At 45.1% G+C, this 144,179-nt stretch overlaps 1 protein-coding gene across 2 annotated transcripts; it reads left to right on the top strand.

Annotated features, from left to right (window-relative positions):
* Positions 1 to 62,465: 62,465 nt before the first annotated feature.
* On the top strand, positions 62,466 to 133,582 carry CNKSR3 (CNKSR family member 3). 2 transcript variants are annotated; one of them, XM_081139575.1, is made up of 13 exons: positions 62,466 to 62,742; positions 101,820 to 101,983; positions 108,292 to 108,494; positions 109,020 to 109,107; positions 114,414 to 114,455; positions 117,252 to 117,371; positions 119,367 to 119,426; positions 123,502 to 123,570; positions 123,831 to 123,977; positions 126,566 to 126,687; positions 129,249 to 129,457; positions 129,959 to 130,048; positions 132,291 to 133,582. In XM_081139575.1, the coding sequence occupies exons 1-13, from the start codon at positions 62,691 to 62,693 to the stop codon at positions 132,584 to 132,586; spliced, it is 1,662 nt and encodes a 553-aa protein (XP_080995701.1). In that variant the 5' UTR covers positions 62,466 to 62,690; the 3' UTR covers positions 132,587 to 133,582. The 2 variants fall into 2 exon arrangements, with proteins under 2 accessions (XP_080995701.1, XP_080995702.1); XM_081139576.1 differs by having other exon boundaries at positions 62,601 to 62,742; positions 132,379 to 133,575.
* The last annotated feature ends 10,597 nt before the right edge of the window (positions 133,583 to 144,179 follow it).

Genomic DNA, 144,179 nt, shown 5'->3' with positions numbered 1-144,179 from the left:
TTATCAAAGAGGACGCCCCGCATTTCCTTCAGACTTCTGTTCTTGTCGTTTGACGTCCCTAGTAAATGGAATAGGGCTCCTTTTCTAAGGAGTTTAAAATGCAGTTCTCTCCCTTATATTCATTCTCTCGCCCCGTTATCAACGTACATCAGTACTATATCGTACATGTTGTATTGGGTATTGGATGCTGGATACATAAATCTAAGTAATTTGGAACAATACAATTCCTTTTTCTCTATATTTGGGAACAAAATAAACTGAAATCAGCCCTCAGATTCAGGGCAAAGTGCCGAGGGGAGAGGCAAAAACAGGGATGGGATGACAACTATTTTTATCTGTGTATCTATAATTCTTAGAAGGAAAGATGACCTAAACTGAGCAGGCTTAATAACTATTAATAACTATTATTCTTAATAACAATTAAGAATAATCAGGATGTTTCCCCTCACATTTGGATCTTTAACTTATTTTACTTCTTACCTGTCTTTCTTCGTAGTCTTTGGAGTGATATTTGTAAATTTTTTGGCCGGCATTTGACCTCCCTTTCCATGTTGTAGAGTTGGTCACGGGTAAATTTTCGATGGCATAACGGTCACATTTGTGCTTTTCCTGGTTCCTGGCAGCTGGGATAGAGGCCCTCGGCCCAGGGATCCAGAGGCTCCCCCTAGACTTCGGGGGCAGGTGCGGTGCTGGAGCCGGGCTGCCTGGGCTGGGGGCCAGCTCCTCGCCCACCAGCTCTCTGCCCGGGGGCCACGCGTGCAGTCCCAGCGACCCGCAGCACCCTCACCTGTCACAGGGCACAGTTTCTTTCTTCAGGGTGTTACCGTGAGGATTGAGTGAGATAGAGCTAACTTGCCTAAAACAGGGCTTGACATGCAGTAAATTCACAGTGGGTGTGACCTCTTACTGTGAGGGGCCAGAAACTCAACGAAACCGACCACTGAGCCTCCATCTCTGGCAGCGGCCATGTGACCCTGGTTGTGGAGTCCTCGTTTTCCAAACTTAGTTCCCCAGCCTTCCTGTCAATTGTATGAGCCACTCAATAACCTCCCAGAAAATTCCTTTTCAGCTTTAAGTTTGCCGGACGAAGCCCATGCCCAGATGCATAGGGTCTGTGACCATCAAATGAATGCTTGACTCTCGTGTTATCAGACTTTTAACGGGGCCTTGCATGGTGCTGAACCCGGGACCAGCGTGTGCGCCTTCTCCTGGCGCTTGGCTGGCATGAAGGAGGCCACGGGCGTGCTTGAAGGCGCGCTGAGCGAGAGAATGAATGAATGAGCCGCGTATTTGATAGATGTCATTGCCTCAGAGCCCCAACACTGTTGAGCTGTGCTATCAACCCTTTATCGGGCTTCTGCTTACATGAAATAGAAATTCTCATATTTTTTGTCTCTTGGATTGGGCATTCTGTAATTGTAGCCAAACACATCCTGATGGTAAGATTAAGCATTCCCCCCCAGACTCTGCACTTTTTCCCTTGTTTTCCACCTACTGTCAAAGAAGTACTTCTTGCCTTTTTTTGGAGAACTGATATACTAAGTGTGCTCTACAAACTTCATGTTGGAAACCAATATGACTTTAGAAAGTTGTGTAGTTCATTCACACCAGCAGTTTTCTTCATTAATTCAGGAGGCTCTTTCTGTGTGATGGGTGGAGCGTCAGAACAGATGGGGCAGGAGCAGATGAAATGCAAGAAGAATGCAAATGCTTTGATTTCAGAATTAAACTTTTTACAGTGTTTTTGCATTAAGTTTGGGATTTTTTGCATTCATTTGTCATTAAGGGGTAATGAAGTTATTTGGATTATACATGTTCAGAAAATGAAAAACAAATGAAATTATTATTTCTTCTGTTTAATTCCGAACTGCCTCAATGGCCTGTTCTTGCAGAGGTATTTTATGAAACAGCTTGAGTCGCCACAGAGCAGGAATCTGAGAGAGCACAACAAATACTTGGAAAGAGTTCTATCAGTGTTTTCATCTGACCACGAATCTGAAATGCTGATCGCGAGCCAGGAAATCACTCTATGTTGTCTCTCTTCAAGGGGTGTTAAATTGCACTGCAGGCCAAACGAAAAAAGCAAGTCAGATTTTAATAATATCCAGTCTTAGATGCCATCAGCAAGATGACATTTCCTGGAAAGAACTATGTTATTATAGTATTATTATTTGTAACGATTTGTTTGAGATGATCAACAAAGGAAAAGTAAACAATCCAAATGGGACTTCTGGCAGGGAACTGAATTCTCATTAAAAGAAGTATTAGTCGGCCAAACACATTCGAATAAACACTGAAGGTGAATTTGATGTTAGGGAGGAGGAGCTGTTTCTGGAGACCACAGGAATTTGTAAGGCCAAGGAATTCCAGTTTTATCCATGTAGAATAGGACTGGGCTGACCTTTGCTAAACTTCTTGGTAGCCTGAGCCAGGATTTAGATCTCAGGACAACATCGAAGTCAAAATAACATAGTTTACATGATGTCATGTGCTTTATCATTGCCATCGCCTAGGCACTCAGACAGAATGGCGTGGACTCTGGTGAAAAGATACCAGGAAAAGTGGGGGTGGCGGAGAAGACTCCAAGTTCATCGCCATGAGGTCATCAAGCTTGAAAGACAATCAGTAGGTTAGAGCTGCCAGGCTTTGAATATGTTACCAAGTCAGTGCGCCAGTGACAAAAACGAGATGCAAAGCCTTTAACGCTGACATTGATGGGTTAGTTACGAAAGACTGGGGAGCCAAACATATTCATTTCTATGTTTTGGAAGTTGCTTTTCAAAAATATATGAGATGAAAAAACAAGGTAAGGCTGGGCTAGCTAAGTGACGTTCCGAGATAGTCCCCCCGAGATCACTGCCAGTTCTGCCACAATCAACGCCACTCTTACTTTTTAAGGTCCTTGTTTACATCCAAGATTTTTAAGACCCAGAGGTTCAAGTAACATTTGATCCAAGTCATACATGGAAGACATTAAACAATTTAGAATTACCTGCAATATTACCATTGAAAGTACTGAAACATAACTGCTAATTGTTCTAAATAGAAGTTATTTTTAAGTGGATAAAAGTAAGGTACCTTTTTTTCCCATCCCAATTTAAAAACAGTAGGTTACACTGCGGTTCATTTTCTAGGTTTTATACTAAGAAATGAATCACTTGTGAAAGACACTGCATTCATAAGCAAAAAAAGAAAAAAAAAGAAAAAAAAGGAAAAAGATTTATTTAAAACATTCAACTTTATGCAAAAAGGCTTCCAAACCAGCTGAGATGGATCCAAAAGTCACATTCTTGTATGGGAAGTGTACACATTTACAATTAGACCGTCGCGGCTGGAGGGTGGGGAGTGTGAGATGCAGGGAAACCTGGGACCACTTTTTCAGTTTCAAATTTACAACTGACGGATTACAAGGGATACCAGCAGGCACTTTACACTTCTGTGTAAGTTCCTTATCGGGCCGTCCGAAACACAAAGAAAACTGGACTATTTACAGATTTCACGTCCTTCCTCCCCCCACCTCCCTCCCTCTCCTTCCCTCCCTTCCAGTTCATCCCCCTCCATCCCCTGCGCAGAATGGAGTCCCAGACAGACGCCAAATGTGAGGCTTTTTCTCACCCCTTAGGGCAAAACACTCTGCACCTGGGCCCATTTTAAAAAGCAATACCTGCTACCTAGTCCAGATTCTTGGACTAATATTTGCTGAATTGGAATATAAAAATAAATGGTTACAAGTGGGACCTGGGCCTTTGGGACCCACTGTTCCATTTGCATCCTTAAAGCTAATTGCAGGGTGTCTTGGCTCCGGTACCTAGAGGCCCAGCCAGCCCAGGTGACAGAAAACATGGTTGCCGTCCAAACCCGCAGCTGCCAGAACCCAACAGGCGACATGGAAAGAGAAGTTTGGGAATCCCTCCCTCTCGAGCGGTTGCTTCGCTCTGGACTGGAACATGCACTCTTTCCATAGATGGAAAAACAGTCCCGAATTTCAGAATCCACTCGGGTCTTTTTAAACACCTGCCTTAGGAACGATTTACGCTCGCTCAAAATTTTCCACATTCTTCTGCATTTTCTTCACCTCCTGTAAAACGTGGTCTTTCCTGGGGACCTTTCTCCTTCTCACTGTGCCAAACTCAAAGCTCAGGTGTCACCTTCGTCTCTGCACCTTGGGAAGCTTTCCCTTTTCAGGGCCTGGGGGGCCCCACCTGGAACTGAGAAGAATCCACTGAGGCCAGGCACTAGAGGCCCTCTCCTAAACTCCTTACCGCATTGCACGGGTTATGAGGAGTACATTTATTCACACTAGTATCTCTGAAACAGAGGCACTTGCTTCAGTCAATTCAATACAGGGTAACAGCCAACACTTTGTGATAACAGCAATAAAGCCACATCTTTGGAGGTTCTTAAAATTGCATTGGGACCTACAGTTATGGTGCTGTTAGTGCCTCTCAGCAGCTCTGTGTCCTACAGACTCAGAGCCCCGTGAATCACCACGTGGCTTTTGGCCCTGGTAAGGCCCTCTGACTTGCATGAGGATACAGTGTTGGAATCCATAAAAGGTTGGGTTTTTTGTTTCGTTTTTGCTTTTGAAGGCTAGCTTCTCATTGTTTGACTGTTACGGCTCCCATACAAAATAATTATTGTAGCGGATGCCTATTTAGTGTTGACTGCGCTGCAGGCACTGTTCTAAGCACTGGGAACATATTAAGTCATTGGTCCAATTCAAAGTATGGGAGGTATTTAAAGACAGAGACACTCATTTCATCTCTTTCCGTTTCCGAATCCAGCCTGAGCACGTAACACATGCAGCATACTCAGGGCTCCCTTTCCTATTTTTTAATAAAAGGGAGTACCTTTAAAAAAAAAAAAAAAGTTGATATATGACATACTCTGGCCTAGGGTTCAGTGAGCAGGCTTTGTGCTCACTCTGCTCTGAAATGATAAAAAGTTGAATTCCATGCTTAGGGACCCAGAGGTAAGGGTTACAGGATAGCATATCTGGTCAAGAAGGAAACACGACCCTTGGTCAGGGTAAGAAGACCAAAATAGCTGCATTGGGAGGTTGATGTCCTTGACCATAAAGTCAAGTTTAGAGTTTTGAATGTGTTGAAGTCATTTTGGCAGAGAGCTAAAGTGTTTTAAAGCTATCTTTTTTTTTTTTAAATGACTCTATGCAGAGGAACCATAAACATTTCCCCTCTTGAAACAAGCGGACGTTTTACTTTAATAGACACTATGCTGGATCCCAGAGTCAAGAAACTGTTTAGAACAGAAAGGGGGCCAAACAGAAAGGGCCCCCCCTCTAGGCCACCCTGCGTAGGGACTGGTCCTCACTTAAACAGCAGGCTGTGGTAGGTGTCCATGTTCTGATGGCTGGTCCAGGCATCTACGGGGCCCCACTCACGCTTAGTCCTGTTTTACTGATGAGGAGATTGAGGTTCCGAGAGTTATATTATTTGCCTACGGCCACACAGTTAGAATGTGGTGGAGCCTGCATTTGAGTCTAAGTTTGTTTAACATGAGATTTTGCATTTTATCACATTGACTCCCACAATTCTGTTCCATGATTTTACCAGCAACTGGGAGTCACAAGTTTCTGTCCCTCATGAAAAACTTCTTACTGGATATAGCGGCTGAGAGAGAAGCAAGGTGAGTCAAGACTGAAGCGGGGATGGTGGAAGGGGGCAGGGTTACACATCCGAGAGACTCGGATTTCAGGGAAGCTCTGTGGCCTTAGGCAGGTCACCTCACCTCGCTGGCCTCAGTCCCCCATTTGTTAATTAATAGCATGAACAACAGAAACTCCAGGGCTAACATTTCCTGATTCTGGCCAAGGAAAGTTGGAGTCAGATGAACTTGGTTTTGAAGGAAGAAGTGAAGGAATGATGGGTGGGAGGACAGTTCATATTTGGGGGGTAACGCAAGGCCAGAGACGAGGGCAGACAAGCTGTATTCTGGGGTCAGGAACAGACCTCATAAGTTCATTCATAAACCAAGGTGCACAGAGCTTGGGCAGTGGCTGAGAGGAAGGCCAATGTAGAAAGTATCTGGAGATCCATGCTCGGCACAGTCATTGTTCTGGATCTCACCTCATCTAGTCTCCTCCAGCTGAAAGCTTCTTGACTATGCTGAGATGGTGACCTGGAACTTCAGTGATCCTGAAGATCTAGTGACATATTTGGGAATCCCTGCCAAATGCTGCAGAGAAGATGAAGAAAGAGACAAAGTGTGGACCAGGGATTTGGGGACACTGCTGCGCACGTGCTGAGTTAGGAGGTTATCTCCTATTATTCTTGCTGGGTGTTCAGTCTCACTCGGGCAACAGCTATGAAGAACTGATTATGCCCATGCCCTCGGGACGAAAGCAGCCCGCAGCCCAGTGAGTCATGGGGTCAAGGACTTCTCTCCTGGAGACGAGCCAGAGGAACTGGGGAAGGCGCACCGTAGGAAGAAACAGCTGACCTGCACCTTCAAGTAAAGGAAACGAAGCGGGAAAAGCAAACCAGACGCAGGGAACAGAATGAGAAAAGACACAGAAGCATTGACATGCACAAGATGACCAGGAAATGACAAGACCCATTGCTCATGGCAGGAGGTTAGAGAGGGGCAGAGCTGACGGTGAGCTAAGGTTTCATAATGGCTCTGCATGTCTGAGCAAAAAAGTTTCTGAATTTTAAAAACGTGTTAATTCTATACCATATCCCAATATATAGTGTAGCACTCTGGGAGTGTGTCTGGGTTGGTTACAGGGCAGAAATAATGGAATGAAGTGTCTGCGTAAAATCAGATGGGAAACCGAGGATGTTTATTGACGTTAATGGGCTAAAGAACAGGAGGGTGTGGAACAGGGCAGGGGAAGAGGAACTGAATGTGGGCTTCATAAAGACTTGGGATAATATTATACTTTAAACAATGCGTTCAGGTTCCGTCAGAATCATCAGAGATTGATTCAGTGGTTCAGGAAGTAAAAAGTTGACTTTTACCTTGTTGTTCTATGTTGAAACCTGTTGATTGGATTTTAAATGAAAACCAATTAAGTGAGCATGCCCTGCTTAGAGAAAGACCAGTTAAGTGATGGGTGTTTTTAGAGTAAGGCCGGGTTAGTACTATTGTTCTTGGACCAGCAGGGTTGAAGGCTGGCCCCTTAGGAAAATAATTTTAATAAATATTTAAAAGGTGAATCATTGTTAAAGACTTGACGTTTGCTCTTTTCTGTTTTTCATATGAGGGCTCAGAAAATTATGTACTTGAATCAATTAGTTTAGTCAATGTCCATTTGTTCGTCAAGCATTTATATAAAATCTTTACCATACTTGGTACTATGCTGGTAGGAGAGAGTCATAGACTCTCTATGGTAGAATGTCATGGGTTTGCTTAAGATTCTCAATAGGAAGGGAAAAAAAATTAAGGGATACATTTAAAGTATGTGAGTATTGTGTGAGCATATTCAAATTCTATTTTATTAATCACATACATAAGTGCAGGAAGGTTGGGAGAAAGAATCGCCATTCAGGCAGTATTCCAAGATAAAAATGAGAGTCATTCTTAGCTTTTTCTCTCCTTCATTTGCTCACAAACCACGCGTCAGACCCATCACTAATTCAATGTCACCACATCCTACCAAGTCTACCTCTGAAGTGTAATCTATCTGCTCTTTTCTTCCCCACTCTCTCTCTCTGCCCTGTGCCTGTTACCTAGGTCAGTGGTTCTCAAAGTATGTTCTTAAGACCCTGGGATCTTCGAAACCATTTCAGGGCATCTGTGAGATCAAAGTGTTTTTATGGTAATAACAAAACATTATTTCCTTCTTTCACTCTCATTCTCTAAGGAGAAGTGGAGTGTTTCAGAAGCTACAGAAACGTAGCTTCTGACCGCGAATGGAATGTGTGTTTATGCATTCTTCTGTTTTAGAAATTTCTCAATTTTCATGTATTATATCGTAAAAATATAGATTGATATAACCCACATAAATAGAAGCTCTTTGGCATCCCCAATAATTTTTAAGAGGGTAAGAGGGCCTGGAGACCAATAGCATGAGGGGCGCTGGCCCGCGCGGATGCCTTGGCTAAGTGGTGGTCCTTGCTCTCCTGCTCTCCAGTCCCTCCTTTACCCTGATCGTCCTCAGCTTGTCCTCCTTACAGGCAACAGAGCCACCTTTCTGAAACATAGGTCTGGTAGTTGCCTTGAGCTTAGAAACTTCCAATGGCTGCACATTTTTCACAGAATGATCCAATAGGCTGGCACTGGAAGGTTGTCACAGCCTGGCCTGACCCTTCCTTTGCGGTACACCCTGGGCATCCAGACCCGGAGATGGCTAAAGACGACAACTCAGTGAGTGTGCTTTCGTAACACCTTCCTGGTCAAAATGAACCGCTCCCACCTTCACTGCAGCGCTGGTCACAGTAGCCGAGATGTGGAAACAACCCGAATGTCCATTGACAGATGAATGGGTAAAGAAAATGTATAAAGTAATAGTATTCAGCCTTAAAAAAGAAAGAAATTCTGCGATGTGTGACAACACGGATGAAGCTTGAGGACACTGAAATGAGCCAGTCACAGAAAGACAAATACGGCATGATTCCACGCATATGACTTATCTAAAATAGTCAAATTTATAGACTTAAAGAGTGGAATGGTGTTTGACCTGGGTTGGTGGGAGAGAAAAATGGGGGAATTACTAATTAACAGGCATAAAATTTCAGTTAAGCAGGATGAGTAAGTTCTAGAGATCTGCTGTATAATGTTGTATAGTCAACAATACTGTATTCTACACTTAAAATTTTGTTAAGAGGGTAGATCTCATGTTAAATGTTCTTATCACAACCAAATAAAATAAAATAAAATCTTAAATTATCGCTAAATAAAAAAAGACCTACTTCAGAATCTGTGTTCCTAAAGTATAGCATTTATACCTTCATTTGTTTATCACAGTCTGACCTGTGTGATAACCAGGTAGATCTGTCTTCACCTTTCTAAGATGTGTTTGGTAGGGACAGAGGCCTGGTCTTCTTCAGTCTTACAGTACCACAGATCTAAACGGTGTTACATTTATTACATTTTTTAAAAAGTACTTTGTTGAATACATGAATGAATAAATCTTGCATAACTAGACTCTATTATCTACTTATGTAAGCATTTTGTAGGAGGTACAGATTTAGTTATAGTAAGATGATTTTTGAACGTATTTACCTTATGAGACACATGAGGACATTAATCTCATTATTTGTAGACATTTCAGGGTTGTATAAAATAGCATTTGCTCAATAGTTACTAAATGGCTTTGATCTTTTTCAGTCATATATTCATCTTCAAAGCATTAAGATGTGCCACCACCGAGGTTATTAAAAGGAATATGCCACATGACTTTGGACTTAATTACAGTTCTGTTCCATTCCACCCTGTTCAATAGGCACTTACTGAGTTAGCAGCTCTGTAGGTAGCTGTGGACGTGGAGATGAATGATACAGGCTCCCGACTTTGAGAAGCTCATAGGTTAACAAGGAAAACAAAGATAAACACATAAACACCGGTCATCCTGGTAAGGGCAATGACAGGGGACAGAGGTAGGGCCACAAAATGATTCATTACCTCTTGGGATGCTGGTGGAGTGATGGTGAGGAGGAGCTTTTCAGAGAACGTGTCCCTTAAGCTAGGGTTTTAAGGAGGAATTGGAATGTTATCAATGGATAGGTGGAGGGGAGAAGGTCTCAGGCCGGGGGACACTTGTCTCTTGGGAAGTGGTTTAGAGGAAACCGGGAGGGAGATGCAGAGTAGTGAGTCTTGAGAGTTTGGCAGGGCCTAGAGCGTGAAGTTCTCATTTTTCATGTTTGGACTTGATCCTGTAAGTGCTGAAGATGCCAAGTGAAGAATCCTAAATCTTTTTGGAGCAACAACAGCAGGATTGAATTAAATGAGTGCCTGCCAAAGGTACTACTTTGGAGGGACCGCATTCGTTTGAATATTTAAGTTCTGGTATATTTATTTTGAAAAATGAGCTACAGCGTTTTAGATCTTATTTCATATAATAGATGTTTTTAAAAAGGATAATTTCTTACCCCAAGGCTTTCATTTTTCAAATGTTTGTTGAGCTTCCTGTGTGTCAGGCGTTCTTCTGCGAGCTTGGGAAACACCCCTGTCCTCAGGCACCGTGTACCCTAGTCTTCTTAACCTATATTCCCATCTGGAGGGTTTGTGTGAACAAAACCCACAAATGTTTGGGTGGGAAGGGGATGCTGGTGAAGTTGAAACAGTAATTCCTTGTGCCTTTTTCTCTAAGGAAACTCCTTCCTGAGATGTCGCTTTCAGGTGTGATGGGTGAAGTAGACCCAGTGTAACAAGCCAGTGGGGCAATGGGCTGCAACTGAAAACACTTGCTTTCTCTCCTGACCCCTTCATCAACTGTTTTTAAAAATCATCTTATTTTTTACAACAGTTTGAGATTTACACAAAAATTGGGAATATAGTAGAGAGTTCTCATATATTCATATGAGGGCTTCCCCTATTATTAACATCTTACATCACTAATATGGTGCATTTGTTACAATTAATGAGCCAATATCAATACTATTATTATTGACTAAAATTTTTACTTTATTCAGATAGCATTAATTTTTACCTAATGCCTTTTCTTCTGCTCCAGGATTCCACCACACCCCATTACGTGTAGCTGTCAAATCTCTTCGGCTTGTCTTGGCTGGGACAGTTTCTCAGGCTTTCCTAGTTTGGGGGGTTTTGAGGAGTACTAGAGAGAAATTTTGTAGCGTGTCCTTCAGTTGGGATTGACTTTATGGTTTTCTCATGATTAGACTGAGATTATGGGTTTTTTTGGAAGGAAGGCCACAGATAGGAAGTACCATTCTCATGACATCTTAGTGAGGGTACATGCGGCCACCATGACTTGTTGCCGTTGATGTTGACCTTGATCACTGGCCGGGGTGGTGGCCGTCAGTTTCTCCACAGTAGAGTTATCCTTCCCCCTCCTTTCCTTTCTTGTCCTCTTTGGAAGACAGTCACCATGTGCACCCTGTACTTAAGGAGTGGGAGTTAGGCTCCACTTCCTTGAGGGTGGAATTCTTTTTATAAAGTTGTCTCTTTTCCCCCATTTACTTATTAATACCAGAGATTCTTAAATAATTACTATGAATCATGTACTCAGTAAACATATTTATTGAAGGCCTACTGTATACAAGGCAGTAGTAACTCATTTTTACGGAACAGTGTTTTGGTTTTCTCAGCAATAGCTTGCTTAGAAACAGAGAAACCTGATTTCCTGCCCTGCCTCTGACGTTACTTTGCTCCGAGGATTCAGGCACATAATTTCATCCAAGCCTCAGGGTCGTCTTTGGGAGAGCTGGATGGTGGAAGGGGGTGAGCTCTGACATTTTTTCCAGGTTTAAAGTTTGAGGATTATCTAATATATTCACAGAAATGAGCTTCAAATTGTCTACAAAAGAGAATTATTATATCTGAATTGGGCTGGCCCCACTCAATGATATCTGTGTATCTTTCACCTGCTATATTATTTTCCTATGACTCAGAGCTAAAATAAATATACCCAATGAAAATATCAGGTGAATGAAGTTAGTAGTTGTTAGAAGTATAAGGTATTTTATGACCAAAAAAAAGCCCGACCATCTGCAAATGACTGATTCATGGATTTAGTAGAAACTGCCAGCTATGGAAAACATAAGATGGGAATAAAAGCCAAGGAATTTGGAATCTATTCTAACACCAGACTGAGGTGGATCCTTCCTCACTGTTATCTCTGTTGGGAAAGAGAAATACAAGAAAAAAGTGAGAAAAGCTGATGAAACCTAAGGATAAAAAGCATTGTTTACATTTAAGAGAAAGAATATATAAATATCCATTACTTGCTTCGTACAGTGCTCCTCTTTGGCTTAAAGGAAGGCGGAGGCCTCTACGTGGAGGGCCAGCTGGCTCTTGGCTTCATTTTAGGGAAAAAGGCAAAGCTACTTTTTTCTATTCCTGCCCTTTGCAAACTTCATCCCACTGGTCTGGGAGCTGGGGCCTCTCTTTTCAATGATGAATGTCTTTTAATGTATTTCTCGCAAATACGATTACAGATGTTCTTTCCAGTGTTTTCCAGGAAGATTTATTCCTGCAGACTCAATAGTTACCGAGGCAAATTGTAATTAATATAATTCAAAAAGCAGTGGCCCCCACGCCAGGCCCTGCCCCAGGCTCCTTGCCCTGTGTTCAGCAATCCCTGGGGCCTGTGGCATGGAGGAGGCGCGAATATCCATATCCATACAAAATCTCAACTGTTGGCTTTAGCTGGGCCTTTGCCATAGAAGGTGTCCCGTTTGCTGACTATAAATGATCCAGAAAGCAGACAGACATGGCACAGCTCAAGAGCTACGAGGTGTTGTCAGAGTTGACTGGACTAGAGCAGCTCCATACACATTCAGATGAGGAAGCCACAATACCTCAATTAAGCGAGGGTGGGGGCTCACGCAGTTATTTTCATGTCCTCTCCCCACAGTCCAAATCCCGTTAGCTGAAACCTGGCACCGTTTCCCCTGCAGGAATGTGGACGAGAGTCGACAGGGGTGTGAGTTGGGGGCTAGAACAGCAGCAGCCAGGGGATTGCTGCTTCGACCTTGGGGAGACAAGGCTGGAGGGCAGGCCCGCCTGGGGCGTGGTGGGGTGGCCTTTTGTTTCTCCCACGACTCTTTGCTCCAGGGTCGGGGCCTGCGTGCTGGTGCTGATTCCTCCCCCAAGGACCCCCTGGCATCCGGTGGGTGCCAGGCCCCGTTTTTCCTGTGCATGTTGCCACTGCCCTTCGTGCCTTTGCCACCAAGGTACCCAGCCCCATCCTTGCTGCTGCCACGTGGGGCCCTGGAGGGGCCGGAGCATGAGCCTGGCTTGCTCAACCCTGTGTGGCAAGGCTGTGCGGCCACTTCTGTTTTCGAGCAGCTGCTTGCTTTTGGCTCCAAAAAACCAAAGTTCTAATGTTTTTGATTCACTCGAAGCTCTATAATGAATAGCAAGGCCCTCATTGCTGACCTTGTTTTGTTTTGAGCTTCGATGACTGCTTGACCCAGCAGCCACAACCACACTGCTGTCCGGCCACAGGCTTGCTGTCCCATTGTCACGATAACATCTCCTCTCCCTGCCTGGAGGACAGTGAGTGGATGACCAAGGAGCCCTTTGGGTGGCTTGTTTCAATCCTGCTTCTCAGCACCGGCCTCGTTAGCATGTGGATAACGGGAACCCTACTCCCTCACTGTCTGCTGCTTGGATGGGAACATTCCCTACCCACCCTGTGGGTCTCCTAATGTCCCCGAATCCAGCCCTCAAGGGCCCTCAAGCCATGTCTCTGTGCAAATGCCTTCTCCTTGCCACCTAGCAGTGAGGGAGGCAGGGGATCAATGCAGAGCCCTGATGGGGAAACTGAAAAGGCTACTCAGCAAGGTCGGGCACTTGGGCGGCGGTGGAACTGGCCGCCCTGCTTTGGGCTGCAAAGACACTGACGTAGGGAGACAACTGACGCACTGACCGGGAAGGCGAGAGTCAGGAGTAGTCCTGTATTATAGTTTTGTCCAAGTGAAATTCTCTTTCACCCTCCCTTGATCAAACCTGCCCGTTTTGCTGGAGGCTGCCCTAAATTACCCTACTGGGTTCCTTCAATGCGTTAGTAACATAACTTTCTGGCAAACACAGCAGGTGGTGGAAGAGCCATTTGGGGATAATATACTGAGTCATTAATTTTACAAAAAATAACAGGATCCTACTATATACCAGCAACGAGGGCAGATGCTGAGGACATAGTGCGGTGGCCCTGCCCTCGGGGCTGAGTCCCATAGCTGGGGAAAGATGCTGGGGTGACTCGGCCTACGACAGGCTCCCCTACAGCCAACCTGTACTTTCGGAAAATAACTGGAGCTGTCCCAGCCTCTGGGTCGGGGGCCGGGATGGAGCTGGAGTGGCAGGGAAACAGTCATTCTCTTCGTTGCTTGGGCTGCCTTACGGGCTCAGCGGGCTAAGCATGTGGCTCACTGCGATGGCGTCGGGACAGTCGCCTTGACTTACCTTCCTGCCCGGAACGCCCAGGGAGTCCCAGGCAGTGCTCACGTCTGTCGGGAAGCGGGGAGGGAGGCAGCTCCGAGCTCGGACAGAATGACAGGCCACCGCAGGAATCCTGTGCTCACGAGATGAAAACATTCCACAGCTGCACCCTCCCCGTCCGCCCGAGAAATTAAGTGGAAAACTGACGTCAGTATTGGTGACGCTGCTTTGATGAGCCTGAGTTCCTCTGAGCGAGGTTAATGAGTTAGAGGCCTGATGCGAACAAACCGTCCCCCTGACAGCAGAGGGAGGGGACGGTTCCTGGGGCTGGCGGAGAGGAGGGGGCGTATTTGGGCAGAGTGATGACCCCCAACAGAAATCCGTAAGCGCGGGGAGGCCTGGCGGTGTGGCGCAGCGGTTAGAGCGTCTGCCTGTGTCCCCGACGGTCTCGAGTTTGGTTCCCGGTCCAGGGCACGTGCCTGGGTTGCAGGCTCCACCCCGACCCCCCGGCCCCCGGTCCGGGCACGTGCGGGAGGCAACCAATCAATGTGTCCCTCTCACATCGAAGTTTCTCTCTCTCTCTCTCCCCTTCCCACTCTCTCTCAAAACCAACGGAAAAATGCCCTCGGGTGAGGGCCAACAGCAGCGAAAGCAGCATGGGGCAGCGATGCAGGTGAAATGCAGCCTTGTACCTTACCTGGGCTCGCTACGCCCCCCGGGAGCCTCGGATGTGCTGTTCCTGCTGCCCTGGGAGCCCTCTCTCCCAGTCACTAGCTCTGCCTGGTAAATGACTTTTCAGCTTTTAATATTTAATTAAAGTTCCATCTCCTCGGTGACACGAGGCCCGAGGACTCCAGGTAACCGGCTTGCAAGACAATGCAGCCGGATTACAATCCTGGTCCTGCTACTTGGAACAAATACTTAAACTCCTCGCGTTTCCTTTCGAAGCTTGAAAACATAGAATAATACCTGTTTCATAAGACTGCTGTGTGAATTAGTGAGATACCTTCTGAAAAGCTCCTTGCACAGAGCAGGCACTCAGTAAAAGTGCGTTTCTGTCCTCAGTGTGATCACAGGAGTTTCTGATCTCTATCGTAGTGGAGATCCCACTCTTTCCCCCAAGTGACTGCCGTCTCCTGGAAAATAAGAGATGCGTCTTATTTTTATCTTTGAATCTTCTGCACTAGGAAAATACTTGGCAGGACCAGGGACTCAATAAATGTTTAATGAATGAATAAAGAATAAGTGAATAAATTAATACATGAGTAATTAACTGATATCCCTAATTTTGTAGTGTTTAAGCTGTTGTTTTTCAGAGAGGTATTAAACTATTGCCTTCAGAAACCACACTGATGTGTGTGTGTTTGCATGCACGTGCACCTGTGTGTGTGTATAAATGCACACACCTGTACATACTTGTGCTGAAAGCTTTAGAAGATGAGGCCAAAGGCCATTGCCTATGCCAAGGTGGAAGCTGGGCTGGGCAGTTAACTTTCACCAGTGGCGCAGGTGTCAGGAGAGGCACACGTGTTTTTATGGTTGGGCTGGATGTGCTTGGGCGTGGTGGTTATCAGTCTGATTCCTAGGGCATGTGTTTGTTGTTGAGGGAGGTGTTTGGTTCTCACAGCTATTGGTGCGATGGGTGGAGCTATGACAAGGAGCCCGGCCTTTCTGTGACTAAAATTTGGTTGCCCAAGTGTATTAAGTGCGAATGCCTTAGACTGCCAATGCCTGCCATGGATAGTCTTTCATGTAATTGTTCACAGCACTAAATCTAGATCATCTGGGGGCATTTGGTCTCCCATGACTCAGTGGTTATTTCACATCCACCTCTACTTAGTGATGTACCCCATCCCTTCCATGCTCACTGCCATTTTATGAGGCCACCCCAAATCCAAGAGTAGGTTCTGAACAAACCCAATATATTTCAAATCTTGTTTCTCAAAAATTTTCTCAAAGGTATGTACCAATTTAAACCTTATATGCAGGGTGTCCCCCGAAAAATATACACACTTTAACAGCTGATAGCTCAATTTTGAAAATGAAATGTATTTTAATAAACACTGCCTTTATCCTTATTCAAAGTGTGTGTGTACATTTTTAGGGGACCCCCTATATATACACAATATATTAAATAGAATCTTTAATACTTAAGGCTCTTGTATTAATTTGCAGTTCATTAGCTTAAGCATTTGTCCTTATATATGATAATAAATCCATATAAAAATTTGTTATTTTAAGAAACTACGCTGCATTTTATTAAAACACTAGCTTATTAGTATTCTAACCCAATCAATCCAAATGAATTTACTAAGCACTAATTATGTGTATGTTACTGAACTAAGATATTTGGAATAGGAGTCCCAAGGAGGTTCAATAGAGTGAGAAAGTGACTTTGTAGAAAATCCAAAACATAACACAATACATGATAGAAACCAAGTTAGTGGCCGGGGTAGGAAGCACTATCAGAATTCAGAGCTGTGAGAAAGGTTACTGCCGAATGGGGTGGAATCTGAGCCGGGCCTTGAAGAAGACCTGGGATTTCAATGGGAGGGGAGCAGGGGGAGGCCACAAGGCAGGGTTGGTGGTGCGAACAAAGCCCTAGGGGTGAGAAGGTGCCCGCGTCTGGATAACATCAGAGAGCTTCAGTTTTATGGCTCGGTGGCTTTCAGGTGGCCATTGTTACAGTCAACTCTGAGCTCCCAGATAAGAATGGTCAGCAGCAATCTGAAGACCTGAGTTGAAAAGCAGAAAGAAAAAAAAAGGGGGGAGTTTGTTTAACTCTATAAAACTTTAATCACTTTTTATACTGCTCGGGAGAGGTATGCTCTTCATTAGCGATTGGACTTTTTATGTTTAGCTTCTCTACCTGGGAAAAAAAATCTCTTTGGTTGCTTTGCTCAGGTCATTAGAGGCCTTCCCTGGAGAATCGCTCTTTGCGGGTAATTTCACTCGCCGCCCACTCCGATTAAGACCTTCAGCTGCAGATAATGACATTTTCCCTGGACTGTTGCCTCTGTGAACTCCGTTGTGACAGCTAATATTTAAAAGGTGAATTTGTGTAAACTATGTGTCTGATGGGATTTTAAGTTTGGTGTGAAATGGGCTCAGTGCAGCTGTGACGCGCAGGGTTTTGATTCTCTGCAGTTTTGCAGGGAGGAATTCACTATGTTGGCTGAATGATTTCCAGTTTTGTGCCTATGGAATTGTGATATCTGGTGGTCGGCACCTACCTGTTGGTCTGGGTCAAACTGCAGGAACACCCTTCCATCACGGTGGGATCACTATTGAGATGGGTGTCTGCAAAGGGTGTGCAGAAGAGAGTAGCCGGTGTGAGCCCCAGCTGTGGAAATTGAGAAGCCAGGGATGTATCGGAAGGGCAGTGCTTGGCATTAAGCCTAAGTGCAGAAATAGGGCGTATTTGTGAAGGGTAGAAGTTCTAAGTTTGAGAGCAGGGCAGGGTGCATGTGAGAAATGCTTGTGAGAGGCAGTCCTTAAAGACGGGCTGATGCCACGATGCCTGGGGCCTGGTGTGTGATGTAGCTGGGCCCAGAGGAGCCACCCCACTAAGGTTGGACTCCATTCTCTTTCGGGTGGTCTCATGTGGGTGAGAGGGGGCCCTCTGTGTCAGGATCGCGGTGGAGAGGTATAGATGGTGTTTCGGAGAGGTCGACATTGCAAGGTAGGTGATTCAACCGTCTATGAACAAGGGCGTAGGGCCGAAGGTCCTCAGCGGGATGTGGTTTGTGCATTCCACATGGTTGTGGAACCTGGGTGACAGACATTGAGTGTGTTGACTTGTGTGAATGGGATCTTGAAAAGCAACTTTTTAAAAAATTAAGTTTTTCTTGGCTTCTAGATTGACACACTCAAGTATGTTCAAGTGAAATCAGGTGTTTCTATTTGTGTGCGTGTGTGTGTGTGTGTGAGGCTATAGAAATTCTATTGACTCCAAGGACAGGAAATTCTCAGTGAAACTGCAGTTATTTCAACCAGACTGAAGCCTGAAAAGCCATCTGGAACCTGAAACTGCTCCCTGCCTTTCTCCCAGGACACATGCCTCCGATTCTCTCTGTGCATCACATGTGTTCTTTCCATCAGGAGACTCTGCGTTTTCATCTCGGGCAGAGGCCAGCTTGGCTGCCAGCCCTGGGATAAATCAGACCGTCGCTGGCCGGGGCTATCCGCTCGCTCAGGTTTTCCAGGGGAGAAATCAGCCAGGGCTGCAGCGACAGAGCTGCAGCACTGCCCTTCAGAGTTTGCAACAAACGCTGAAGCTACGCACCCGAAGCCCTGTCTGCTTTGCTGTCGAGGGTCGCCGCACAGTCTGACCGCCCACTAGGAAGCAGATACCAGAGGCTGGCACCCGCGTGGCTGGTCCACCCAGGAGGAGCAGTGTCACAGCCGCGGCACGAGGGAGGGGCTCCTGTGGGAGTCTGTGGTCGTGGGGTCCCAGGGGGGAGCAACGCTGTGGGTCCTCCGTCGTCCCAGTTTGCCTTTGGCCCTGTGCGCACCCCCCATTTCGCTGTCCTTTGGGGGGTGCTCCTGTGTTGTAGGCTGTCCCCCGGAGCAGCGGGCCCCTGCCTGCCAGGAGGCGCGACTGGCCCCCGGAGGCTTGAACCCCGCCGCAGCTGGCGGAGGCACGGGTGGCTCAGTCTCCGCGTGGTTTTTCAGTTCTCAGTGGGGCTGACGAATTCCAGGTTCGGTGCAGAAGAAGCTCTGAGAGGCCGCATGAGGTAGATAGTCAGGCCGTGGGGGCAGAAAATGGCCTGGAAGTCTTGACTTTCGAGTCGGTGTAGAAGATGCAAGGCCTGGGATGAGAACAGGGACAGAGGCCCTCCACCAGCAGCCCAGTCCCCCCCGCCCCCCGGGCTCTGTCCTTCACTTCGAGGGCTCCTCACATGAGTGCAGACGCTCCAGCCCACATGTCTCTCCTCGACAGTAGTCACCGTTGGCCGTCCTTCAGCCCTGAGGGGGTGTACCCTAATATCGCAATGCTTGCTCCCCCAGGAAAAGGCCTGCATCGGCCCTGGAGGTGGGCTCAATGCAATTTGGGCAGAGGATTCAGGGTCCCGGTCTGGAAAGAGTGAGTGGTGTGTGCTCAGAGTGGGGACGTTAGGTGAGGCTCAGAGTGGCCCCTGCTCGCCTCTTCTAAACAGAGAGGTGTGGCCAGAGAAGGGCCAGAATAGGCCCCTCGAAGGCAGGGGCTCCGGTACCTGGGTCTGCGGGCCAGCCTGTTTAGGGGGCGCTGGGGGGGGAAGGTGGCTGTTAGAGCCAACACTCCTCTCCACTCCAGGGTAAACCTGAGCCAGCTGAGCTCGTTGCTGGACAGATAGCCCTGAAAAGGTCAAGCACTACAGGGAGAAGCTGAGCTGAAATGCCTCGTAGGCTCCCATAGTTAGTTAATGGAGGATTCTTTAGACATTCAGAACTGTGCTTTTCCCGGTTTCCCACCATGAAATGAAAAGGGACTTTCCCCCCCCAAAAGCAAGTGCCATCTGAACCAAGAATAAACACACCGAGCCTTCTTTTCCAAGTTAAACTTCCCAGTTAGCTTCTTAGATAAAGTATCGATGGAGAAGTTGCTCAGTAATTAAGGCCTCCGTGGAAACAGAGGGCGTCCCCCTCAGGTGAAACACGGCGTGCTTCCACGGTCCGAGTGGGCACTTCCTTTAGCAAAGCCTTCGCTCCCCTCTGAGTAAGAACTTGGACCATGCCAGTGTCTAGCTGTTCCTGGCAGTCCCTTTTCCGTAGGAAAGAATGCTTCTAATGGCTCTAAGCTAAAGCAAATTCTTCTTTCCCCTCATGCTTGTTAAACAAGCCAAATATGTTCTTTGCTCTCTTGGAATTTTCTGGTATTTTATTTATTTTTTAATGGGCAGAGTGTGCCAGACAGCTAAGCAGATTGCTGTGTATGTTTCACATGGATTAGCCAGAAATTTTAGAGCGTCAGAAGGTTTAAATTAAGCAATTAAAAAGAATTTGAAAGGAATCCCCTGTAAAATATTTTTTTTTCTTTGTTTGATTCACTTATTTTGTTTTAAGCTAAATGAAAGATGCCTGCAGATGGGAGCTGGGCAGCGGGAGGGGCTGAAAGGATTTACCAGTGTGGGGGGGGGAAGCTTCTGGGGGTGATGGACTTGTTCATTATTTTGACCGTGGCAAAGGTTTCATAGGAGCAAACATACCTTAAAATTAATTGCATTGTACACTTTACACATGTTCCATTTGTTTCATGTCAATTATGTCTCAAAAAGTTGTTTTTTAAAAAATAAAACAAATGAAATAACAGTTCAGACTCTTCTATTAAAGACTCAGAGTTAGGGAAGGAGAGAGATTTGGTGACTCTGTGGAATGTGCTGTTTAAAATAGGGAGAGAGGAAGAGGGGGGCATGATTAGGAAAAAGCTGTCCACCAGCTCACGGCAGAGCACAGGCCAGAAGACCCGAGGCCATTTCTGCAGGAGCGGCTCTTCCGATGACCTCCTCCCCGTCTGCTTTCTTACACTCTCTGCCTTAGGTTTTCTGAGTGCCTTGTTCATTTTTGCTTGAGGTGGAAGGCGGGCTTTCCTTGTGGTTTTTAAAAATTACCTGGTTATGTGTCAGAGGAGTGCAACCAGGACTTAGGTTGATTAAATGTCATTCTCCAGTTCATCCGAAAGGTCCTGGGATGTATCATACAGAGCAAGCTCTTAGCCATAATCTCTAAGGCACCGCGCAAATTCTTACCTTTCAAAGGAATTCGCTGGGACTCCGTCAGGCCAGCTCCGTGTGGAAGGAATGGGAGAGGCTCAGGGGCACACGTCAAGCTTCTGCGGAAACTGGTTAGAAGGACGGCGGCCGTGTGACCTATTACCCTGCCAGGGACGCTTCTGAGAGTGAAAAGAGCCTCTGCTGGTATTTGTGTTGACAGCACAGACGTGAAGTGGGACGGCGCCTGGTACAACAGGACATCTGGTCACCCTAGTTAGACGACTTGACCTTTGCTTCCCCTTGGTGTGTGCTGGGGAGCAGAAGCAATGTCCTCACAGGCGAAGGGGGTCACATCGGAGCTTGCCCGTCGCACTTGCCTTGCTTGGAGCTGGAGACAGAGCTGGGGGAGGAAGGAAAAAGGGGGCGACTTACTCCCAAGGACTCCGGGGACACTGGTGACATAAACCGATTGCTCCATTGGGTGAGCCCGAGGCTTTATTTCTGAGACCTGAGAAGCCTGTGAGGGATGTATAAGCAAATCGCTGCGCGGTGGAAACACATCCGACCTCCCGTATTTGAAGGAGACATTGGCTAAGACACACAGGACTTCTCTTCCATTCAGCTTCTACCCCGTCATGCCCTTTGCAGAAAGCAGCCTTTACGCAGGCTCTTTTGATGGTTTGGTTTGTGTGTTTTTTAAACGACGATTATATTTTTAGTGCGGGCTTCCCTTGTCCGCACCTTAAAGGACCGCATTAGGCCTCAGCAGCTGGAACCTGAAAGCGAAAGCCTGGACGGCAGAGTCGCAGAGAAGAGACTGGTAGAAGGTCCCAGTATGAAAATATCTTTAATATCCTGCCTGCGTATTAAGGTGGCAGGATGTCTCCTGGATAATCTCTCCAGTCCACAATAATTAGTTTTTATTACACCGTATTGAACAGCTTTTCTGACGTGGCAGCCTTTTCCAAACACGGCGGTGTGCGCGGCTCTCTGATTCCACCCCCTCCACGCCAGCCTCCCCTCTGAACCCTAGCTTCACCCACGCTTCGTGTTCCAGCAACAGCAAACTTCTTGCGGCGCCCCCGTGCCCACACCGAAGACTTTAAAGGCTTTATGAAGAGTTCGTTGCCTCCAAGGTCTTTCGTTGTGACGTTCCCTGTAGAGCAGGGGCGGGGGCCGCCTGGCCGCCTAACTCACCTGGCCTGGCCCCGCCGAGGCCTCGCCGAAGAGAAGCAGTTCCAGCCATCACATCAGGGGTGAGTTAATTAAATGTTTGACCAAACACAGCAGGCTCATTTTCAAGTTGATAATTTTGTATGGCCCTCAAATGATGTTATAAATATCCAAATGGCCCTTGGCAGAAAAAAGGTTCCCCACTCCTGCTGTATAGAATGTATTTCCTTCTGCCTGATTCCTGCTCTTCTTTTAACACTCAGTGGTCCCTGCTTCCAGGAAGCCCTCCTTGACTCCCTCGCTCCTTCCCAGGCTGCGTCAGGATTCCTTTTCTTCTCTCCATTACCACGTGTCATGTTATTTTATAAGTTTACATGTTTGTATCTGATGTGCCTTGAACAGCATCTAGGAAACTGAACCTGGTGTATAATGTTCTCTCTCTCATGGCCAGCACAGTTGACACAGAGGAGGTGTTTCCAGGGCCTAATGAAATTGTACATGAACCTGAGAAAACAACCAGTTGAAACATTTCCAAGAAAGACAGGTGGGCAAACGATCCCTGCTGAGAGTAAGCGTGATGCTGTTTACATTACTGCTCTTGAGCCGAGCTTTGCTTTCCCATCTCCTCAGAGTAAATATGTGCACACGTTAGATAGAAGCAGATGCACGGACTTTAAGTACAGTGGTGCTGTCATCAGAATTAAATAACAGAGGCTTTGTTGACCCCACAATATTGGATCCATTTTTAGCTCTCAGTTCATTGAATGATGGTTTTAGTTTTCTTGGAACTGAGAAATATCATATATTGAACTGCACATTTTTAAGGGAAATGATGGTAATATAATGAAAAGGAAGTATTACTTCCAAACTAATATTAATGAACACACAAGGTCATTTTTTCCTATGCCCTGTTTGCCTGAGCAAGCGCCCAACACTTTAGAAGAGGTATGCCGTCCAAGTTAGTGGGGGTCTGAAAAGACTGGGGAAAAAATAATCGGAAAAGTTGAAATACATTTTGCTTTTCTTTCTTTCTTTCTTTTATTTATATGGGGGGATTAGAAAGAGTGGTGTAGGTCACCAAACCATCCCTTTAGGCGTTCATTGGTCTGAGGAGGGGACTAGAGAGGTGAGTTGCTTTTGGGAAAACCAGGTTGCTGGGTTTTCTCTTAAAACTAGCCCAGGCACCATAGCTGGTGTTGCTCAATGGTTAGAGCTCAATGGTCAGCCTCTGCACTGAAGTGTTGAGGGTTCAATTCCTGGTCAAGGGCACATACCTGGGTTGTAGGTTTGGTCCCTGGCCCTGGTTGGGGTTGAGGGAGGCAACCAATTGATGGGTCTCTCTCACATTGATATTTCTCTCTCTCTCTCCCCCTCTCTTCCACTCTCTCAAAAAAAAAAAAAAAAAATCAATGGGAAAAAAATATCCACTAGTGAGGAAAAACAAAAACAAACAAAAAACAAAACAACCCCCCCGCCCCAGCCCAGGCATTCAAAGGCCTATTGTTTTTCAACTTTCTGAAATCTTGGTAATTATCATGTGTTCATATAAACTTTTAAAAAATTATTATTCCAAAAGTTGGGAATCAGGACTTAAAATTGATATAATCTGTTCCCCAAATTTATGTCACTGGAAAGTTAGCAAAAAGCAGGGTAATCTACCCTTTGACTTTCTGTCTGTGGGAGAGAATGTTAAGCAGAGCAGTCTATTAAGTGCACATGAATATAATTATTTTCAACTATACAGATAAAGCAATAGAATTTGAGCTGGCTAGAATATTCAGACCAAAATTCCAGGTCAATTATTCAAAATGCAAATGGGTAACTGAACACAGGAAGGTGGTTCTGGATGTACCATTCAAAGCACCTCAGGGCTGAGTTTTGCCAAAGCTTTCCTTTGTAGAATCCCAAAGCTTAGGAATTACCAGTTCAGTGGGCAGCAAGGAGGAAGCATTAGGCTCCTGTGGGATCCTTTCTTAACTCGCCCAGGCTGAGGCACCTGTGTGCCTTCTGGTTAAACACGTACTGGGCAGGTTAATTCCAATGTCTGCTACCATGAGATGTTTTATTTGTTGTTGTTGTTTTAAGTAGAAATAGAAACCACCCTGGCCACAGCCCCCTGCTTGGCAAAACAGTATCTAACTCTAGCTGTGTAAGGGTTGCCTCTGATGGGCCCAGGCTGAGCCCCCAACTCATGGCCAGATGTGAAGGGATTTGCCACATATGATGATAGTAATTAGCTAAGCCAACCAGGCTAGTTTTCTCTAAAACTGTTTCTAGAAAACACAGGGTAGATTCCAGAAAGATGGAGCAGACATATAGATCGAGGCAATGTCACTTCGATCTCAAAGGGAGACCGCATGGGCTATGGGAGAGGTGGGGAGGAGAGCGGTCTCAAGACCTGCCTAATAATGTCATAGCTTTTAAGCTCTGGCACTCATATATCTTTACATGTCTCCCTTTTTCTTAAGATGGCCTCAGCATAGCTCTGTTCCTGAAAATCAAGGGCCTATGGCCATACCCAAAGTTGGCTAATCAGAGAGTCTTAATAGGAGAAGTGGGGAACAAAGACACAAGATGCAAAGTGTCGATTCCTTCAAAGCCCCGAATAAATGTCAGAGACTCCTGAGCCAGTCCTGACAGCCCTGCGAGATCAACTGAAATCATCGACGAGAGTGTACCTGAGATAAAGAACTAGAAGTTCTAGTTACATTGTTAGGAAGTCAACTTTTAGCCAGAAGACAGGAAATATCTTCTCCATGATTGTCAAAAGCTTTTGGTTTCCTGGAACTGCTTTTTAAAATTCCAAAGCCCTTACCGGTGTCGCTTAGTTGGGTTGGGCTTTGTCCCATGCACAGCAAGGTTGCTGGTTCAATTCCAGGTCAGGGCACATGCCTGGGTTGTGGGCTCGATCCCCAGTAGGGGGGGTGCAGGAGGCAGCCAATTGATGTTTTGCTCTCACATCGATGTTTCCCTCTCTCCCTCTTTCCTCCTCTCTCTCTAAAAAAATCAATAAAAAAATCTTAGAAAAAGTTCCATGTATCTGGGTAAAAATTAGAGACATTGAAGATTCGGCTAATATTGACATGTTCAGGCAGATAATTACAATATATTTGATTTAAGTTATTTTCTAGAGGGCAGTAAATACGCATTTGTGAAGCCTTTCTTTATAAAATGTACAAAGAAATATTTAATCAGTGCTTTGCGTAATGGAGGTGGTGGTGGTTGAGGATTACAATGAGAGTGCAGGTAATTATGAAGAACACCATTTCTGTCTAAGTAAAGAACCCCAGCTTGGCTCTCTTAACTAGAGCTGCTGCCCAATCATTCAAGCCAAGAACCAGAATGACAAGGGGGTGGATATTTTATTAAGGGCGTCAGAGACCTGTACTCATCCACAAATGGCCTTAGTAGTAGGCTTTTGGATTTCACATAACTCGGAGAAGTATAGCACTGTAAAAAGAGATCAAAAAGATCATACAAAACTAATTGTGTACAGATTTGCAAATTATATAGTAAGGCCACACACTTCAATTATATTGGCGAAGTCAATTACATATAATTGCAATTCTAGCTCATGTGCTTGCGTAATTTAAATTTTACTCTAGCTTTATTTCATGGAGCAAGTTTCAGCACATGGACATAGTTTTAAAGTAACTCTAATCATATTGTACAATAAAAACTTTTTAACTAACTGCTTTTACATTTTGATGCTACTTCATCCACTTTGAAACAGGAAATGTGTCGACTACCTTTATAGTCCATAAATCTGTTATGTTTTCCCTGAAACCAACCAGAAATGGTATCTTTAATCACCAATAGGTCATGCATCAAGATGAAATACTAGCTTGATTTTTCCAACAGTTCCTAAAAACCTCTTTGCTCAACACATTTTGTCACATTTATGAACATGACAAAAACATGCAAATGAGTGTAAGTATCCAGACATGACATACAGTATACAAAATATCTTACATTTTCAATTAAAAAAATTCTTACCATGATCTCACTTATATGTGGAATCCAGTGAGCAAAATAAAATGACGAACAAAATAGAACCAGTGGCATGGATGCGTGGAACAGACTGACCAATGTCGGAGTGAAGGGGGTGGAGGGTCTGGATGAAAGACAGTGAGGGCATTAGCTAAAGAACATACATGCCTAGCCCATGGAACAGACGACAGTGTGGTGAAGGCCGGAGGAGGGGGCGGCGGCTGGGTGGAGGCAGATAAAGAGGGGGGAAAGTGGGGGACATCTGTAATAGTGTCCAAAGAAGGGGAAAATGGGGGACACCTGTAAGTGTCAACAATAAAAAAAACTTTCTTTCCTTCTTGTATATAACCTGGGTTCCTTTTGGCTGGGTTTGAAGTTTGAATCCCTTTAGACCCTCAATCTGTGACCCCCCTGAACCTCAGTCACTGTAGACTCTGTTCTAGGTGGGCCCACCCCTCACCAGCGGTGTGGCCTTGGACAGCTGTATCCCTTGGCCTCTATCTCTTTAGTTCTCAGTCATTATCTGAAGGGTTGTGCAGATCAGCGGTTTTCAAATGTGCTCCCTGAGGCCTTGGTGTGGCTGTGGACACCCTCAGATACGGGGTCATTGCTTGCGGGCTAGTCTACATGGATTGTTTGGTGCCCAGGAGACGGTGAAGTAGGTGCCCATGGGCCCCAGCTTCCCTCGCGGGCGTGGGCGCTTTGCCCGGGGCCGACCTTGTCCGGGTGGGGAGGCCCCTGTGTAGCTGCCTGGGACCCGGCGACCTGGAGTAGACCCAGACACACCTCTGATTACTTTCCTCGCGGCGTGGTGCCTGTCTGGGGCGGAGAGGACGTGCTTGCTCCTGTGATCTCAGTGGCCGGCTAGGAGATGATTATGGCTCTGCTTGCTGCGTGGGAGTTGATGATGGGATTAGAGCCTCCCCTTGACAGGTGGCGGGCATGTGTCCCTGTGCTAACAAGAACTTCTTGCTGGGTCATCAAAATACGGTTCCTTTTCAGGGATGGGCCGTTGCAGAATCTTACTCCTAGGCTTGAGGCTTCAGCATCTGCATTTCGTTGTCAATCTAACCTCTCTTCAAACAAGAGATCTGGAAAAAAACACTTTTCCAGGCAATGATCCACATGCTATTGACTTTTGCTTTCTATGGTGTCACTTTCTCCCTATGCCCAGCAGTTTCTCACAAACACTAACTACGCGTCTTCTTGGGATAATTGAACTATATTGGTTTGTCAGTTCTATTCACAAGCTCCTTTCAGCCGATTTGTTTACTTGTTTACTTAGCTTCAATTCTGTGTGCGCCATGTTAATCATTTCTGTGCTTTAGGCAAAAACCATAAGTCATAGTGTTTCCATCACGCAATCAAGGATAATAATAATAGTAATAATCCATTTTCCAGGCCATTATGAATCAGATCTTTATATACATGTTCTGATTTAATGCTCATTACGTTCTGAGTAGCAATTATTATCCCATGTTTACATATGAGTCTGAGAGGAGTAGAGTAACTTGTTTAAAGCTACATAGTAACTATCAAAGCTGGAATTGGAACCTAGGGAGGTTCAAGTCCAAGTCCATGTTCTTTGCACTATGCCGCACTGGCTCCGGACTCTGTAGTTACTCTTCGGCTCAGCAGTGGGCATCAGTCCTATCTATGAGTTTCGGGCTAGGTTTCCATGAACTATTCTGTGCAGGGCGGGGGGTGGGGGTGGCAGATAGGGTACAGGGGGTTCCACTTTTTACAAACCAACATAGGAGGTAAACTATGAAGCAGATTATCATGAAACACACTAAGCACCCAGGGCCGTGTCCAGATTTTTGATAGTGAGAAGTAAAGCATAATGCAGTGGACAGTGTCAAATGGTTTTGGACACCAAGCTTTTGGGTTCCCTTCAGTCCTTAGAGCAGCCAGAGTAATCATTTGAAAACACAACTCCGAGAATGCCTTGACCACTCACTGTGTGCCAATTTACTTTCATTTGTGTGATTGTTTCTTAAGTTAATGCCAGTCTCCTCCCAGCACCCTCTAAGCTCTGCATGGGCAAGCAGCATCTTTCTTTCATTTGCCATCAGATCCTGCGCCTAACACAGCACCTGTCTCTGGCTCCCTCATCCGAGAACCTTCCCCGACCAATCTTTCTAAAACAACACTCCCTGCCCCTCCTCTATGTCCACAGCCTCCTGATCCTTTCCCGTTTTTATTAAAACAAGCAAACAAATCTTTCCCCCTAGCGCAGATCACAGACTGTCATTATATTGTTGTTTATAAAAAAATCCCTCTTTCTCCACAAGATTCCAAGTTTATCAAGGGCAAGGACTTTAGCTTACTTACTGCTGTATCTTCAGCGCTGAAACAGTGCCTGGAAATAGTGGGTGCTTAGTACCTATTTGATGACTAATCAATTATTAAATAATTCAGTAAAGATTAATCGAATTAACAAACTTCCCAAAACGTATTCCTCAGTCCTGCCTGGAGCAGATGCCACGAGGCCTGGGCTCCATCTCCTGGGCCCCTCTGCCTGCAGCTGTGCTGTGCAGGTGATGCTGGTCCGGCTCACACACAGGCAGACCCCCTGCTTTTCTGTATCAGGCTTTCTCAGAAGTTGCTGGGAAGCTGCCTCGCGGCCTGGAAATGCTGGGGAGTTATAGTCCCCGGGGGCAGCCCTCAACCAGTTGAGGAAGGGATTCAGTGGGGACAATTCTGCACTTTCTACACTTACTTAGAATCTCAACAGGGCTGCGTCCACAGTGATAAGTGGCTTATTCAGCTCCCTTTATGGCCTTGCCCTCCTGTCCCTCACTCTGCCAGCTCCTTTGCTCTGGTTTCCTTGGGGCACCTCTTAAATAAAATATTTGCCTCCAAGACGTCGTATCGGGGAAGCTCAAACCAAGACATTGTCTTTTTCAACACTTTATCAACGGTCCATATCTTAACACTGATGAAATTTGCATGAAAATATTAGCAATGATTTATGTTTCTATTGGGTTTTATAGTTTTGTTGTTACATGCTGTTGGATTGGCTCTGACTCCTGGTGACCCTATGAATGAGTGATGTCCGCAATGTCCTGTCCTACACAGCCCTGCCCAGCTCCTGTAGACTCATGCCCATGGCTTCTTTTATAGAGTCAATCCATATCGTGTTTGGTCTTCCTCTTTACCTGCTGCCTTCTATTTTTCTCAGCATTATTGTCTTTTCCAAGGAATCCTGCCTCCTCACGATGTGCCCAAAGTAGGACAGCTTCAGTTTTGTCATTGTTGCTTCCAGTGATATTTCAGGCCCCATTCGCTCCTCTCTCTGGTGGACCACGGCACCCATACTCTGCTCCAAGGCCTTATTTTATAGAAATTATTTTTTTCCTATCTGCCTTCCTCGCTGTAAAAGTTCGCATCTGTACATAGTAACTGGGAAGACAAGGGTGTGGGTGATCTTAGCCTTGGTATCTAATGACACGTCTGTACTCTTAGTGATCTTTCCTAAGCCTTCTACTGCTGCTGCTCTTCTAAGTCTCAGCCTTCTTGATTTCTTGGCTGCTGTCTCTATTTGAATAGATCACTGAAACAAAGTAAGCAAAACCTTTAACAATTCCAATGTGTTCAGTGTCTATGTTCAAGTTGTGTATTTCTTCTGTGGCCAAAATTTTTGTTACAGTTTACCAAGTGCTCTTACTCAGGTTGATGAATGTATTGCTTAACAGAATCACATCCAAGTAAGATATTGAAAGTATCTGGAAATATGGGTTGAAATGAAAAAATAAAATAAAGTAGAAAAACTATAAAAGGTAAACCTTAGGTTTAAAAAATACCCTACACGCACACACATACAGAACCCGGCCCTCACTCTGCTGGTTTTCCTTCAGTAAGCAGCTTTGATGGTCCACCTCTGAGACTTGGTGATTCCTGCATCCGAAGTGGCCCCTGATTTTCACTTGTCTCTGTGGCCTCTGTCCAGACAGCCTCATTGTGGCCAACATGCTTCACATGGAGTCAGCTTTACAAAGCAGGCTTAGAACTGGAATGTGACTATAAATGTTTAACATCCAGCTGTCTGATTTGTAGCATATGCCCATTTCCATGGTATAAATACTTCCACCATTGCTGATAGCAAGCTCCTAATGTGAGGGCACTGAATGTGGAGTTGGGAAAAGAAGCATGCACTTGCCTCCTGTGAGCCAGCTCTTGTGAACACTCCATTGCTAGTGACCTCATTTTAAAATTAGAGAGTCACTTTATTTTCTTATCAAGTGCTGCTCCAGTTTATCAGAGAGTTGGACAATCACACCGGAGTGTTTTAATTAACTAATTCAATTAAAAGCTAACAACACATATAAATGTAAACAACATCTAATGAGCACTGAATAGAGGCAACTATATTTGGGAAGGTTTGCCTTCTGGCTTTAGGAACAGTATAGTCTTTGTAGTTTTGTTTTGCTTTGGACTAAAATCCTTGGCCTCTGTGAGATAGTCTAGATCTTTAAAAATAGACGATTTCACTTGTTAGTTCAATATGTGAAGGCTAGATCTATGCAAATAAAACAGAAAGGACTCTCAAGGTACTTCTCACGCAGGAGTTCCATGAAAAAGAGACGTGTCAATGGGAAGTTAATGTTCTGATTGATTAGAACGTCCCGAAGCGCGCATCCCTCAAGGCCGGAGCTCACTTGGGTGAGAGCACCCAGGGTTATCCCATCGCTGAATCACTGGAGATTCTGTGCCAGCCACAGGCTTGGCTCTGGACACTAGCAGGCACTCTCCGGGGAACCCCTGGGGCATTTCTGTTTGGACCACATCTGCATGTCCTCTGTTCAGGGCCAAGAGCATCCGGCTGAGAGTGCGGCTGTGGACCTCGCTGTGGACGTCACTGTGGACACGTGCGGGCCAGTCCCTGGGGGGGTTCTCTGTGTGCCCGCAGGCTGCCGTGCCCGGGAGTAAACCTCCTCTCGGTGACGAAAGCCCCAGAGACAGATGTTTCCTACCGAACACCGTGTGCGCAGAAAGGCCCATGAGAAATGTAAATAAGCCGGTTTGGAAACAATGTTCAGTTTCTGAAGGGCTTCTCTAGAAGGATCGTGTCGTTGTTAAAACCAGAACATGAAAGAGGGACAACCGTTGCAGCAAATGCCCTAGTTCAGAAATTCCCCCAGGTGCCCTAGCCTCAGGACGGAAGATCGTATAAAGTAACAAGAGCAGCCAGTTGAAGGACCACCCAAATATTGGGGCGATGATTAAAGGGACCTTAGGAAGGAGCCTGCGAATATTCCCAATTATTATCCGGTCTAGGACTCTGCGTGTTTCTATTGAACTTAACAATGAACAAGACGCTGATTGTCTGAGATTCAGAGCTCTCTACAAAGCTAATATTGATTTTCCGCTCTTCTGATGCAGCACCGGGCTTGACACTTGATGCTTTGAAAACCGTAATTCTCTACAAATACTCTGATTTTTTTTCCTGAAAGAATAACCTCAAATACGAAGCCCATTAGTAAATCCAAGGACAATAATAATTCTTAGTAAGTGCTGAGTACTTGCCTTATGTGTTACTTATCTCATTTTCACACGTGCACACATACGTGCGAGCACACACACACGCACACGCACACATGCCTTTAAGACAAACACATATTTGCAGACTCCTGTTTACAGATGAGGAAAGGAAGTAATTAAATGGCTCGTTTGATCAATTAATTAGTCCCACCGTTGTTGAAGGTGTTCAGTTTTAGTTATCAGAAGACAAGCCAGAAGTAAATATGATTTTTTGCTTGACTATGATTGGAACTGGTGAAGCCAATCCTTGTGTCTCTGTGGAATTTGAAATCGGTTCTCTAGTGCCTGGGCACTAGAATTTGAAACTGGGCAGCCATGTCCCCCGGGCCTGGGCAACCCCCTTGCTCGATACCCCGCCCTTCAGGCCTGCTGTTGACTCAAGCGGCCTTTTCTGACATGAGCTGCCTGAGCTCTCAGCGACGGGAACCGCCTCCGTTTCTCAGGGGCCCGGAGGCTCTCTGTGGATGCCGCCAGGCAGCTCAGAATTGGTAAGTGCAATTCCTTTCTGCAGTATTTCCTACAAATTGACTCCTTTGTTGACACAACGGTTGAACTGTCTAAAGATTAGCAAACGCTGTTTTGGTGGATTGTGAGACAACCTGCATTTGGGGCGTTGCACTGGTTTGAGTGTGTGTCTGAAAGAGTAAAGAAGAGTCAGGGTCGGGTGATACTTAATACAGAAACCAGGCATCAAGGGAGAGTTCCTGGTAGGTACTATCCAACCAGCCCTGTTATCTGTTTAAAATTGTTAGGACCAGAGGTGAGAATTTCCTCCACCGGGCAGGTCCCACGTCTTGTTTCTCTCCTACATGTCCCTGTCCACTTGAAATGATCGCTTAAACTTCCAATACTTTGTGGGCACGTGTGCCATCATAACGCTCCTCGCCCTCCCCCTGTGAGCTGGGCTGGTGCGATTGTGCCCAGTGAATAAACGAGAACACTCAGGGTCAGAGGGCCTGTGACCACGGTACTCACATCTGCAGCTAGTGTGCCACCAGCTGGAAGCAGGGCCACGCGCGTCTACCTCGGTTCACTTTCCACTCGACGCGGGGCCAGCTGGTCTGTTTAGTGCTGGGTTTGGGGGCTTTTGTTTTGTTTCTTGGGGGGTGGGGTGGTGGCCCACAAAGTAAGAACGTAGTATCATCCAGTCATAAAAACACAAACTAGAAAATAAATATCACTTTCTAAGCAAAGGTTCCATGTCATCCAGAATAATTCTGGGTCCAACCTCACTTGGCGCTTCAACAGAAACACATTTGAAAATGATGGTTTCAACACTCTCATGACATTTCAACCGACCAGGTCTGAAGTAACGGAGACATTTAGACAAGTCCAGATGTTATCCTTCTAGTGGGTCATTTCCCCTCATTGTGTCCGTAGAGCGGTTACTGAAACACAAGGCCATCCCTGCAGATTTCTGGTACCTGATTGAAATTTTCCTGGACGCTCTTCTACTTCCTGGCAGCAATTTAATTGATGCAGAAATATGAACCAAACATGCCTGCTGGTTTTGACGTGTCCTCAAATTACAGGATGCTTTCCCCCAAACCTAACAGCTGGCATGCACAGAAATACCTGAAAATGTCACTGAATCAAGTTTACTTGAAAAAGTTTATGCCACAAAATGTTATTTTGACAGATGCTTAAGACATAAGCAGCTAAAGTTAACCTGTTCAAACACCCTAAGTTTTATATTTTTAAATTGATGGATTATATGAAATTGCTTCACCTGACTTGATTTACTATTTATGAGTTCACACTTTCAATCCTAAAAATTTGTCTTGTATCACAATCACAACTGTGCTTTCCTTGGAAGTTATGATGGATGTTAGAAGAGATTTTGACACTGGGATAGGAAATAGGAGAAAAAAACAAAAAGCAAATAAATTGTTGTACTGGAATGAGAGACCTGAGAAAGCAAGAGACGCGGGGAGGGCCGTGTGGAATGTTCAGAAACCAAGCAGCCTGTCACAGGCTCAACCCCGTAAAGGCAGGAAGCATGTGACCAAAGCTGGAAGACAGCCCTTGTCCGGGATAAAAATTAAGACCAAGAAAAGATAGCTTTCCCTGCGACACTGGGAAGATGTGAGCTCAGTGTTTCTGGTGGTGGTTGTTTCTGTTTCTCTCAACATTTGAAGAGAAAGCCCATCTGTTTTATACAGGGCAGAGATATGTGTGAGTGTGTGCATGTGTGTGTATGTGTGTATGGGGTGGGGAGAAAGAGAGAGAGAGAGAGAGAATCCTGTCGGTGTTGGAATCTCTTGTTTTAGTCACTTGTGAGCCAGACTCACCCTCCAGTCTTCCTCCTCTAGAACAGTGGGAACCAATAAGTTCTTTCCCAACAAGGGTTGGAGGGTTCTGTTTCCACCTTTCAACACGGTTACTAGGTGGGCTGCAGGTGCACACCACCAATGTAGCTCACACCAAACCAACACCTGCACAGACATATGCACGCCATTCCCCTCATTTGCAAATTGCTGTTCACAAGGAAGAACTTCATTTAATCGTTTACGAAGGCAAATATTTTTGAACACTTATTACATTGTAACCACTGTGCTGGGTGCCATAGTTACAGTGAACAAGAGTCAGTCCCTGATTTTTAAGGAGCTTTTTGTGAAAAGCCAACTGCTGAAGGCAGAGATGTGCCGTCTCGTATGGTTGATCAGTCATGCACTGAGCACTAAAGGAATATGTAGGATGGTCATCCGATTCTGCTTGGTGCTCAGGGACAGCTTTCTGGAGGATGTTATGTTGCAGTGGAATCTTACTGAATAAATAAGGGATGGCCAGGCAACAGGAGAGGGAGCAGAGAGAGGTCTTTGGGAATTTGCAAGCAGTCAGTGTACCCAGAGCTGGTGGCAAGAGATGAACTTGGGGAGGTAAGCAGGAGCTAGGTCGTTGTAACAGTAAGGATTGTAACAGTGGGGAATTGTAACCCACCCCACCATTTTTTTTGAACATTGTTTCTGTAAATGCTGCCTTTAACTAAAATGTAGCTTTTAGATAAATCTCATGTTTGTATAAGAATCCTAGGAATTAACTTCAGAAGATACAGTCTCCAACCTTAAGTCATCCCATTCCTGGGAGATTTACTGACCTTCAACCATAGAACCAAGATTACTTAGAACCAGATGAGAAAGACCAGGACGACACACACCAGACCATCACTTGACCAATTCAAGATCTTTATTGGACTGGACTGTGCTGGCTGCACGTAGAGAACTTTTTCAACCCCCTCCCCTTGATTTCTTTGTTCTGCTTTCCTTTCCCTCCTTATAAAAACCTCTGCCTGCACTAGGGTGGGGAGATAGGCTTTGGGACTAGTGTCCTCCATCTTCTCAGGTGTCCAACACTTGAATAAATCACTTTCCTTTTACACCAGCATCTGTCTCATGAGTTTGGCTTTTGTGGTGGCAGGCAGTCGAACCTTGGTTCCAGTTACATCATGAAGAAGTAAATAAATACAGATATCAATGCCGCAAAGCTAGTAAATAAGGAAATCCTAAAAGGACAAAGTTGCTTTCCTTGAATGGTTCCCTAGTACTTGGCAGGAGTTTGTTGTGGTGGACGTATGAACTCTATATGACTTTTGGCTTTTAACATGTTCCAGTATTTCATTTTTTTAATTTATTTTTTATTTTTAAATATATCTTTATTGATTTTAGAGAGAGGAAAGGAGAGGGAGAGAGAGAGACAGAAACATCAATGATGAGAGAGTCATTGATCAAGCCCACAACCGGGCATGTGCCCTGACCGGGAATCGAACCCTGATTGCCTGGATCCCAGGTCGATGCTCAACCGCTGAGCCATGCCCGGCTGGGCTGTAAGTATTTCAAAATGCCTTTTCAATATGTCTGACAATTTGAGGTCTTGAATTATTTCCACAATGGCTATTCACCCAGTTGCAGCCAGACCCTGAGGACAGGATAACAGAGAGAGCTGGGTGACTTGAAGGAGATTCCTGCTGTCCCTCTATTCCCACTGGAGAACGCTGAATGATGGAGCTTTCTGGGATACTCCAGTTGGCCATACCAGGTGTGGCCAGGGTGCTGTCCTCAGAGGAGTGGGAGCGTCAGCCCCAGAACACCCTCACTCTTGGTCACCCATGGCCTGTTCATTTGTAAGCCCCTCTGCCCCCACCCACAACAAGCCCTAGTGGGCATGTTTTTCAAATGTCTCTAAAGTGCCCCCAACTCATTTTATGCCTTGACTTTTTCTTCTTCTGCAACAAGCTTCTGATCCCCAAATAAATGCCCCAGTTTCCTTTTTGCTAGCCTGAAGACAGGTCCACAGAGTTTTTGCTTCAGGATTTTGCTGCTAGTCCCCATGTGGAAATCAACAAGGTGACTCTCACAAAGCTTTTATGGTCATGGTCCTGGGGTCCTACCTTTGCTGGCTCTTTCCTGACGTGACACTTTGATACACAGCATTGTCCCTGAGGACATGGCTCACCAGCCTGTCCCGTCCCTTCTCCACCCATAAAGTCTTCACTTTTAGCCACATGATAGGAAGAAGCAATGGGGGCAAGACAGTTCCATGTCTTTGCTGCAAGTGTGCACTTAGGATCTCTGCAAACCTGATGGGCAGAGACCCTTTCCGCTGGAACCCTGGACTGAGGCTGGACAGTCAGTCCCAGAGCTTTAAGCCTGGTTGAGCTCTACTTCCCAGGCAATGAACTTGATGGTCGACAAAGGCCAGATGTGAATAGTTTAGCTCAGTGGTTCCCAAATCTGAGTGTATATTACAACCACTGGTGAGTTTTTAGTTTTTTTATTTCATTTTTTTTTTTTTTAAATACTAGTGCTAGGTCCCACACCAAGATACTTTAACGAAATGAGATTCCATGAACCTGCTATCAACTTAAGAACTAGAACTTTACCAAAACCTCTGAAATTACCTGTAGACCTGCTCAGATTCTATCCTTTCACCTCCCAACTCTAGAGCAAGGGATACGGCATAGGCATTTCCTTGCTGTTTAAAATTTTTATATTAGTATACTTCACCAGTATGTACCTCTAAGCAAAATATTGCTTGGTTTGTTTGTTAGAAACCGTAACAAAAATAATTTCTTATTGTATGAAGACCATTGTAACTTGCTTTTTTTCGCTCAACTTTATGTTTCTAAAATTCATCCCTGTTTTTTATTTACAAAATTGACTACCAAAGGGACATAGAATGAGGAGAGAAATAACAGACCCACTTGAGCCGTAAATCTTTCCTGTCGGTCTGTGGACATTGCCTTCCATAGGGTCCTAAAAATTCTAACGGGCACAAAGATGTAAATTTCACATGGCTACTTTGGGTGTATAATCGGCTTTACATATTGACAACTGCTTTTGCCTTCACACTGACCCCACCTTTAAATGTGGGGGATGTTTTTTGGTAAGATTTTACTTCATAGACTCCTTACATAGTAGTAAAACATGGAAAATATCTCAATCAGAGCAATAATTATACTTCTTTTACTCTGATTTGCTAAACAGATATATGGTCAGAATATTTATAGAACTTTTTTGTTTTTGCCCCAGAAAATAAATAGTAATAATTGTAGGCTCAGTTGGCAGTTTAAACCCTATAAGAAATTTTATAACGATCCCCATCTCCTCTCTTCTCTCAGAAAAATGCATTTGGGGCAGTGCCAGGCCCCGGGATGCAATGGGTTTCCCAGGACATTCCAGCTGTAGCGGAATTCAGGAGTGTTAGATACCCTCTGTTACTAAAACACTAATGTGTCACCCACGCTGTTGACAGAGGCAAAAGCCTATTCTTTGGATTTCCTCCCTGACCCCTCTGACTGCTTTCCCCACAGTAACAAGGCCAAGTCCACGGTTGCTAGGGTGTTGCTGCTCCTCAGGATTACACATTAATCCACATAATTACCTTGCAACGACTTCGTTCTCTTAATTGTGCTGAGGCATCTCAGGAATTTGATGGTGCTGGTGGTAAGGTTGGCATTTGTTTATACTCAAAACATACATGCTAAGAAGTTTAAGTCAGTATAAGCTTAATGAATTAGAAATGTCATGGTTCAAAAATGAAGTCATATCAATCAAGCACATCTTAACCCAGGTAGAAGCTCTGACTCTTCATAATGAGTGAAAGGAGTCATTCCCCTTGGGCTAGGGCATGGTTAAGGAGAACACAGAAATGACATCATCTCGACTTTGGGCCATTGACCCCATGCGTAATGTATGTTGCATCCTTAATAATGGGGAGAGTTATCTTGTATCTTTTACCATGAGAAGGAATAGACGTCAGGTTTAAATAGAATTAAATGCAAATTCTTTTCCAACTCTTATAACTTTGCCTTTTAGACCTGGACTCAAAGAAGTAGTAGTCTGTATACGAACTGGTTCAGGGGAGATCTGAGGTTGTCCACCTTTCCCCATTTTTTACCTCCACGTGATACTCTAGACACCACTAACTGTGAGGTGCTGTGACAAAGAGGGGTGCTGAAGCCGGGAACCCTGGAGTCCCTGCAGAGAGAGTCAGCCTGGTAACACAGCAGAGGTAGGGAGGTCAGAGGTATACAGGTGGCTGCAGAGTTAGATCGTGGAGCCTCCATGGCTCACAAACAAAATGTAGCCTGTTTTTTTTTCCATATGCACTTTGCTCAGAAAGGGAAAGGCACATAGAAAAACCTGGAAGGTGAGGCAGGACCCGGGTCTAATCCTGGCTCACTGTTAACTGGCTCTATGACTTTGGGCATCAAATGGAAGCATTTCAGAAGTTTTAAAACATACATAGATGGGCAACTTTAAAAAATAAATTGAATTCTCTCTCAAGAGGTATAGGATAGTGGGAGAACTGCTGGTTTGGGAAACAGAGAGGGCGGGATCTGAATCTTGGCTCTGCGCCTGAATTTCTGAGTTGTCAAACAAGTTAGTTATGTCTTAGAGATTCCAGACCTTCACTCATAAGTAATAACAGCTACCTCATAGCGTTACCTGTGAATTAATGATGTGATATTTGTAATGCAACTAGATCATTGCCTAAAAACTAAGAGGCTCTCAGAAACAGTAAGATTGTCCTTATCTGTATATGGGCAGGTTGGGAAACATCTCCAGGGTCTTGTGTCACTTGGAAAGAATTCTATGTAATGTTATCAGCAACTCCTTTGCCGCATAGTAATATCTTCCTTCCTTCAGACTGCAAGAACATCAACCTCTTTCCACTGCTTTGGAAAACCCCTTTCAGCCTCCGTGAATTGGGGCCACCTTGTACCCAGCTGTCCAATCAAACACAATGTCCTTCTATTTCATTGATGTTCTTCAAAGCCATTCATTTCTCCCATATCCACTGCAGCGAGAACTACTGTTAGGCAGTGATCACCTCTGGCGTGACGTTGTGATGACCTTTCAAAGGGTTTCCTGACTTCTGGACTTGCAAGTCCGGCTTTAGCAATGGGTAACCACGAACGGACTCCAGGGGTGCTAGTCCCCTCCACCCTCAGGGCAGCTGGGCGGGGCCTGGGGCCCCTATTTCTGTTCCCCAGTGTTACCATTTTCCGTGGGTGTTGTGGGTGCAAAATCTGGGAAGCACTAGCATCTAATCGACTCTCTGCACCGCAGCCAAAGTGGTCTTTGAAAGAAAACATATAACAAGTTTACCGTGGTCAGCAGCTCCTCATGGTGCCTTAGTCAGGGTCAATCAAAATTCCTCGGCCTGCTGGGTGAAGTTCACTCCGGCAGCTCTAATTTATATCAGACTTGCCCAGCTATCTTGAGAAAAGATTTTCCAAATTCTTTTAATTCCTTTTTTAGCATACCAACGACTTAGCTTGGAGAAGTGGGCTTGTGGCAGTCTCCCACGGCCTAGGGGAGAGCCTGCTGCCCCCAGTAGAGAGGGAACCGGCGAGGAGCAGGGTAGGGCATGGGGGAAGAGAACGGGGAACCCGTCCGTGTTCTATTCCTGGGGCTGGTGGGGTGGAGCAGGGAGGCAGAGGGTGTTTGTGTGATGGCGAAGGAGAGGGCGAAGAGCCCAGTCAGTCCTGAGTCTCGAGAAGGTGGGGGCCATGGAATCAGTGAGTTACATACGTCCAAGAGCAAGGAGGGGAGCCTTGCCACAGCCACCCTGGGGTGCAGCCTCAGAAAAATATGGCAGTTGTGGATGTGTTCTGAGGTTCAGCCTCGGTTCCTGCTGGGAAGGGAAGCTGAGTCAGCCGTGGGGCCCTCTGAGGCAAAGCAAGACAACTGCTTTGAGCACTGAGCCCAGAGCCCTGGGCTCAGGGGAGGCAGTGAGGTGAGGCAGAATGGGGCCCCCCTGGTCCTGACCCAGCCGAGAGACCCGGGCACGGGTTCCACCCCACCGAGGCCGCGCTGTGTGCATCCGAGAACCCCCCTGTCTCCCACAACCCTGATCCTATACACCTTGTGAATGAAAAAAGTTTTATGGGAAGTAACCTCGCAGGGTGATCTGATCATAAATCCCCAACTGGGCAGGTCTGGTGGGTAGTCACACCCCAGGCCTATTATGTCTTTAGTAAAAGGTTCATCTTTGCTTTTAGGTGAGCCCTTTCCATTGTTTCTGTGCATCTAGGTTAACACACCTTTGAAATCGGCGGTAACCACCCTCAAGAGAGCACATAATCTTGTTAACTATCCTGTAATTCAGTCCCCGCCTTGCTTTCTCCACCCCTGTGTAATCTTCCTCAGATCCCCTCCTTAATTTCAAATGTACGAAGGAAAGTGTAAACCTGTCATTCTCCTGAGCCCTTGAAGTCTTGCTTCCAGGATATGTTGTCAGCTTGGCTCAAATAAACCCTTATAAAAACCCTCTACAGGTTTGGGTGCACAACCTGGATAACGTTTCGAGAAAGCAGCAGAGGAGGGGAGGCTGCTGGGAGACTGAGCATTTCTTCCCGAAAGGGACTTGGCAGGCCCTAAATGGTCTATTTAAATTATTGGACCGGACTATGCTTTCAACAGACTTGAACATTAACTTAATTTGTTTTTCTGTTGACCAGACTTAGTAAAAAGACCAAACTAAAGAAATTACATTTTCCTGCACATCTCAGTTGGAGTGTGTGAAACATTTTGCACTCTTGCTGTGTTGGTAATGGTATGAAGCAGAGCACAAAATTCTCAGCACCCCCCCCCCCCCCACACACACACACATACTTTCTTCTGCTTCTAATGTTTTAACAAAGTCAGTGGACAACTGAAGACACTATTTTGACGTTTCAAATTTGGGCGACTGATTGAATGAGCTTATGGTTGACACCTGAGATTGGAGTGGATTTGGAACTGGGGATGTGATCATGAGCTATGTCTGGACAAGTTTAACTTGATGTAATTATCATTATCAATATCAAGATATATTTTGGAAGTTGGGGATATGTACTTGGAACTTAAGCAAGAGATTGGGACATGGAGTATAGACTGAAGAGTCTTCAGGATGAGAGGTAAGTGGAGCTATTGTGACGGTTAAAGATCTTCCTTGATGAACAGCAAGAACATATATCGATGGAGGAAAGGGCCCATGTAAAAGTCGGAGAAAATGGTGACAGTGGACACCCTTGTTTTGTCCCTGATTGTAAGGAAAATGATTTTAGCTTTTCACTGTTGAGTATGATGTTGGCTGTGGGTTTGTCATATGTGGTCTTTATTACGCTGAGGTATTTTCCCTTTATTTCTACTTTGCTGAGAGTTTTTGTGATAAATGGGTGTTAGATTTTGTCAGTTTTCCCCTGCATTTATTGATATGCTTGTGTGATTTTTATTCTTTATTTTGTGTGCATGGTTATCACATTTATTGATTTTCAGATATTGAACCAACTGTAACTGAGACACAGAGGAGCAACATAAATTGAAGAAACGTTCCATGACTTTGGCAATTCCTGAAGCTTTGAGAGCCTTTCTGTAAAGCAGAGCGTGTGGTTGGGAGTAAATCAGCTCACAGGCGCTCAGGTGGGTAGCCAGGAGGTTGTGCATGGGGCAGAGAGAAAGACCTTGGACGGGGCCGAGGAAGCTGGAGGGATTCCCTGCCCAAGCCAGCACCGTCCCCGTGCAGAGGAGAGGGAGTCCGAGGGCCTGCTGGGGGCAGGAGCAGGCCCAGGGGAACACAGCGGGCCCAGGGGACAGGCCGACATTGAGAAAGCTGCCGCCGAGGAGCTGGGAGGGGTCGGGAACTATGGCTTCTAAGGCCCTAGTTAACTGTTCAGTGATATTTTTTCCCCCTGAAGTATTTTTTTAAGCCAACGGTTTCATCCAAAACTGAAGTCTCTCTGTACTGAGTCCAAGAAAAACAGAAGTCACATTACAATTATAATAAGACATGTCAGGAAACGGTACCCAAGGGAGCCGGCCCTGCCTGCGCTCGGAGGAGGCTCTTCAGTGAGGTTTCCCTGCCCGCCCATCCCCCAGACTGACCTGCGTCTGGGCCAGTCGGGAGGCCCTAAGTTGACCAGTGATGGCGTTGGGGGGGCACGAGGGGGGAGCCTATGCCAGTTTACTTGGGGGTTCAATGCCCGCGTGGGTTTCTTCCACAAACCATGGGACCTGGTTACATCCCATACAAAAGAGTAAGGAATCGTCACTACATGCAATGTTTTGGTATATAATTTATATGATCCAAGGTCCAATTAGGGTATATTTTTATGGATTTAAGTACCCAGTTCATTTTTTTTTTCATTTAAAAACATAGTTTGAAAACATATAATATTCTTATCCTAAAAAATTACTTTAAATTCCCGCTATTTTCTTTCTAGTTTCCTTTGCTTGACAAATATATGAAATATTTTCATTACAATATTATGCTTTTATTTTTTTAATGTCCACTATCTTTGGATGAAGTCATTAAGTGAATGAAACTTCTTTTGTACTTCTTGTTTTCTGCAAATAAAAAGGCAAAATAAAATGTACAAGTATTTTCATGGAGCTATTAACGTAAGAAGTTAATTTAATTCTTTGTGATACTGATTTCACAGTTTTTCTTTGCTATAAACTGCTGTAGCTCATTTTAATGAAACAACTTGTGAAGTTTCCTGAAGTACTGTTATCTTTCCCTCCTTTCCTTTTTCTCACATACTTCCAAATTTAATTTAAAAGCTTGCAACATTTTTATTTTGGTATCAGACTGTTAAGGTTCTTATCCTTTAAAAAGCTTCCTTACGCAGAATGTAAAATCGAGGATGAATTCATGGCCTTAGACTTGTGTTTGAGTTAGAAAACAAAATCTACTGCTGATGGGTAAGAAAAAGATCTTCACCCAGGTAGCTCTCTCTGGCCTTTTGCGAATAGTGACCTTTTCCTGTTAAATAGCTGTTACTGGGAGAGTCATAAGAAGAGATGAAGACCCTCTGTGGGCATTAATGATGCTATCTTCCTGGTTTAAGGTCCAAGAAATCCATCAACTCCCCAGATATTGGCGTCCTAGACAGACTCCTGGTTTGCAGATATGATCAGAGGTCATAACTGTGGCTCTTGGACCATCTGGCCCCCTCTCACTGGGGCTGTGACTCTTTGGCAGTCCAGGTGGTCCCATTTTCTGGACTGTCCCTCTTCAGTTTCAGTGAAGTTGTCAGTTGTTTCGGGTAGTTCCATAATGTGCCTATGTATTGAATACCATGTCTATAAACATATGATATCACATGAGTAAACTGAAAAGCAGCTGAATTTGCCAATTGCCAAGGTTTTACCCTACATCATAACACTATTTGCTTTAAGTATTTGATTTTTTTTTTTCTTGCTATTTTTGGACTGTGGTCAAATCCACAGAGTAAACTATGTGAACATTAATTCAGACTGAACATGTATGTATGTTAAATTTCCATTCCTGGGAAAAAGTAAAAATATGCAGTGTGTTCGGTCACTTTCTTCATTAGTTTTCTGATTCATTCTTTAAATTCTGCTTTAGTGATCACAACTTAAATATAGTTTGACATTTGAAGAATGATAGCAAGTAGTTATTTTAAAGAATACAGGCTTATGATGGAGGAAAAGTGAACTAAAAGAACTGGGAATTCAGATTTTTGATCACCAGGGAATGGACTTTTTTCCATCTGGCATGGTGACCATGAGAAAATTTGTTCAGAAGTCAGGGTCAGAGAATCATGAAGTTTCTGAGCTATGGAGAATCTTAAATTCTAATGTAATCTAATAAACCCTCTTATTTTTGTAGAGATGGAAGCAGACGAGAAGGGAGGTGATTTGTCTGAGGGCACTTTATCTGTTAATGGTAGAGACCGACTAGGACTGAATTCTCTAGCATCCAAATTCAATACTCTGCCTATTGCAACAAATCATATAGGGGGAGGTAAGGGGAATTAAGGGGATTGGGGCAGGATTTTGTAAACAATTATCTCTTTGCTGAGTTCAGCCTTTTTGGAATCCTCAACTCAGTACTGTCAAGGGGAAAAAGAGTTGAAATCTGCCTTGAAGCATTTCATACCCTTGAAATCTGCAAGAGATTTGGAATCGAATCCCAATCCTGACATGAATGATTTTGAGCTTAGATGCCTCAATTATCGATTGGATGTGTCGGCCTAAGTCTGTGGTTCTCAGACTTTACCAAGCATCGGAATCACCTGGAGGACTTATTAAAACCTAGTTCACAACCCCACCCCCAAGTTTTGGTTCAATAGTTCAGGTGGAGCCTGATAATTTGCATTTCTAATGAGTCTGCTGGTGGTCTGGGGACGACATTTTGAGAACTGGTGATTTAGAGATCCCTGAGGTCTTTTCCTGCACAAAAAATCCTGCACCTTCTTATTTGAACCTTCTCAATAAATGAAAGTTAACACTTTGTACTTTCCTAACACTTGGAAACGATGGGGCCAGGGGGTGTTGTATTAATGGAACCAAGTCTTGTGAGCTCTTTAATGAAAGACAGAAGTTATTTTAGGACAATATTAATATAGTATTATGTTGAAAGTCACAGATGTTGTTGGAAAAGGAATGCGAGATATTCCATGTTATCTGGCAAATAGAAAATGTGGAAGATCTTAGCTAAACTGAGTACATTATAGGCTTCTCAGTGTCCCTTCCCATGGAAGCCGCTCTCAGAACAAACCTTATTTATTTAAATTGGAGGTGGTGGGAATTCCCGATGAGAAAAAATTGTTGTATGATCAGAGCACTGAGTAAAAAAATCACGAAAAAATTTCATATCACCACTATCTAAAGAATTCTTCACCTAAGAACTTTTCAGTTACATTTCATTGATGTTCTTTCAGAGTTAAAATGGCATGGAGCCATGGTTTCCATCCCACTTCCCTCTCTACAGCTTTAATACAATATGCTTGGTGTTTTAGTGAGTTAAGGGCGGTTCTTTAATCATAACAAAGAAAAACGGGGCAGTCCAACCGTATAGTCAGTTCCTGTTTCTGTTACAGAGCCACGGTTTTGCCTGTAGCACATTTTCTGTGGGAATCTATACAGCTGAGGTTGCTGTGCTGGGGTTTTACATATTACAGTTATATTTTGTACTATATGCGATCTAATTGCTAAATGGATGTATCCCTTCTTGTTACACGGTTTATTTATTTAAAAGTGGGAACTTCTTCTTTAAAAAGTAAGAATTGCATTTAAAATGTAAAATATACTCCCAATATAAAATCATTTATCAAAATCAAAATCAATTAATTATACAGTAGTTGTGTTTTAAAAGTAAGAATATCAAATTAAAAATGAGGCCATAATTTTAAAAAGTCAACTAACAACAAATGTTGGTAAGGATGGAGAGAAATTGAAACCCACGTGTTTTATTAATGGAATGCAAAAGGTGCAGCTGCTTTAGGTAAACAGCTGGCAGGTCCTTAACTGGCTAAACCTGGAGTTACCAAATAATTGGGCAGTTTCACTCTTTCTGTCCGTCCCCTGTCTCCCCATAATAGACTTCCAGACTCTCCACACTAGATGCAAGCTCTGTGAGCGTCCAGGCCTGGCTGTCCGGTCACTGCTGTGTCTCCACCGTGTGGAAGAGAGTCTGGCACACAGCAGGCGCTCAGTGTAGTCTTAGTCGAATAAACCAGTGAGACAGGCGTATTGTGAAGTCACCAAGAGCACAGGCTCTGGCGTTACCCTGCCTTGGTGTGAATTTGGCCCAGGCTCTTACTGTGGGAACTTGCATTAGTTACCTAGCCTCTTTGAGCCTTGGTTTCCTAATCTGTAAAATGGGACAGTAATAGCACATACATTTTTGAGTGACAAGCACTCAAGAAAACTTACGAAAGAAAATTCATTTAACAAAATGTTATTAAGAATTAACTATGCAACACTTTATACCATGTAATATGGGCATCACCTCGATAGATGAATTAGATGTAGTCCTTGCCTTGAGAGCGTAAGGAACTTCCACCCTCGTAGCAAGAGATCTGTGAAAGCCAAGAAAGAGGCCCACGCCCGTGAGGAATAAATATAGCAGAGTGAACTTTCCACACCAGCCAAATGCTCTAGGAACCATGAGTTAGCCAAGCTTTGCTCCCGGTTTTTAGCAACAAGGAGACAGCAATTTTGAAATGAATTTCTTTAAAATACTGTTACATGCAAAAATATTAAGTCTTATATGTTTCAAGTGGACAAATTTGGATCATCAGGAGAGAAACTTATTTCATGCTTAGCAAGTTTACTTTGTTTGAAAACAATGTACATTAATACATTGAACATAGGATATTTTACAAAAAATTATAACTTTGCTTTTGTCTTCCACTCCTCTTTGAAAATGTATTTAGTGGGAGTATTTCCCCCTGCCGCTGGATCATTACTTGGGCAGGTCCCATGAGTATGGGGCTCACTCTTAGATCATTGCACTTCTAGAGGTTGTGATCACAGTAGCAGGTTGTGCCTCTGTTGACTTAAAATTCTTCCTAGACTGAGTTCTAGAACACACTATATGCGTGTGTATGTGTGTGTGTGTCATTTTATAGGCCTAATATATATATACAGTCCTATAGTCCTAATATTGGGCAAAGGAACCAAGTATCAGCATTCTGCTTTCAACTTAACTAGTAAAAGCATTTTCATTGCTATTCTGTTAAAACAGGAATTTCAGTGCTTGCCATCTCGATATTTTGTAATGTAAGCATTTTTGCTCTCTTCTTTTTCTAAACCTAAAACCTTAATGAAGATATGAAATTTTGTCCTGTAGTTTCCTAGTGCATTGTTAGAGGGTCAAAGGCCACAGAGCTCCTTATAGCATAATTCCAGGATCCATGGCTGCCTGACCCTTGTACTCTGTTGTAATGCCTTTGAAATCAGGGCTGGATTTTATTTATTTTTGTATTTCTTCCGGCTCTTAATTTGTCACATAAATTAATAGAAAAATATTTCTCATCACCACTTTTTTTTTTTTCCTGGAAGATGATTTACAAAAAATTAGGTCATCGTCTACATGTACCCTCTAAAAAGAAATAAAGATTAATTTATGCCAATGTTTATTTCAGCAGCATGAAAGATTAGGGGAAAATAGATGTAAAACTGGGGCAGTCTCTCCAGATTCCTTTATAGCTAAAAAGCATCCGAGGACCCTTTGTTTGGATGTTTGGGTTTACCGCTGCCATCAAGCCGCTCTTCAATCACTACTCCAGACGCAGTTATTGTGGGCAAGCACCCAAGACGCCCCAACCTTTGCTCTTCTTTAAAGTGAAGCAGGCCATTAAAAGGGAGACGCAGAGGAAAACACACACACACACACACACACACACACACACACACACACACACGTTGACAAGGAGCTGCCTCGGACTGGCCTGCGGGCTCAGCTGGTGTGTTATGGCCTTTGCTGGTCTTGCTCAGGGAGGGGACACAGCGGCCCCGACCCCGCTGCGCCCAGCTGTGTGCTGTCATTGTGGAAGAAAACAGTGCAGGTGAGCTCACCCAGATCTAGTAATGAAAACAATCATCACAGAGACGCTTGGCAATTACGCACGAATGGTTAGCATTTTATATAAATTGCTTTGATTATTACAATATTTTTACAAAAACGCAAAAACACAGCTTCTTGATTTCTTGCTTGGGTTTGTTTGGACCCAGTCCAGAATGTTCCCTGTAGCACATGCCGTTCCTTTCTGACATCAGCGCCGAGTCTAAGTGCGTTTACTGTGAGTACCTGGGATTCCTCGGCCTTCTGTGGCCTTCCTCCTGGATCTCCCAACCAAAGTCCCCCCATGTCCTTGGAGCCGCCCACGCCGCGCGCCCATCCCCAGGTCCCATGCAGTGAGCAGGGAGTCACAGGGCCGCGTCCCAGCCGCGGTGGGAAAGGAGATGCCAGTCCGAAGGGGGGAGGCCAAAGCTCAGGGACAGCCACACGGGAATACAGCGCGCACCGCGACTAAGGCTGGCTCTCCCGAAGCCGACATTGACCGCGTGTTGAAGGGGAAGAAATGAGAGGGCCCAGCCCAGGCACTAGGTTAACCCTCGGCCCGGCGTTTCCACCCAGCCAAGGGAAGCCACGACTGCTAACCTGGCCCCGCCAGGACACACCGGGTACCGGGGCACCCCTGCCACCCCTGCCAGTGTGGGGCATGCCTAGGAGGAACAGCCTACGTTGATGTGACTCGCAGGGGTTAATAACAATAAGAAGCCAATTTTGTTTGGAGGTAAATCGTTCTCATTTAACCCTGATACCCCTGTGTGGTAGGCATTATTAGCATCTCCATTAAAAAAAATTTTTAAAACTTCAGCTTTACTGAGGTATAACTGACATATAAAATCGTAAAATATTTAAAGGGTACATCGTGGTGATTTGCTGTGATGTAATGTGAAAGAAGTCCCCCCATCTAGTTAACGAACGCCTCCATCACCTCACATACTTATATTCCTTCCCTTGGGGAGAACACTTAAGTTATACCATCTTAGCAAATTTCAGTTAAACCCATTTTCGAACAAGTAAATTGAGGCTCAGGTGGGAGATGACCCACAGCGGGCTGGTGGTGAAGTCCGAACCCTGACTTGTGTCGAGCAATTTTCCCTTTCACATCGATGTTTCTCCCTCTCCCTTCCTCTCTCTCTAAAAAAACAAACAAAAAAATAAAATAAAATAAAATAAAATAAAGGTTCTTTTTGTTTATAAATGGGATTAAAAAAATCTGTTGTTTTTAGGTGATGAAATATTCTTGGCCCACTCTCAGCAGTTGGAGAATAGTTGTCCTGCTCACCAATGTTCCTTCTTACTCTCGCCTTGTGACCTGCCGTGTTCAGATCATGTTTCTACAAGGGGATCCAGGTTTGTGTTATTTAAAATGCCATCAGCACGTCTCTAAATGACCAAATCAGTGGCTGGGAAACTTCTTAGTCTTAGGGTCTCTTTGCACTCTTAAAAAAGATGAGGAACCCCAGGGGTCCTCATACAGGCTTATGTGAGGTATACCTACCAATATTTACCCATAATAGAAACTGAAACTAAGAAAATTATGAAACATTTCTTTATAATTCATTTAAAATAGCAATAAAAGTGTTAACTGAGATGACATGTTTTTTTAAATAAAAAATAACTATACCAAACCAAAAGAATTCACGAGAATGGCATTGTTTTACATTTTTGCAGATGTCTTCAATGTCTGGCTTAACAGAAGACAGCTGGAGACCATATCTGGGTCTGCGTTCAATCTGTTGCTATATCACACACATGTGGTCCCTGGAAAACTCCACTGGGAAAAAGAAAAATAATATCTTAGTTTTATTTGGAAAATAATTTTGATGTTGTGGAACCTGAGAGGCCGTTAGGGATCATGACCTGTTCCCAGACCACATTTTGATAATCACTACACTAAATCATCATCATAAGGCTTAAAGGAACCTAGGAGGTCGTTGCTAATGGTCATGGTCACACTTAAACCATCCCCAAATGTTGGTTACCTACAGGTGTACTTGTAGATTGCCTTTTTGTGACTATGCCGCCGAGCATTTATATGTGATTTTTTGGGGCAAATTACATTATTTACATATCAACAGAAGAGCCTAACATTTGGAAATAAACAATATAGTGTAGTGGTTAAAAAAAATAGCTTTACCAGGTATTTTTTAAAAATATGTTTTTATTGGTTTCAGAGAGAGGAAGGGAGAGGGAGAGAGGGAGAGAGAGAAACATCAATGATGAGAGTCATTGATCGGCTGCCTCCTGCACGCCCCACATTGAGGATGGAGCCCGCAACACAGGCATGTGCCCTGACCGGAATCGAACCCCGATCGCCTGGATCCTAGGAAGATGCTCAACCGCTGAGCCACGCCAACTAGACTTTACAAGATACTTTTATAGAGAATACTGTGTCCTACCATTTGGGTTAAAAAATTAAGGGGAAGAAATGCTTTATAGACTTTCTAGAAGAGTATAGAAAAAAATGGTAATAGTGGATCTTTTGGGGTGAGGACAGGGCCACCAAATGTCTGGAGTACAAAACAATGGCTATCGCCCATTTATAGTTCATGATTTGTTTTTTAACCAGGTGTATGTATTAGTTTCCCAATTAAAATATGTACCATAGTTAATAACAAAAGGAAAAAAAAAAACCCACAACAAAACCTTTAGAATCAGAAAGATTTGCTTAGAGCCTTAGCCACTTATTACCTACATAACCTTGGCCCAATTACTTGATCTGTTTAATACCCATTTTTTTCCTACCTGTAAATTGAAGTTATTAATAATACCTACCTCATAAAATTAGTGGGATTATTAAATGAAAAAATAAAATAATATCTGTTCTTGGCCCATAGAAACATATTTTACTTATTTTTACTGTTTATCATAATGATCATCACTTTTTAAACCAAAGGCTTATTTTGAAAGTCAATAATCATACTTTAATTTTTCTTTTATTGGGTGATTCTTGAGTTTCATTAGATGAATGGAGTAACGCAGTTACGATCATGACCTGCTCATTGAGGGGTCATTTAAAAGTCTAGATTGTTCTGTCAGCTTTTTGCCGCATCGCATCTCCCTGCCTGCATGGTGCTGGGCTTCCACAGTCACACCCTGTCCTCCGCCACCCTCACCGGCACCTGCCTGCTGGGGCCTGGCTCCGGCGGCCTGCGGCACGGTCTCCAGCTCTCGGCCGGCTGGTCTGAATTGGCCTTTTGCCCTTTCGGTGCTTGAATGTGCTTCATTCGGCCCGTCATTCCCCTACTGGATCTGGAATCATCTCTTTTTCGTAAACCCCTGCTTTCTTGACGATTGCGCTCAGCGAGGATGAATCTGTGAGTTCCCACTCCTCTGGCTGTGACTCTGCGTCTGCTCCGGGACCGAGGGCGTGACTCACTCCCTACTTAGCTTGATGTGCCTGCGATTCTTGACTGCACGCTTTCCATCCCGTCATTCGGGTTTGATCCTTGGTGGCCATTTCACAGGTGTCTGTCTGAGCTTCAACTGCTGCTTCTTGGTGCCTGAGAAGTCTGGAGGCTCCTCTGTCAGGAACGTATGGGTTTGTTCAAGGAGCAGAGTGCTTGGCTTGGTGAGCGATGGGAACAGAAATATTCTCTGGTGCATGTGAAATACACAGCGGGCTCCGCACACAGGGGCCTGGTTGAGCCAGCGTTCTTAAAGGGGGCCCGGCCCGTCTTCTACGTGGGTCTTTCACCCCGTCTTTCCTCTACCTGTGCCTGACTCTGTGTCCAAATTTCCCCTTTTTATAAGGACAACAGTCACATTGGAGAAGAGCCTACTCTAATGACATTTAAACTTGATTATCTATGTAAGGACCCAACATCCAAATGGGGTTACATTCTGAGGTACTGGGGGTTAGAACTCCAACGTATTATTAATTGGGGGACACAATTCTACCCTTCCCAGGCAGGCCTTCGGGGATTCCAGCTACTGGGAGTTTGGTCTACAAGGGGTTGCGTGGGTTCCAGATGGTCGTGTCCTCCTGGCTCCATCGATGCCTTCCCCTTGGAGGGAGGGCCAGACCCAGAAGAGGACCACAGGGGCCGAGTGTCTCTGGCCCCAGGAGCCTGCTCTGTGCCAGGGAGTTCACACACAACCCACGACTGAGGACTGTCCGGACATCAGTGCCTCTGTCTCTCCTTGTGAGAAATAATTCTGAGGAAAGGGTAAATGTGTGAGAAAACATCGACGACTTCCCCACCTTATTTTAAAATTTCATTAAAAGATATTTGTTTAGTGTGAAAAAATTAACACTGAATTGCATATATATATATTTTTTCATTATGTATGTATGCTCTGTCTCCTCCGCATTTAAAAGCAAGCTCCAAGAAGATGGGACTTGTGTTTGCTTGGCTGGCTGCTTATGTCCAGGCCCACACAGGCCTGGCCTGTGCTCGTGAGCAGCGCTGTGGGATGTGGCACAGGAGAGCAGAGAAGGGCAGCACCCATGGGACACGCTCGTTATTATTATGGTTATTTTACATTTGTAGTATTATTGTTATTACTCCACATTTGCATTAGGAGGCAAAGATCGAATTACCTATGACGCCGCATTTCAGCATCTTGTTTTGTTTTACCATGATTTTCCTTCTCCCAGTGTTATGATTATTTGAGAGCTGTTTGTACCTGGCTCATGATGTTTATGGGTATTTAAATTTCCAAAATAATTGGCCGAGGGAGAAATGTGGTTGTTGCCCGACTGGGCCCATCATAGTTACCACCTGACCACATACAAATCCCCTAACCTCCTCCCTGCAGTCTCTCTTCCAAACATGAGATCATCCAACAATTGTAATTCTTTCCCCAGGCACCAACAATTCATAAAGAATCAATCATCACTTTTCTATTAAAGGTGGAATCCCCTTATTAAGTCTTTTTTATGTAGCTGACTTATTTGTACACTATCATTTTTCTCTGTTCATTCCCTTTCTTTTTATTTCCAGGATTATTTTCTTCAGGACATGTAAGCCAATCCAGTGTTAGTTCAAACACATGGTACAAGACCTGGCATTAAACTTTTCTCCTTCTGAAGTGTTTATCTACTTCTGATTTCACTGAACCTCTACAGTTTCCAGCCAGAAAGCTGAATTAATAAAAAAATTCCCCCAATTCCCTGACATAAGGTGAGTGTGACTATCTTGTCAGCTACAGTAACATTTTGTGGGGTGGGTTATATTTTCTTTTAGAAAGTATTTTCTAATTTTTCAAATATTATTTCATTTACCTCACCTAAAACAATGGGAGCTTGTAGTAGATACTCAACTCCTTGTTGAACTGCTCATCACAGACCTTCGAAGTCTGTCTTGGGTCTGAATGGTGAAACAGCCTAGCCATTTACTGAGCATTTCTTTAATGTCCAGGGAGTACAAAGAAAGTAAAAGGACACAAAGACTGCCACGGAAGAGCACAGAGGAATTGTATCACTTGGACAAAGGGTCAATTTAGTACAGAAGGATTCAGTTGGACATGGGTGAAAAATAATGAGATTGATTATATGGATCTTTAGATGCAAATAAGAGAGTATCTAAGAACAAAGAAGACCAAGTGACTGACCTATCTGGCTCTGTAGATACACAGCACAGCCCCAGCTTTGCGGTGTGGAAAGTGAACACTGGACTATTTATTTTGGCTCTCAGAAGACTCACCACATTGTACTCTTGTTACGGCCTCTCAGCATTTTCAAGTTATCAATAGAGTTAATCACATGTTTGTGAGAACTTTTAGTCCATTCTCCCACACTAGATTCTGGGCTGTGTGTGTGTGTGCTTGGTTATTATTTTGATTTTTGTTTAATTTTCCATAGAACTCTCTCTCCTCACACTTGTTTGTTGGTTAACAGGATGTGGAGATTTTAGAATTTTATCTCCAGTTGAGTCTTTTCCTTTTGTCAACAAATAGATTTCACAGATACTGTATCTATCTATACAGTAAAATTATCTTAACATTACTATAAGTATTATTACCATTTAGCCCCTTTGATGACATTTATTTACTGATGGAACAATAGTTGAAAAAGTTGTTTATTGTCTACTCTTTACCTGATAGAGATGAGCGCAAAACACTCAACACAACGCAGACATTTTTTCTTGCAGTTCACAAATGCTAATGGGATGGGATTGGTAGTGGATAAATGATAACGTTGGAGATAGTGACATATTTTGTTTATGTGATCTTAATGTAGAAATGGTTCAAATAGTCTATATTAGTTATCTATTGCTGTAGAGCTTACGCGCCCCCCCCCCCCAAATGTAACAGCTAAAAAAAATAACTGTCTATTATCTCACCCACTTTCCATGGGTCAGGGATCCAGGATCAACTTAGCTAATGGCTTGGCTCACGAGATTGTACTCAAGATGCTGGCCAAGGCTGCAGTTATCTGAAGGCTACCTGGGACTGAGGCATTGCTTCCGAGGTGGCTGACTTCCATGGCTGGCAGGTTAGCACTGGTCCTGCAGGGGCCTCAATTCCTCAGCATGTGGCTGACTCCACAGAGCTGCTTGAGTGTTCTCACAACATGGAGGCTGGTTTCCTCCGCAAGGAGTGATCCAAGAGAAAGAGGCAGAAGCTACATGTCCTTTAAAACACTGTTTCAAAGTCACATGCCTCCACTTCTGCCATATTCTGTTAGAAGGAACTCACTCAAGGGAAGGGGAATTAAGCTCTACTCTTGAAGGGGTGATATCAAGGAACTAGAGATATTTCTAAAAACCACTCTAAGTACTCTGATGCATTAAAAAGATATTACACAAATAAAATGGTACATTTCAGAGATATTTCAAAATTAGTTATGCCATGTTTTATATACATTGTTGTTAGTATATAATTTCTTATTTTACAGCTGTTGTTTTTTTAATTGCTTATTAGTATTATTTTTGGACAAAGAATCATTGAAAATTAGGTTTCTTGAGCTTGACTCTTTTCTTACTGCTTTGGTTTCTTTTCCACTGTGCTGTCAACACTGTTCAGGGCTCCATTAATGAAAACATTTGAGCTTTTACAAATTTTTTTGGTATCAGTTGATGAATTTAAGATCACTTATTATTACTTTACATTGGCATTGAACATGATTTGTCTAATGACCGGGAGACTCAAATTACATGGCTCAGAAGTAAAATAAAATCTCTGGTTCTCAAATAAGTAACTTTTGGTGGGACATCTATAGTCTATAGAAACGTAGCTCCTATGGAACCCAGGCTTGTCTGTACATAAATGCTGTACGATGGAAGGAAAATTTAAGACCGTGGTGGGCTACACATTAGCCGGGAAACCTGGTGAGAAATTGCATGTGGGACATCAGTAGCATATAGAGACATGTGGGTGAACGAGTGGTTCTTTGGCTCTTTGACTATCATATTTGTGTATTGGACTGGAACACATGAGAAGTTCCCCCTTTGTGGCCCACGTGTGATGACAGTTGCAGGGCTTATCTCTGAATGACTGAAATGGTAAACTTGGAATTCATCAGGTCCAACTTCTCTCCATGACTGGCCTTCCCCTCTGGGCAGTCTTCCATGTGAAGCCTTTAGGGAGCTTTAAAAGTACCGCAGCTGGACTGGAGATTGACAGTGATGTAGCCTCTGGACCCTTGAAGATAAATGGCTCTTGTCAACTCTAAAGGCCCCCTTTTCCTAGAAGGGAATGCTTTTAAGTTTCTTAGGAAATTAATTAGTAACTGGAGATAGCACCATTCTTTGAACTGCTCCCACTTTACAGCAAATAACTGCAGAAACACGTGCCAGCAGCAGAAGAAATAAGAAAAAAATATAGAAGATAATCAGTCCAACTTCAGACCTTGTCAGTTATGTGGAGATTTCATCTCAACTCCTCGACTCTGCTGTAAATAGAAGCTGTGGAAGGAGCCAGATGTTGAAAAGAAAGGGGTGCAGGCGAGGTGCTTCTCCCATTGCACTGCTGGGAGTTTAGTGCCTTGAATGCCTGAGACATTTCCACTTGAACGGAGATGCAGACTGAGGACAGAAGCTCATTGTTTCAGAAAGACATCAGATTTTATACGATGGGTGTAAGATGAAGCAACAACAACGACAAAACCTCAGTGCTGGTTAGAGCCATGTTTGTATCTGAAAATTCTTTTGGGTTGGAGGAGGCAAACCTCAGATGTATTTATGCTGATTTTTAAACAGTGGTAAGCAGTTAAATTGGTGATGACCTAGAGCCAGGAGAGACCTTATAGGTGGTTTGTTTCCGACCCCAGAGAGATGAAATGACTTGGTGAATCATTCCTTAGTGAAGGGATGTGGGTACAGCTAGGACCAGAACCTTCCAGCATATTATTATTATTTTTTTTTTTCTGGAAAAACAAAACCACGAACTTTGGATTTTTACTCTTTGTAAAATAGTAACTTAATTAGAGGTCATTTTGTGGATATGTTTTCACCTGAAAAAAAACAAAAACAAAGGAGGAGTGAGGAGAGCCACAGGACTCCAAAGAATGTAAGTCGTAAAAACAACCCAGTGAAATTAACTTTCAGGCTCTGTCTGCCTGGGAGACCTTCCGGGGGTGGGGCAGGCGAGGTGAGGGTTCCAAGTGAGTCAGCAGCTTGGGCCCTAAGTGAGATGGGGGCACCTTACTGCACTCCAGGTGACATTTCTCTCTTGGGGAGCTACACCCCCAAGGAGGAGCCGGGGTGGGCTTCTGATGACTAGGAGTAGTAATAAGTGCTTCTCCATGCACGTGACATTTTTATTTATTTCAACTCTGACCTAAGTGACACCCTCAGTTTGACAACCAAGTATGACTTACTGTCATTACATGATTGATAGCCTCTGATAAGCTGCATAACTTCATTTTATTTTAAAATCTATAAACGATACAAAGTATTAAATCTCTTCCTTTTTCTCCCATTATCACTATTCCATTTCCCACTTTCAAAGCCTATGTCAGCAGGCGAGGCTGTACAACGCGGTGAGCCCTGCGGACTTAACAGCGGACAGAAAGGGATCCATCGAGGCCCGCAAGCAAACCGCGTCCCTCTCTTCTGTGCCCAACAACTGATGTCTCGGGGCTAGAAAGGAGGATTTTGAAGCTACAAGGATTATGAAAGGTCTTTTGAACCTAAACTGTAAGTAGATGGTCCCACGGAGGCTGACTTGGTCAAGGTTACATGGCCAACTTAGAATGGTTAAGACGTTGGGATAACAGAGTTACTTGGGACCTGAAAGAGTCCCCCTTTAAAACATGAATTCTCTGCGAAAAGGGGCACCCGAGTGCAGATGAGGTCATCTGACCACAGGCCATGGGCACGGGGGCCAGGTGGTCCTGGAAGAGGGGTGATGCCGAAGGCACAGCGGGCCTCCTCGGGGGTCGGCGGGGTCTGCACAGCTGAGGTGAGCATCATAGCTGTATTTCTCCTTGCTTCCTGCTCCGCTGGGCTGGCCACTGAGTGGCACCCACAGGGCATGTCATTTGGAGCAGGACAGAAGCGAGGCCTGCGGCTTACCTCCCGGCGTTGCACGCAGCTACGCTCTTTGTTTCCTTCCACCCAGCAGCAGGGGTTTCCTGGGACTCAGGTCACAGCTTCACCACCACAGGACTTTCTATTGGCCTCTGAACTGAGGTTCCTCCAGCTCCTGGAATCTCTCCCACCCCTAGCCCTAGCCCTAGCCCTGGCCCTAGCCCTAGCCCTAGCCCTGGCCCTGGCCCTAGCCCTAGCCCTGGCCCTAGCCCTGGCCCTGGCCCTAGCCCTAGCCCTAGCCCTAGCCCTAGCCCTACCCCCACCCCCACCCCACAACTGGGAGAAAAAGTGGGAAATGAATGGGTATAACCCCCCTTTCTCTGTGACTATAGCAAAACTTGCATGGAAATCAAATGGAAAAAGGAGGTTCGATCTGGGAGTTTTTTCCAGAGCGGAATGAACGCTGTAAACCAGTTGCTGTTGCTATCATTGGTGAGTGGTTGTGGGTTTCAGCAACCATCCTGCTGACTTCCTGGCAACAAGTGTGAGTTTTCCTGTTCAATTAGAGCTCTGGGAGTCTTAAAATCCTGTGGAATCATCTGACCCCTGCAGGAAAGCGCTGCTTGGTATTAACTTGCATCCCTTCCCTCTGCTGTTGGCGTGGGCCGAAGCACTTCCTGCTTTCCTCATCTGTTCGCTTTCTCACCACCTTTCCCCGCCCCCAAATGATTATAGTTTTTCCAAATACAAGGGTCTAGTTGTGGAAAATTAAACAATACAGGCTCAGATGTCTAAGGATTCCAAATGGGAGGCATAAATGTGCTGTTGGTGAAAATCTGGATGTGTTGATTAGCAGTAGCTGCAGAACTGAAACACCCTTGATAGAATAATATGAAATTTTCCTTCTCTTTGTGCAATTGTAGCGAAGTAACCAAGAGCAAACATCTTTTAGACCGAACCCAAAGTTCACTAAAGCTGCTGAATTATATAGTCTGGAGCATTTGTATGTACATATTCTATTTGATTTAAAATGGCATCATAAAATATTCCTGTTACACCAAACTCAAATTCAGAAAACACAGAATAGTAAATAAACAATTACTTTTATGTCCTTTTTGTTAACACTTTAGAGAATTTTGTAGAATTTGGGCTTAGAGTGTTCGTGATACTCAATTCTGTGTCTTGTTTCTCATGTTACAAATTTACTTGGCCTGATTAAATTATGGTTTTATTTGAGGTTTAGAATGCCTTCTATCAATTTTTTTTTTTTTCCTGCCTGTTATTATCAGCATGGAACTTAGGTCTGAAACAAAAATCGTTGTCTGAAACTCTTGGCATTATCTGTACTTGTTTGGAGATTGAGTCCCACAAAGTTAAAGGGACACTGTGAGAACAACTGGTGAGGTAGACTCTATTCTTGTTGGATATTCTGCAACTTGATAGCTGGAACGAAAAGTATTATAAATCCATGGGGGATCCGTAGGCTGGATGGTTCTTCCTTCGTCTATAACATGCACCTTTGTTAGCTGTTGGAGCACTCGCAGGAAAGGGAGCTCGACTCTTCTGTAATTGCCTCATAGGACCACTCTTCAAAAATACAGCTCTAAATCCTGGAAAATGGGATTTACCAGTGTCAATGTTTCTCTTTTGTGTGAGAACAGTTTAGTCAACTTCTCTTATTCTGATTTAAAATAGGTGAGGTTTTGGAATGTTTGTTGACTTGACATTGATCCTGAGTTACAGATAGGGCTCAGGGGAAAAAATAAAGCCAAACATCAGCTTTCCAAATGTAGGATGACTTCATGAAATGACCTCATGATCAAAAGAATTCAAATAAGTAGGGCAGCCCTTGTGAGATTTAAGAAAACCAAAAAAATGGCAGACTTACCACCTGAATTATCCGATGGGAAAGCTGGCATATTTAGGAAGAAAACTATATTACTGTGGTGTGAAAGTTCAGGCCAAATGGAGTTAAATGAAAGACAGGATCAGCAGCAGCCTGGATAATTTAGTTAACCAATGATTTTGCAGTGAGGTGATGTCATAGATAAGAATGGGTCTCTCTCAAGATAAGAGATAACATAAGGTAAGAGACATACAGGAGACAATCATATGGGAGGAAACTATTACGTAGTTTTGGATGTTCTGAAAATAGTAAAAAAGCAATGCGATGGGAAGAAAATGATAATCTTAGATCATGAGATAAATAATATTTCATCTTGCTTATTCATATTTTTTTCATTTTGGAAAACATTGTTTTGGACTGGGGAAGGAGACTGGTTCTTTACAGGTTAGTAATTTGTTTAAAAGGTTGCTTATTTTGCTCCTCCGGTGTTTATCAAATAAATTCTAGTCATACCCACTAATCCAAAATGCTCCATTCCTAGTTCTCAAATAAAAGAAATAATAAAATATGGGCTGGTTCAAGATGAGAATATCACCCCCATCCTTGAAATTCCCTTGTCTGAGTCTCCCAGGGTATTTCCTCTCACTGAAGACTGAGAAGAACCCCCCCCCCAAATCACATGACGCCTTTGATCGCTAAGGGCTACCTGCATGTGCTTGGAATCCTCCTTGTGCCTAGTTTATGTCTAACAAGTACTGAATAAATAGTTCATGATTGAATAAATGACCTAAACAGGTAACGAGACCCAAAGTCAGAAAAAGCAGGAAACGAATGAGAAATCTAGGGTTTCTAGTATCAGTTCTTCTACAAGGTCAATTCTATTTAAAATTCAGCTCCTGGTTAAGCGTCAGGAACGGAGGTGAACATCAAGGTGCCAATGAGGATGCCTGCTCCTGAAGATGGCAGAGCTGGGCGAGGTGATGTGGGCACATGTACCATGTAACAGCCCAGCTACAAACGACAGCTAGAGAAGAGATCTCAGCAAACTATACTCAGCGAAGCTGTAAGTGATCATTTCGCATCCACCTTAATTTCTAAAGCTATTTTCCTAAGATTCTGCCTTTGTTACATGCCCTCAGTGACTTTGGATGTCTTCAAGTTTGCCTTGCAGACAGGAAGGCAGGCCTCCCTAAAACTTTCACATGCGAACAGCTGTAATTAAGGTAGAAGGCCTTATTTAAATAGTAATTAGCCTTCAGGACTTGAAGTGTAAACAGGACGCTAATTCATTTAGATAGTTAATTGGTGTTCCCTTTAGAGATCTTAGCACGGCCTTCCTCTTGAGCTATGATGTATTTATGTACCGAGCGCAGACAGTGTATTGACTCATTGGGATAAAGTTCTGCAAACTCTTGCTTGACTCCCAGAGTTTTAGCTTTTAACTCTCCAGTAATGACTAATGCAAATGCACTTGAAAACACTTCGAAAACATCAAGTAAAATTCTGTAGCAAAATCATTAACACTTGACCTCTCTTCATAATTACTGGACCATATGTCCCAATTTAGTCATGTTTTTCCAATGTAAGTATTGATGGATCCCCTTTCACATTCAGGAATATCTTGGTTTGGAGATAAATTATGTGGTCACTAATCATCATAATAAAAAAAGACACAACATCTAGTGATTTCTGTAACTAAAGGCGTGGGTAAGATTTGTTACTTTTTCCATGGGATCCAATGACAAATGTCAAGGTCCTTCTCCCTACTTACTGCCACAAAGATACTTAACAACTGATGTTATTAAGTTTAAAAGTTTTTTTTTTTTTTAAAGGACTACTCTACCAGAAATTTTATCATTGCCTTTGTAAAGTTTCCAGATCTGCCAATAACTCTTGCTCAAAAAAATAAAAAAATAAATGATTGTATTCTATAGCTGCATATATATGTGTTGTGGTTCCTTAGTCCTATAGATAAGTTTCACGGAAGGTGGGTCTGGAGATTCCTCATAAAATTAAGAATACAGCTACCATACAACCCAGCAATCCCTCTCCTGGGTATATACCCCCAAAACTCAAAAACATGTATTTGCAAAGATATATGCGCCCCTACGTTCATTACAGCATTATTCATGGTGGCCAAGACATGGAAACAACCAAAGTGTCCTGCTATAGAGGCTGGATAAAGAAGATGTGGGACATGCACACAATGGATACTACTCAGCCATCAGAAAGGGTGAAACACTGCCGTTTGGGACAACATGGATGGACCTTGAGAATATTATGCTAAGTGAAACAAGTCAGACGGAAAAAGCTAAGAACCATATGATTACACTCACATGTGGGATATAAAACCAGAACTCCTGGACACAACCAGCAGAGTGGTGATTGCCAGAGGGAAGGGGCTGGGAGGTGAAGGGGGTCTTAATATATGGTGACAGGAGATGATATGACTTTGGGTGGTGGGCACACAGAGCAATATACAGATCTTGGAACACAGAAACCCATGCCTGAAACCTATGTGTTCATATTAACCATTGTCACCTCAATAAATTTAATAAAAAAAGTTTCTTCTTCCTGTTTATTCTAGCTCATCACACCATACAGCAGATGCTCAGGCCTGCAGCTAGCCATCTTTTCAACATGTGCATCCAAACAGACCTGTATAAACAGTGCACATCACACTAATTCAACAAATATTTAATGAGCGCAGTGGTTGGCACACAGGAAGAATTCACAGATATTTATTGAATGAATAAGTACCCACCACACCTTTGAGTGCCTACTAGGTGCTACCAGCTGGGTGGCAGGAGGTGGGAGAGGAGAGAAAGCTCTGTATAGGGTAGGGTCTGCCCGCAAGGGGCTAACAGCCTCCGAGGGGGGTGAAGTATGTAACCACAGTTGAATGTGAGAATCATTAGTGCCCAAAGAGTCTCTAACTATGAGTGGGAGGTAGTGCTCCCTGGGGTGGTAGAGGAGATGGGGGGCGCCTTGAAGGAGGAAAGGTAAATATTACAATTTTGGATTTTCTCTGGGCTCAGGGGTAGCTCGGGCCCCAGACTGAGACCCGTGAATGTGGAAGGGCCCTCCTCCTGTCAGTCGCTGAGTTGTGCACATGCTATTTTTTTTGAGTGGGGGTTAGTGGCTGACTAATCCAAATGTGCATTAGCTCACTTGGCAAATAATATGACTCTATAGCCAGTAGCATTCAAAGAGAAGTGAGTTTAAGTTGTCACTCTGCCATCCACAATATAAAGTAAAATAATTTTACCGTAAGAAATTTGAAACGAGGAAGGCCTCCTTGCAGAGCAATAGCGATACAAAGAGTTTAAAACGAACAGGACGTGCAGATCCTTTTTGTTTTCTGCCTTCTGTTTTTTCGCGTATTGCTGCTCACACCGAGACAGGCTGTTTCGCTCCGAGTGGGACGCGGGCCTCGCCCCCGCCGGCGGGCTCCGGGGGAGGCGCGCGGTCTGCAGCCCGCCCCCGAGGCGGGAAGTGCGGCCCGGGACGCCCGGGGCGCGCGGGCGGAGGGCTCGGGAGGGAAAGTAACCGGAGTCGCGCGCTCGGGGCGGGCCCGCCCGTCCCACGAGTTTCGCCGCGGCTCGGCCCCGCCTCCTCTTTTATTCCAGGAGCGGCGACCGGAGCTGAAACTTTGTAACCCGAGCGCCGGCTCCGCTCGGCTCCCAGGCTCCGCGCGGCCGAGAGGGAGGCGCGGGAGGTGGGACCTGCGGGCGGGAAGGCTCGGGGACGCCGGCGCACGCGGAGCGGGCACCCGGGCGAGCGCGGCGCGGGAGGAGGGGCCGGAGCGGGAGCGGAGCGCGGCCCGAGAGCCCGAGGAAGTGGCCCGGCCGCAGGCGCGGAGCCCGAGCGTCCCGCGCGGGAAGACGCCCGGGGTCCGGGGTCGCGTCCCCGCAGCTGCGATCGCCCGGGAGCCGCAGCTGCGCCGGGCTCCCGGCCGCGGGAGGCGGGGAGGAGGGGCAGCGGCCCTGGACCGTGGCGGCCGGAGGAGCAGCCGCACCGCTGCCCCGTGTGTCCGGAGAGGGCCGCGCTGCGATGACCCGCTGACCGCGGCCATGCAGCCTTGACGGGGCGCGGGACAGTCGCGGGGCGCGCCCTCCTGGGAAGGACAGCGGACGCGGGCAGCAGGACTTCACCGCCGACTCCAGCCCAGCTGGGAGCGACCCTTTGACCATGGAGCCCGTGACCAAGTGGAGCCCCAAACAAGTGGTGGACTGGACTCGAGGTGAGCGGCCGGGCCCGGCGGGGGAGCCGGGGCAGGGGGTGCGCGGTCCCTTCTGCAGCTGAGAGCGCCGCGCCGACAGTGCAAACTTCAGAGTGGCCTGTGCGCCCCTCGCTCTCCTGCGGGGGTGTGGGTTGTGGCAAGCCTAGGGGAGCCCCATCTTTCAACCAGGGAGTAGGGATGGCCTTTCGGTTGAGGGTGAGTGTTGGGGGTGCCGGTGTCGGGACCGGGGGGCGCCCTCTCTGCCCTGCCTGGGTGCGGTGCCCGGAGCGCCGGCTGCCCGTCCTGGAGCTGGAGGCACAGGGCGCCTTTGTGCGGGTGGCTCCCCTCGGACCTCGTAGATGCCCCTGCCCGAGCGGTCGCCGGTCGCCGGGGCGGCTGGGCAGGTACCGGGAGGCTCGGGCCGCGGGAGCCGCCGCCCAGGCGTCCGCGCCGCCAGAAGCCTGGGGCCAGGCTCGCCGGGACTCGGTAACTTTTGCTCGGGGAAGGCGCCGGTGCCGGGGGCGCTGCACGTTTAGGCCACAGTGAACCCTGGGGAGAAGAAATCTGCTTGGAACCGCTCCCGGAGTTACGCTGCGTGCGCGACGAGGGGAGGCAGTGGGATGGGGGGGGCGTGCGTCGCGGAGCAGGGGCGCAGGCTTGTCCTCCGGGCTGTCGCGCTGACTTTTTACGCCCTCCTAAGGTTTCCAGAAAAGGGCGATAGAGGTTTCCCAGGCCTCTTTGTACTCTACCAAGAGAGTGAAGCCAACCAAGACCAACCAGTATTTTCTTGGGTCCCTTCCTGCCCCCTCCCCCCTCCGGTACCCCCCCCCCCCCAGCTCAGCATCTCTGTTTCAAGTTGCTGCTTTCCCCCCCTTCTATCTGCTCCTCTAGGTGAGGAATGATGCCCTTTCTCAATAATAATAACGAGAATTGTATAGCGCTTTACAGTTGCTAAGAGCTCTCTCTCTTACTGCCCTTGGTCGTCAGGCTAAGCCTGTGAGGTGGGTGACACTGGTAAGGGGGGGTCACCTTTCAAACTGTCTCGCCGGGGCTGGGGCGCAGGGAGCCCTGGTCTGCTCTGCACCTCCTTTCTCCCGCCTGCCCTAGGCTGGGCCACGTGGGATGGGGTGCGTGGGATGTGTCAGTGGGGTATGTCTGACCCTGGCCTGCTGCTCTGGGAAAGGGAAGGGATAGCACCCCTGAGAAGAGGTTTGTCCAGTGACCACAATGTCCTGGGCGCTCACCTAAAATGAAGAGGGAATCAACAAATAGTTGTACACTGGGCAAAAAGTCAGTAAGTCAGTGGCGTTGTCAGTGCTGGGTACCAGACGTGAACTTAAACGCTGTAAATCCCGGAGCCTGTTTTGAAGTGGAGTTTGTCCCGCCCTTCAAGGTACCACCAGCTTCCCCACCTAGCGACTGGCCCAGACAGAGGGGTGGGTCTGTTTTACCTGTTCATCTGTCATAGAGACGACCTAGGAAGCTGATGGTCTTGGCAGTCTTTGAATTTGAGAGCCGCTGTCTCCGATATGTGGCCACACGTGCCCATCCCCTTAGTAGTTCTGAATACTCGTTACATGTTGAAATGATGGTATTTTGGAAACATTGGGTTAAATAAAATTTATTACTGAAATTAACTTCACCTGTTTATTTTTACCTTCCTAAGTGTGGCGCCTAAAACTATTACGCACGTGGCTCACGTTTGTGGCTTACATTTCTGTTGTGCAGTCCTGCTCCCCAGTAAAGAAAGGGTGACCCCTTATCGCTCTGGCTTTCCTGAGCCTCCGCCAGCCTACTTGATAATGGACAACCAGAAAAATGCTAACAGGCGCACAGGAAGATTATGGAGTGAGATCTTCACACCCTCGAGATCTGTGTCTTTTTTTTTTTTGGTCCCTCTTGGGATTGGGGGAGAAGTGTAAATCCACATCTTGTTATGTTTGTTTAGCCTTTAAAAGCAAGAGCAGATTAAAGTGATTTTGGTGTCCAGTTGCCTTGACGTTATGACCTGGTCGAGGTTGCTTTCATCCCAGGGAAGTTGCCTACTGACCTGACAGCGATTATAGGTGTTTGACTATCTTGGTGCCCGGAGCATTGGATCCTGATTGGGTTACATACCTGTGGTTAGCACGCGGCTACTTTATACAGAATGTCTGCGCCCTTTTGGACTCTTACGTACAGCCTCGTAGAATGATCGATAATTTCTGTGTTGGAATCTAGGAAAGATAAAAGGAGCAAGTATGTGGGTAGCTCTTAGATGGCAAGAGGCTGCATGCTCCCAAGTTGCATGATACATTTCTGGAATATTTCTCATAAGAGTGATGTGAAGGTATTGACTTTTTAACCAACTATTGATGTATGCGAATGTGTGTGCTTATAGGACTATTTTTAACTGTCTTTGCCAACCTCTTTTCTCAACCCCCCTTTTATAAATACATCCTACTGATAAGCAGCCCTTCCTGTAGACTTTGCCACTCTCGGTATCGCCCTGAAGTGTGGCTGTGGAGATTGTGAGCGCTGTAGAAAGCTGTAGATTCAGAACTATCGAAACCCGAGTGCAGTCTGCAGCTTGCCCTCAGTGATGTCATTGGGCAGATACGTGCATTAGGGGAAAGGCTGATGTCTACAGAATGAATGAATTCTCTGGTTTTTATTATTATTATTATTTGTATGAATCTTTAGCTATACTGTCACCAACTTATAACATTAGTATAAGCTCACTAAATATGAGCAACGTGTTGGGCACGGGTCTAAGCATTGTGTAAGTATTAGCTCATTTAATATGCACAACCATTCGAGATAGGAACTATAATTTCCATTTTGCAGTTGAGGGAACTGAGGCACAGAAAGGTAAAATGCCTTGACCACTGTCACATAGCTGGGAAGTGACAGAGCCGAGTTTCACCCCAGGCGGTTTGGCTTCATTCCATCTTCTCAGGAGGCCTTGCCAGGATCATGCCCTATGGGACTCTGGATCTTCACCGCATTCATGACTAGACCTTCAGGATTCCCACGATGCGAGTTACTGATACCATGCGTTAGTGTAGGAGGGTCACCCAGTGTGTGTCTTATCCACATATTTGGTATATATCAGGAAAGTTGTTTGTAAATCAGATTAATTCATAGTTCATGGCACCTTGCCTTTCAGATAATTCAGTAAAGTTTTCTTAATCCTAATGATTGAAAAACACTCACTGAAGCATTTATTATGTGTCAAACACTGGGTTAAGTGCTCTATTTAGACTTCACTTAATCCTCAGAAAACCCAGTGAGGTGTATGAACCATTATGAGTTCATATTAAAGATGAAGAGACGAGGGGCGGGGGAGAGGGAGAGAGAGAGTTTGCCCAGGGTCCCATATTTATAAGTACCCGTGCTCTTAAATGCTGGCCTCCCTGTCACTTTATCACATGGCCTGTACCAGGCAGTGGAATTTAGTGGTGAGAGTGTGGGCTCTGGAATGAGACTCTGGGTTCACACCCCAGTTCTACCCCTGACTGTGTATCTTATGTGAGCTCCCAATAAATTAGCACTCCTTGTTTTTATTGCTTCCTCTCCTCTTTTTCCTATGGCTCCAGGACATAAATTCTTCTCTCAGAGCAGCCAGGCCTGTCATAAGGTTGATTCCTACCATTCAGGGGCACCAGTCAGTGCCCAGGAGATTTTCCTGCCACCTGCCCGCCACGACGACTTGCAGCTGGTCAGGAAGGGTCTTGGTTAGCAGAGTGATAGATGCCTCTTGCCAGTATCATAAACCTTCAAAACATATTTTCTCAACTTTTTTCTTTTTAAAATATGTTTTTATTGATGTTTTAGAGAGAGAGGAAGGGAGAGAGAGATAGAAACATCGATGAGAGTGAAACATTGATTGGTTGCCTCTTGCACACCCCCTCCTGGGGGTCCAGCCCACAGCCCGGGCATGTGCCCTGACCAGGAATTGAACCGGTGACCTCTTGGTGCATGGGAGGCCGCTCATTCAACTGAGCCACACTGCCCAGGGCTCGACTTTTTTCTTATAGTCACTGGACTTCCAGTGAGCATAGCATTAGACTGGCTCTTGCTGTCATTGGCGACCTGTCTGGCGCCTGGTCCGTGACTGGGCATCTGCGTCACCTGGAAGACTGTTAGAGATGCAGAGTCACAGGCCAGTGAATCAGAGTCTGCATGTTAACCCAGGTGATCCATTTGCTCTGTGGTGTTTGAGACGCACTGCTCAGCACACAGCTGCAAACACATCTCACACTTCACTGGTAGGTCCTGCTATCCCATCTGACATGGGCTTGATTTTATCTGTTTTCCAGTGATGCTTGACTGGCCACTAATTAAAGCAAAAAGGCAGTCTTAGGATGTGTCCTTATATTTATAAGCAGCACCCAGCAACAGCGTCAGGTAATTCTCAACAAACTGAGACAGTTCCCCTGAGATTCCTTACACGCTTTGTATTTCTTAGGACTTGAAGAGTTCTCATAATAACTTCTCTAAGACAAATAGTAAGGGCCACGCAGGGTGGTCGGTGGGCACTGTGGTTGAAGTTTGTTCTCGGGATCCACAGCGGGCCAGTCACACTCCCGTCGTCTGTTACCACATGGTGCGCACCACACTTAGCTGATTCTGGGGGAGATTTCATCGTTGATGGAAAACGACGCAATGTCATTTCAGGAATAAATGACCAGGGCGGTTCTCAAAGTGTGGAAGCATGGATTGCACCGAGGTCAGGTGTCTCAGTGCTGCGTCCTTGGAGAGAGGGAGGTGACCCTTTGTGCTCAGGCGTCACCTGCATGCCTCCCTTGGGGTTGGCATCATTGCCTCGAGCTCTGGGGGCCCGTCTCTCTGTCTCACCGCTTCCGTGCCACGGCCTTGATTTTTGACCCTCCCTAGCCAGCTGTGTTCTAGCTCTGGGATGTTCGTGTGCTCACCTTGCTTTCTGTCTTTACTCTCATTTTGTGCTGTTTCTGGAGTTTTCATCGCTGGTGTAGCCACACTCCAGGCCTTCAGTGAATGAAGCGGGTGTTGTTCGCGTGGGCTCAGCAGAGTGCTTTCAACTCTTCACAGGCCCACGAGGTGCACAGGGAAGGCATACCTCCCTTGCGGAGGAGGAGACTGAGGCTTTTGGATATTAAATGAGTTGTCCAAGGTCAAAGGCCAGGAGTGGGGAGCAGACTCCACAGGCGTCCGTCCTGTTGTCCCGTCCAGCCCCTGGTTCCTCCTCTGGCTGAGCTGGGCGCACTCAGTTGTCCCCTAATCACCAAGTGTGGGAAAGGGGTGACTTCAAAGACTTCTGACTTGTGTTTCCTGATGTTCCCTTCAGGATTTACACCCACAGGACACATACCTTTTCTTAATTTTTCTGCCTTTTTTTTTTTTTAATTCCACAGCTTAAGCAGGGAGCTGTTTCATTCCCTACATATTTTGGACCTGACCTTTTAGCTTTTGTGATACTGCCAGTTATTTGTTGTTATTGTAGTTTGTTGTGTTTAATTGTTTCAGAATGCATCTCAGGGATGGAGTGAATCATTTCTCTTTTTGAATCATTTCTCATTTTTATTTTGAATGTTATATTACAAGTGTTGTGCCTGATACAGTTCACATTTGCAGTTGGTAGAATCACACACACACACACACACACACACACACACACACACTTTCCTAAGCAACATCTGCACCTTTTATGGTCCCACTCCCTGCTGCCTTTGGCTCTTCACAGATTCTTCATTTTAACCACCGGGGGCGGGGGGGGGCACTCAGGCGCTTCTGGTGAACAACACGTAGGCTTTGAAATAAGATGGAACTGGGTTCAAATTCTCTATCTGGCACTAACTGGTTCGAAAACTTAGGTAAGAAAATTGCCTTCTCCAAGGCTTCCTTAGTTTTCTCATCTGTAAAAGGAGACTGGTAATAACCAGCTCACAGGGTTTTAGTTAGAATTAAAAGAGGTAATTTGGGGACAGCACTTTGCATAATGCACAGCGGATAGTGTTCACAGTGTTAATCAATAATAAGTGTGGCTGACAGTCACCTTTCACATGCTTACTAAAAACTGATGACAATTCCAGCCTCCCTTTTGTTGGTATATAGGTGGTGAGATTTTTCAACTCCATGGTCTGACTTCTCATTGTTTGACACTTTCCCTCTCACTTCCTTGGGGACCTTGTGTGTCTCAGGTGAAGGTAGGGTCACAGAAAGATTCAGGGGTAGCTCCCTTGGAAAGGGCTGAAGAGAACACTTGTGTTGATAACAGAGTCCGCCCTGTAGTAAAAAGAGAGTTTCATTCACTCAGCAAGTAATTCCTGAGGAACCGCTGAGTTCCAGGTATTGTTCTAGGTGCTGGAAATCCAGCTGTGTTCCAGGTGCAGGGGTCGAGCTGGGTCCTTGCTTTAATGTGGTAGATGGGGTGGGAAACAACAACACAACAGAACAGATGAGCAAGAAAATATCAGCTGCCGATAAGCTCAAAGTAAAGCAGAGATGTGAAGGCAGGTGACTGGGGAAGAGGGGGACTTTTTTGGATGATGTCATCAGGGATGCCTCTCTGAGAAGATGACATTGAGGCGTGATGACAAGAAGGAACCATCCATTGGAAAACTAGGGGGAAGAGCATCATAGGCAAAAACAGGTAGTGCAAAGGCCCTGAGGTGCAAGTGAGCTTAGAGCGTGTGGTGGAGTCACGAAGAGCGAGAGTGGTGAGGTGGTGGTGGGTGGAGATGGGGTTAGAGAGACACACAGAGGCCAGATCATGTAGGGTCTTATCTTGGTCAGGCCTTTGCGGTTTTTTCCAGTGGTTTTGGAAAGCAGAGGAGTGACTTGGTCTGATTTGCATTCTTGGGGCAGAAATGAATTCAGGAGTCCAGCTGGAAGGCATTGGGATATTCTGGAGATGATGGTATTGTGGTGGCTCCAGCATTAGAGAAGCCAAGTTCTAGGTACAGTTGGTTCATTGATAGCTTCACAGCCCAGCAATTTTAAAATTATATTTGAAATTGGGATCAATCGTTACATATCTATTTCCTTTCCCTCCAGTGCTGAGAGAGTCCCTGCCCTCCCCTCATCCCGATTACCCTCCTGTCCTTGGAAATCGAGAGCGGCAGCCTGTCTTTTTGCGTTCACACGCTTTGTTCGCGTCATTGTTGTTTTCTGGCACATTTTGCTGGGAGCTATAGTTTCTGAAGCTGTTTATTCAGCTATGAATGGGGTTTTTGTGAAAGTGGACTTAGCCTAGTTTGTTTTCTTTGACATCAAATGGCTGATTGAACAGTTTTTTAACCTGGGATCACAAGGGCAAATGCGGTTGTGTTTACTAGAGCAAAACAGTTCCTTAGAATGCAGATCAGTAGGTTGGAAAAATAAGAGAGTTTTTTCCGTATGAACGCTTGAAAAATGTTTGAATCAAAGGAAGTGCCACAGATCCAGTTTTAAATATTTTGCTCCACTGACAGACTGTCTTAATTTTGCTTTAGAAAATAGAGCCACCGTGCTTTGGGTTGAACGAATCGATGGTATTTTGAGAATTTTCAACAGGGAAGAGTTGAACACATTTTGAAACAATGCATCACTTCTCAACAGCTTTCACTCACTACACACACCTACTTCCCCTGCCCCCACCCTAAGGATAATTTGTCGGTCCCCTTAGAGGAAAACCCCTAGGAGTTCTCTATCAGCAGAGGCCCTGATTGTGATAATCTGAGTCATGCTTTCCTGAGAGAAACCTTTTTGGTGAAAGGAAACATTCTATTTCCTATTTTCAGAGATTTGCAGCGGAGGGGAAATTCAGTGCTTTTGGGTTTAGGCGTGGAGGTGTGTGTGTACGTGCGTGCATGTGTGTGTCACTGCGTTTCCAACTTTAACCTGTGTTAATCGAACATTCTTTTATGTTCTCAGAGTGATTTTATAGCACAGCGTCCTAAGGACGACCTGGAGCAAACTAGTTCAGTGTGGGGAGGGCACCAGACTCCCAGTAATGTAGCACCTGTTACATTGTTACATCCAAGTTGTCAGCACCGACTTAACATGAATTCCAACTGGAGTCTCAAACTAACCACGAGCAGATGACACGACTGTGAGCAGCAATTGTGCAAATGACTGACTACACTAGAGCCTCAAATGGTTTGTAATAAGTATTTGAAAAAACAGAAATATTCCTTGCAAGTAAGATGTCTAGAGACATTGTGGTCTGAAGTGGTTTGGTTATAAGTAGCCCTAGGCCAAATTGAAGAATCTTCTAAAAGGCTGATCTGTAAGTGTAAAGAAAGACCCCTCCTCCCCCCTTTTTTTGGTTAATCGTCACCTGAGGATATTTTTTCTATTGATTTTTAGAGAGAGTGGAAGGGAGGGAGGGAGGGGTAGAGAGACAGACATCGATGTAAGAGACACATCGATTGGTTGCCTCCCGCAGGGGCCAAGGATCAAACCTGCAACCCAGGCAAGTGCCCTTGACCAGGAATCTGACCCTCGACCCTTCGGTGCCGGAGCCGTCACTCTAACCCCTGAGTCCCACCAGCCAGGTGGAGTCTTCATTCTTTTTCGGCACCGTCGGATCGGGACACCTAACGAGCACCTATAAATACACCACTGTTGTGCCTGGCCCCTGATGTGTGTCCGATGAGCTGGTCAAGAGACCCTTTTCCAGCCACACACATGTGGCGCCTCCCAGCCCTGACCTTACTTTTTCAGCATCAGCGTCACCGGGGCACTGAGGCGTGGGGATTCCTGGGCCCCCCCAGACCCGCAGAATCGGGAACTCGGCTGTGTCCGAAACTCTGGGGTGGGAACCGGGTGCTGTGTTTTAAAAGGTCCCTCAAGGCGATCCTGCTGCTGGCCAAAATGTGGAACCACTGGCCCCTACCACGCTGGTGGCATAGGTTCGGCCGGCCCCCGTGATTCCTGCCTGCGGCTGGTTTTCAGCTGCTGAACAATGATGGATTGGGACGGGGTCCAGTAGGGATGGTGGTTACATGCTCCAGCGGGTGAGTTCATGCACCCAGGCCTGTAAGTGTCCTTTCCGGAGGGCGGGCAGGGAAGAGTTAAAGCCGTTAGCCCCAGGGGTTCCACCCCAGGCCCCTGGGATCCTCTGAGTGCTCTGCCCTAGGAAAACCAGGAGGGCAGTGCTTCAGGTCTGCTTAGGTTTTGTGTGGAATCTCCAGACCTGGCCCTGATAGAGGAGCAGAGTGTACTCCCCTCCCCCATTCCATTTTGAGAGAGTGGATAATTCTCTCACTTAGCACTCAGGCTTTGGCTTTGAACAATGCAAGCAGATACAAAGAGAAGTGAGGGAAAGAAAAAGCAGAAAAGGGAAATACTTGGAGTGGCACATGTGTTGCAGCTCCAGGTAAAACGCTCTCTTGTCTTAGTACATGGACATTGAATCCAGGCAGATGGAGTTTGGGAGCTCCCTGCAGTTGACAAAGGCCAAGGGAGTCCAAAATAAAAAAATACATACAGGAGTGAAGGTTGAAGACCAGGAATGGCACAGAGACTTACAACAAGAGCTGCAAACTCAGGCGGCCAGGCAGGCAATGTCAGAATTTGAAATGTGCGGTATGTGAGACAACAAGGAATGGTGGAGACTGTGGCAAATACAAAGACACATTTATTGCTCAGTTTCTGCTGACTGTGGACCTACAGTTTCTAGGTCTTCAGATTTTTCTTTGTTTTAAAATAAAGCTGGAAATTTGGATTTCTCTGTGACACTTCGCAGTTTTTAGAAAACTGTCTGTAGTTTGGTTTTGGTATAGGACAAACAAAATATGTCTCTTGGCCAGTGTCCTCTGTAGACAGTTGTGATCAGGTGTTAATTTTCCAAGTGAGAAATATACCTGTAAGGTGTGAATGCAGTGAGCTATATAGTAATTCATCAACTATTTAGTAAATCTGTTCATTATTATAATTTCATTTCAATTTCATTTTACTACTTACTAATTCCATTATTTCTAAAATTGCTGTATGCAGTTCCCTGCAGGTATTGTTGAGCCAGAAATACTCATCTATGTTGATGAACCCGGCAGACCATTGCGAGTTACTCTTCAGTGCAAAAACAGGAATTTTCAGGTGGTCTGGGAACCACAGTTGGAGAGCCACTGACTTTTAGGAGATTTATTCGTAATTCACTGGGTAGTGGGGAAATAATATAGTGGTTTGAAAGGAGGCAGATTGCTGCAGAACTATGAGAAAAGGGGAGTGGTGATTAGAGGCTGAAAGACCAGCCCTAGGAGGCATTTGGGGTGGGCTCTCCGTGGGAGCTGAAGAGGCCTGAGCTACAGCAGAGGCCTTGAGAAAGAGAGGAGGGAGGAAATGCTGAGAGAGGCATGGCCCAGGAGTAGTCTGAAAACCTCGCAGGGTCTGAACATGGGAGTGTGACAGGGCCTAATGTCCAGGTTTTGTGCCTCAGTGCCTTAGCATGGCAATACCACTGAAAATGTGTTGACTTCTGAGGGGAGCTGCTTTTCGGGTTCAAGAGCGGGCACACCTTACAGACACCAAGCTCAAAAGCCTCTCTAGTTTGGAGACGATACATCTTGCATGGTACCAACATCTCCCCTGATTTAAATACTTTAAAAACCAGCCTTTAGAAAGTGCCCTCTCTCCTTGCAGCACTATAATAGTCCCATGTTAATGAAGTGTAAATATCATGCAGTTTGGCACATGGAATGTGTTAAAATAGGATAGTGTGAGCTGAAACTCAGGCCCTCACACTGGGTGTGAAATGATGCAATATGCATGAATGTGACACCCAGAATTATTCCTGTGTGGTGCTTTCTAAGCCATAGGACACAAAATAAAATAGAGGGGATTAGGACAGCCTTTATGGAGACAGAAAGTCAGTGCTGATAAATGAAAAATGCATGTTGGAGTCCTCCCCGAAGTCTCAGTGAGATAAGCGGTCTGGCTAACATGTCTGGCTGCAGTCGCTGTGGGTGGGTGAACCGGTTCCCGGAGATTGGTGCCGCCTTCGGGCTGCCAAGCAAGCGGGTGAGCAGAGGCCCGACCGGAATAGCACCAAGGATGTGCAGGGCCCTTGGAGGGCCTGACGGGACAGGGAGGGGGCGGCCGGTGCTTTCTCAACAGGCATGACGTGGCCGCTTCCGTTTTTATCACGGGCCCAGCCAGCCCTTAGGGACAGGTGTGATTTCTTTTGTGATTTCCCTCAGGCAAAGTTAGCCTGATTCTTTAATTAATAGTAACGAGGTTCTTTATTCAGTAGGATCAGCTATAAAGTGGTAGATTATTTTTCTTAAAAAGGCTTTCCCAGCGCTCTGCATGGTGACGTTTGCATTGAAACTTGCTAATTTCTCATCTGTGATTTTTAAAATGAGTACCAGCTCCACGTGCCTCGTTTTCTGAAGTGGTGCCGCCTGTCTTTCACATCCATTCTGGCTCTGGAAATGGAGTTTTCAATGAAGCGATGTGTCCCTGGGACACATCGGGAGAAATACACTCTCATTCTTTATACCCTCAGTGTGTCGCATAGAGTGACTCATTCACTGACACTTTCCCAAGTCCGCTGAGGGGTGAGAGTCACCACCCATTCATTCAACAGGTATTTATGGAGTGCCCACGGTGTACAGCACTGTTCCAAGAACTGAGGAGACAGCAGAGAGTGAAGTGGGCAATAGCTCCCGTCTTCCAGGAGCTGATTTTCCAGTCGGTAGACAGGCAATAAGTAAAATTCGTAGCACAAAGAAAGGCTACATGCAGGGGGAAGGGCTGGAGGTGGGTGCAGGAAGGGAGAGGGGATGTAGTTTAACTAGGGTGACCCGGGAACGGTTTCAGTGGGCAATGCAGCTGACTTCTGGAAGAGTGTTCCTGGCAGAGGGAATAGCAGGTGCAAATGTCCTGAGACAGGAGAGTGCCTGACACGTGGAAGAAGCAAGGCTGCCAGTGTGGCTGGAGCGGAGTGAGCAGAAAGGAAGAGCAGCAGGAGAGGGAGACCAGATGGTGCAGAGCCTTAGGGATCTTTCCATATATTTTGCCTTTAACCTGGTGTTCTGGGGAGCCGTTGGAGGGCTCTGAGCCAAGGAGTGATGACAGATTTGCATTTCAAGATTACAGCGGCGGCTGTGTTGAGAAGACTGAGGGGGCAAAGGTGGAATCAGGGAACCAGTTAAGACGCGATGGATTAAGATGTGCAGATTGCCAGTTATAAAAACAGGTATGGAGATGTAAAGTACATCATCGGGAACAGAGTCAATAGTGTTATAATAACTGTGCATGGTTCCAGGTGGGTACTGGAAGTACCGGGTGATCACATCTTAAGTTATATAAATGTCTAACCTCTATGTTGTTCACCTGAAACTAATATAATATTGTATGTCAACTATAATTGAAAAATAAAAAAAATTATTTAAAAAGTAAATTGGAAAAAAAAAAAAGACACCGTGGTAACGATGCTTGGACCGGGGGGTAGCTGTGACCACCGTGAGAGGTGCCGTGTGTTGGGTATTGGAAAAGGCCAGTCGGCTTGCCCAAGAGCGTGCATTGGGGTGAGAGGAGTCCCATAAAGTTTTTGGTCTGGGGGGTTGGAAGGACTGATCTACATACGGAGAGGTAGAAGCATGCCGGGGGAGAAAGTTAGGGAATATCCAGATTTTAGATACGCAACGCCTGTTAGTCCACCAGATGAAGTAGGCCGTTGGGTGTGTGTGTCTGGATTAATGGGGGAGGTTGGGACTGGTAGAAATTGGGTGGCCATTCTTTGAGACTGGATGGTGTCACCAAATGAGTGGGTACAGGGAGACAGGAAATCTGGGTTGTCCCACCTTTAGAAGTCTGGGAGATGAGCACCCAGCAAAGATTGCTGCAAGGTGGCTTCCAGTGAGTAGAAGGAAACCAGGAGAGGGTGGTGTCCAGGGCGCCAGGGAGGAAGTGCCCCCAGAAGGCGGAGTGATCGGCTGGGCCGGGAGGGGAGGGCTGAGAATTGACCATTGTATTTAGCTGTGTAGAGCACCTTGGTGAACTTGACAAGGTAGTTTTGGTGGGTTGAAGGGGTCAAAGTTTGAGTCAATTCAAGAGCCAGTGGGAGAAGAAGGGGAATTGATGTCCCAAGAGGCCACCCAATGTCAAAGCACCTTCATGAATGAGCACAGAGATGTTTTTATTCTCAGTAGGACATGTACTGAATGCATTTATTTTAATTCTTTAAAATCTGTAGTCAACTTTTGGAATAGATAACTGATTGGTAATTAGATATTTGATAAATTGGGGCATGTTACGCCCTCTCTGCACTGGGTAACAGTACACTGCAGATTGTACATTCCCTTATTTTAATGCTAACAAGGGCACTCATTAGTGAATGGCTATACACTGGAAGCTTCCATAGAGAAGAGCTATTCAGCAGGAATGTGCTCTCTCAACTCCATTTTTTTTGGAAATGAGTGTAAACAGATTTCTGCCTGAGTTCTGTGTTATTCCATCCTTTAGCCATTTAGGTAGGAAATTTTTGTTCTGGCAGATGCAAAACCTTGGAAGGATTTCTTGTTGCTGCTGATGTACTTCTTTGTAAGATTTATCTAAAATATTCAGAGTGCCATGAAATCACATATAAATAATATCTGTTATAGCCCATAGGTGGAAGCCATTTGTTAACAGGAAAATTGGTATAGAGATAAACCAGTCAACTCTAAATATAAGTCATCAAATACTGAGCACCTATCAATTGTAATGTCTCTTCCAGGTGCAATGAACAGAAGGGTCCCTGTGTCTTTGGCACTTTCTATCAAGTGGAGTCTACAGACAAGTCCACAGGCATTTAAGCTACAAAGGGCATCCTAGGAGCACCGAAGAGGAGTATTTAACTCAGATTTGAACGGGCACAGCCTGGAGGGCTTCTTAGAGGAAGTTCCATCCAAATTGAGACCCCCAGGATGAGGTGGAGGTAGTCAGGTGTAGACTAGGGGAAAGAAAATATTTGTGAGAAAGCTGGGAGGCAAGAGAGAGCATGGCATTTACAAGCAACTGAAAGAACTCGATTGTGCTCAATCGATCATGAGGTGAAGTGAACAGAGATGAGGCGAGAGGAGTGATGTGTGGGGAGGAGGCTAGATCGCCAGGGCCCTGTTCATGCCTCTGAGCAGGTGGAAACCAAGGAAGAACTTTATTTCTTTGAGTGGCCTGCCTTTGTGGAGGAAATGTGTGTATGTGTGTGTATACGTAGATGTACATAATACATATATATATATGTAAGCTTCTAACTATACATATATGTGTATGTATTTTGTGAGGTTCCTGTATGTGATTTGGTTCAGGGTACCATTAGGGAGGCACTGTGCCTCTCTCTGTGGAACATCGCATTATACTGGGTTTTAGACCCCAAGTGAATGAGTCCCTCTAAAGCAGAGGAGCCTCTGAATCTCAAGGAGAAATATCAGTTAAAGGCTCTGTGGAAAAATTAACTCGACTTCCTGGGTATTTATTTCCTTTGATCTGTGAAATGTGACACTGATTGGACTTCTCACATCAGGAAACATAAAAACTTCATTAAAAAAAGAAGGAACTACGACTAAAACATTGACCTGAGTTAACAAGGAGATAGGAGCTGGGCTGCCTGGCAGTGGGGGAGATGAGGGGGGCAGTGAGGGATGGAGAGAGGAACAGCCTGGGGACAGAGGAAGGGAGTGCGGAGGGGGTGTGCCTAGAGGTTACACCTTGAGCTGTGGGTGTTGTGTGGGTGTTATCTCCTGTAATCTGCTGCCCTGCCTGTGGCTGATTAATGATTAATCACTGTTCCTAGCTCAGCACATAATATAGTCTTTATGTGTTCAGAGCTTTCACTCTATGGGGTGAGCCAGTGTTCAGCGTAGCATTTGTAGGAAGTTACTCTCTAGAAGTGGTCAGAAACCTCATGCAAGGGGGAGGAAGGCCCCCCCCCCCCGACCCCAGAAGCGTGTCCAAGTATGTAAGACACTGCCCCCTCCCCCGGTTTGCACTGTTAGCTTGGTGCAGCCCTGCTTAGTTGTTGAAACCCGTGTGCATGGACGTAGACCCAGGCCCTGATGAATCACTCGCTGCACCAGCTCCCGAAGCAGCCACGTGGGTTCACCTCTGAGGTCCTGAACTTGGAAAACACGCAGATTATACTTGGAACTAATGAGCTAGATGAGGGGGGAATGAAAAACGACATAAGAGCCCCTCGAAGGGCGTGGCTGCTGGCTCTCTCTCCCCCCCCCCATTGTTTCCCAGCTGCTTGTGGGCGGTAGACGGTGCCACGTCATTCCCAGGCTTAAACACACGCTCGGGCTTCGGAAGCTTCTATCTTCAGCAGTCCACAGTCGTAATTCAGTGGAATGTGGTATTTAAAATAATTGGACACGGTAAAATTTTAGTTTTTAATAGTTACCATTTAAGACACCAGGCAGTTTTTCTCCCCCCCACCATGATTTGGAAGTATGTGATCCCTTGGGGGACATTTATAGCTATTACTTTTATCAATTTAATATCCTTCTCTGTATATTGTAGCACTTTGAAATCCTGTTTTATAACTTCTTTTTGCATCAGTGGGTTTGTTTCACATCCCGGTAGTGATTTTGTTTACCTTCATCTTTTCTTAAAAAGCACCAGAATGGATATTACAAAAATACTGTATTATGGAAGCACACACATTGGTATCTTTTGTTCTGTTTTTAAAATTCACTTTAACTTGAGATCAAATGTAATGTTCCAGTTCTGCCATAGAAATCCCATCTCCTGAAATCATGTGTTCTAATGAATCAAGGAGTTAAGATAGTTTTCTAAGACTAATACACAAAAGAAAGAGAAGTATAAATGCCTCTAAGCAATCTTAGGAATTCAGGGAGAAATCTAAGGATCCAAGAAAAATCTATCGTATTAAATGCAATTGTGGTAGACTTCTTGGAAGTGATAAAAGCAGGGAAACCAATGTTTTACAATGACTTTAATTGTCGGGAGAAGATCTGAAAACAATTTTGTGGGTTAAGGTAGGTAATTATCATCCCTGGAGATAACTGTATAACTATGATGTTATAAAAGCATTATAAAACTATTTTTCCTATAAAAGCAGACTGCATGTGGTAGATCCTGTGACTGTAATTGTTGGTTTTATTTGCTTTTTACAAATCCAAAGTTATAATGAAAGTGACATATTGCAATGAGATGTAAGGAATAAAGTTTTATTTTTGTCCCATGTAATTAACATAGTTAACATTTTTTATCTCTTTTTACAAAGATCATTTTCATCCCAAAGCCAAATGATGGGATTAACATTTGCATTCGAGATGGTCAGGGGTGGTGTCTGTGTATCTACTCAAATAGGTTCAGGCTGTGCAATAAAGGTCTTTGATAAACACTTGATAGGGAGGAAGGTAAAATGTGGCCGTCAGTGGCCCGTGTCTGCTTTGGATGAAGATAGGAGCATTTGCTTGTAGTTCATTGCCTGTAATGGAGGAACAATTGTTTTTCTCTTAAGAATTTTGCCCGGAAAGAAAATATATTCATGCATTCATTCATAGTCCCCTTTCCCCCTCTCTCATATACTCTGTGTGTGTGGGCCGTTCCTCATGCCGAACATCTGTGGCCACTATAGTGTTACATGGTGGTTAAGACCAGGCTTGGCTGCCTAAGTGGGGATTCTTGATCACTTATAGATGTGTGACGTTGGCCAGTTTGTGTACATTGTTTAGCCAGCTAGCTTATTTTTAAATTTGGGGTCACTGTAGTACTAAACTTTCAGCGTTTCTGTTGAAGATTAAGTGTGAGAATGCAGGTGAAATACTGACCACAATAAATGTCAGTGCTTAATAAAAGTAGCTGTTGTTTTGTTGCGTAGACTAGGGGGATAGCATGGGGGGGAATCACATTTCCAACAGAGTAGTTTCAAATTAAACAAAGATACCCTGCCCTGCACAAATGGTACATTGCACGTCGGTGAGAATGGTGGAGAGAGGATCGGGTCGCCTAACTTTTGGGATGTCTGATGATATATAAACGACTTTGAAAAGAGGAGACGCCAGTCCTCTCCCTTAAACTTCAAGATGTGGATGACTTCTTAGATCTCTCTCGCTGGTTATTCCACTGACAGTGCTCTGAGACCTCACAGATGCTAGTAGTGACCTGTGGAGCACAGTCATTAAAAGGCAGGAGGGAAGGTGTCACCAACTCAGGCCCTTTCTGTTCCTATCTCTCGTTTTATCACAGTTAAAGCCCACGACTTGCTACATTTCCTGCCTCACCGTGGCTGTTGACAACCAGTGGGTGTGACAGTGATCCTTGGGTGTGTCCACGGTGTAGCGCATGTTCCACTGAGTAATCGTCCTCTGTCACCACCTGGCCCGCCAGCCCCGCACGGAAGGCGCTGCTCCTCGCCAGGCCCAATTAAGGAAACCAGCCCGCTTGCTCCCCGGGAGCCAAGTGGTTTCGTAAGACCTGCTTCTGTCCGCGCTGTGGGAACGGCTCTCAGGATGGGGATTATTTATGTTCTTTAGACACCAGAGTGGTTCCCCTCAGTTTCAAAATCACAGAAAGTCGCAAACTTCTCAAAGGGCTTTCAGGTTGCACGTGCGGAAGGGAGCACGGTCCCCGCAGGTCTTGAAGAGGCACCCGCGCAGGCCGCCACCTGCGGGGATGGGAAACCTGCCCGCTCGCAGCGGACCTGGGTTCCGAGCGACACTCACACCTGATGTTTGTTTTGGGAGGAGTGCGCATTAAATAAAAAGCTTAAGAGTTTACCTGGTTCGCTTTTCTATGGATGGAGTAGACGGCGAGGCACCTTCGGGCGGGCACAGGGCTCTGGGGAAGTTTGTGTACCCTGGGCCGGCCGTGCCTGCTTCCTGAGCAGCACTGCAGGAGTCACTGGTGTAGAGAAGTTGTCTTAAAACTGGATAAATCTGCGTTAGCCAAAGAATGCTCTTTTCCCTTGAGAAACTTTCTTCTGGATCAGCGATTTTCTACCTTTTTCACCTCATGCCACATAAACTAATTTCTAAAATTCTGTGGCACACCAAAAAATATATTTTTTGCCGACCTGACAAAAACAATAGGTATAATTTTGGCTCCTTCACACCGGAAGGCTATTGTTGTGTTGGCTGTTGTCATTTTTTCTTTGTTTGACAATCTAAGGGGAAAGAGGTCAGTGCTCCTGACCAAATAGTCAGGTATTTCATGTTTTCTTTTGTTTGTTTTCTTTAAAATTGACTTGAGAGACAGAGAGACATTGATTGGTTGCCTCCAGTATGCACCCTGACTGGGGATTGAACCTGCAACCTAGGTATGTGCCCTGACCAGGAATCGAACCTGCTACCTTCAGTGTGTGGGGCGATGCTCCAACCAACCGAGCCACTCAGCCAGGGCAGGTATTGCATGTTTTCAAAATTCTTGTGGCTTACCAGTATGCCGTGGCACACCAGTTAAAAATTGCTGTTCAAGATCAACTTTTAAGAATATATTTACCTAATTCTTTTATGTTTATACATTACTTTAAAATATATATTTGTAAGATATCTACACCCTCCCCCCAACAACATTATAGCTTTAGAACTCTGTGTGGGAAGATGTGATCTGTAATGAGTGGTTTAAAGCATAGTACATTTTAGACGCTATTATTAATTTTCAAACTTGTACACCGAATTTAAAAGCTGAAAAAAATCCTTAGAAAATCCTATAAGGAGAGAGTTAAAACCCAAGCTAATTGGAGCACTGTCTTCCTTGGAACTGGCAATTTTGCTTTCTAAGAAAGCAGGGCTGATGAGTCAGGCTAAACCCCCCTCCAGACGCCTGAAACAATCAGGCCAGGAGCTGCCACCAGGCCTGTGTGGCTAATTTACGGCCTGTTTACAAGCCCGAAGGACCCAGGGTTGGCTCTCCATGTCCTTTGCTGCTTAAATTTGCAACAGAGGACTTTGCCTCAGTCAAGATAACAGCAGCTTCTTTTTTTATATGTTTATTCATTTTATTTGGGGGAAGGTATAGGGGAAATCTTACTAGGTTTGAGATCAGGGAGACCAGGAGGAATCTCAATAGTGAAGAAACATTAGGCATGTGGCAGTGCTGGGGTGCTATCCTGTGGAGGTTTGTGAACCGGAAGAGGGCCTGCATTTTAGGAAAATTGGGGTACTTCTTGATCTCTCCCAGGACTGTGGTTCCAGCACTATGATTTCCATGTTTATTCCCTCACTAACTATAACTTTGAGGGTTGGTGATAACCCTAGATCATGAGGTCCCAGTACCTATGCTTTTGAATTAAAAAATTGTTTCATTTTATAAAGCAACTGGCCCAGAGATTTTTGTGGTAGAGTCAGGTCCTAAACTAGAACCAAATTCTCCAGACTCCCAGTTCTGAATGATTCTGATCGTACTATTTTCCCAGCCTCACCCTCATGGCCCCCACCCCCAAATCCTGTACAATGTACAGCCTTGTAGGTCCCACCCGCCAGCAGTAGTGTGGGCACCGTAGCCCTTTTCCTGCCTGTTCGGTAGCCCAGATCCATAATCCTGTTAACCATCTACGAGGTACTAGACTCAGTATTGGTTTTTGCGGGTCCTGTGACCAGGAGCTGTATGTCAGTGTAGCAGGGAAATGCCAGCACTGATTATTGCACAATAGGATGTGATACATTCCGTAATGGACATGTCTGCAGGTCATGTTGTTCAGAGGAGCACAGAATGCTGTGTGTGTGTGTGTGCTCGCGCGTGTATGTATAGCTTAGGGTCAGTTGTGTGGGGATGGTTTCAGAGGATAAGGGGAATGTGCCAGCCAGAAGGGGGCTGAGGGTAGGGCCTTCTAGGTAAAGAGATTTAGGAAATCTCTGGCAGAACTAGAGGGGAAGTTAGTAATGGGATCATGGCCAGTTGCAGAAATCAATGGTTGTATTCACATGGTCCCGCTTCCCTGGCCTTCTTCAGAATGGAAAGAGGCATGGAAAGTTCATCAGCGATCCTCTGTTTTCTTTGAGGCTGATGTTGAGTGTCTTTGCATATGACGGCTGGTGTCACGGTGAGTGTGGCTTGTCAGGTGTCCAGAGGCTCCGTGGCTGAGATGGGATCAGGGAGGAAGGTTCAGGAATAATGCTTCTCTGGCACTCAGAAATCTAGAGGCAGAAGGTCTGTCGGGAGCCTCCCTGCCCAACCAAGAGGCCACTGGGGTGAAGGTGTGGGTGCAGGTCTCCATGCTCAGCTTCTGAAACCAGACAGAACTTCCTTTCAGGTCTCACGGCCTTGGAGGAAACAGAGAGCGAGTGATAGGAAGCAGCTGCCTCTCACGTGGCGGGCGGAGATGCAGCCTCATGGAGCAGCTTGCTCAGCACAGGGATAGTCACGGAAAGTCCTCACTCACTCAACCTTTGGGGGCTGTGGATTGTGATTTGTTTTCATATATTTACCCTTCTCCCCATTGTCTATCTGTTACCTGCTGATTTTGCTTTTTTTTTCAGCGATACAGAAATTATTTTTCAAAAAATTGAACATTATAACTCTAGATAATTAAACCATTATTTCATTTTCCCCTCTCTGCTAAACCGTTCTCGTTTTTCAGAGTTGGGTGTGAGCGCCTAACAGAGCCCTTCCTAGGCATTTGCATAAATGTCCATACATGTCCATGTTTAATTGCTTTCATTTCTATAAATGGATTCGTGCATAGTTTGAATCTGATCCGTCTTTCTTTTTTACATTTAATACTGTCTTAAAGATCTTTCCGAGTCCCACCATTTAGTTAAACCTCAAACATTTTAGAAGTGATTTTTTTAGACAATCAAACTTAATTAACTTTATCAGTAATTTAGGAACGGCTGTATGAAAATCCAGTACCTCTTAGGAACAGGAGCGGGTCCTGGCCACCCACGTGGGTGCTGAGCAGCAGGCTGAGGCTGTGCTGTGGGGGCCTGGCTGGCACCTGGCAGAGTGTCTTGGGTCAGCCTGACGAGAGAGCACTGATCTCTTGCTCTGAGAGTTTATTACTGTGGCACCAGCTCTGCCTCACACAAACATTCAGCCTTTTCTCATGCCAGGATCACATTAAAGTGAGAGGTGACCCCATATACAGTTGAGATCTCTGGCTAAGAAATCGGGAGAATGTGGGACTTGTATCTTTCTCCAGAGCTTGCTTCATAATTTCGCAAACCCTAAGATAGGTTGATCAAATTTTGACCCGAAGGCCAAGGTGACTTGTTTGACTTTTACCACTAAGAAGTGGGACCCAGAATTGATAAGGGAAACCCTTTGGAGGAGGGAATGGGTCAGGTCAGTGTTTTGATACATTCACGGGCTGCTGACGTCATGGGAAGCGTTTGATGGCAGCTTGGTAAAATTGTCTTGTACCTCTGAGCTTGCCAAACCCCAGCAGACTGTGGGCATTGGGGGCTGCTCCCCAAAGGGCAGGAGCAGCCGTCCCAGGAGCAGCAGTTGCTGCTGGAATGCTGTCATTATGACCTCAGTGCGTGTTGTTTAGACAAAGGGGGAAGGCGCCTTAATGGCTTGACAATTTGCCAGCCACCTGCTGCCATTCTTTTTCTTCAGTGCTTTCAAAGCCATCGGAACCTGGTCATCAGTTCACTTTTAAAAATAACCCAGGCATGCATAAAATGATAAAATCTTAAAAAATGATGTAATTAGGAAGGACACATGGCAGTAGGTGCAATTTTCCTAATCTTCTCTACTGAAGGCATCCCATTTCTTTTTTTAAAAGATATATTTTTATTGTTTTTTTTTTTTTTTTTTTTTTTTTTTTTTTGAGAGGAAGGGAGAGAGGAATAAAGAGAGAGAAACATTGATGAGAGAGAAACATTGATCGGCTGCCTCCTGCACCCCCTCCTGGGAATCGAGCCCACGCATGTGCTCGAACTGAACCCGTGAGCTCTCCGTTCGTGGGTCGATGCTCAACCACTCAGTTGCCAGTTGCTGTCTTAAAGAGGGACGTTCTAGAGGGGAGATGGATGTTAATGGTCAGTTACTTAGGTCTTTTATTGGAACTGTTATCAAATAAGCACTAAAGGACCTTCAAATTTCTTGAGGACGTGGGCTTATGTCATGGCCTTCTAAAGAAATCATAATCTCTAGATGTCATGGCACATACTCAGTTCATTGTTTCAATCTGGCTCTCAAGGAAACGGGGGTCTGTGGGGCATAAAGAAGTTAAGAACATGGTGTAGCTTCTGTTGGATGTGAAATTGCCATTTACCGCCCAGTAGTGTCACCTCTTTGACAGTGGACCACAGGGATGCGCTCACTCTATGGTGAGTACGGGCTCTTCAGAAATAGATTTACACTCTGCACTTATTCATTTATTAAGCACTAGCCAATCTGATCACACAGAGGACAAATTGAGGAGACAGCTGTTCCCCATATCCATATCCTGCTCATGGGGACCTACCCCCCCTCCACCACCAACACACACACACACACACACACATACACACACACACACACACACACACAGAGGCTTTACTTCCCTGGGGAAGTCACACAGGAGAGGAGCTTCACCTGCAGTAGAGGGGAGGCAGAGCCAGCTGGGGCAGAGCAGAAAATCTGCACCCCAGTGCTTACTGGTGGTCTGACCTCAAACACAGCTCTCCAGAGCCCCCATCTGCAAAATGGGGCCAGTAACCCATCGTCTGGTTATTATGAGGATGAATGAGACAGGGGGAGTGAGAGCCCAGCTCATGTTAGGGAATACAGAAAGGCTTAGGAAAGGTACTTGTGGTTTCCTTCTTTCTTTCTCTTTTGCACTCCTTGCTCGTGAAATGAAATGGCCCCTAGCCCCAGACGTCGGGGTGTTTGGTTCTCAACACCAGGGATAACTTTCTGTGGCTGAGAGTCAACAAAGAGAAAGTTTCCTTCTCCAAAAATTACTCTCCTGGAGTTGCAGCCTCGCTGTGATTTATTTGCCTCCCCTCCTCCCCCACGGTGATCGCCACCCTGCAGCGAACCCAGAGCTGTTCGAGGGCAGGACTAATCTTAACCGCAGCGAGAAGGAGTCTGGGGGCACGGGCCCTCTGCAGTTACAGTAAGTCGCAAGGACAAAGTCTCCGATTACTTTGGCCCGAGTTTTACATTTGAAAGTCTCTTCCAGGTGCTTCCTCTCGAACCAAAAAATTTAGAATCCCACGGGGAAGGACACATAGTTTCTAAAAATGCCATTTGGAGATACGTAAACAGCAACGCTTCACGGCGGGGCGCCCGTCGCCCTGGTTCCAGGGCGCGCGTCCCCGCGGGATTTTCAGCAGGGCCCGAGTTGCGGGTAATCATTGTCAGCCCTCGTTTGACTCATGCATTCCTCGCTGCTGCAGTAAGACGTGTGTTTATGTGAAATATGGAAACGATTTCCCCTCCTCTGGCTTTTGTGCTGACGTTGGGATGGAGCAGCTGAGTTTTGCCTTCGCTTTGTTTTGAAGGGTCTTCAGTTTCAGAGGCCGGAGGGGGGACAGCTGGCAGCATGGCCCAGGCCCGTCCTCCTGAGGTCTCGCTGACATGCCCCCAGCTAAAACCCGACTCTGAACCCGGCATCCTTACCCTGGAACGGGAGACCCTCCCTTCCAAAGCCTTGAGTTGCCCAACATTGAAAACAAGATAGAAACTAAAACAATAGCAGAGGAAGGATTTCTTACCCTGGACCTGTCTCCTCTATCGGGAGTCCTGTGTCTTGTGTCCTGGTCTCTGCTTTTTAAATTTTTCTTTCAACTGCTCTTCTGCTTGGGTCCCGTGAGGCTGGGGAAGGTGTAGGCTGAGTTTTTAAAAGTCCAGAGGTTAGCTGTAGACAAAGAAAAGCCAAAGAAGAGTGTGTGATCCTCCCCCCCTTTAAACCATGTATCTGCCTAAAAAAAGAATGTGTTGTGAAAATGATCCCAGGCCATAAAATAGAGTCTAAGCGGCTTTTGCTGCGTCCAGCCCGACATTCTCATTATGTCTTGAGCAATCCTTTCAGTGTCTTGGCAGATAGGGTTTCTTCCTTCGCAGCACAGTGTTTTTCCAACTTCTTCATGTGCCGTGACACATGGCCAGGTGTCAAGATCATTTTATAGGGGGGGAAAAAAACCTCAAAAAGACTTTTGAAACATGCAGCTTTCAGAGGGGGAAAAAAAACCCAGTCCGTTTTGCAAGGAGTTTAAATAAAAGGGCATTCATGCGTTTATGCTTCCTTCATGGGCAGATCTCAAAGATGCCATAAAGAGAGGACATGTATTTTATTCATTCATTAACTAGTCCCTAAAGGTGTAGCTGTTGGGCAGGACCTTGAAAGAGCTCCATCTTACTAAGGAGTCAGAGGCATGAATGAAAGCACATGGTCCAGTTGGCAGGAAGGGGCTGGTGAACCTTGCTGGGTGGGAGGTGGTGTGGCTGGGGTCCAGAGAAGGCCTCCTCGAGGAGAAGCTCCAGGTGAATCTTAGGGGATCAGGTTGCCAGATCAGATAGGAGTGCAGGAGGCCTTGCAGAGGCATGAAAGTGGGAAGAGCAAGGTGAGTTAGGGGAGCGAATCCTAACTCGGGGAGGCTGCAGCTGGAGACTGTAAGAGGGAGACAGGCAGGTAAGGCACATGGCCAGGAGCCTAGGGCCGGCTCCGGGAGGCCTTCGCGTGCCATATGGTCGTGCTAGTGCCTTTAGGACTTGGCTCCGCTCGCCTGCGAGGCCTTCTCTGATGAGTGTCATTCCTTATCCCCTTTCCCTAGCACTCAGCACCTGACCGGTTACAGGTTAGTGTGTTTGTTGCCCTGGTCCTGTCACTAGGATGGAAGCCCCACAGGAGCATGGACTTTCTGCTGGTATGATTGTATCCCCAGAGCCTCAAAGTGTCTGGCGTTGAGTGTTGAGTTTGGACTTCATCCTCTGAGTGTTGGGGAACCATTAGTTAGGGGCAGGGGGTGGGTCACATGAGTATATTTGGGTGTCAGAAAGAGTAGAATGAATCACACATTGAGTTGATGACAAGTCTTTCGGAAGAGAGCTCCTTGGTGCACATGGAGGGCCAGGGAGAGAAGCATCTCAGAGGTCCTGCTCCTCAGACAACCTGGGATTGTTGACAAGCTTTGTTGACCTGGTTAATTCTCAATAGCTAGTACCAGTCTCATTCTGAGGTGTTTTAAAACTGTACTAAAAATTATAGGGAAGCTCTGAGAATTATTTTTCCTATTCTACACAGCCCATAGCTACTCAAGCTTTCCAACAAAGGTCATGGTATTATAGTGTTGCACAGTCACTTGCCCTATGACTACGTTTTGGTCAACGACAGGCCGCATGTACTATGGTGGCTCCATAAGATTATAATGGAGCTGAAAAATTCCTATCATCTAGTGAAAGCGTAGCCATGGTAATGCTGTAGGGCCACGCATTACTCACGTGTTTGTGGTAGTGCTGTGTAAACAAACCTACTGTGGGCCAGTCCTCTAACTGGCAGTACAGTATATGCAGCTATGTATAGAACATAATACTTGATGATGGCAATAAATGACTATGGTACTGTTTGTGTATTTACTATACTAAACGTTTTTTTAAAGTGTATTCCTTATACAGATATATAAAGTTTGCTGTAGAACAGCATGCCATGTTATGCCAGCAACAGCCTCATAAATCTTGTGTTTATCGGGTCTCTTGAAAGGAGCGTTTTCTCTTGTGCTTGATTCCATCTCGTGGTGTTTTGTGTGGAGCATGCTGTGCAGGCTTGTAGGCTAGCCCACAGCCTAGGTGTGCAGTGGGCTGTACCAGCTAGGTTTGTGCAAGTGCTCGCTGTGATATTCACGTAAGAGAAATGCCTAATGGTGCATTTCTTGGCACAGATCCCTGTTACGTGGCAGGCACGTGAGTGTGATTATCTTCCTTTATTTCTAGTTCAATGACAGAAAGATTTGAAAAATCTCAATGATCTGTCTTTCGAATGCGTTGAGTGCTTTGATATATGAGTTCCTTATGTAAAAATAGGTTTTAATAGACTTTAAGACAGCTGATCTCATACCTGTTTCTGTCTTGCAGGTAGGTTGTGTGCAAAATTAAAAAAAGATAAGAAAGTGAACATTCTGCAGTTTTTCTGAGATAACTGATATGATGTATTATCCTGTTTACTGGGCTTGGGGGAATGAACTGTTCCATAAATTTTCCTGATAACTGAACTTGATCACTTTAAGACTTTAAGATTTTTTTATTTCCTATTCATTTTGGATAGAAATCTTTCTAAAGCAAATTGTGTTCTTGTGTTCAGAAACAGAGAGTGCATTCATTCAACATTCTGTGAGTTTTGCATAATCACTGAAGCGTATGATTACCTAGGATAGTGTGGTGACCCTTGTGACTGTCTTGGTGAGCGACTCCAGAACGTCATCTATTCTGAGTCTGCCCCTGTTTTTAGGTAGCAGATACTGCTACCTAAAAATGGGGTGCAACCCTGAATTTACTCAACTTGTCTCTTTGAAGGCTGGGAAACAATAACTTGCTTTCTGCAGTGAGAGTAAGCAGGCTCAGGGTTGGGGAGCGCTGAGTGAGAAGTCCCGTGTGAGTTCCATGAATGCACTTATTCATCTAGGCTTAACATTTCAAAGCAAGAGAACTCATGCTTTTCAGTTCTTCCTAATATTAAACCATCCATATCTGAAAAAAATGATAATATTTCTAGTGGCAGTGCTGCTGGGTTTGCAGAGTGAAAGAAAATCCCCAGGCCTCTTACACTGTTGTCTGGAGGGCTCTTGGCTTTCCTTCGGTTCTGAGGGGTGTGAGGTGAGGTCGCTGGAGGTGTTACTATACTAAAAGTTTGTTTTTCATCATCTTGACAGCAGTGATTGTTTATTGGGCCTCTACCATGGATAAGGTACTGTGAACAAGGCGGGAAATGACTTCTTCCTAGAAATTCACATTCTAGTGTGGAAGACCAGGTAGTAGAAGGGAGTCAATTAGAGCACTGGGAATTTGTCGGAGGGCGCAGCGAGCACAGCCCTGGATATGCCCATGGCTGCAAGAGTCATCCTCAGTCCAGAGGCTCACCTTCAACTGAGGGGTCAGCTGCCAAGATAATTCAGTTGGAGCTGAGGGGAAGGGGCCCCGGGGAGGGTGCAGCAGTGGGATCAGCCCTGTTCATCAGAGGTGTTGCGTGTGGTGGTGTCCAGGTTAGCATGCCTAAGATCAAGATTGTCTGCACACGCCAGGCGGTGGGGTGGACAGCAGGACCTACGGGGGCTGGGACAGGTGACCACCTCCACGCCGGGAGCGGGAGTGGGGAGGATTGGTATTGGATCTTGACTAATGCTGTACTGCAGAAGGCGAGGGAGGGCTGCCCAAGAGGAGCGTAATGCCCCGGATGGGGGGGGTGGAAAAGGCCAGGTGTGTGTTGTAACTCTGATTTGTTCTGTTCTCAAGAGAGCTTGTTGATTCTCCTGGCTTCTCTGTCTGAGCCTCTGGGTGGGAAGACAGTGGGTTCTGGGGTGGGATGAACTTGGATCTCAAGACCAGTTCTACCACTTTCTAGGGGTGTCATCTATCAGCAATTTTCTTAGTCCCTCTAACATCAACTCCCTCATAAAAGGCAGGGAGATAGTAAGACTGATGGCGTTGACTCTTTAGAAAAAGAAATGAGACTTGCATGTGACCGTGTACTGTAGAAACCCAGAGCATGCTCAATAAATGGTAATTTTCTTGGGCAGCCCTTACTCAGGGCCCCTGTCTGGAGCCTCCTAGGGCCCACAGGCTGTGCCCACTTACTGACTCACTCAGTCAGCTCAGCAGGGGCAGGAGGAAACGTGCTACCACATTGTCTCCCTACACTGCTCTCCCTTTTCAGATCTGTTCACCCTTTTATGTTGCCATTTGCAGTCTGGTAAGAGTTTGAATTCTTATAGTTAACCTAGTTCAAACTCTTGTGGTCATCTTTGATTAGTTTTTGCCTTTCATGTGACATTTCTAGTCTGTCATCTGACCCCGTCCATTTCTTTCTCTTGTGATGCCGTAGTTCCCACGTGCACTTCTCAATGGATTGCTCAAGATTCCCTTGTGTGTTGGAATCTCTGACTTGACTCAACCTCTGTATATCTAGCACGTTCCTCAGATACTACCCAAATCCCCTCTCCTTCCATAGTCCTTTGATTTGGCCACACCAGTTCCATCTAACCTTGCTTTTCATTACTTCTGCGCATAATTATATGTAACGTTATTGGTGCTTCCGGTGTGCCCGGTACGTGTTAAGGCCTTTATTTATGTTAGCCCATTGTTCTTTTTAGCAGCCCTATCAGGTACTGTTACTCTTGCCATTTTGTAGTGGGGAAACTGAGGCACAGGGGAAGTAAGTGATTTCCCAAGGTCGCATATCTAATCGGTGTTTGAATGCAGGCAACCTGGCTCCAGACCCTACATTCTTAAGACCTGCTCAGTCTTCCTTGGCTTTCACCCTTATAAACTCCCGAGAGCAGGGGCTGTGTCATTCACCTCCGCTCAGCACACTCCGTGCACCATGTGGTATACAGCAGGCACTTACTAAATGGATGCACTGCATGAGCTCCTCCTTTCTCCTCCGAGACCTAGCTCATGCTGCTCTCTCCCAGCATCATGGTGGGAGGAAGGAAAAGTGCTCTCTTATCGTCTCATGCGGTTTGGGGTTCAGGTCTCAGACATTTACCAGTGACCTGACCTTGGACAGGTTGCGTCCCTTAAGCTACTCTATAAAATGGGGATAGAAGTAGTGCCTGCCTCATAGAGTTTGCAGGAAGCGTGCCCGATGCTTTAGTCCTGTGTCTAGCACGTGGGAGGTGGTCAATAAACATGAGCTTTTACAAGTAGTTGTACCATATGCCCTCCCCTGCCTCCTCAGCTGACTTTTGTCTGTCCTTTTAGGCCTGTCCCAGCTCCTGTGTTCTCTGTGGCACTTGTGTACCTTATTCAACATCCAAAGAGCTAGACACTTGTTCTTGTTTGGCTGCTTCTTAGCTGTGTGCCTTTGAACCAGTCACTAAATTTTACAAGTCTCAGTGGTATCATGGTGATAACAGAAGGTTTTTGAGGATTAAATAAGGAATATACGACTGATTCTAAGCACTCAACAAACTTCAATTTTCTTGCCTTTTGCCTCCCTTGTCACCAACTCTTCCTCTACCGACCAAAAGAAACTGCGTAACAGCTTATCAGTAGGCTCAAGAATTGAACTTGTTTGGAAACTACATTGAAGAAAGGGAGGCTCCTGTTGTATGGGATGGACCAGACTGTGGTCCATTTGCAGGAAACTCATGAGGTTGAAGAGCTCCTGTCCTGTGTGCTTTTGCCTTTTTGAAAGGTTCTCTTGGTGGCCATTCTAAATACAGCCAACCCTCACACCGAGTGACGCAGTTTGATGTCCTTTGAATTCATTCATTCAACAAATAATTCTTGAATATCTACGCAGTGCCGAGAACTATCCTAGATGTTGAGGATATGACGACAGACAAAACCGACGGTTCTGGTTTCCATGGAGCTTGGCATGTTGGGGAGACAGACACCAGCCACCAGCCGTGCAAATATTAAATTATAAAGTGAGATGTGTTATGAAGAGAAAACGAAGGTGCTGTGACCCATAATAAACGAGAGTTAGGGTCGAGAGCCAGAGAAGTATTCCCATTGGAAGGGATGTGCGAGTTGATGGATGAGCGGGAGTGTCCAGCCAAAGAGTCAATGGAATACCTTTAAATGCAACACTCGCTCCTTTTCTTTACTATTAGATGCTATTTAGTATTTTATTAAGTTTGGATGATGACAGATGATAATTAGTCTTCAAATCTGGAGGTGCCCAAATATGCCGTCCCTGGTTGTTTTTTATCTAACTTGTATATAAATGGTGTGTGTGTCAGGTCGGGTGAGGGATGCTGAAGCTGAAAGTATTTGATCACAATCACGCATTGTGTTTTTATTACACTCGGGGCCAGTGCTGTCAGTCAAGACCATCCAAGCACTTTGTCGCATTACAGGTTGAGTTGTCTGGGCTTGCTTTACCCAAAGGCAGGTGCTCTTTATTTTAATCTGTATTATGTATATTTGCTCTGAAGGTTGTTTTTGTTGAAACTTGAAGTGCCAGGTGCTTGCAGCTAGAGCATGGTCAGACTTATTGGAAACTTGAACACAAAGAAGGGACACTCCTCAGCCACGTGTAACAGGCTATGGAAATATGACAGCTGTTTCGAGCATTGTCCTTTTACCGCTCCCCTCCCCCCCTCCCACCCCCAGTGTAATTATCACTACAGAGCTCCTTTTCTGACCTTTTTCAGGAAAGCTATTTCCTGAAATGTTACAGCCCTTTTCCAGAGGGAGGAGCCTGTGATAGTCTCAGAGATGAGTTTGGATTGTCTGACTAGGTCAAGGGAAGACTGTAGCCAGCATCTCTTCAACACCCTGTGACTTGCTGTTTCCCTCTTAACACAAAGAAGCAGGCCCCAGGAGACAACTACATCCAGCTAACTTTGTTTTTTCAATTATATTTATGTTTGTGATACGTTCTGTTTATGGCTATACCAATTTATAGCAGTGGTTTAAAGACTAACAATGATGTTTAAAATGAATTTTTAAAAATTAAGTACATAATAGTAGAAATGACACTCAAATTTGGCAAAATCATAGAGTTGGTTCTTGAATGACCGAAGCTTGGCAATACTGCCTTGGTGTAATCTAGATTTATTGTCCTGCTATCTGGCATTTGGTTTCTATTTCTGAGGGCCTATTTAAAATTTGGATGTTAAAATCTGATAACGCCATAAAATATGACTTCATACCCACTAGAATGGGTCTAATAAAAAAGATAGCTAATAACAGGTGTTGGTGAAGAGATGAAGCAATTGGAATCCTCGTAAAGTGCTAGTAGGAAGGAAAAGTGGTGCAGACCCTTTGGGAAATAGTTGAGTGATTTCTCAAAAAGTTAAACATAGAGTTACCATATGACTCAATTATTCTACTTCTAGGTAGGTATATACTCGAGAGAATTGGAAACATATGTTCACGTAAAAATCTGCACATGAATGCTCATAGCGTCATTATTTATAATAGCCAAAAAGTAGAAACAACCCAAGTGTCTATCCGTTGATGGGTGGATTAAAAAATATGTTATAGTCATACAATGGGAAGGCCATAAAAAAGAGTGAAGTACTGATACATGCTAAAATATGCATAAACTTTGAAAACATTGTGCTAAGTGAAATAAGCCAGACACAAAGGCCATGAACTGTATGATTCCATTTATACAAAATGTCCAGAATAGGCAAACTCATTGAGATAGAAAGTAGGTCAGTGATTGCAGGGTATGGGCAGAGGGGGGCGGAGAGTGACTGCTGATGGGTGTGGGTTTCTTTTTGGGATGACTAAAATGTTCTCCAGTTAGATACTAGATACTGGTCACACGACTTTGCGAATATACTGAAAATCATGGAATTGTACACTTTAAAAAGGTAAATTTTAGGATATGTGAATTATGTCTTAATAAAAAACCCAGGCAGCATAAAAATGTGTGACTGGCCATAGAAGCCCTTGTGTTGACACCACTGCCAGTGGGATGGGATTCCCGCCATCGCTTTATCCAGTAGTGGCCATGTCGCCGTTGGAGAGGTCCCATAGCTACGCTGTTCTCACAGCCATGCTGTATCACAGTTGAGCTGTTTGCCCTGATTAAGTTCCCTGCTTCGCCACACCCCAAAATGGGGAATTCTTTTGGCATTGCATTCGCTAAAACAATCACCAGTTGATGCATAGATGGAGTTTTTTTAGATTGAATGGGCAGGGAGCACTTCTCTGAGAGGTGATATTTGAGTTGAGACCAGAAGTACCTAAGAAAGTCAGCCATGAGAAGAAAATGGCATTCTCCGTCGGCCCTCCTCAAGACTACCTATTAACCGTATTTTTCATGGGGATCCCTGAAAGCATTTGTAAGCCCCCTCCTCCCACCGGTGCTATAGAGCAGTGTCTAGTTAATGCTATCTATCTATCTATCTATCTATCTATCTATCTATCTATCTATCATCTATCTATCTATCTATCTATCTATCTATCTATCTATCTATCATCTATCTATCATCTATCTATCTATCTATCATCTATCTATCTATCTATCTATCTATCTATCTATCTATCTATCTATCTATCTATCTATCTATCATCTATCATCTATCTATCATCTATCTATCTATCTATCTATCTATCTATCTATCTATCTATCTATCTATCTATCTATCTATCATCTATCATCTATCTATCATCTATCTATCTATCTATCTATCTATCTATCTATCTATCTATCTATCTATCTATCTATCTATCTATCTATCTATCTATCTATCTATCATCTATCTATCATCTATCTATCTATCTATCTATCTATCTATCTATCTATCTATCATCTATCATCTATCTATCTATCTATCATCTATCATCTATCATCTATCTATCTATCTATCTATCTATCTATCTATCTATCTATCTATCTATCTATCTATCTATCTATCATCTATCTATCATCTATCTATCATCTATCTATCTATCTATCTATCTATCTATCTATCTATCTATCTATCTATCTATCTATCTATCATCTATCTATCATCTATCTATCATCTATCTATCTATCTATCTATCTATCTATCTATCTATCTATCTATCTATCTATCTATTTATCTATCTATCATCTATCTATCTATCATCTATCTATATCTATCTATCTATCTATCTATCTATCTATCTATCTATCTATCTATCTATCTATCTATCTATCTATCTATCTATCATCAATCAAGTTGACTCAGATGGAATGAACTGTTTGTTCTGGGGAAAATACCATATTCATAGATTCCCAAGCAGAAAGGTTTTGTTTTGTTGGTGTTGCCATGCCTCTCCAAAACAAGAAACAGGAAGTGAAAGGATGCAGGTGATTTGAGTCTAACACCCTTGAGTCTTGGGGGGGTGGTGGTGGTGGTGGTGGTGGCAGTGGTGGCGGTGGTGTTTGGTGAGGGTGGGGTAGGAGGTTCCATGGAATAGGTTTCAGCACCTGTTGTCTCACTTAAAGACTGGTCTCGGTAATGACTGTCTAGGCTCTTTGGGCTCTCAGTGGAAGCAGAGTAGCCATCTAGTCTGCATTTACTCTCCCCAAAGCTTCACCCCCCTCCTTGCTGTCCTGTACCCGCTTCCCGCATTCCTACTCTGTTCTCTCTTTGGTCAACCTTTTTCATAGAGCAGCACTCCCACATTTTCTAAGCCTCTGTAAAAAATAAAATACAAGTAGAGGAGAATTGCCTAATATATCTTTCTTCACACATCCTTTGTCTCTTCCCCACACAAGTTTTCTTTCAGGGAGTTGTCAGTTCGTTCTCTTAGGGCAGAGGCAGAGTCCCAGGCCGTGGCAGAGTGGGCCCTCCAGCCTTACCGTGTCCCCAGTTCTGCAGCTCCCTTGCTCGGGTGGGCTCCTGCAGGGCAGGTGCTGCTTTCACCGTTGTTTGTGGTGAGATGCAAGTTGGTACATGAGCCAAGTGAAGTGGACTGTTCTCTACTTAGGGAGCAGACCACAGACAGGGTTTGTTTTTTCTTTCTTTTCTTTTTTTCTTTTTTACAGGTAGGTGTGCACCTGAACTGACAGCCACTTCACATTTTCTCCTTTTCGTAGTATTGTTTCTCTCTGCCTTTGTCTTTTTCTGGGATGTGAGTGGCATAGAGAAAACTTGTCTTTTTCTAAATTCAGGTTTTTAGAAAATAACTTTGGTAATATAGGTGGAGAGTTTTGTGAATTCCACAGATATTTAATCCTTTAAAGGCAGCCAATTTTATGGATGTATCACTACCCTCTATGGTCACCACTGACCTAAAGGACCAGTCTTGAGAGCCACGTCCAAGAGTGAAAGAGCCACAAAAGAATTCTATCCAGATTTACTGGGGACAAAATGGAGTCCATCTCACCTGTATTTTAGAGAGTTACTAAGGAACATGGGACACCAAATCCTACAGACTGCTAGTTAATAACGTACTCCCGTGTAGGAGTTGGTGTCCCCAGTTTCTAAATTTTCTCATTTGACCCATCTAGGTGGGAGAGCAATTTGTATTTACATGGCCATTAAAATTTCATTAAAATTTACTGCCAGTAAACCAAGTCAGCTTAATGACTTGTGTAATTTCCTGGTACTTAGAGCTCTACTTTCCTTAGGTCGGTTAAGGGGCCACCGACGGACAGGCCGTATCTGGAGGTGAAGAGCCGAGACCCTGGCGCCAGTCCCCATGTGTGTGGGCCCCGGTCCTGTGTGACCTTGGGCAAGTCGCCTCACCTCTCTGTGTCTCAGCTCTTCGTCTCCAGGGTAGGACACTTACGGTCCATGTTTGCAGGGACAGTTGGAGAATGAGGGACTTCTGCACGTTCTGTTTCGGAAAGGGGGGCGTTGGACAGGTTCATTACGTAGGATGTTGGCAGGTTGCAGGGACCATGCGGCCTCATCAGTTATAGCTTCTTAACCGTGGTCTTCAACCTCAGCTGGGCTTTCCAGCTCTTTCGCTCTTGTATCCAACCAACATTTCAGTCCCTGCTCTGTGCCATGTAACGCACGAGGTGTAATGGTGACAGGACAGGACGGCCACGGCCCTGCGCTTTAGAGAGGATAGAGGCACGTGCAGGATGGTGAACACACACACACACACACACACACACACACACACACACACACACACACACACACACAGTCGCTGAGCCCCATGAAGGAAGCCAGCAGCACACGCGGGGAGGAAGGGGTTGGGGATCAGCAGGGCCTCCCTGCGATGCCACATGTGAGCTGCGCATGAGAAACGGGGAGGCAGGAGCATGCCAGGGAAGGAACACTGCCCTTGAGGCCTTGAGGTGGAAGGAGCTCGAGGTCTCGGAACAGCAGCCATAGCCAGGGCCAGCAGGCTGGGGGAGACTGTGGCCCAGATGGGGCTCCCGAGGCAGGCAGGAGCCGGGCTGGGCCCTGCTGGGTGTAGGTTTCCCCCAAGCGCAGGGGAAGCCAGCAGGGCTTAGGCGGGGAGTAGCATTAAAGCTGGGTGTTACGGCTTTAATGGGCCTTGAAAACATTTATGTGAAGTTCTTTGACTTTTTTCACGCATTCGTTTATTTCACAAATGTTATTGTGCACCAGGGATGTCTAGATGCTGGGGGAAAAGCAGGAAACACAGAGAAGCCGGCATGTTCATGGCGCTTATGATCTGATATTAATCCTCCAACAGGTTTAGGTGGAATCCATGATTTTGGCAGTTTCCCAAATCTGGGAACACTTTCCAGGGAAGGTAGTACCATGGGCTGTTCAGATTTTGTTTTATCTCCAGTTTTCTCTGGTCCAGAGAGGACTTCCTAAGGATCTGGGAATTCTGTGTCTCTCTAGTAACTTTTATTCTGAACACTTGGAAAATTGAGGCCCTGAATAAATTACATTTTTTTAATTTCACAAAATGTATAGAGTCTCATGTACTTCATCATGTTCTAAGCTCTTTATAAATATTAACATTTGATTTTCATTACAGATCTGTGTAGTAGGTGGGATTATTACCCCCATTTTACAAGTGAGGCAGCTGAGGGATTGGCCCCAGGAACCCCGGTGGCAAGAAATGGGACTGGGACTGGAGAGAAGGCTCTTAGCCATTGCCCTGGCATTTTCTGATATAAATCATAAAACAGTGTTTTTTAAAATCATAAAACATGTATTTCCTTTTTGCATTTGGGATTTCTCTGGAGGTTTAGGGCTATTTACAGCCAGATTTAGCGACAGCAGGGGAAGTCGGGTCCTCTCTCACTCTCGCTCTCATTCTGTGGGAGCCCCTGCTTTCTCTTCATGATTCTTTTCACGTTGAATTATCCGCTTAACTTAATTTGTGTAAATGGAATGTGTTTAATTTCATTTTATTTAATTATGTGTTTCTCTCAATCCTGCTAGATTTTCTTTAAGTTTCCCTTGCAGAAAGCAAAGAACTGGCAAATAGGCAAGTAGGTAAAAGTGTATGGTTTTTTGCAAATGCTAAACCTGGTTTACTTGAAATTGGAGATTTTGTTTCCCTCTTTTGTGGGATTGCATAACGGTTTGCTGTAGCTATTTATAAATGTTTAATTGTATTTTAAACAATAGGATAACCAAACAATAGGCCATAACTATTGGAATAATAAAACTGGTAGCAATACTGTTTAAAAGCCAGCATATGCATATATGTGTCCCTTGAGGGAGAAGTCTTTAGCTCACTTTGGATTCTGTTTTTGGGTGGGTAGCAATGGGATTTTTCTGCTTGGTAATTCAACTGCATTTCAGGGATCTTTTGATTAGTTGAGGTTAGGTCATTTATATTCTTTCAGAACCCTCCAGGAGGTTCTGGCCCCCTTTTCGGGAAATGTTCTGTATCCGTCGATTCTCAGTCTCTGATCATTTGCATCCTTGGGTCCTGTCGGGAATCCTGATCACACCTCCCATCTCCACCTCTTCTCTGTGTCTAAAATATTTCTTTAATGCTCTATAGCTCCTTCTGAAACCCTGTTTCCTCAGTGAAGCTTTTTACAGTGAGTTAAAAGAGAAATCTGGCCTCTTCTTTATTTGTACTTCTTACTGTTCAGGGATGAAGTTTAATGAACTTCCACTGCGCATGGGTTCTTCGCTTTAATTGACTTATTTATTCTGCACATGAAAACTAATACGAGTCTCTCAGTTTTATGCTTATATGTGGAGCAATGAACTTGTTTGGCACAGCGAACTTGAATTTCAATTCAGTTGGTCATTGGCCCTTGTTTATTTTGTTTAGGAAAGAGTTGATCACATGTGGGTGAGAATATGAATTAAAATGTTACTAGGTTTATGTTGGTTTGCTAGGGCTCTGCCATAACAAAGCCCCATAGACTGGGTAGGGTGAAACAACATAAATTTATTTTCTTGCTGTTCTGGAGGCCAGAAGGTCAAGGTCATAATGTCAGCAGGGTTGGTTTCTTCTGAGGCCTCTCTCCTTGGCTTGCAGACGGCTGCCTTCTCCCTGTGTCTTCACATGGTCTTCACTCTATGTATCCCCTCTTCTTATAAGAATATCAGTCATATTGGATTCGGGTCCATCCATATGACTTCTTTTTAACCTAATCTTCTCTTTAAAAATGCTTCCTCTGAATAGTCATCTTCTGAGCTGCTGGGGGTTAGGACTTCAATATATGAATCTTGGGGAGACACAGTTCAGCCATAACAATAGGCAAGGGAAGAAAACATTCTGAAGGAGAGGAGTGTGGGATATTGGCCATGACCTGGCTTAGAACTGGCTAAGTGATTTAGGGTGAAGTTCACAATAATTAGTCTTTTGTTTTGGACTCTGAGATCTGAAGTACCTCTAATATTCTGTGATACTGCTTATTTAGGAAGATGCTTGGAGAGGAGTTTTTATAATCCTGTGTTTGCTGGGTAGAATGCATAAGAAAAGAGCTTTTGTCAATTAGACATTGCTTTGAATTCAATCTCTTTTCTTCTGTATGAAGCTGAAGAAACTGGCTATAAAAATCCTTCTCTTGGCATTGTACAAGCTCCGTGACTGTGGCCAGGTTATGTAGTATCCACGAGCCCTAATTAAGCTACCGATGTGGTGGGCATAGAGTTGTTAGGAAGTCTCCTTGGCTCTTGGCCATTGTTACTGCTGCATACTGCAGATGGATACAGCCTCTCTGTAGATGCCCTGGGTGGCCTCAAGTGCTGAGACCTAGCCCCTGCAGCCCAGGTGGGACATCGCTGTAAATACCTGCTGACTTGTGTGGCCACCACTGCTTGCATGACTTACATGTCATGGAGACCACTTGTGTGTGGCTCAAGGTGGTCCAAGTGGAGCAAGGTTTATATCAATTTTCCCAACCACACTTCCTGTGTGATGGACCCTTCTGCTAGACAGATGTCATTTCAGGGAAGATGGATTGGTTCTAGCTCATCTGGTTACCATAAATTAATTCTTACCTCTTCTTTCTATATTAAATAGCCCCAAATGGTTATCAGGAAATTGTTTATCTTCCTATATGTTATCAGGAGGCAAATGGGGAAACTTTGTGGGGCAGAGATATCGTTTAGCCTAGCACATTAGATTTTAAGATCCATGACCTTTAGTATTGTCAGAAGTAAGGGCTAGACTTTTGTTTACTTTTTCTAGTCCAGAGAGTACCCACGTAGCAGAGCTTTTGTGAGGGGTAAATGAAATACCTGTGTGTGTGTGCTTGAGGCAGGGACGGGACACCAGCTTGCCTTTTACATATATTGTTCTAGTTAAAAGTTAAGCTGAGTTTTTATCCTTTGTGTTGGGATTGAGTTTATATAAATCTAGTCATTTAAAACACTAGTGGCTTTTGTTACTAGGCTTCAATAGTTCATTTGATTTAGGTAAAATTTTATTTCAGCAAAATCATTAAAACAAGTTGACCAGAGAGTTCTCTGTCCAGGAGTAAAGAATCCCAACTTCTATTTGGCTTACCTAATCATTATATAAGAGCATTAGAATATAGCTCTGTTGGCAGTGGCCTGGAAAATTCCCCAAAGCTAACCTATTTAACATTTTCTTTCTCTGGTACCATTGCTGGTACCTCCTACTTTGGATTCTGTATGTATCAGAAGTTTTTCAGTTGCAAGGGACAGGCATGTAGGATGTTATTGGGGCATTTTCCCCCCTCTCTCCCATGAATTTATTTCCAGAAACTGATCAGAAGAATGATTGCCAGCATCCCCAAGGTTGTGTCTTATGACTTCCATTTGGAAAGGAAGAAAGAGCCTCTGTCTTCTGTGTCCATATATCAAATATCAAGGAAGATTTTAATTGGTTCCTCTTAAGTCACATGGTCATCCTGGAACCTAATGCTGGCTGGTAGATGAAACATTGTAGCCAGGCATCTTGATTGGCAGGCCCAGTGGGGATCGCAAGGGCTGGGAGAGGGATGAAGTCCCAGAGGAAGAGTTGCTTAGCAAACAGTCACACATGTGTCTAGTCCAGATAATTGGCACTTCAAGTCATCAGGGATTTAGTGTTTATTCTTGAGTTGAGAGGGAGTGGGAAGGTAACTCATAAAACTTAATGGGATCCATTTGGAAATTTTAAGCATTTAAAATGTCTGAGCTGAGACGATGAGGACACACTTGAAAGGTGCCCATCAGGTGGGATACATGATACATAGACAATCAAATAGTGCAGCACGATTGGTGATTTCTTAAAGGAACAAGATGACATTCATGGCTCTTCTGCTTTTCCGGCAGGGTTAGATGACTGCCTGCAGCAGTACGTCCACAACTTTGAGCGGGAGAAGATCAACGGGGAGCAGCTGCTTCGGATCGCCCATCAGGATCTCGAGGAGCTGGGCGTCACGCGAATCGGACACCAGGAGCTTGTGTTGGAGGCTGTCGACCTTCTCTGTGCACTGGTTAGTTCAGGAAAAGGTGATCTGTGCTGGGATGCTGTTCTCTAGAACTGTGTTCTCTTAAACATGCATTGTTTCCCATGGAGCATATCATGTCTTCTTAATGATCCATTGATGTGAGCTGGAGAAAATGTGAAGAAAAATCATTTTCCAGATTAAGAGTTGGCACATTATAGCCTGTGAGTTAAATCTGGTCCACTCTCTATTTTTGTAAATAAAGTTTTATTGGGACACATTCATGCCCGTTCATTTATGTTCATCTGTGCCTGTTTTTAGGCCACAATGGCAGAGTTGAGTATTTGTAGCAGGGACCAAGGGGTCCCTCAAAGCTTAAAATACTATCTTGCCCTTTACAGGAAAAGTATGCCTATTACAGAAAAACTCTGTATTAGTCTTATTTTTTAAATCTTTTATAAAGATTAAAATGACAGGGATGGTCCTAAGTGAAAATGCGTTTTAAATTGCAGTGACAACTGGGTTCCAATTTCCATGTCTGCTTTTGTTCCTATAAAAAGCATTTTTATGCTTCACGGGTATTTGTGATATTTAAATAACTGATGCCTGTGGTTGAAGTAATCAACCTATGACATGGAGCTAACTGGGGACAGTGTGAACTTAGTTCCATTTCCCAGATGACTGAGCTTTGGCTTGACCGTGACCAAGTTCAATCCTGCCAGGTTCTGACGCTTGCCTTACACCTGTGGCGGCAGGTGTGGCTCTCAGGTGTGGGCCGAGACACCTGTAAGGGGGATGTATTTATACACTGGCTGGCCCAGGGTGGGAGCCATCTCTGTCCGTCCTGGTGCCGTGCTCAGGATGCAGTTTCCTGACCTGTCAGGGTTGGGCCGGGCTGGGCAGCATGGAGCTGGTTAGTAATGCCATGAGCCGGAGCCAGGGGCATATACAATGACATCACCGGGGAGGGTGGGAAAGAACGCCTCCCCACGGTCTTGCCGTCGCGGGCCTGCAGTCCCTTGATTATATAACCCTCGCTGCATTGTGCGTATTCTTTTGCTTAAAATGGACAGAGCCTTGTCTCCTGCTCTGGGATGCGCCGCTCTTGTTTAGAAAAGTAATGGGGAAATTATTTGTGGGTGATAAATGAGCTGCCACGAGGGAGTCGCTGTGGCCAAGTGGTGTGAGCGTTGGCCTGGGAGGCAGGCGCTCTGCGTTCTGCTCCTGGCTCTGCTCCTCGCTCTGTCACCTCCAGGGAAGCGGGGTGTCTGCTGTTCCCATCTGCACAGCAACGTCCCCCAGCCGTAGCTGGACTAGCGTGTTTTTGCAGTGCCCAGAAGATGTCTGAGGGCCCTGTTTATTATTAAAACTGCATTTTTAAATACAGTGAAACATGTTTGAGTTCTCGATATTGTGCTCTCCGGGAACGGAACAATGCTTTCCTGTCTTCTCTGCTCTTTTGAAGCATCTCTTTCAACTTTGCAGTGGGAGCCGGAGGCCAGGTAGATCACTCTGGAATCCAGTGTGAGCGGGGAGCAGGAGGGGGCGGAGGCGTGTTGCGCACAGCAGGGGCCGTGACAAGCATACCGGCTGCCTCTCGCCGCTTCCCCCTTCCCTGCGCCTTAAACTATTAGACTGAAGTGAACAAAGCTGGACCAACGCCAGAGCCAAAAGCTGTGTTTTATCTCCTACAATTTCCTTCTCATTTCCTCTGTAGACAAAGTTCTGACCTCAGACGCATTCTGGACATGCTCAGTGTGCAGAGCGCCAGTGGACGCCTCTGACAGGAGGGTCACGTAGGCCTTCTCCGGGCTGGGGAGGGCTTTAGAGAGTGTGACTAAAATATCTTTTAGTCTTGAGATCATCTCCTTTTTAAATATTCTTATTACAATGAATATATTAATTATACTATCTATTTAAATGCATTTACACCATCTAGATCTTTGTATCTATACATTGGTGATCCTTTTTAAAAAATACATCTGTATTGTTGAAAGTATTATCGATGTCCCCTTTTTCCCCCCCATTGACCCCCTCTTCCCCTCTCCCCGCCCCTCCCCAGGCCTTCCCCACACTCTAGCCCGTGTTATGCATATACGCATATAGGTTACTCTCTTCCCCCACCCCTTCCCTCTGAGATCCTCAGGCTGTTGCATGACCACTTTTTGCCTTGTAGAATCCATCCCTTGGGCAGCTAGTTAATGTGTGCTGGCACTTGGCCCTGGTGTCATAAAAGGGGTTTTTATGTAAACGTAGTTTAGCGGATGTTGATGTTATGATGGACAGGAAATGAATAGAATTGGAAGTGAGGAAGGGAGGCGGGGGAGGAAAAAAACAAAACCATTGGAAAGTTTTGGAAAGAAAAGGGCAGATAGAATGAATAGGAACCTAAAATAGGGTCCAGCTACTGGTTAAGGTGCCAAAGCCAATGAGCAGATGGACTACAAGTACCTGGTAGGGGGAGAGAGTGAGGAGAGGAACCGCCTTTTGGAGTGTTGACCTTGGCGGGCTGGAGGGGCTTAGGACAGTGACTTGGATTATGAGACAGAAGCAGGACCACTTCCCAGGACTGAATTCAGAGCCTGAGCCCAGTTCTCTCCTTCTGTCCCTGGGGCAGAGGGCAGCGGGGACAGACCCTACAGCTGCTCTTTCCAGTAAGAGAGCTGTTAGCCACATGTGACTATGACTATTTCAATGAAAATGAATTAAAATGAAATACAATTCAGTTCCTCAGTCGCACTGACTGCACTTCAAGTGCTCCGTAGCTGCTGTGGCTACTGGCTCCCATGTTTGGACACAGTGCAGATAGAGAGCATTTTCATCACTGCGGGAAGTTCTGTGGAGTAGCGTGGGTCTGGAGGGTACAGTTGAGAGTCATAATGTACAATTGTAACCCATTTCCTTGGCCAAATAAAATAGACCCTAGTTACCCAAAGACCAAGGCCCCTAGGGACAGCTGTGTTTTCTTGAGGTTGATGCAGGCAGAGAGAGTGAACAAAGTTGGAATTAGTACACTTGTTAAGTGATGCCACCTAAGTGTGTGATTGAATGAAATACCTGTAATGTACCTGCCTGCCCAGGGTGCTCCTGTGCACCCTGTACCCCTAAGATCGTTCATTGTTCATTTACCCACATGCAGATCATTAAAAAACGTTACCCTTTCCTATGGGGACAAATCACGCAGGAGGAGTAATCTTCGCTGGCAATTGGTATTTAACTCGATCTTGCTTATTTATGAGCTTATTAAATGCCTTTAGGAAACCGTGAAGTGTGTTTCTTAGGTTGTAACCTAATTGACCAAAGTCAGTAAGATGGTTTTCACTATATCTCTGACACTCCTTAATCACGAATGTTTTTAGAGTAGGAATGGAAAAAGAAGGTAGAAGTTGTGGTAAGATTTCCCTTTGCTAAAGTGGGTATAATTTAAGGCATCAGAAGACTGAGAATCTGCCTGTTTTCTTTTCTCCTGTCTCGTGGGTCATTTCTCTTCCAGACCAGGAAATGACTCCTGATGGCTCATTTCTAATGAAGTGACATCTCTGTGGAGTTTTTAGTGTGTATGTAGATTTTTGGAGGCTCATGTCATTTCTTACCTCGTTTGTATTTTCCTGGTACCTTCCCTTCAAACAATTTCTGAAGGAGATAGGTTTTAGGGAAAGGATTATTGCAAATAATCAAATCTGGTCTGAGGAATTATTCATTTTCTGTCTTTCCTTGTGGGACACTTACGTCAATAATCCTTTCCGGGTACGTTTCTACAGTAGAGGCCCCTTTGAGCTAATATAATCAGTTTCTTGTTCTCGTGGAGTGGGGTGCGAGGGGACGGGATTTCCCTGCCTCACTTACCTCCTTCCTCCCGTCTTTTAAAAATTATTTTCTGTTATAGCTATATCTATTCATCCTTCTAGACCCATGGTCTGGTGGGGGGGGGGGGGGGAGAAATAAAAAAAAAACCAGAGCAAATTGAGTGGAAATGAAAAGAACCAGTTAATTAGAAGCTACGCGCCCCCTTTATTTTAATATCAAAAGCGGTAGGTTTGTGGGAGATTGAGGTTTAAAACTTCCCGCTACACTAACGTGCACTTAATCCCCTTCGAGCTGGAGAAGTCAACGTTGTGTTGTTGTGAAGGTTCCCAGTAATTTATGGTGAGGCTGATGCACAGCAAGCTGACCTGCCTGCTTTTAGTTCAGAGCTCTTGATACACGTTGGCGGGCCGAGTGACTGAAGGAGGGGACAGTTCCCTTTAAGCGTAGTCACCAGGCCTCCGGGACAAGCTGTGCCTCGTGGCTCCTTTTCCAGTCGCTGATTCTCTGCATTGAAAAACCGTGATGCAGATCCGTCCTTCTGTTTCCGTGTTGATGGAAGGACAACATCATATCCTAGTCTCTACAGAAGGACAGTGAGGGGAAAAATGAATGAACGCACGGTTTAGATAGAACATTTCTGTTAATACAGAGCACCCATTTTTATTACAAATTACAGCTTATGTTTATTTATTTATTTGCTTACTTGAAATTTACAGTTTAAGGTTTGCCAAAGAGTTTTCAGTTCATGGATCTGGAAGTTTTTTTCTTTATATTTGTACTTAACTCTTTTCAAAAATTTTATCTAAATTAAAAAAAAAAAAGCTTTTTATTTGACTAGGAAGCAACATAAATTTAAACATCAAATAAAATCTAAAGTTTTTACTAAGGTAAAGTCTTTGATGTTATTGTTACCACTGGCCATCTTGCCAAAATAAAAATAAATAGTACTCTCGGTATGTTTATGCTTTGTGTATCTTGATTTCGAGATGTGGCTCACCCTTCCTGGGGTGTTAGGGATTGGGGCTGTAAGGGAGGAGGGGCTGAGGGACAGTCCAGATGCTGGGGACAAAAGCATTGCTCAGATCCAAAGGGGGCCTGCTGGCCCTCAGAAGAGTGAGGTCTGGCTGGCTAAAGGAAAGCCATCCGAGGGAAGCTGCTGACATGGTGGCGGGGGTGGGGCAGGCCAGGGTAGAACTGGGGGGAGTTAACCAGCTTAGCTTGTTGGTTTGCGCTGGATCTAAGATCACTGGCCACTTTCCTCATTTCTTGTCCAGTGCCCATCCTGTTTTCTGTCATATTACTTGGCCCTTCCTTGGGCAGGAAGTGTGGAAGGGGGGGACATACAGTATCGTGATCAAAAGCTTGTGTCCTTGGTCAGATTGCCCGGATTCGAATCCCACCCCTACCACTGGTTAGCTGTGTAACTGTAGGATTTATTTAATGTCTCCGTCTCCCAGTTTTTCCACCTGTGAAATGAGATAATATCATTTCCACCTGCACCGGCTGTTTACCTGAAATAATTCTTGTCCAGCGCTTAGCCCAGTTCCTGGCTAGAGGACATGTTTAGTCATGTTGCCATTATTAGCCCCAATGTTTCAGTGGTACCACATTCTTGCCTTGGGATGCTGTTGACACAGTATAATATACCCCAGAAAGATCTTTACTTTTTGTTAAAATGATTAAACAGATGATAATATAGAAATTCATCTCCCATCTCCTGCCAGAGTCATCTCAGATTTATGTGTTGTTTGCTGGGATTTGTTCTTCATTTGTGAGCGAATCTAGGCAATATTGTCATATGAAATTGATTTTTTTAAAGCACCCAAGTAAGATGGGCATCATTCAGAAAGAACACAGGTTAGAAGTTCCCATGACAGAAATCATGTTTCAGGTGAATTGACATTTAGTTAGTCCTGCTCTGTTTCTGTGAGAGTCTCATCCGATGGAAATTCATCTACTCAATCGCTGTTTTATTGTCTGCTGTCCTGGAGACAGCAGCAAATAAGCTGTTCAGAGAGGTGACAGGTGAGGTGACAGCTGAGGGGATATTTGGCAATGTCTGGAGACATTTTTGGTTGTCACAGCTGGGGAGGGGGTGCTATTGGTATCTCGTGAGCATAGGCCAGCTAAACATTCTCCAACATACAGGAAGCTTCCCCCCAAAATCCACAGAATCATCGGACGTTCAATGTCAGTCGGGCCCAGGTGGAGAAACACCGCTCTAGATAGTCCTGGAAGCCTCAAAGAAGGGGGGAGGGTGGCATTTGGTCTCATTTGGATGTTAGTGGAAGGGCGCTGTCCCTTCCAAGATTTGTCAAAGGAGCATTTAGGAAAGAGGAACTAATGAGAAGAAAGTCCCCAAGGCAAGAGTAGGCTGTGGGAGGGCCAGTATGGCTATTGTAGGTGAGATCAGCACTGTGGGTAAATGATACGGGGTTTTGTGGCTGTCATATGAGTTATTCAAGTTACTCAGTGGATTTTGAGTTGTGAGGAGAGTTTGGACATTGCTGATTGTTTTGACCTTTTCCATTTGATTTTATTTTCCACAGAATTATGGCCTTGAAACCGACAACATGAAGAACTTGGTTCTGAAATTGCGAGCGTCTTCCCACAACTTACAGAATTACATAAGTAGCCGGCGGAAAAGTCCAGCTTATGACGGGAACACGTCCCATAAGCCCCCCAACGAGTTCTTGACTTCTGTGGTGGAGCTCATAGGCGCTGCCAAGGCCTTGTTGTCTTGGCTGGACCGGTGAGTTACGGGGGTGCTGTACTGTCCTGTGACAGGAGGGCCCGAGAGGCACAGAGGCCTGTACTTTGTCTTAGGAAAATGAACCATTACCCCTTCCTTGGCGCTTCCACTGGACCTCTCCACGAGTTCTGGATCAGTGGGAGATTTTCAGGTCCTTTTGGAAGCTATTGAAAAGTGGCCAGCAGGAACAAACTAACCTCAGTTTAGAGAAGAGAGAAACTGCTAACGTTGTATATTACTGAGGTTAAATATTAATGAATATTTGGTTGTATGAAGGCTGCTAGTTGACTTCTGAAGGGACATTGATTCTAGGCTCAGTTTTTAATGTGTTTGTTTTTTTTTAAAATCTAGCACTTCTCTATTTTCTATTCAGATTTCCGTTTTGTGTGTTACTTGAGGAAATGGAAACATAACAAATTAAGCTAGCCTGTTGAGGAGCTCTGCTTGTCGGGATAGTGTGGGATCCCAGTGGGTTCCCCTCCCTGACCCCCACACTTTTTAAAGAGAGTTTTTGTTGCTTTCCAGGGCCCCATTCACAGGGATCACCGATTTCTCAGTCACGAAGAACAAAATCATTCAGCTGTGCTTGGATCTGACCACTACAGTCCAGAAGGTCAGTATGGCGTTGTCGCCTCTTAACCTGTCTTTCCTCCCTTCCCTCTTTCTTCTCTTCAAAGGGTTTACATGCAGGTATGAAGTATCATGCTTCTCTCTCCATTTCCCCCCATTAGAACTGGGGAGAGATGGAAGCCTTTAAATTAGAGGCATTGCATAGATGTCTTCTGAGCAAATAACTAGTGGCCTTTACCTCCAAGATTACCTTCATTTATTTCAAAACAGTGGAGCTAATTGTCCTATACTTTCTCTAGAATGTTAGAGCACTTAACTTTTTTTCAGTAGAAATTCAGGAGTCACTAAATTTCACTATAATCTTTGTTCTTAGTCTTTTCTTTTTGACCTGTGGTGGTTGGGTTTATCAGTCAGGATGAGCTAGGTTATGATGCAGTAACAAATAACCCCCAACCTCAGCTGTTTATTTCTTGATTATCTATATCCAAATGGGCCATCTTGGGGATCTGCTCCAACTCTCCTCACTTCAGGATGTAGGCTGGCAGAACAACCAGTAACTCATGTTCCTTGTCCCTTGGCAGAGGGACAAAGAACCTTGGAGGATTTCACACTGACAAATGTTCTGGTTTGGAAATGACACGTGTCAATTTCACTCACAGCTCACTGTGAGCAGATTTATATGCATCTGTAACTTAACTAGTTTCTGTAACCTGAACTTTAAAAAAATTTCTTATTAGACGATCAGCTCTTAAGATCACTTCTCGTCATAGTCCCTGGCACCTAGCAGACACTGTAAAACATTTTTGAATTGAATTGAGGCTATAAAATGTAAGGAAGAGATTGTTCTTTTTTCACATTCCACTTGTTTCTAAAATTCTGATTACACATTTGTTCCCACCACTGATTTGGCAGAAAGTAAAGTGTGTCATTTCCTCAGTCCTGTCCATGCCATATGACAGGCGCAGTCCTGAAAGCAGTGTGCCTTCCGTCTGTTCCTGGATCGTGAAGAGTGAAGTTTGGCTTTGCGCAGGGCAGCTGTTTGAGGTCCAGTCCTGAGCAGCCACTGAACTTCAGGCACATGTGATTCATCACATGCTTTCGAGGCCGTGTTCTTAGAAAGGAGCTTGGAACCACTAAAGTGGCTCTGAGTTTTTGCTCTGTTTTATGATGTGTAAAGTAATTTTGACAAAAACAGTCTGATAACCACTTTTGATGCATAAATTAGCCAGCCCCCAGCCACCAACACCTTGAGCCTTTTTTTTTTAATTCTTCACCCGAGGATATTTCTTCCATTGCTTTTCAGAGAGTGTGGAAGGGAGAGAGAGTGGACGAGAGAGAGAGAAACGTTGATGTAACAGACAGATCAATTGGTTGCCTCCCACACGCATCCTGACCAGAGCTGGGGATTGAGCCGGCAACAGAGGTACGTGCTCTTGGTTGGAATCGAACCCTGGACCCTTCAGTCCACAGGCCGACGCTCTAACCCCTGAGCCAAAACCGCCTAGGGCTTGAGCCTTTTTTTCTTCTCGGCTTCCCTCTCTCCACTATATTCTGCCTGTTTTGATTTTTAAAAGAATTTACTTGTGATCAATTAAAATGACAATGTAAGAGTTGAACATTGTAATTAACAAATGGGAAAGTTTTGCTCATGGATGTGTCAACTGATGGTCATTGATGCCAGTTCAATGCCAACAGGAATCCCCAATTTGGGGTGTTTTAAAGAAGGAAACTATTCAGTGCAGAACAGCTCAGTTGTGATACAGCTGTGAGGCAGCCCTGGGGCCAGCGCCCTCTGGCTAGACAGCGCTGCTGTGTGCCGCTCCGTTCTGTGCCAGTGTCCTTGGGCCTGCAGGGGTCTGTTGCTCCCCTCTGCTCCAGCCAGACATCTCTGGTGGGTCAGCTCAGCCAGGGAAACTGAGTCTTCAGAGTTCCTTGGAAGGGGAAAGTAGCCCCCCCGCCCACAGGGGAACTGGCTTATATAGACAGAAGTCCTTGCCTCTGATCCCTGATTGGTCTTTCTTTATGCAAATGAGGACTCCAAGTCCTTACAGTTTGATTGGTTCAAAAGGCACTGTCCTGATTGGTCAGAATAGCGCTGCTCTGGTTGGTCAGAGCTGTGCAGCTCTGATTGGATGGGGAAAGCCTCAGTCCTGTTGGTTGAAATAAGATTCTAGGAGCTACTTTGTAAGGGCTGCTCAGCCAGGGGAAGGCAGGGCAGGGGGGCAGTTCAGTGCAGGCTTTTCCCTAAAGTGCAGGTTGTGTGAGTGACCCCTGTGTAGAAATGGCTGCTGGGCTCCGTTTTTCTTTTTTATGAATTTTTTTTTTTTTTAAATATATCTTTATTGATTTCAGAGAGAAGAAGGAAGAGGGAGAGAGAGGAATATCAATGATGAGATAGTCATTGATTGGCTGCCTCTTGCACGCCCCCTGCTGGGGATCGAGCCTGCAACCCGGGCATGTGCCCTGACCGGGATCTCCTGGATCCTAGGTCGATGCTTAACCGCTGAGCCATGCTGTCCGGGCTAATGATGATTTTTAAATGTATGTCTAAGTGAATGAGGTAACACCTCTGATGAATAAGCTGTTGAGAATTTGTCTTTTAGGAGAAATTTAACCTGTATTTAAAGGATACAAGAGGTATTGTTTTTGTTCACTTGTGGTTCATTTTTTTATTTTGTTTTCCCTTTGGTGGTCATTGAGCATAGGCTTCAGGGAAAGAGAGGTTCCAATCCTGTCTCTACCATTAATTGGCCCCGGGACCTCGGACAAGTCACTGAAAACTTATGAATCTCAATTTTTTTCCGTCTGTAAAATGCTGATGTTTACCTCACCAGATGATTTGATGGGATTTTACAAGGTATTGTTGAGAAAGAAAAAGGGGAAAAAGTGTAATAGGAGGACACATAGTGACCAAAAAACATTTTAATGTATGTATACATGTATTTGGAATATATAGATGCATGCAAAGAACTATACACAAAGGAATATATAAGCACAGCGGGAAATTTGGAAGAAAAATTGAGTTTACCTAAGTAGGGAGAGAAGTGCAGAGAAGCCGTTGATCTATGCTCCCAAAGTTTTGGTGACATGAAAACTGGGAATCACAGTGGTGAGAGGCGGGATGACAGGGGCAGGTGCTGACTTCCAGTGGGAAAGAAATGAGAAAAGTGGAAAGAAAACCGAGTGGAATCAAAGACAGCCATGAAAGCAGGCGAGGAAAAAGCCAGGAGGCCGTTTATTGCATGTGGGTTATGAATCAGTTGTGTACTACATACTTGACGTGTGTTATCACATGTAAGTCTCAACAGTTCCCCGAGGTAGAGTTTAATGACCCCTGATTTACAGGGAAGGAAACAGAGGCATGGAGAGGTTCAGCAGGCTGCCCGGGGCTCCCGTGGTAGTAAGGAGAGCGTGGAGGGAAGGGGCACCTGATGGCTGCCCGGGCTGGGTCCCTGCCTGCCTGCTGGTCCAGGTGACCAAGCAGTGTGACAGTTCTCAGCCCATTGTCTGGCTCAGGAGGAGGTGACTGGGTCCAGTACTCTTTCCATTCTATGGCCTTCATGCCAACAGCATGACGTCACGCCTGCAGCTGCTTCCTCCCAGTAGGGATGGGCGTGGGAACCCACGTGCATGACCGCGGAAGCCATGCTCAATGACGTGAGCCATTCGGGGAGGTGGGAGAGATCCCCTCACCCAGTGGCCCTCACGCCACAGTGAGAAGCCGTTTACTTGGTGGCTTCTCGGCTTCATCAAAGGATCAGTATCATCGAGGTCACACATCCACCTGAGTCTCGGGCCCTGGTGTATGGAGAGGAGCGCTCTGCCTGAGGGTGACTATCTCATGTGACGACGGTGCTCGGTCATTTCGGGATTTGTACTGAGAGATCATAAATACAAAGTATCAGTTCCATCTCCAGCCTGAGACCGCGCAAGCGGTTTTCCTGAAGTTGACCTCTGCTGAGTGATTCTGCTCTTCGATGGTGCTGACAGGTGTGTGCGTGTGCACTGTCATGGTCGTTTCTGTTTTGTGCCACGCTCGCTTTGGAGGAGGGAAAGCGCATTTCTGCACTCTAATTACTCATGTTTTGCAGATGCTGTTCCCATCGTTTGAATTTATATCAGACTCACGCATGTAAAAATGCATTTCTGAATTTCTTTTTATAACCCTTTTCTCACCTGGCTGCTCTTTTCCTGAGAGTCAGTGTGAATTTTAGGAGCAGTGAGAAACTATTGTTGTTTCTCTCACATTTGTACCAGGCAGAGAAAATTTTGAAAAATTTTAAGAAGACACTGAAAATCTGATAATAAAATCCCATGGGGTAGAAATTGGTAGCTCTTTCCATCCCCACTCCGGCATGACCGAAAGTGACTTTGTGATGGAAGGGAAACTCTGACAGTTCCGACAGAGTTGATGAATATCCTTCATGTACATAAAACAGTTAGCATTTCCCCTAGAATGTCCCAGTTTGGGATTATACTGAAGGGCGCTGAGCAGACTGAAGGACGTCGCTGGCCTCCCTTTCCTTCTGCGTGCACCCCGCCTCCTGGACTGGAGTCCTCGGCTGCAGGCAGGTTCCAGAAACTGGGGGAGTTTCGCGCTGGCGGTTTCACTTTGGCTGCTTCTGAACAGGACAATGGCCATTCCTATAATCAGCTCACTCGGTTCATACAGTTTCAAGTCTTTTGTTCTTAAGCTGAGTAAATAATGCTTTGCATTCCAGCCCCTTATTTAATGTCATTAATAGCATACCTCGAGACCACATTTTTGGCACTGTGTTAAATGAATGTTTTGTCGAACCTTTCTCATCTATTAAGGACAGAAATACCTGATTTAATATCAGTGGTGCTTAAAATAAACTTTTGTGGCTGAGCCCTTATTTGAAAGCTGTTCTTATAGGCAGGCCCAGAGCTAAAGACGCCTGGCTGGTTGGCCCAGTGCTGGCTGAGCCCGGGTCACATTTGGGAGCCATCAGAGGTTCCATGGACTTTGACTTCTGGCTTAGTAGTCTCTGCACAGCCTGGATAGCAGCAGGTGCATTTCAGCTCAGTGATTTTTGTGGGTTTTTGGGTTAATCGGTCAGATGGGTTCCTGGGTTGATAAGCTCCTGGGATCAGGATTGAGCAGAGCCGCAGGAGGAGTCACATGGTCACTCCATTCGCACTCTGTCCTCTCTCTCCCCAGGTCTCTCCGTCCATCCGTCTGTCCGTCCATCCAGGAGTGCTCAGGCTGCAGGGTGGGGGATATGTCAGGGACCATCTTGGTTCCAGGAAATATCTAGAGCGCTTAAGCCAGCAGCTTCTGAAAGTTTCGAGTTCTTGCATTTAGTTTTCATTTTTCGTCTTCTCTAGGATTGTCTTGTAGCAGAAATGGAGGACAACGTTCTCACCGTGGTAAGTACCCATCTCACCGTTATTTTAAAATTCCCTTTCCCAAAACAGTGAGAATTACATTACGTAAGGTCCATGCCCTGTGGTCAGTTATTTCAGGGTATGCTTTGAAATGTTGGCTTTGGGGATATGGGTCTATTAATTTAGATGGACAGGGAAGAATAAAAGTTATTTAACAATAAGACTGACTACTGTGAAAATTCCTGTGCTGCTGAACTTGGATATATTGGGATCTCTCCTTTGCTTTTTTAAATTTTCCTATGAACATTTCATCCATGTGCAGTTATACTTAAATTGATGGCTAGCTTGTTAATTAGGGTTAAACTGATCTGCAAATTTTGCTTTAGACCGTTTTGATTAAGGAAAAAAAAAATCTTGGCAAAAGCCTTCTGATGGAGGGGAAGGCGGGGGCTGCTCAGCAGTATTTTGTAGCTATTAATCATTGCTTCCTCCTTTTGACAGGAGCCAGCCTGTGCTCTTTTGATAAGGCCTTCCTCCCTCTGATGCTGAGAAATTTAGCAATGAAACTGCTATAAATATATTTTCCATAAATAGGGAGGCCAAACAAACTGGAGGAATTTAAAAAGTGTCACTTGTTGGATTCTCCCCCTTGGGGGGAAAAATCACTCTTTGGAATTTCCTGATTTTTCTGGTGGTTTAATTTTGAAAGGTTAGATGGATCTGATTGGGGGAAGTAACCACATGGAACTACTGTGGTTTCTACACGGAGGCCGTTTAATAGAGATCCTCACATTGTCTCTAGAGTTTTACTTTGTCAGTGTTTGGTATTCAAAGAATGTGAGCATCGCCATCATAAAAAGAGATCGTGAGACCTGAATTTGAAATATAAAACTATAAAACTCCTAGAAAAGAAACAGGAGAAAATCTAGGCGACCTTAGGTTTGGTGATGATGTTTTAGATGCAGCACTGAGAGCGTGAACCATGAAAGAAAAATTGATGGGGTAGACTTCGTGAAAATTTAAAACCCTGCTCCATGAAATGCAGTGTTAAGAGAAGGAAAAGATAAGCCCCAGACTGGGAAAAACTATTTTAAAACACATATCAGGTAAAGGACTTGTATCTAAAATATACAAAGAAGCCTTAACACTCAATAATAAGAAAACACTATTAGAAAGCGGGCGGGCAAAAGATCTGAACTGACATCTCACCAGGAAAGATATACAACTGGCAAATAAGTATCTGGAAAGATGTTCTGCATCATGTTTCGTTGGAGAACTGTAAATTAAAACGACACCACTGCACACTTAGTAGAATAACTAAAATTCAGAACATGACAGCTCCAAATGCTGGCAAGAATGTGGAACAATGGGAACTCTCTCTCATTGTTGCTGGGAATGCACGGTGCAGCCACTTTGGAGGACGGCCTGGCAATTTCTTAATAAGTCTACACATACTCTTACCCTAGGATCTAGCAATTGTAATTCTAGGTATTTACCTAAAAGAATCAAAAACTTATATCTACAAAAACTTTCACAGAATGTTATAGCAGCTTTGTTCATAATTGTTCAAACTTGGAAGCAACCAAGATGTCCTTCAGTAGGTAAATAGATAAACAAGCTGTGGTACATCCAACGATTTATTACTGAATTCAGCAAAAAAGAGAAATAAGCTCTCAAGCCATGAACAGATATGGAGAGACCTTAAGTGCGTCTTACTAAGTGAAAGAAGCCAATCTGAGAAGGCTACATACTGTATAATTATAATTATTTGACATTCTGGAAATGGCAAAACCAGAAAGACCGAAAAATTCAGTGATTGCTGGGGATTCGCAGTGGGGGAGGGGCAGAGAGCTGACCAGGTGGAGCACAGGGGATTTTCAGGTCGGTGAAATGATTCTGTATTATCTTGCAGTGGTGGATCCATGACATTATGCAGGTGTCAAAGCCCGTAGACCTGTACAGCACAAAGGAGAACCCTAGTGTCAGCTATGGACTTTAGTTAACCTTTATCGGACGAAAGGGAACTTTAGTTCCCGGCAAAATGTAATTTAAATTGTAAATGTAATTTTTATATTTTTTAACATCAGTAACATATATTAAAAGATAACTTTAATAATAAACAATACATTTACTTCTCAAAAAGTAGATAAGATAGAGGCAAAAAGTAAATGCCTGCAGAGCTGAATTTAAATGCCCAAAAAAGCTCCGGCAGGGAGACCCCACTACGGGAATTTAAATGCCGTCTTTTAAAGGTTAATAATCTCTCAGTATTGGTTCATCAGCTGTAACAAATGTAACACACTAATGCAAGATGTCAATAATATCTTGTTATTACATTAGAATAATATAACTATTGGAAACTGGTTGGGAAAGAAAGTATATAGGAATTCTGCACTTTCTGTTCAGTTCTTTTATAAACCTAAAATTGCTTTAAAAAATGGAATTTATTAAAATAAAACAGGTGCAGGCAAAAATTTTTAACCTTGTCAATATTTGATATGCAGCGAATGTGAGTGATCACTGAAAAATCACACATGTTTGGGAATCAGTGATTCTGCTTAACTGCCAAAGGGGGTTCCTGCCCAGCTTGTGCCCTTCCGTGGTTGTAAATGAGATAATATAAAACTGCACTTTTTAAGCAGAGTGGAAATAGGAACATCATTCCTACGGGTGGCAAACATGGGGTTAAAGTGCCATGTGCGCACCAACCAGCAGTATCAGAATGACTGCTGACCAGAGCTAAAGATTATAGGTGACGTGCATTTCTTTAAAATCCAGCTCGAGATAAACCTGGTTAATGATTGAGCCTATCCTGACATTTTGCCTCTCCTGCTCTAGGTCAAGGTTTTAAATGGCATCTGTGACAAAATAATCCGCTCTACCACGGACCCTGTCATGAGCCAGTGTGCGTGCCTGGAGGAAGTCCACCTGCCGAACATCAAGCCTGGGGAAGGCCTGGTAAGAACTCCAGCGGCACTCACTTTATTTTCAGATAGTCACACACTCTCATTTATTGAAGCTATTTTCACAATAACTTATTGCTTCCACTATCACTTTGAATGGAATTGAATGAGACCGTCTTCCTTCATGTCCCTAGGAATTTGCCATCTTGAACTGTTTGATAGGTTTTACATCTTCAAAGTATAAAAATAAATACAATTTTAAAACTGCCCACTTGTATCTTGAAGAAATTATCTTAACAGTTTTATTTTTAGGACTTAGCAATGCAAGGAAATAGAAAACATTTACACAAAGGAAAGACGGTCTCTGGGTACAAAACAGCATGAGCTCTGAGAGTCACTTGTTAGCGCTTAGGATGGAGGTGAGAAGAGGCTGCTTGGAAGAGATGATTGTTGAAAAAACACACTCAGAAATGTTTCACCAGTAATGTGCAAGCTCTGTAATAACAGGCCTTGAGAATACACACAAGTAGGTGCCTAGCTACCTAGATCAGCCCCTAGACACCCAAATCTCCCAGTCCCTAGCATGTGGCCAATGAGATTAATTTGCTGAAATCTAAGGGAAGAAACTATGAGGCCCATTGATGAGCTTAGAGGCTTTGAGTCAGAGTTTAATTTCAGCCCTCAAGTGACTCAGCCTCTTTATGTATCAGTTTCCTCGCCTGTCAAAAGTGAATAATAATAATTGCCTCCGCGGGCCTGTTGAAAGTATTAAGTTAGATGATGGATGCTGAGCGCCAGATGCCGGACACATAGTACATGTGCAGTATTTGGTGGCTACGGCCACTGTGGCTGCTGTGGACAAGGGGGAGGGGGCGGGGGCGGGGGAGGGAGAGTGCCTTGTAGCTTTGGGGGTGACATCAAGGCAGTCTCTGCTCTCAGAAAACCAAAAAAACAACCAAAAGTCGACAAGCCCTCATTCTTAGTAAGTAGAAATATATATACGGAGATGGCTTGGCTTCAAAGTAAGTGATGGATTGTAGCAGACTGGGCAGGAAAGGCTTGCTAGGGGTGAGTGAATAGTTACGTGTTGAAGCAGAGCAGTAGCCCGAGTGGGCAGAAATGGAGTTGCCCTTTCAGATGGTAAAGCTCTGCAAGCAGGTGCTCTGGGCGGAGGAGTACCCCGTGTAGGGAGAAGCCCATCACTCTGGGAATGAAAGGCACCAGGAAGGAGAGGAAGAGGGAGAACCTCGAAGGTGTCATATTTGAGGAGATTCTCATTGGACCGTGATGCGGGTGGCTGAGCAGGGCAAGTTCAGGGTCCAAATGACTTCTTGGGAGAATCTATGTTATTGTGGTATTGGTATCAGGGTGAGCAACTACTCTGCTCAGTCTACCCTTTGCTCTCCCTCCCCATCTTATAAAAGTTTAACAGATGTTTTTTATACATGACATGCCAAGCTGCAGAAGTGTGTCCTTGATGACACGGCAAACTCCCCTCTGCCTTTCCCTCGCTGGCCTTTCAGGAAGGAGTGTATTTATCTTCTGCTGCCCTCAAAATGGAAGGGTGCCTGCTTCTAGTTTACTTAAGTTGTGTTATTTAACGATCTCCGTTCACACATCGTGGTCTGGGTTGTTAGTGGCTTGGGTAAGCCTCCCTGCAATGACTGCTGGTACCAAATTTAACCGAATCTTTTGTCTCACTGGACAAAGAGATGGTCAGGGGAGAACAGCCCTTGTTCGAAAGGCCTCATTCACTCTGCAGGGCCGAGAAGATTCCTTCCGAGTCCCCAGAGTTGTGGCAGAATTCGGTGTGCCTGGCACACAAAGGACAGCATCAAAGAGATGTCGCTTTCTGATTTCTTTCAGGAGCATTTCGGTGGGTTGAGTTGCCCTCCACCGCTCTCAGGATCTTGTTTCACAATGTTTCAGGCTTAACAATGAGTATTGTTCTGCAGGGACTGCCTTTAATGTTTTATAAGTTCAAGTTGCACTTGCGGCTGTATTTCTAAACGTTGGAGTAATGAATTAATATATTTGTGCCTCACTCTAGGGCATGTACATCAAGTCAACCTATGACGGATTGCACGTGATTACGGGAACCACAGAGAACGTAAGTGCCTGTCCGCCAAATGTAAAAGCTGTTGGATGTTTAAACAAATTAGACACAGAGCCCACACTTTCCATTTGAATGTGCGCACGCTGTTTGATTCTCAGTAGTGAGGGTGTGGGTGCCTGTTTTGCTTATTTCTGTTGCTAGCACACTGCTTATCACCAGCTGTTGTCAATTTATTATTTAAATTGTCCTTTATTGCTGTTGTTCACATACGTTGCCCAGTTGTTACCTCCCCCCTTGTGTTAATTATTTCTTTTGCACCCTGGAAGTCTTAATGCATAAATACAAAAACCATGATCTCTTTGCTGTTGAGGATCACTCTTATAAGAACTGGAATTACTAAGCATATGTATAAAATATGGTGTTTTTTTGGTTCAATGGAATTTATATGTGTCACCAAAGCAGCTGTTTTGGGATTTTTGCCTGACATAGATTCTTTTTGTAGAGTTGTATATGATAATATTTGGCATGGTACTGAAATTTAGGAGCTCCCCACAATCCTTTGAATAGAAAGATCAAGGCTCTTGTCTGCTGTAAGGGACGTTGGACACAGTTGTCTGTCTTTTGGAAATTCTGCCACATGACTGGTATTTCTTTAGCCCCTCAAACATTTTGAATATGTGGAAAGTAGCGCTAAGGGAAGGCTTTTTTTTCGCAGCCTACACTATGGCTAGCTTCTAAATGACCTTGATATGCAGCTTAAAATGTTCGACTCACTTCCAGGATCTGTATAAAGGAAGCATGCGTCTGTGGAATTAATCTACTATTTAATCAACTAAGATGAGGAAATAAGTTCTTAAAATAGAAGAAATTTGGTAACAACTTTTCTAATCTCTTTGATGGAAATACATTGGTGAATTTTAAGCTTCAGCTGCTAGGTCTTTTGATAAAATAAATTGGCATGATCTTTGGTGGGGATTTGTGACACACACTTGATTTTTGTAGTAATGCTTAAGGCAGTCAGTGGATTATAAATAAATTGTGTGTTTCTGGCAGACAAATGAGTAGAAGATGGTAGTGTCTTTAAGCATTCTTTGTTGAGCTACGTTGAGAACACACTGAGAACCAGTAGGAATTTTTCAAAACTGATTTTAGTGAGAGAGAAGAAGAGGGGGGGAGAGAGGAAGGGAGACACCGACCTGCTGTGCACCTATCTATGCATTCTTCGGTTGATTCTTGGTTGAGTCTTGATTGTTGTGTGTACCCTGACCGGCAATCTGACCGCAACCTTGGCGTATCGGGATGACACTCTGACCAAATGAGCTACCCTGCCGGGGCATTGCTGGGAATTCTTATACCACCTCACCTGATAGGCAGTAACAGCGCAGGAAGTTCTGCTTTTAGGCTGGAGCGGGTGCAAAAGAAAAAGTGCATAACGCGTTATACAGTTGGTCCCTTACGCATATCCCAGACTGTACGTTTAGCTGAACCATGACAAGAATATACTCGTGCACCACTCAGCGCATTGTTTTAGACTCGATGGATTCAGAAGGATGGTGAATTTATCTCAGTTTTTAGAGGCGACGTTTTCACCCTGCAATTTGGTGATCACATTAACCACCAGACCTGTGTGGTTCCAAATTCTCTCTGGTCTTGAAGCAATTTCAATCTTGGATAAATGTGTAGGACACTACAGTATTTATCAGAAGGCACACAGATTTTTCATCTTCAAAATGCACCCCCGTCTTTTGTTTTAAGGATGAGAGTTGAATGAGAGACTAAACAAGCTCCTTTTGAATCAAATGAAGTGTCAAATGTAATGATACATTTCCTAGAATTCCTACCAGGCTCGTAAGATGGGCTGATTGATTCAGGGTTTTCCTGGATGGAGGTGATCCTAGTAATAGACTCTCTGTAAGTCATCCCGGAGAGAGGTGGTTTCCGTGCAGTTAAAGATCAGAAAGTGAACGCTTGTCTTACCTATTTGGTAATCCATTGGAGAGCGCCACTCATTCTTTCAGACACTCAGCCGGATTCACCGAGTCCCTGGAATGTGCTGACCCCTCGCTAAGGCTTGTAGATGGGGGTGGAGGTGAGGTAAGAGTCCGCTTCTCATGGGCTTAATCTGGGTGTTTTACAGTTCACACTGGATGAAAATGCCAGCCACAGGGCAGCGTTCCAGCTGTCACTTAAGGTCGCTATGACCTCAGAGTCAGGATGTCTTAATGGAAGCCTAGTGTGGTGGGTGGTAGTGGACGGAAATCACCCGTTGCATTGCCAAGTGTCTCTGTATTCCTCTATCTTGGACTCCAGGCTGAAGCAGTGCCAAAGGCCATCTCAGTCCTCCAGTCCTGTTTTCATCTGGGAGGTTATCTGAGAAGCCACTATCATTCCAAGGTCAGACTGACCAGTATCTAGTGATTCTCTATCCAGCTTCTTTGTTGATGTTGTTCAAGACCTTGACAGGATCCCATCCATACTCCTGCTCCCCCCCCTCCCAAGTTGAGGTGGGAATTAGATTAGCTTCTGAAGAATGGCTGCTTTCTTCTTCAGGTCATCACCCTTCTACTGCAAACCAGAGTAAGCATCGTTTTCAGCAGCCTGCTCATGGTGGAGATAGGCAAGAGCTATTGCCCAAGGGCGAAGTCTGGTATCAAGCTCTCTCTTTACCAGTGTTCTGCCAAGCACAACTCTTAATCACTTGGTAGGACATTTGAGAAATGAATGCAGGAGGATCCGTAGGAAGGGAAGTCAATTCAGGACATTGGCTTATTTTTTAAGATAGCACATCTGTAAACAGGGACTTCCTGGCCATCTTTTATCATGTGAAGCTTACCTTAAACGAATCCTTAGCCCAGGAAGATGAACTGGACAAGTTGGTCCGTAACTGTGGGTCAAGCATCTGACACACGGGGGCAAAAAGGAGCATTGATACGTGCATTTATTTTTAAGTGCCTCAAGAGAGAGATTGGAGTTAGGCCATCTCCCTCTGGTACCCACGACGCCAGTCTCTTAGGTGAGGCACCGCTGGTTGTTATGGCAGCATGTTAAATGTTTTTAAAAATAGTGGTCACACCTGTGCTTTGTGTCAGACCTAGATAAATCAAAGGGAATTTTCTATAGCTCAGTGCTGCTTTTGCTCATTCCTTGTTGAGCCTATCACAGCAGTTGAGGGTGAAAAAGTTCAGCAGATGTGTCTTGAGTTTAGTTCAGACTCCCCTTGCCATGTTCAAAGGTGCTGTATGTTTTTTAAGGATAGTTGTAAATTGTTTGAGATTCAGCAAGTTATGTAAAGTTACCAAATAAAACACTTTGGCCTAGATAATATTTAATTATCATTTGAAATCAAAGCTCTGTCTTTTCCTTCTCTTTTGCTCATATAAGATATCTTAATCATAAACAATTCTAGTTCGATTAAATGAGCAAGAATACTATGGCCAAAATATTTGACAAGTAGATTACATCAATATATCTATATACACACATATGTGAATATATCTATGTATTTGCAGATTTTTAGTAATGCATTATTTGGGAAAATAAAGTCTGGGAGTTTTTTCGATATTGGAAACATGTTAATTTGAATTCAACCTGAAAATGAAAAAAATTTAAACTCGTCTCTGAAAAAATTTTCTCCTTTCCCCATCTTTCTGTTTTAATACCATTGTGATAACCTGTAAAACAAGGTTGAATAAAAATAAGATTTGGCTTTAATACCTGCTTGGTAAGAGGTGGGATGACAGTTACAGTGATGTTTTACATGTTAAACAGGGGGTCAGCCTTTACAGGATTAGTTTTGATAAGAGTAAGGTGAGGTGGTTTTTAGATGAACCGATGGCTTTTATCAGCTCATCTTGCAGACAGTAGGTCCCACTCTCCGGCAGGTGATGTGACCCCGGCTGTTGTCACTGACACGATCTGTCCTAACAGACCACTAATGAAGCGGAAAACACAGTATTCCTGGGCCAGGTTCCACAGACGCTGTAGCTCAGGGACTCACGGACACTGCGTCATCTTTCTTGGGAAAATGATATTTCCAATGCTCATTGTCTACAGGAGGAAGGAGAAGTAAAAGCAGAGAGCAATCGAAAGTTTAAAAAATAAGACGGGCCTCTCTGTTTGTTCCCAACAGTCTCCTGCGGACCGATGTCAGAAGATTCATGCCGGCGATGAAGTCATTCAGGTGAATCGGCAAACTGTGGTGAGTTTTTCATGGCGACTCAAGACTTAATCGTCTCCTCTAGAACTTTTAACTGAACCCATAGCCATTTTGCTTGAAATTTTAAAATTTCCAATTTACACCCAGCTTTCCGTAATTGTAAGCAGTGCTAAGGTGAACGCGTCCGTATGGGCCTATTTGTATCTATTTGCTCACGACCGGTGTCCTTGAGATACATTCATAGGTTTGCTTATTTCTTCATTCATGAGCAAGTCCCTTCTCCGCATTTTCTTTCTTCGAAGGTGGGATGGCAGCTGAAAAACCTGGTGAGAAAATTGAGAGAGAATCCCACAGGAGTGGTGCTGCTGCTCAAGAAGCGCCCCACGGGCTCTTTCAACTTCACTCCCGCGCCCCTGAAGAACCTGCGGTGGAGGCCGCCTCTCGTGCAGGTGGGTGTCTGGCCTGTCCCACTGCCTGCCAGCTGCTTGGCCCACAGAACAGATGCTGGGCTCTGAGGGAGGGGAGATGGGGTGGGCTGGGTGGGTGAAGTCACCCTTTCCGTGGAGGTGGGAGCACTCTGGAGCCTGGAATGCTAGGTGCAGTTTGGCAGATGGGAGGGCATGTCCCAGAGGAGATGAACACTATTCCTGAGACACACCCACAGTGCCCCTGGGGATGGGTGTGTCTAGGCAAGGCTTCCTAGAAGCAGAATGTATGACAGATTCTTGTGAAACTGATTTCTGAGGACGTGTGTTTCAGGTGGAACTTAGGGAGGGAGGGAGACAGATAAGGAGCCAGGAAGCCAGCAAGGTGGTGTCTCAGGGACAGTCTAGCCTTGGCCTGTTGTACAGGTGTAACCACAGAGCCACAGGCGCCTGTAGCTGTGCTCAGGAGAGGAGCTGTCAGCCGAGGGTGGTTCTCCAGAGAAGGGAACAGCTGTGAGCTTCTAGCAACCAACTCCTGGCAGCCCTAGCTGGTTTGCTAGCTGGCAGAGGGGCTTAATACCTGCATTGGTTTGCTGGCATTGCCCTAACAAAGGACAACAGACTCGGGGACTAAACCTGAGTTCAGCAGACTAGAAGTCCAAGATCAAAGTGTGTGCAGGGTTCGCTTTTCCTGAGGCCTCTCTCCTTGGCTTGTAGACGGCCGTCTTCTCCCTGTGTCTTCACGTGGCCTTTACTCCATGTGTCTGTGTCCTACTCTCTTCTTGTAGAGACACCAGTCATATTGGATTAGGCCCCAAGTGAATGAGCTCATTTTAACTTAATTATGTCTTAAAGACCTTGTCTGCAAATACAACTACATTCTGTGGTCCTGGGGGTTAGGACTTCAGCACATGGAGTTTAAGGGGACACAGTCCAGCCCATGACACAATCTAACAGCAGAAACACCAGGTGGGAGCTGTTGTATGTCTAGATGGTCGTGATGTGGTTCTGGGAAAGGCTGGTGACGGGTGATTCTAGTGAGAGACGAAGGTGAGAGGTTCTTAGGAAGAAGACACACAAAGCAGCACAGTGTAGGGGTCAGGAGAGGGGCTCCGGAGCTGAACCCCTCAAGTTCAAATCCCAGCTCTGCCCCTTGTTAGCCGTGGGACCTGAGACAAGGTCCTTCATCTTCCTAAACCTCCCTCCTCGCTCATTATTAGTGTTGATGTTAGAAAAGGCTTTGGGGTGAGGGGTGAGGAAAACTGGCAGGGCAGGCGTGAAATGTGACCGTGAACCTGGGTGGCGATACAGTGACAGAAATTAGACTGTGGAAAGAGCCATTGGGAAAGCAGAGATGATGGGTCTTCTAAGCATCACAGAGCCTGAAGTGATAGAGGGAAGTTCAAGTGGATGTGTTCAGCAGCTAAGCGAAAATTGTGTCTAAGTTTAGGCTGGGGTTCGTCCCTCGACCTCGGGAGATCCACTTAAGACAGGTGCACTGCCCTCTTCTCCGGCTTTGTGTGCCTTCATGCCAAATTCCACTAACTGTGGGGTGTGGGGGGAGAGGTGAGGGCGAGGGGTGAGACACCCCATTTTGCTTTTGATCCAGGGAGAGAACCGCTGTCGAAATCAGGCAGTTTTACAGATTAGGTGCCACGTGTTCGGCAGAATCTAAACCCTGGGAGATGAGGGCTCCAGAGACATTTTCACCCCTCCCCTTGGGCCAAAAGCAAAATATGTATGTAACACTAAACAGCATAAGGTTGGGCGCCTACTATGTGACAAGCGGAGTGCTAAGCCCCTTACATGGATTCTCTCACTTAATTCTCATAGCTACCCTGTGTTGGTTCTGTTCTTGTCCCCACTTACTTCTAGTTTTAGATAATAGAAAAGTTCAATGATTTACCCAGACAGATGCAGCTAGTCCCCCCTTACCCAAGGTTTCAGTTACCTGTGTTCAATCATGGTCTGAAAAGATTAAGCGGAAAACTGCAGGAATAAGCAATTGTATTGTTATAATTGTTCTAGTTTATTATTACATATTATTAATCTATTACGGTGCCTGATTTAGAAACTAAACTTTATCATAGGTAGGTATGTATAGGAAAAAAACCTAGTATATATAGGTTTATCCTAGGTTTCAGACACCCGCAGGGGGTCTTGGAACCGTATCCCCGTGGGTAAGGGGGGGCTGCTGCATAGCCTGGTTGGCACCCAGCTCGTCGGCGGTCGGAGCCCACACTCCTGGTGCTGATGGCGATCGCTGGAGATTTGCGTTCACGGACTGGTTTAATCCTCACTGCCACCCGCGCCGTATGCCTTGCGCACTGTCGTGTGGCTGTGCTTCAGAGGTGCAGTGACTCGCTCAGCGCTGGAGTCTTAAGCCAGCCCCGGCCCCCGAGCCTGTTTCTCACGCAGCGTCTAGCCTCCCGCAGCCGCATGTAACCCCGAGCGTCCGCAAGAGGAACACGCGGGACGCGGCCGACAGTGGAACCGCGCCCCCACCTGGCCGCCCGTTGGCCAGGGGGTGGCGCTGGCTCTGGGGAGGGGCACGAGCCCCAGGAACAGTCCCCGAGGGTCCCTCCACCCTGTCGCCCTTGCTCCCGTTTCAGACCTCGCCTCCGCCCACCACGTCCCAGTCCCCTGGCAGCACCATGGACACCTCGCAGAAGGAGAAGCCGGCCATCCTGGAGCTTTACATCCCCCCGCCGCCCGCCGTGCCCTACTCCCCCCGGTAGGTCCCCGGGCGCTTGGCCTGCGCGCCGCCTGGTCCCGGAGCTTCTAAGTGGTGGCGGGAGGTCCCGGGGATCCGCAGAGCAGAAGCTGCGGGATTCCAGCGTGACAGGGTTGGGTCTTAAAATTGCTGTTAAAGAGGGTGATTCGGGGTGCAGATTTCCAGCTGTAAGACAAGGCCTGTCCCGCTGGGTGGCTCAGTTGGTTGGAGAGTCGTCCCCTGCACCCAAACAGGGTGGGTCCGATTCCCGGTCAGGGCACATGCCTAGGTGGCAGGTTGGATCCCTGGTCCGGGCACATACACAGGAGGCAACTGATCTCTTGTGTATGCAAGTTGCTGAGAGAGGAGATCTTCAGAATTCTCATCACAAGAAAAAATGAACTTGTAACTATGTGAGGTAATGGATGTCGTTTGAACTTACTGTGCATTTCTTATTTGAACTTATTTGAGCATTTCTTTCTATCATCTACCTACCTATCCGAAATCATTAGGTTCTACACCTTAAACTAATACAATGTTATGTCAGTTATATTTCAGTAAAACTGAGGAGAGAGAACTGGGATCCTTCAGGGGGAAATGGAGGCACAGATCCAGGTTGCACAGGCCTTGCACCTCTATAGCTGGGTGGGGAAGGGGCTCTTCATGAAAGCACGAGTTCTTGGGAATGCTCTGGCTCCTCCCTGAACAGTGGAAGGGGCTGTTTGGAGGTCCCCAAAGCTGAAGTTTCATGAACTGCATGGTAAATTCATCTCTGGGGAGGAAGATAATAAATATTTCTGGGGCATTAACTTAAGTTACAGCTTTATTTTGCTAGGAGAGAGATGTTCTTCGTAGCACGTAAAGAGTGTGAGTGTGGGTGTGGGTGTGGGTGTGGGTGAACTGTATTTGCAGCGCTTGTGTGTGCATGTGTGTGTCTGTTATAAATTCTCAAACATTGCTTTATGATGGTTATCTTAAATGTATATGGTATAATGAGAATGGCCATACTTGATGTTATATAGGGGATGATTTAGGTACAAAATATAGGCTTATTTGTATCAACTTACATATTTACATATGTTGGTGAAACTAGAGGATCTGGCTCATTCATTCAATATACATTTAATTAGTGTCAGGCCTGGGTTACCACGTTACACAAAACAGATGTGCTTTTTGCCCCCAGACAATGGCCAATGTCTTAGTCAGCTGTTCAAGAATAAGTTGAGAAATACTCATTATGGTATAATATTTCATCAGACAAAGTTCAGGCTGAACTTAGAGTGATGCTTAACTTTATATTGGAGTTTTTCATTCACCTGTTCTGTTGTAAGCCAAACTATTTGCTTCTATTGTAGTTCTTCTGGCACAGAGAAGAATTAATGCCATTTTCCTCTTGGTTTGCCCAGATCTTACTACAGCACGTAGAGCATTCACCTTAGGTGCTCAGGGCATCTGGTTGGTAGACAGGACTCTTCCTTAGAGTCGCAGACCAGAGTCGGGTGACCATCCTTCATTAATGGGGGGTATGTGTGTGGGGGTGCATGTGTGATATTTTCTGAGGACTGAGCAATGCAAATGGTTACAGAGAACGAGTGGTGAGGCAGGAAAGCTTAGTGAAGGGGAAGGTTATGTGCCAGGTTGAAAAGTGTAGAAAGAGACAGGTTCATGGGGGAAGGGATGCTTAGGCTGCCGGCTCGCTGGGAACGCCACACAGGCAGGGCTGACCTTCGGATTGTTTTGGACTCAGTCTATTCTGTATTTTGTCTGGTAGTTTTTACAGGGATCACCTAATGGAATTTACTAAATGCAGAAAACAAACAAACGAACAAAAAAAAAAATGTAACCAACTGGTAACTTGGACTTATTCAAATTAATTTTAAATTTTAGCATAAGCTGACATTTAGAAAGAATTAAGTTGCAATCGAAGATCCAACTTTTGCCTGTTTCTGTACTTAGTTCAGAAAATAAACGCTTTCCACTGGGGACTATAAAGGGCCCTTTGTATTTTTGGACATAATTTTCAAATCTAACAGCTCCATTGCACATCAAGTGTCTTTTTTTCCTGGATCTTGGAAAAGACACTACTCTGGGCATGAGAAAAATGGCCCAACAGATCCCACCTGAACTTGAGATTCCTGTAGTAAGTAGGCGATTCAGCAATGGGACAGATGTACAGGGAAACCAGAGCTGTCTTTTCAAAGGTATATGTGTACCATTTGAATACATATGAAAAAAAAATTATTTTCCCTATTTAACTCGTAGGACCATGGTATTTACCCTTATTTAATAGGATCTCTATGTATCTGAGGTGCAACTGGGGTGAAAAGTGGTGCTTTCTCCCAGTGGAAAGGCGCTTGACGTTTCTGTGTGCGCCTCCTGAGTTCTGCGGGGCAGGGCCTTCGTTACTGCCGCTGTCTGCGGGGCAGGGCCTTCGTTACCGCCGCTGTCTGCGGGGCAGGGCCTTCGTTACCGCCGCTGTCTGCGGGGCAGGGCCTTTGTTACCGCCGCTGTCTGCGGGGCAGGGCCTTCGTTACCGCCGCTGTCTGCGGGGCAGGGCCTTCGTTACTGCCGCTGTCTTCCAGGGACGAGAAGGGGAGTTTTGTTTACGGAGGACTCAGCAAGTGTAAGCGGCCAGCGCCTGGTCCCAAGGGCTCCGAGTCCCCGAATTCCTTCCTGGACCAGGAGAGCAGAAGGCGGAGGTTCACCATTACCGACCCCGACCAGTTGCCGGGGCACCCCGTGGAAACCAGCATCCTGCCCGCGAAGATGCGGCAGAAAACGCCGTCGTATGGTGCGTTCCCCGGTGTTGGTTTCCTCCCGCCCTGTGCTGCCCTGTTCTTCCCCACCCCCGTCCTTATTTGGAACCGTTGGATGGATTTGGCAGGCTCTGAGGGTGATCCGAGGAAAACATAAACCTCAATGAAATTCTAAGTATGAGACCTTTATTCATCCCTCTAAAGCGAGGCCTTGTTGAGTCATTGCTGCGCCTGGCATGAGAGCCCGGCGGGTGAGATCATGTTCCAGTTTTAACTTTCCGGGCCTGGGTTTTAGCTTCGAGTTGCTTTTCTCTGTATACCCAGGGACTCAAGTTCAGCTCGCCCCTGTCTTGATGGCTTGCTACGGAAATGCGATGCTTTAAAATCCTTTCCTTATTTTAAACTATGTTACTGCTTCTGCTTAAGTGAGTGTGACATGGTGGGAGTGGGGTAGGGTCTAAGTTTCAAATAAAGGGAAGGATTCTCTGAGCCAAAAAGTCATCCACTGTCATCTTCTCCCCCCACTCCCCCTGAAGGCAAGCCCCGGCCTTTGTCCATGCCTGCAGATGGGAGCTGGATGGGGATCGTGGACCCTTTTGCCAGACCTCGAAGTCATGGGAAGAAAGGTAACTTTAAGCAAATCACATCAAATAAGGAGCTGAAGGACTCAGGCCCAGGTTTTAGCCCTGTTCCTAAATGTATTAGGATAACTGGATAGAAGACTTGGCCTTTCTGAGCCGAATCCTCCCATCTATAAAGTCAGGAATGCTGAGCATCTCAAATCCTACTTAATTCTAGAATGGCAGAATTATGCAGTCCTGTTAGTGATTGTAAATCTACTGTTAGCAGAGTGTGCTTTGAAAAGGCTGTAGGCATTAATGGCTGGGTTTCTAAACAAGTCGAAATAAGTTACTCATTAGGTAATCTCATCCTAAATTTTTGACTGTCTTTATTGGAGCCTGTTTGATTTTTTGTGAACAAACATGGATTTCCCCCTCCCAAATCCTCCTTCTGTTAGAGAGGAATTACTAAATTTGTGTTGGAAAATAAATTTGTTTTCCATTCACCCTGGAATCGGTTACTGGTTATTGCACTAGTCTTGAGGGAAATGTTTATATATATTCTTATTTTCTGCCAGTTTATATTTGATATATCAGCACTGGTAGGACATTATAACGTTGCTTTTGCAGTGCTAAAGAGCAATGCAGGTGACAGGTTCAAGTCCAGCAGGCTTTATAGTAAAGGGAAGAAGAAAAACATTCTGGAGGCCCCACTTTCAAAGTAATCAACCCCGGCCATCTCCCGGGGACTTGGTAAAGTTTCTCACCCAAGTACCCATATCACCTGGATTATGCTAATGTGGAAAAGGGAGAAGACACCTGTCTAAAGTCCACGGCGCTTCTAGCTGACGTGTGAAAATCTGTGGAGCAGTCAGCAGGTGGCAGGCTGTCCTTTGTTTAGATTTAGAAATTCACCATCTTTGTTGCCATTTTCTTTAGCCTTTTCAGCTCTGATTCAGCCTTTTATTTCCTTTACATACTGAGAAATGGGGTGAGGGCTGTGGCAGGGAGTGTGAAATCAGTAAACGGAAACATACTTGACTACTCCCCTCCCCTCTCCCACATTTTTCTTGCATGATCGTGTTCGAATGAAAGGTGTCTGCACAATGGGCACTTAAAACAACAACACAACTTTATTGAGACGTAACTCACCTTTACATAGAGCTTACCATGTGAAAGTGTACAATTGAGTGCTTCTTAGTATAGTCATAGAATTGTGTGTCCATCACCACTGTCTAATTCTAGAATATTTTATCATCTCAAAAGAACCCCGAGGCCTATAAACAGTCACCCTTCATTCCTTCCTCCCTCAGCCAACTGTTAATCTACTTTCTGTCTCTATGGATTTGCTTGTTCTGGACAGTTCATATTAATTGACTCGTATAATATGTGGCTTTTTGACAATGAGGACTTTTTAAAAGTAACTTTTCCCCTTTGACTACAAAAGCAAAACAAGTACTCAAAGAACATCTAGAAGGTACGAGAAAATAAAACTCAGCTGTAGTCTCCTCCCCAGCCTCACATTTTGTGTATCTTCCAGTTGTTTTCATATCTGTAATTATACACTTAGAAAAATGTGCAGAATGGAAGAAATAGGTGTTCACTAATACTATGTACACGGAATATTATCTAGAACATTTTTTAATAGATGCATTAGTAATCCATCTTACGGCTGTAACACCTACTATTCGAGTCATAGTTGGACATTTAGGTTATTTCTGTTTTTATCTCCACCCCCAGTCATAAATAATGCTTCACTAAGCACCTTGTACATACATCTTTGCATATTTTAGGAGTGGAATTTTATGGTCAAAAGAATGCCAAAGTGCCCTGCATTGTAGGTTTCTATTCAGTTTCATAAATATCCGTCACCAATCCCAGGGCTCTACTGGCATCTAGGGTGGGGATCAGTCTTCCTTGCTCAGAAATGTCCCGATCATTGTAGAGCATTAAAATTTTTGGACCCCTTCCATTAAAGATGAATAGTGCCTGCCCTTCATTCAGGGTGACAACCAAAGGCACCCCCACCTTTCTGAATGCCCCTTAGGGGTGCTCCAGGGTAAGAACCATGTTCTAGAAGCAGGTGCTGCCTGCTGCAGGCATTGTGGAAGGAGTGATGGGATTATACAGCTTTCTCTTTGGTTTTTGGCCTCAAGTGAAATTATGAAAATTGTTTCACTGGCAGGTTCTCTGTCTCTGCTCTGCCCACTTTCAGAGGGCATCAGAAGTGTAAGCAGGCTTTGGGCCCACTTCACAGGGTGGCGCGGTGGGCGGTTATTTTAATGGATTTGTCTTTGTCTGAAAACAGGCGAGGACGTCCTTTGCCGGTATTTCAGTAATGAACGGATCCCCCCGATCATCGAAGAAAGCGCCTCTCCCCCGTACCGGTTCTCCAGGCCCACCACGGAGAGGCAGCTGGTCCGAGGCGCAGACTACATCCGAGGCAGCAGGTGCTACCTCAGTGGAGATCTCCATAGCAGTGCCACCATCCCGTTCCAGGAGGAAGGGACCAAAAAGAAAGTGTCCTCCGGGGCCAAGTCCTCGTCTGCAGAGCCCTCCCTGCTGGTCAGCTGGTTCACGCGCCTGAAACTGTTGACTCACTGAGCCCTGCCCTCCCCGACTCCCCACTGCTCCCAAGTGCCTTCCTTCCTCAGCGGACGACCCGTTCTGACTTTCTTGCACAGTATTATGTAGACACCTTTTGCAAGTTCATTATTTTATTTTTGGGAAAGTTGTCTGCCGCCCCTCTTGGAATGTTGAAGTAAGTGGGTGGAAGAAATCCAGAGGGTTCAGGCGCTGGCTTGCGGAGGCAGAAGGAAGAGATGGGTAGAGCCTGCTTCTCTTGCTTCCACGGAGACACTGCAGGCCGCAGTCTCTGCCAGGAACGTTAGGGGCAGGCGGAGGACCTGGGTGTTGCTCATTTTGGGGGCGGGATGAAATCGGTGGCCATTGTCGCACAGATGGGTTGGTTTGTGGTCCAACTTCTTCACCTGAAACAGCCAGAGGAGAAAACATTGTGGGCTCGCCTTTTCCAGCTGCATATCACATCTGTAAGTGTAGCGGCTTTGACTTGGAAAGAACGCGTTTGGGGAGTGTGCCCAGCGCAGGGGTCCCGGTGCAGCCGGTTCTCTTGGGTCGTCCCCTTTCCCAGCAGCCTCGGTTCAGGTGGGTTGATGCAGAAGCACGTCGGGTAGGGCTTAGCACCCGCCAAGCGGCTTTCGGCTCGGAGGGCGCCCTTGCTTATGTGTCACTGTCCTGGGGAAAGGGCGCTGAGGGTTGGCTGACAGCCGAAGTATCACTCAGAGAAAGGAGGCAGCGGGACTTAGGTTTGTGAAAGAGACGGCAGTTGGCATTTTGACCTGTTCGGTTCTGTCTGCCAGATAGACGAACGGTTCTTCAATATTACACGTTTTGCTAATTAGAAATATCTTGGGAAGTCTCACGGTCACAGATTTTCAAGTAGCATCAGGCATTTTGGAAAAGTGCGTCTGGGTATTAACTCCTGTTTAAACTGAATGTATGATATTTTGTTAGAATGGAAAAGTGCTATCTTGTTAATTTAAGTGTTTTAAATATAGTTGTATATTTTTCTTATTCTTAGTCCCGTGTGGTTGAAGTCTTTCTGTTTTGCGCCGCACACAAAGCGAACAGAGAAGAGCTCACGGAGCTTTCAGGTTTACAAGCCCACCAGGCCGTGGCCACCGTGGCTGCTACTGTCCAAAAAGAAAAGAAACCCTCCCAAGCACTTGGGGCTTTATGGATTAGCAATGAGGGCGTTGAGAAGCGTGTGTAAAGGAACATTCCAGTTCCATTTGGGGGGCTTTCTGGGGCACATTTGTAGGCTGAGCTGGTACCCCCTCCTCAGAAACCCCCCCAAATGGTTCCTCCGCGGAACGTCGTGGAAGGCAGTGGACAGGTGTCACAGGTGTCCTGGCCTTAGCAAACACCTTCCCTTCCGGAGGGCTGTGCTGGGGGGAGGGGCGAGCACCCCGCACCTGTCACCTGTCGGTGTGATTGAATTCAGGCCGCCCTGGCCTGTCACTCTGAGGCAGCTGCAGCCAGAAGACGGGGGTTCCTGGGGGGATGGAAAGGACCTGGCAAACCAAGGGTGGAAGAGGCTGGGCGTGTGACCCGCTGGCATTTGAACAGCACAGTGTGAGGGCCAGGCGTGGGGGCGGGGAGCTCTGGATTGGGCCCTGGTGACTAGGAGGGGCTGTGGGAAAGGGGGAGCCCCAGCCTTGTCCATTTTACTGTTAGCGTGAGCTGGCCTCATGCCCAGAAGTGGGGAGGCAACGCTTCCTCCCGCTGCCTGGATTTAGGGGCGGACTCAGCGCTGCAGTTGGGCTCAGGAGTGAGTAAAATGGCTCTGGAGGCCTGAGCTGCAGATGAGCCCCTTTGCTGTGGAGAAAGTGCCACTGGTGACCGTTCTCGAGAATTTGCAGAAGTCGGTCTTAACTAGAGGCGGTGCCCAACTTAGACTCCTGTAGACAGTGCTTTTCAGACTGGCCCCTGGAGTCCCAAGGGAAGGCCAGAGGGGTTTCTGGGTTCTCTACCTTCGGCCAGTCTCCGCAGGTGCATTTTTTAAAAATTTGGGGTTTTCTCCTGAATTGTGTTTAAGAGAGTTTTAAAAAAGTTTGTATATATCTTTATACTGTGGAGCTATAGAAACAGTTTAATTTTGACTTCTCAGGAACTAAGGGAAACTGCTTACCTCAGTGATAAACCCGGGTTTCATGGTGGACAGGTGTTAACATATGAAGATGCAGAATGATCCTTTGTGACGTGTACTTTATTTTTTTGGAGGGGGGAGGCGTATTTTAAAGTTTTGATTAAAGCGAGTCATATAACATAAAGTGAACCATTTTAAAGTGAACAACCCCGTGGCATTTAGTGCACTCACTGTGTTGTGCAGACATCACCTCTGTCTAGTTCAAGACCTCATCGCCCCAAAGGAAACCCCCTGCCGTTAGGTGGGTGCTCGCCGTCTCCTCCTACAGTTGTCCCTGGTGACCACAAATGTGCTTTCTGCCTCCATGGATTACAGGTAAATATATTTATCATTCTATTTTCCTGGTGTACTAGCCTGTTGTTATACATTTTTTATTTATTTTTAAAAATATATCTTTATTGATTTCAGAGAGAGGAAGGGAGAGGGAGACAGAGAGAAACATCAGTGATGAGAGAGTCCTTGATCGGCTGCCTCCTGCACGCCCCCAACTGGGGATCGAGCCCACAACCCGGGCATGTGCCCTGACCGGGAATCGAACCCCGATCGTCTGGGTCCTAGGTCGACGCTCAACCGCTGAGCCATGCCCGGCCCGGCGTTATACATTTTTTAAACTCTTCTTTTAGTGGTTACCACAGAGATTACAATACATACTAATAACTGACTAGATTTTACTTTAGTACTTTGATTGCTTCCAGGCCAAGGGAAATGTTTTAGATGCACTTGATACTTTAACATAGAGATTTTTAAAAATACTGCCAGAACAAATTCAGTGCACACCTCGTCTTATAAATATTTTTATAACATCACTGATCATTAAGAAACCAAGGGTGATAAAAGCTGCCTTTGCACATAAACGCTTCACCCCATTTACTATTCCAAAATGAAATTAACAGGCAATTTAACTGGTCTTTATACACACACAGCAATTTAATGTCCTAACTTAAATACAGGGTGTCCCCAAAAAACCATATACATGCTTTGAATAATTATAAAGGCAGTGTTTATAAAAACACATTTCATTTTCAAAATGTAATAGAATCAGCTGTTAAAGTGTGTATATATTTTTTGGGACACTGTATATAAGCATATGTAAATACTTGATAATGAAATAATTATTTTAATATGTAAATGCATGATTATATTTGCTTTTCCTGTTTCTAACCTTCTCAGTCTATTCTATTTTTTTATTTATTAATTTTATCATAAAATTCACCTTATTTTCTGGAAGTTTCTTAACTGCTAGGTTTTGTCTTAGGGCCTTTATTTTTGGTTAGCATTATTGCTGGAGTGTGCTGGTTTGTCAACATTTTGACAAAAGCGAGGTTCAACATAAGGAAAGAGATTACATCGAATTCAGATTTGCCGTAGTGCCATGTGTTTCTCTAGTTTTAGGGATGTGAGGTCTGAACCAAACTCTGCGTGTGTGTGTGTATGTCTGTGTGTGTGTAGAGGAGAATTTCTTCTTACTATAAAATTCCTTCTGCAATATGGCCTACGTCATATTGATTCGGAAAGAGGAGAGAGAAGATTTTGTCAATAATCAAAATAATGTCACTTGTCCCGGAGGCTGTCATACAGTCTTTCAGAAGCTTTGGGGCACCTACTCTGCTCCCCTTACATAGACACGCATGTGGTGTTGGGTGGTTAGGAACTGGATCCTGGTAGTAACCCGATCATCCCTCGGCATATTCTCACATGCATGGCAGTGTTTAAGAAGCTCACCTTCTGAGCTGATTAACTGTTTATGCATGCTGCCAATTTGCAACAGACCTCAGGGATTACAGTGTGTGAGGCGACAACTGCAGAAGGTGGGTCTTAATCCTACATTCTCTGGGTGCCCACCAACCACTCTGGCGTCTCTACTCCAAGGAAGAAAGTTTGCAGCCCGAGGGCTCCTGTGAGGCCCACAGCCAAGTATCACACACACTCTCCTTTACTGAGCTGCTCATTTCTCTGAAAAGCTGTGAAACTGAAGCTGTAGGGGATGATGAAGATATAAACCTCAGAGGTATTTTAAGAAGAAGGGATATAGCCTTCCTGAAATCCTGGTAGCCAAGGATATGAATAATCTCACCATTTTATCTCCTCCATCCTGGAGCAAATGTTTCTGCAGGGGCTAAAAGAGAGAAACCATAGGGGGAAACATAATTTCCCCTTGTTTTTCCACTGGCTTGACCCATTAACAGGGACTTATAATGTAACTTTACTTTCAGGGTGACAAAGACTGGATTTTATGATACTCCTTCACCATTTTGACAGATCGCGGTCTAAACATTTTGATGAATCTTAAACATGAAAGAGCTTTAAAAATGAAGTTGAATGTAAGGTTATAATATTGTCTTTGAAGTAAGAAGTCCTTTTACTTCTGTAGGGTTGGGTTCTGTTTTCTTATAAATACACCTCTCTGTCATTGTAGCCGAGGCCAGGCCAGGATAAGAGTGGATGGATTTCAGGAATTAGTACTAATTTAGAAGTCTTTGATTTTTGGAAGTTGGTCTTCAAGTAGTTAGATGCAGTTGGTGGCTCAGCTTTTGAAGTCAGATAATCCAGCTGTCCCATTTTACCCCTTACAAACTCTGAGACTTGCAGCTGGTTACTTATCTCTGCCCCCAGTTATCTATGAAATGGGCATAATAATAGCATCTACTTCACAGGCTTATAGGATTGAAGGAGCTAATGTTTGTGCGGCCTTTTGTGTAGTTGAGCACCCAGCACTTAAAGATCTTGACTCTTGTTGGAATACTCTAGATGCAGTGTTTATGCCTCTCTACTGCTAATAAATAAGCCATTCAGATCTGGTCAACAGGGAATTGCTCTTTCTTTGTCCCTAATCAGCAAAACAGTGCCAGTGCCATGCTGTCAGGAGGCTGCTATGTAGTCTGTGGCCTGAAGTGTGGATTTTGGTGGTATAAATCTGAGTTAGTACTCAGAAGGTTTGGCTGAGTCAGAACTCAAGAAATGAAAAAAGTCTATGATTGGACTCAATCAGAATATAATAGAATATTATTTTAACATTGGCTTGATTTATCATTAGCCTATTTTATCTCTTTAATCTCCCCAACTTTCTTCAACAAAATTATGTCTGAAAACGAAGGGAATCTGTCCATTTTCCCCGTCTTCTAAGTGGCTGAATGACTTTGGCCTCCCATCCCCAACTTGAAGTGGTACCCCCAAACTTACCTCTGTGTTTCATATGGCTAGAAAAAAGGAATCATGTAGAATGGTACGTATTTTTGAAATTCTCATGAAAAAGAACTCTCACATAAAAATAAAATGAATGGATTGTGTTGCCTTCATGGAAGCTGAACAAGACTGTCCTTGGAGATGCCTCCCCCAATGAAAGTTTTGGTGGGTTCAGAGAGAAACAGGTAGAGAAGCTATGGGAGGGACAAAGGGAACTGGAAAATGGTTGTTTGGCTCAGCTTTCATCTGGTTTATTGAGTTGTGCCTGACTTTCAACCATCTGGGCACGTGTAGTGTATCAGCCAGGCCGTGAGCACACAGACCCACAGATGCCTACCTAACACAGATGCAGTAGTCATAAGTGTTGTTTCTGGAACGACTTTGTTTTTTTTAATGTGTTTTTTATTGATTTCAGAGAGAGGAAGGGAGAGGGAGAGAGAGAGAAACATCAATGATGAGAGTCATTGATCGGCTGCCTCCTGCACGCCCCCTACTGGCGACCGAGCTCGCAACCCAGGCATGGGCCCTGACAGGGAATTGAACCTCAGTCTCCTGGATCCTAGATCGATGCTCAACCGCTGAGCCACGCCAGCCGGGCAGAGTCGGGTCCTGATTGCCCATGAGTTGCTGTTTGTCTGTGCCACGGGAATCGGGTAGAGCTGAGGCTGCACTTTTTAAGGTGAATTTCCCAGCCTCTTCCCTGCTGGGCTTGTGTTCGTCTCCCTCCTGAGCGGACCCGCAGGAATGCGTGCATATTCAGCTGAGATACAAGCGTACCCAATCCACAGTCCCTGCCGTTCAACCTAGCAGGTCGCAGATGCAAGGGGATCAGATTTTTCTCTTCCTTCTTTCTGACAGAACTCAAATCTGTTTTTTCTGGCCTCACAGTTGCATTTTGTGCTAATTGTCTCCCTACCCGGATCTCACCTTCACTCCCTGAACACCGAATGATACCCCCACATTTGGTTTTTCTCATCTGTTTATTTCCTAGAACATAATCTGTTTAATTCCTAGGAAAAAGGGAAGACAATCATGGTGGATTGACTGAACTGACATTTTCTATTACTTGTGTTCACAGCAATGCCAATGATAGACAAGGGTAGCCGTGGGCATTCAAATCAGGTAAGCAATTAAAACAACAACAGCAACACACACACACAAATAGCAAAGCTAACAACAAAATCTAGAACCCAGTTTTTGGAGAAGAAAATAATTAAACTAAGGCCTCCCAATTTGGTTCTTCTTTTACTCTTAGGGCATTTAAATAAGTGAAGAACATTCACTCTAATCTTGTTCAGGGGACTGTTACTTGGAGGTGCCACCCATTCAGGTTTCTCCTCAGTGAAGTCAGTCAGCTGAAGCCCGCGTAGAGTGCATTCTACTTGATGATAATAATTGAATTATAATCTTTAGATGATATAAAATACAAATGCCGGGGTGCAAGATTTGGTTTGTATGCTAGTTTTAACTGACACACAACTAGATAATTTTAGCTAATGCTCTTCCTTACACCCCTTCCTTGGCACTTAGTTCTGTATTTTTAAGTCCTGAGGACGGGCTCATCCTTCTTTGTCCCATCTCCGAGGTGACTCCCAAGGCCATCCCTATGAGGCTCTCCTTGATTCTGCTCTAGACAGAATCCATTGGTCTCTCCTGTTTTTCTATGGCATCGACTCATCCTGCTAGTTAGATGTTTGCCTCTCCAGCTTGGATTAGGAGCCTTTCTAAAGTCTTTCTTTGTAGCTCACATGGTAGGTAGAGCAAATATTATTAAAGTAACTAGATGGTAAAATTAATGACCGAGCAGGCAGAAAAAATTAGAAAAAAGTATTAAAGTTTTCTGTGAAAAAAGATTTTATATTTGGGTGTTTTTTCCCCCCAGACTACTACATATAGAATTTCATTACATTGGCTCTCATTCTAAAGAAAACATTGTCCCAGGTGTCAGAACTCAACCCTATTTATAGGAAGAATAAACCTTGGCCCTCAACAACAGCTTCTCTGGTTACAGGATTACAGTAACTGCCGAGAATGTAAGCACTTTCAGGAGTCTACAGAGGGTTCATTTAGGACTTACAAGGGCAGTTTCAAATTAGACATAGAGAAAGTAGTAGTGGAGAGGAGGGGCGCTAGAAAGCGCCTGTGAGTTTAGACAAGACCGAGGGCCGTTCCAGTTGTGTGATGTTTGGTTGAAGGAGAGGAATTTGGACCTGAGAAAACCAAGGGTATAAATACTGAGGCTGTTGACTGGATAGTGAAATATTGCTGAGAACCTTCATCCCAAGGGGGTGAGTGATGGAACCACTGAGAATATCGTTGCTGTGTTTTAGAGACAACCAGCTGATACCGTCAGAGACTCGAGAGCCTGGTTTTAAAACAATGTCCTTTGCTCACGGCTACACTGAGCTCCCCTGAGTCTACTTTGTGGACGTATAAACACAAGCAGAAATTCTGCTCCCCCAGGCACCCTGCACTCCAAAAAGATGACAAGTCGCAGGAGGCATTCAACTCTGATGCAGTTCAACAAAGGAAAAAAGAGATAAAAGGAAGAGATATCAGATGATTAAATAAAGAAGCTCCTTTGCAAATTGCAATTAATGATAATGACGCTTACTGGACCTCTTTATGGTAGTTTTTTCCCAATGAGTAACATCTGGGTACTTTTATCAAAAGCACTCTTGTAGAATTAACTAAAAATGTGAACGACTCTTCCTGTGTGGGGAATGGGACTGGATCCTGTCCTTGGCAGTGGAAACACGCGGCACAAACAGATGACAATGCCCTGCTGGCGTGTCTCCTCGCACGGCGGGCGCCGGTCCTGGTGCCCAGGAGCCCCTGCTGCTCGTGTGCCCTCCTTCCTCTTGTCCCTCTTCACCTTCTCTGTCGGCCTCCTGCTCTGCTCTTCTACCCTTTGTCTCCTGATGCCACCCCTGTTCCCCGGACTTGCGCTCTGCTCAGTCTGTCTCCCACCCTTGGATGGGAGAAAATGCGGCACATTTATTTGGCAACTGGAGAACACACAGCAAAGAGTCCAGCCCTTACAGCTGCACAGACGCAGGCTCGCCACGGATTCTTCTTTGGAACAGGGAGGGGAGATGAGAAGACATTTGCCAAGGAGACTAAACAGTTGGGCAGTTATCTGATGGCTTTTCTAAAGTTCAGGAAGGGACAGCTTTCCCTTTGTTGAGCCCTTTTTACTGCTTGTTTTTCTTTCTTTTTTTTTTTTAATATCTTTATTGGTTTCAGAGAGAGGAAAGGAGAGGGAGAGAGAGAAACGTCAGTGATGAGAGAGTCACTGATCGAGCCCACAACCCGGGCATGTGCCCTGACCAGGAATCGAGCCCCGATCGCCTGGATCCTAGGTTGACGCTCAACCGCTGAGCCACGCCCGGCCGGGCTGTTTCTATTTCATTGATTTCTGCTCTTCTATTTCCTCCTTCCTTCCCTTTTCTTTGGGTTTATTCTGTGTGTGTTTAGACTTTACGAGGCTCATGCTGTAACAGCCTCAGTATCTCAGTGATACAAGAGTTTAGGCTTCCTTGTGCAAAGTCCGCTGCGGGTGCTCCAGGTTGGGCAATGCTCCGTGACAGCGCTCCGCCAACTGGTGACTTGGGGACTCAGGACACTCCTATCTTACAGTTTCTCCAACTTGGGGCTTCCAGCAACCCTGGCATTCCCCACATTGTCGGATGGGATGTGGGACATGGAAAAGTGGAACTGCATAACCAACTTGGCCTAGACATGACCATCGTGGCCACCTTAACTGCAAACGAGGCCGGAAAGGGATATTGGTGAGGACCAGCGGTCTCTGCCATGTGCCTTTTTTTTTTTTTTAAACACAAAAAAGCTTTACCTTTTTCATTAAATTTTTTTTCAATTGCAGCTGACATTCAATATTATTTTATATTAGTTTCAGGTGTACAGCATAGTGGTTAGACACTTATTAATTTATGAAGTGATCCCCCAATAATTCTAGTACCCACCTGACACCTAACATTGTTATAACAATATTTTTGACTATATCTACCATGTTTCTTAAGTTGGATACTTAGCTCATTAACATACAACTTTTCTAATAGTAACACTTAAGACTACAAATTGCCCTCAAAACATTTTTACTTTTGCTGCATTTCACAAGGCTTGCCGTGCAGTGTTTTCATTATCACTGAAATCAAACTAATTTTTAATTTCCATTTTGATTTACTCTATGGTCCCTGCCTCATTTTTAAGTTTGTTTATTTTTATGATACTGGGATAGGGAAGGATTTCTTACACAAGCCAGTGAAAGGGCCGCCTGTAAAAGGAAAGACAGATACATTTAACTACATTAAAGGTAAGTTCTGTTCGCCAGAAGACATTGTAAAGAAAATAAGTGGGTGACAGAGACTAGATAACAGACCAGCACAAAAATGAGCCAAAAGCATTTCACGGAAGGGAATGAAGTGGCCCATATACACAGGGAAGATATTCATTAGTCATCGTGGAAACCTAAATACAGGTCACAGGGACACATTCTTCTGTACCTAGTTGACTGGCAAACATGAAGGAGCTAGAGACTACTAGGAGGGTGTACTCGGAGGGTCAGTGGGACCTCCATGCATTGCTTGTGTAAATTAGCTTTGAATATTCATATATCGTAGGACCCAGCAATTTCACTCCTGGGCATATATTCTGGAGAAGAAAATGCTAACATGCCAAAGACCGATCCATTACAGGATGGTCTCCCAGAAAAGGAGCTGGGCTCCTGCAGAGCTCCATGGAAACTGGCTATGACCCATTATTTAGGGTAATAAAATCTGATTGAATGCAAGACTTAAGTCCTGTTCTTCTGGGGCTAGTCCACCCACCGCAGATGTTAGTGAAGCGAATCCAGCTGCTAGTTGGCAGTGCCACACTCAGCTGCAAACACATCTGCTGGTCACTCCAGGGGAGGGCCTGGTCCTTCCTTCATCCCACAAGGTTTAGGGACGCTCTCCTGGAGTCTGAGTTTGGGCTTTGGTAGGCCTCTGTCGACTGCCTGAGATAACAGGGGACCTGCATTTTCTCTGCTGCTTTTCTTTTGAGTGTCCCCAACAATTAGTCTCTAGGAGGCCTATTTGTGTTGCTTGGCCATTTACATTTGCACCCCGCAACCTAATGTCCATCAACAAAATAACGGATCCATTGTGGCTTATTCTTACAACGCAATAATCTGCAGCAAGTGAGAATGGATGAATTATAGTCATTCACAGCGAAGAGATAGATGCCCTGGACTGAAGGGTCCTGGGTTCAGTTGCAGCTAAGGGCACGTTCCTTGGTTGCAGGCTCAATCCCCTGCCCTGGCCCTGGCCCTGGCCCTGGCCCTGGCCCTTGTCCCGGCCCCAGCCTGCGTCTCTCTCTCATTAGTGTTCCTCTCACTCTCTCTGAGAAGCAATGGAAAAAAAAAATCTTCAGGGGAGGATTAAAGAAGCAAAAAACAAAACGAAAATAACGTTGAACAGCAAAATTCCTGAATTCAACATGCAGTGTAACACTCTTTGTAACTTTCTAAACCAGGAAAAACTGAAGAAAATATTGCCAAAATCTATAATAAAATGAAGAAAAAGGGAATGATAAGCACCAAATCCGAGATGTTGGCTGCGTCTGGTGGGTTGGCAAGGGCAGGGGAAAGGAAGGGACCCACAGGTGGGTGGGTGGATGGAGGTGACGGATTGTCGCATTGGCCCGATTCTTGCTGGAGTCAGGATTAAAGAACTGGTGTCTTACCTGGGGGGTGAAAGCCCAGGGCAACAGGAGCGAGAGAAAAGAGAAGTGAGGCCGAACAAGATGGGAGCAATGCAACCGTGATGGGCTGGACTGTGTCCCCCCCGCCCCCTCCCAAATTCTCACTTTGCAGTCCCGACCCGTCACCTCGGAGTGCCATCGTATTTGGAGACAGGTTCTTTAAAGGAGCAATGAGGTCTTCAGGAGGGGCCCTCGTTCAGTATGACTGGTGCCCTTTTGAGGGGAAAGGTGGACACAGACGTGTGTGGACACGTGGAAAGGCACAGGGAGGAGACAGCTATTTGTAAGCCGAGAGAAACCTCAGGAAAAACCAACCTTGCTGACACCTTGACCTCAGACTTCCAGTCTCCAGAACCGTGAGGATACATATTTCTGCTGTTTAAGCCACCCGGCCTGTGCTCCTTGGTTGTGGCAGCCTGAGCAGACTAGGACACAAGGTGACACCTAGCCTGACTGGCCACCACTTCCAGACGAGCCATGAGGAGACACGGTGGCCGCTAGAGAGTTGTGTCCTGCTCAGTG

Source organism: Miniopterus schreibersii, assembly GCF_964146895.1.
Source record: "Miniopterus schreibersii genome assembly, chromosome: 6".
Lineage (NCBI taxonomy): Eukaryota > Metazoa > Chordata > Mammalia > Chiroptera > Miniopteridae > Miniopterus > Miniopterus schreibersii.
This window is presented reverse-complemented; position numbering and strand designations above follow the sequence as displayed.

Bases quoted from the DNA above. Each gene is read 5' to 3' on its own strand.
- CNKSR3 (XM_081139575.1), top strand. From the start codon at position 62,691: ATGGAGCCCGTGACCAAGTGGAGCCCCAAACAAGTGGTGGACTGGACT. The intron at 101,984-108,291 runs GTTAGTTCAGGA...TATTTTCCACAG, and splicing joins TCGACCTTCTCTGTGCACTG to AATTATGGCCTTGAAACCGA. The intron at 126,688-129,248 runs GTAGGTCCCCGG...GCTGTCTTCCAG, and splicing joins GCCGTGCCCTACTCCCCCCG to GGACGAGAAGGGGAGTTTTG.